The 144,179-nt window shown below is 39.5% G+C and overlaps 2 protein-coding genes across 7 annotated transcripts; one reads left to right on the top strand and one right to left on the bottom strand.

Annotated features, from left to right (window-relative positions):
* Positions 1-50,336: 50,336 nt before the first annotated feature.
* On the bottom strand, positions 50,337-99,559 carry TRMT44 (tRNA methyltransferase 44 homolog). 3 transcript variants are annotated; one of them, XR_010606109.1, is made up of 12 exons: positions 99,094-99,559; positions 94,567-94,684; positions 93,480-93,699; positions 92,074-92,142; positions 89,186-89,293; positions 88,014-88,085; positions 85,293-85,399; positions 84,512-84,695; positions 83,482-83,860; positions 81,758-81,874; positions 58,900-59,130; positions 56,991-57,075 (listed from the first exon to the last, which is right to left on the bottom strand). XR_010606109.1 is itself a non-coding variant. In XM_065633612.1 (11 exons), exons 1-11 carry the CDS (start codon positions 99,533-99,535, stop codon positions 51,013-51,015), a joined length of 1,857 nt encoding a protein of 618 aa, XP_065489684.1. In that variant the 5' UTR covers positions 99,536-99,559; the 3' UTR covers positions 50,337-51,012. The 3 variants fall into 3 exon arrangements, 2 of the variants coding, with proteins under 2 accessions (XP_065489684.1, XP_065489683.1); XM_065633612.1 differs by lacking the exons at positions 56,991-57,075; positions 58,900-59,130 and adding an exon at positions 50,337-51,053; XM_065633611.1 differs by lacking the exons at positions 56,991-57,075; positions 58,900-59,130 and adding an exon at positions 77,040-79,310.
* A 4-nt stretch (positions 99,560-99,563) lies between these two features.
* On the top strand, positions 99,564-135,437 carry ACOX3 (acyl-CoA oxidase 3, pristanoyl). Of its 4 annotated transcripts, none has more exons than XM_065633606.1 (18): positions 99,564-99,621; positions 102,918-103,096; positions 104,221-104,454; positions 105,482-105,553; positions 106,755-106,844; positions 108,566-108,709; positions 109,557-109,645; positions 118,948-119,044; positions 119,479-119,661; positions 121,357-121,479; positions 123,045-123,165; positions 123,658-123,777; positions 124,462-124,575; positions 126,301-126,416; positions 128,956-129,130; positions 129,636-129,703; positions 130,383-130,469; positions 133,979-135,437. In XM_065633606.1, exons 2-18 carry the CDS (start codon positions 102,929-102,931, stop codon positions 134,096-134,098), a joined length of 2,121 nt encoding a protein of 706 aa, XP_065489678.1. In that variant the 5' UTR covers positions 99,564-99,621; positions 102,918-102,928; the 3' UTR covers positions 134,099-135,437. The 4 variants fall into 4 exon arrangements, with proteins under 4 accessions (XP_065489678.1, XP_065489682.1, XP_065489681.1 ...); XM_065633609.1 differs by lacking the exon at positions 99,564-99,621 and adding an exon at positions 99,670-99,743; XM_065633608.1 differs by lacking the exon at positions 99,564-99,621 and adding an exon at positions 99,897-99,960.
* The last annotated feature ends 8,742 nt before the right edge of the window (positions 135,438-144,179 follow it).

Below are 144,179 nucleotides of genomic sequence, written 5' to 3'. Positions count from 1 at the left end.
TTCAGAGAGCCTAAACAAGCTTATTTCAAAGGGAATGGATGGTAGTAATTTGTTCTCCCACAATCTTCAGACATACAAAACTACCACAGAGTTCAAAACAAAGCCTTAACACCCAGACAAGTCAGCCTCATGGATTGGCAGTTAAAGATGACTAAATAAATGGCCTGTAATTCAGAAGCCAGGTTTTCAGAAGCTGCTGAGTGCTTTTTGAAGTGTTAAGTACATCTGCTTCTTAAAACTAGTTATTACTGTGAACTGTCATCATTAACCAAGGAAACTCAGACTCACATCTGACCCAAGTGTTGCAGCCCTGTGCACTTAATGAGGCAGCAAGTCCTGTTCTTGATTAAAATGCAGAAGAGAGGCAGGTTACCCCGCTGTCTCCACGTTCTCGTTGATTGCAGAAGATGCTGCTGAGTGCACAGCACTTTTATGAAGTCAGGACATTTATTTTTGGTTCATAAATATTAATTCAAGGCATCCAACCTCAAACATTTGAAAGTCTTGGCTCTTTTTATTATTATTCATTGCACAATGATATTTTAATTGGAAACAGATAATTACCAGAATATTAATTCTGTTCTACTGTCTTGGAATCAGTATGAGTTTATCTGTACACGAAGAAGCACAGCAAATGTTTAACTGCATCTTAAGGCTAGCAAATGTCTCACTATATTGTATGTAAACATTACACTAAATACACATTTTACATCTAGATGTCTACTGTATTGTATAGAGATGTTTCCTAAGGGCTAGGGCTGTAAGAGTAACCGAATTTTTCCCAGCCGCAGCCTTGTATAAAATTAGAGTAAGGTAGAAACTCTAATTAGTTTCAAATGAGAATGAAAAGTCTTTCAGGCCTGACAAGAGCATTTTGCAGAAACCTGATGAAATCTGAAGGTGACTAGTAATATTCTAACAACACACTGTTTCAGTGGGATCACTTGATTTTTGAAGGATCAAATTATCCCTGTAAGAAAGACCAGTTTTGACAGAACCAAAGCAGAAAAATCATCAGAAAGTGGAGTAGCTTCTAGCAGGGACTCCCTGCTGAACCATTCTTCCAAGACCTGCAGTGTTGGAGGGATTAGCAATACCTGGAGTGTTTCTCAGGATAGACAAATGTTTGCCAAAGCAATGGGTCTTAGCTGTCCTGCAACACTGATTCAAAACATTTCATTAGCATTGCTTCAGGATTTGTTTCTGGTGGAAGGAAAAAAGATTTTTTTTAATTATTTTGGGGTTTTTTTGCTGAACATGGTTACCTTTCTGAATCTTCCTTTACCTTAAAACTTTCAGAATTTTTTTCACCCTGCTTTTATTTTAAATGTGTATGATTTGTAACATATAAGCAGATACAGTAACAGCTTCAAGAAGAGGGATGAGTTATTCCCCCCAGTGCTGAACTTTTTATCCTCCAATAAATGTCTTTTTCCTTTTGAAAGTGAGTATAAAACACCTCAATATCCAGTGGGCCAAGGAGAACAGCAGCATTCTCCTGACACTCTCCAGCAAGTTCCTGGTGTTTCTCTACCGAATAGTGGATTATCCATCAAAAAGGAGCAGCCTCTGGAGAGAAAAATCAGGAGAAAGATGCTGAACTCCCCTGTCCCAGATGATTAAGATGGTCTCATGAGTGACAGAGGAAAAATCACTCCAAATCTTTGCAGCAAGACTAATGAAGACTGATTTCTTGCAGCTACAGTACAATTCCCCAGCTCCGCACCCATCCCTTCCTCCTCCCCTGCAGTAACCTCAGCTCCCCTCTGCGTCCTCAGCTGACTCTGCAGGGAGGGAGAAGGCAGATGCTGCTGGAGCCAGAGGTGTTCTGCTCGGCCAGCTAGCTGCTGCTGGAATTGGTGGTGAGCCTGAAGCCAACAGCCTCAGGGCTGCATGGGGAGGGGTTATCAAACAGATCTGGAAGCCATAAATCTTTGACATTTCCCCCCACCTTTCTATCTTATTTGATCAGAACTAAACAATGAGTAAGGAGTATTATTGCAGAAGGAGAGAAAGACATTCTGGGACAGCACGTGGGTAACTTTACTTTCCTTACAAAAGTGAACAGGAGAAGGAAGCAACACTTTACACACAACCTTAACAAAAAACCAGTCTTTTGGAAGCTAGAAGAACCACAATGTCTGTACAGGATTTCTGAGCAAAAGTTCAGGCATCAATCTGTTAGCACTGCTGCTCTGTTCCTCGACCTTATTATCCTCCTGCAGTAGTCATTTCTAGCAAAGGGCTTATGGGTTTCAGTGCTGCTGACTTCTGCACAAGCTATACTTGAAACATTGGACTCTTGCTTAGATTTGAAAAACATATGTTTCAGCATATCGTTCACATATGGCAAAGAGGAATCAAAAATCTATGCAGGCAGTGAATTAATCACATCCTGAAATATTTCTTCAGAAGAGACAGCCACTGCTTTCATAACAAGTCAGACTCAATGTAAGTAAAGACGTGGACAAAATGTATCTCCAGCTTCACTTCTAATTCCAAGTTCTCTGTTTTTACAATACAAAAGTAAAAAAACCCAACCAAGCCTGGAAGCAGACCTGTGCCACAACTTTACCCATGGAAACAAAAAGCAGTTGGCTGCATTCAAAAGTTCTTTCACAGCTGACATATGGACTATAACTTTTAAAGTCAAATAGAGATGATAAAAAGTATATTTTGGGCAAAGCGTTAAGACTTCAGTTTTAGTAGGGAAGGTATAAAATGTCTATGTTCCAGAGAAGTGCCCTGACAAAGTGCAATTTAGGGCATCTAGTTTTCTCCCACTTTTGATGTCCCTGTGAGAGGGGCTTTGAGAAGTGCCAGGACCCCAGTTTGTACCAAAATGCAGGGTGCGGTTCATAGTACCAGGAGGGGATCCTGCAGGGAAGCAGGCGGGGATAAGGCCAACAGCACCCAGCAGCCAGGGACAGAACCAGGCTGGTAAAACCCTGCCTGGGTTTCAAGGCTTTCCAGGCACTCCTCATCACCCCTACTGAGTTATCCAACAGTCCTCCCAGTCACAGTTATATATATCCATACGTTTATCAGCACCATATTATAATGAATGGGCTTTAAAGCAACTTCATGCCACCTGGATAACAAGTCACACATTTCCAGCTATAGAGTTTAACTGTCACTAATAGGTCTCATACTTAGTCCTGAAAGTTCCTGAGCTAGTAAATACTTATTTGGCCAACTGCTCATCAGTCACAGATCCACTAGCCCAACTGTAAGACAGGCTCACTGGACTAAACTACATGTTAATGTAGAAATGGTCCAGGAGCTTTGGAGTCAGCCCTGGTAGTCACCCTGAAAAAAGAGATTTCGAATCCTACCCCAAGTAGAAGTGAGGTGCAACAAGGTGGCGAGGAACAGAGCTGCTCTTATGGGCATTAAGGAAACATAGAAACAGATATGAAATATCTTACAGGTTGAGTTTTAAGATTAAAAAAAAAACACCTACCCAAATAAATTAGGGAGATTTACTTATTTCTATTTTGTGGCTCATAACCTAGTCTCAAGACTTAAAATTGAATCTTAATTTATAGAAGTAGACTGGAAACAGAGATTCAAAAGAAAGTGTATTGAAGTCCTGACAAATTCTCAGTAGCTTAACAGTTTGGAAAGCTTGCTTTGCTTCTGCGGTAGGAGTTCTTTATCTTTTGTCTAGACTAGTTAATAAGATTCCTTTAAAATACCTAAAACTAATTTTTAAATTAATGAGAGCATGTAACTTCATGAAGCATTATAAATTCATTAAAGTATTGAATACAACTTCTCCACAGATTACCAAGCTATTAATATTCCCATTTGTGAATATTATTAAAAAATGTATACAAAAATCTCATTTTCTATTTGGTTTTAGAAGAACAGATTTAAACTTTCCAATCAAATAATCCTCATGTGAATTCTTCTGAGGAAAAAGAGAAGAGTCTCATAATACCTATTTTCAGATGGGGGGGCAGGGGGGGAAGGAAGCTATTTTATATGCAAATATAACTGATTTTATTTAATTGCTCCCGAGGGAAACAGAAGATTTGTATGCAAACCTCTTGACAACTGGTAGCGACTCCTAATTTTTCTCTCAAGATATTAGTTCATAGCTGAACCTTCTTAATGGAAGAGTGCTCAGTCCTGCAGTGCATTGTATTGAACACCTTCATTTTCCACCTGCTCACTTCTCCTTTGTAGAAAGATGTGCTCGACACCTCAGAAGTCCAGCAAAATAGTGGGAAATTTCCCCAAAACAGTACTGTAAGAAGTATTTCTTAGCCTACCATTAGAAAATTCATTTTAAACAAGCATGCAGCAGCTGAAATGATCATGCTAACATAACTATATGAAGCATCCTTCCCAATATTTAAGTTCCATGCTGTTCCCATGGCAAGCGGTAGAAACGCATAACTCACAGGCACAGCCAGGCATTCAGGCAAGACAAATATTTCATCATCAGGCAACTTAAATTCCATCTCTTCCTTTTACCCTGTGGGAAAAATCTACATGGTGTCTTGTGGGGAGGCATTTTAAAAGTAAATTTAAAATTACACTGTCACAAACACAAAAACTGTACCATCTATTTGCAAAGAGTCTGGTCTCAAGCTAGCACGCAGCTGGGGTTTAGGTTGCATCACAAAGACCTTTTTCTGTGCTCTCGCATTCTGTCAAACATCTCTGTGAAACTTCCTCAGAGCAACACATTCTTGTCTTTGCTTAGTTAGTTTATCCACTTGACAATTTATATACAAATCCACATCTCTAATTTAGCTATTCAATTTATGTAGTCTAAACACTTTACTAACCCCTCAAAAAGGCAGATTTACACTCTTACATAAACCTTATACCATGAGTTTAGAAAAGGGAAACATCTAAGTAGTCTAGCATGGTCAAAGCCAGGGACACCCACTCAGCATTTTGACCCATTTGCCACAGAACTTTGCCGTTGCTTGCTGTGTCACATGCCGTCATGTCAGCAGATGTGTAGAGACAGCATATGTTTTCTTGTTTTGTTTTCCTTTTACTCCTGAATTTGCACTATGGCTTCTAGATCTCAGCATAGAGAATTTAAGGAGCGCGTTGTGCTCACCAGTCCTGTGGCTTTAATGACCTGTTCCTCTCCAGGTGCAAATTATGCTCTTCTGAATAGATGATTTCATTTGCATTCAACTGCTCAGATGCCCACCCCAGGCACATCCAGGCTCTCTCCTGTTCCCACACACCCTTCAACCGTGACTGGCACTATGTCGTCTTGCAAGGCAATGGGTTCAAGTGTGACTCATAGCCTAATGGAGTAATTCTAGCTTCATGAAAACCCTGATGAGCATTTGGGAGTGTAGTGAATTTAACACTAGAGAAACCAAAGTACCGCTCCAGCTGACAAGTCCATCCCTTCAACTGCTGACAGTCATGTATGCAAACATGTACTTTTTGATGTCTTTTGGACTGAACTAAGACTAGTACATGTATCAGGGTGCACAAAATGTTTTTCTATACTGAGTTACCTTGAGCTGCATTTTCCTGTAAGGAGGGAGGGTTGAAGAAAAAGAAGTAGCATACTTCTGCATGAGAAGGTGTTCTTGAGCCTTGTCTAGCAAGACTGTTTGAGCTGGAAAAGCGTTCAGCAGAGACACAGCAGAGCTCCTCAGCTCTGCCAGCATCCCTTTCTCTGCTACATGGGGATGTGCAGGCAGCTCCAGCACTGACAACAGACACATGACTTAAAACTAAAGCAGTTTGTTCCAAAACACTGTTTGAACTTAGTCATAGGAATCTTAGAATTTGTTTCCCCAGATGACTTAGGACATTCATTCCATGATTGCACTTTTTCTATTCTGAAATAAAGCATTTTTGTAAACTGTTTAGATGAACACAGCCTGTATTTTTTGTTAAGAGCTAAAGCTACACTGTTGAAAAGCTGCATCTGCTGCAGATGCCGTGCATTCAATATTTAGCTCCAAGGAGAGCTGGAACATTAGCTGCACCAATGGTCAAATATAGGAATCATGTTGTATTATTTATTGTTCAAACTGACATAAAAATATGATTCAAAATTTTGCAGCCATTACAAAGTCTGCTACATCAGATCCCACAGCAATTATCTCAAGTTCCTTCTTTATTACTTGAAGAGCATCACACTGCTGTTATGAGCCGAAGCCAAAAAACATATAGTACTCTATACAGCATTCTATGGATTAAAGCCTTTGTCAACAAAGCCTATTATCATAGTATTAAGTGTGTTGCTGAATAAGAGATGGAAGTTGCTATTCAGCTGGAAGTGGGAAAAACAAAACATCTGTGTGTCTCAGGTTTTATCACTGATTTCAGGAGTGATTTTTGCAGTTTGTCAGATTTCCCATCTATATGCAGAGAGTTTGGAAACTGGCTGAAGCCCTTAGATAAATTTTAATGTTGCCAGGAATGTGAATGAGCATGGAAGAAGTACTGACGTAATGAAGTGGTGGAAATTATGTCAGTTTTCAGCAAAACTGATTAAGGAACAAAGGCATAGCAATTAAGTAGTTAAAATTGAAAGAAATATTTTAATCCTGCAGCTAAGAAAAAGCCTATGTGTAACATCAGCCTTCTGCTTGAAGCCTCTTTGACTTTCTTCTAAAATAGTAGCTGTCAGGACATCATCACTTGCAGAAGATACTCGCTAATCAGACAGTAATTATAACCCACTCACATTCTAGAGCTGTCCAGTTTAATGTGGCAGGTTACATTTAATTTTAATTCCTATATGTTACCAAGCTCACAACAAGAAGTTCCTCACTTTTTTTTTTTTGTATTTTTAGTTTTCCACAGTGATGAGAGTGTTTTGCCTCAGCCTAGTTAAAAACAATACTATATGACCCAACTGCTGAACCAAGGCAGAAAAATCTTGAAGCTAACAAATCAACATGATCTGAAAACTGACAATCATACAAACCATCTCACATAGTTTTGTAGCAATTATAGGACTACATTATCACTAGGGCTAAATATGAATTGCTCGTAAAGTGCTTTAGAAGTCAATAAGACATTTGTCAACTCAATAGATACAGGTTTTTCTAACTGTTTTTTCAGAAGTATATTATAGTAAAACACTGCAAGTCTTGCAACTAAGCCTAAGCAATTTGATATTACTAGTTCAATATCAAGTAAGTCCCTGTTAGTCTGGGCCCACTACATTTAAAAAGGTATTTCGTTCTAGCCATACCAAAGTAATCATGGGATTTAATGTGTATTGCACTATAAGCAATTAAAATATAACTTGATATGTTACTTATATGTGGATTTAGTTTTCAGCAATTACAAGTTCATTTCTGCTACTTTCCTGTACCCCATTGACTGTACTCACTCAGGTATTTGACATCCACACAGTTTCTGGGTCACCACTGCTGAGATGGGAGTGCAACCAGCAGGGTTTTTGCCCAGAGTATTAGAGTCTCCATAGGATATTCAGAAGCAGCAGGAGATGAGCCTACAACATATGTCTGAGGGACATCCAGGAGATAGCTCCAGAACGCAGAACTAGAGACAAGCATGCCTACAACATAACTCAGGTCATGGCCATGTCTGAGCTTAAATGAGGTTCCAGGGCCCATGAGGAGCGGTCCCAGGTGAGACTGTTGAGGATCATTACAGCCCATTCGTGCTCTCGGGGCACTAGCAATGATAAAGCAAAGGATGAGGAGGCAGATTGGCTGTAGAGCTCAAGCGTTTCAGGAGAATTTGATGAGGCTGGATGGTAAACCTAGGATGAAAGGTAAGTCATACTATGTGGAGACCTTAAATGAGAGCATAGGACTGGAATCCAGATAGTGAAGATGTCAAAATCTGTGAAAGAAAGAGAAGATATTACATTGTAAACCAAAAGAGGAGTTTAAAATAAAGTAAACCACAGTACAGTCCAAAAGCTAATGGATTTTGATATGCAAAGTCTCTCCGAGGCAGGCAGTAGGACTAATGGTACAATGCAGAGGTAAAGCTGATATGCTCAGTAGAAGCTCAGACAGGACTAAGTCTGGGCAGTGAAATCATGTTTTCCCCCCAAGTCTGCAGGTTTCTTATCTTTTGTTATATTGTTTGGAGTCTAGTAGAGTGTTGTATTCTCTCTCTAGATATGGTCCCCAGATAAACCACCAAGTCACCTCTCTCAGGTGACAGAGACCAAAGTAATAATTACGTAAACTGCAGTTTTTGATGACTGAGGTGAAGGTCAACATCACTTCATATTTCTAATTTTTCATAGTTTTTTTTTTTAATTTTGTTTTAGAACAAACAACGCCATCTATCAAAATAGAACAATGCAAAGTATTTGATGCTTATGAAATCCCAAAACTTAATTTGCTGTGCCACTTATTCTGCTTATCTTCATCCCATGAGTTCATGCTTTAGGATACATGGACGATTAACATGATGACACAAAACATCTTTTTATCCACATCATGCTCCACAGATGGGCTTTTTCTGCTGACCCCTCTGTATTCCTCTCCTCATTTATTAGAAGACAGAAGGTGTATGGTGAAAAACAGAAGAAGAAAGTTATTATTTTGACCAAAATACTACTAGGAGAAAGCCAGGAAAGTAAATTTGTCCATTACAGTAGTTTTCATATATATATGCCTTTACATTTTGTGCCTAAGCTCACCCTCTGTAAAATGGGAAACAAGGGATAATGTTATTACAGGAGATGTACAAGTAAATAACAGTTTCCCAAACTGCTTCTTTTACTTACCAATGCTGATTAAGTCATTAATGAGGAAAAAATTAAGCTTACTGCCTGAGCACTACTGATGATCTGCCCAGATTCAAGTAGGAAAGCGAGGGAAAAGCATCTTTCTGTATTGTATGTGGCTAAAGAAAATAAAAGAAAGCCTATTCACCAAGACCCAAATCAAGATTGCACAGTCAATTTTGTTCTCAGCATTTTCTACTATGGAGTGTTTAACTCTGCTATCTGCATAATGTTCCTTTGACCATTTTTTTGAGTGTATGATGTACCTAAAGTTAATGTGCTCTTCTAGGTACTTACAGCAGGATTAATGTAACTCCAACTGAGACTGCTGAGCCCTTCCAATATGCTTATTAAAGTTAACGAGATGACTTATTTGAATAAAAGTTTTATGAAGGGGCTGCTATTTAGATCTTACGTTATTATAGTTATCCTCTTCAAAATACTTCTAGAAACATATCTAACTGTGGAACATTTTTAGAGCATCTTGCTGCTTTTAAGATCATTAAGAATTTTTTGAAATTTGTAAATGGAGTTTGAATTCAACAAACCTGTTCATTTTAAAAGGTCCAGTAGGAAATACAGATTTACAGGACTGAGAGCTAAATTTTACTTTTTGCCTTGGAAAGCCTTCCTATTGACTTCTGATGAGTCTGAGTACTCTCTCAAATTAATATACACTTCTTATGTAGGCTTCATTAATCTTCGTAGAATATGTCATCCATCAATACTAAAAGTACCTTAATAAGGACAGAGGGCAGACACTGAGAGGGGTTGTGTCTCATCAGTTGCTGTGCAGCAGGTCAACATCAATAAATGATTATGGCATGGAACAGACCATTTGTATAGTGAGGCTGTTCCTAAACCCATCAATTTAGGGGCTAAGAATGAAATCCAATTTTTATATTACTTATTCTTATCTCTGCTTGGTTTAACTTTACCTTCTTCCCTCCATCTATTTTCCCCTTCTCTCCTCAGCAGTTATAATTTCTGGCTGGAAATTCCTATCTGCAGGTGATTCAGCTTTTGTTATTCCCCTCTTTCTTTCCTCCCTTTTCCCTTTCCTTCACAATACATTTCAGCTTTCCTTTTAAATATCTTTCAGCTTTCATCTTTTTTTTCTCTTTCCCACTTCCTTTCCAGCTTCCTCCCCTCCCATAGGCATTTTCCCCTTCTCTAACTCAATTTCTGCTAAAATACCCACTTTACTCTTATTCATACGGATGATTTAATTATAGTTTTAAACCCACCTCATTTATTTATAATTTCTGACCTAGTTTTTAGGTTGTGGTAAATCACAAAAATATTTTGATCATATTGGAATTCTTTAGGTTTTCACTTTTGCTGGATCTGTCCAGATCTGTCCAGAAAATATGAACTAAATTTTAGTACAAATTTAACATGCTTTGGCCAATGTTGCTCTGGGCTGAACATCTGCAGAAGGAAAAAGATTTCTCTTTGCATGGTGAATAACTGTGCAGATGAAATTGTCCCAGCTCTGGTTATCTTGAAACGGCAATGTAACTTGATAAACCTTTCATCAAAAACAGTTTGCCTGAAGAAAGAGTTGTTGGGGATCCACAAAGCCTCAGAAGGGGAGGGAAAAGTGACGGTGTTACAGACATCCCTGTACACCTGCATGTTAATTCAATAGTCTTAATTAAGAGCAGCTTCTTTATTCCTGAGAGCTGTCATCAGAAGGGAAAGGAAAAGAAGCCCCATGGGGGTATTTCTGCTTTTTCTTCTTAGCAATTGCCCTGAAACTTTCATAAGGACAAAATTTGGCTTCCTGAAACCAAATGATAAAAGTACCTACCCAGTTACTGAACGTGGCAGGGAAAGAGTGTGATTACTGCCTTGCTGGATTGAAAATACTAGAGATAACAAAAAAGGAGGGGGGGGCGGGGAAGGAAAGGAAGGCTTCTAAGGACAGGGTGCTGTTAATCATTCCCTTTTTTATTATTTTTTATATGGATGCTGTCTTCCTGCTATCCAAATGTGGAAGGTAAGGCCTGGCTCTCCTACCAAACCAGCAACCAAGTCATCCAATAAATACCACATTTGAAAACCAACCAGTTTCCACTGTGTTTATTTCACTTTATTTCTGGCACAAATAATTGTTTGGCTGGTTTTGAGTTCACAGGGTGCACAGATATATATCTACAGTATATCTATACCTGAAAAATTTATTCCAAACAGCTTCAGCTCTCATCAGCTACAGCAGCAAACTATAGTACTACTGTGTGTGCATGTGTCTGGGAGGAAAGGTGTCATTGTGGTGGTGGTTTTGAGAAGATGTCAGATGTATTCTTCAACTTAGACGATACAAAAATCTTCCACAGAGATATACCATTACTATAATGAAAATGGTACATTTCCATTTTCAGTTTATGTTACCAAAGTTCAACTCTACAGATTCTGTTTGATGAGATTCATTTTAAATAAACCTTTTTGTACATCCCATTTCTACGTAAAGTTAATTTTACTGAGCTAGGTGACAACTCATCTTTCTACACCTACTGTTGCAACAGACAGATGACAGGATCTCTCCAGAGCAGCTCGTGTCCTCCCTTATGCTGTAGCTGTTGTAGCCACTTTAATCCGAGTGGGCAGCAAGTGTTCAGGGCCTTCTGGGGCTGTTTCTATCACAAAATGACACTGATTACACATGGCTCATATCTTTGATGTAATTTTATTTGTTTACGCAGGCAGAAACACAGGATTTCTTGTGATCCTTCTGAGGGCAAGGAGATGCAAGAAGGAAGCAGGGGAGAAGGAGAGGAGGGAAAGCTTGTTTATCTTGCCTTGGGCAAGCTTCATCAGTGAGATAGCAACCTACGGCCACTCAACACCTGCTCCAACACTGTCCCCCAAAAAGTAGTCTGAACTTCTGACAGTAGCAAATGGCCAAACTGAACGTTGCTCTATATAAACTAATTCTTGTGCCCCTTTAGCTTTTTTTAAATAACCTACCATGCATCATCATTTCATATGTGTGATGAAATGTAACCAGTTAAGTTTGACCAGATAGATGTCGCTCTTTTGATGAAGAAATAATTAAAATCTGGCAATTTGTGGGAGTCTAGGCTAGAACAAGCTCTCACATGGAACCTTAGTGCAAGGCACAAAGTTGAAAAAAATTTTCTCCGCACTTGTAAAAAAAGTGGAGAAAAAAGTCCTTGAAAAGTTTATGTAATCGTTTAAGTTGCTACTTCATGGATCTTGAATATAAGGCACTTAAAACTTGGTGAAAACAAGGAGTGTTTTTGTCTTTCAGCCAGTACTCTAGTGCTGATATGTAAAATGCTTCCAACATACCCAAGTTCTCCATTCAGCTGTCTTTTTAGGAAATATTTTTGAATAAATGTTGATGTTACATGCCTACCATTTTCAGGCTCAACTACAGAGAGATCATACACTTGTTTCCTTATTTTCCCTCCAAAGAGTTCTGCAATGTTTCATAACTCCAGATGACCAATTTTAGAGAAGATGTAGTTTGCCAAGAGGAGTATGTGTTGGTCACCTCTGTTCTTAGAGGAGGCGGCAGACTTCCTACATGCAGCTAGCAAAAATTAAGTCTGACAGGATGTTTTGGGCTATGTGGGATAATCTGTCACCTCCTCAGGTTCTTGTAAATTGGTGTAGGTAAAGATGAGGGTAAAATTTTCAAATGTCTGAAGTAGTCACTGACTTTCTACCTTCTCAAAAGTGGCTGAGTAGAGGCTTAAGCTGTTGAGTCCTGTAATTGCCTTTGAAATGTTTTTGTAGTCTATCTTCCCTGAACGTATGGAGGGCTCTGTGTTTACCAAAAGTAAAAACGTGCCTAACTTTGGCCACAGAGCATTGCTGAAATATTGACTATGAGGAGTAAGATTTGGAAGTGGCTTGCTGAACCAAGTAAATGCTGTGATCTTCATAATATAAGTGATTATGTTTGAAACCAAGCATGGAGGGAAAATAGTCTTGTTTCAGGAAAGAAACAGCAAACACCTGAATTATATTTCCTTCTTCCAGAATGGGAACCAGAAAGAGGAATTTTCTCAAGCAGTTCCATCAGAGCAGATTGAGCTTTTGTTTTAAATGTTCTTGCCTGCGCTGCAAACCAAACCTCCTACCTCTTGCCCTTATTTAATATGGTCACCGTCAAAGATTAGAAAGTGAACTATTCAGTTAACTTCTTGCCCACCTTTTGTGATACAAGGCTGTCCCCTCTTCATACTGCAGTTAAGCTGCACTGGTTTCTAGGAGGTAGTTGCATCCGTATTAGGCATTTTGCTTTGGTGCAATGGCTGTGTTTCAGGCTTTCCCCAAACACTGTGGAAACACACCATCTGGTCCCAGGAAAGGTCTTGTCTGTGTGAAATTTTGAAAAAAAGATGACTTGATTTCTGGAAAGGAAAAAAAAATATTACATTGAGTAATCTGGGAGATATCTTTCTAACTGGGCTTGCTTGAATGACAGTTTCCTGCTGTGGTTATTTGCATACATTTGCTAAGCAGAGTACAGCTATTTTCCTTGCTTTGGTTTTGTCTTATAAAACTCCGAAGTATAGAACTGTCACTTGTGCTTGCCAGGAATGAAATGTTGGTGTGATGTAATTTAACTATAGGCAAGGTGGCTTAATTAATGCTTATGGTTTATCTTTAATAGGCAGGTTTACGATAAGCATTTTTGTTTTGTAATAACTTTCAATTTTTCTTTTACACCTTTGCTTTTCCACTGTAGCCGTAATTGCTTGCGTGCTCTTTATCTGTCATACGACCAGACAGCTCCACAGAGGGATGGGGAAGGCTCTGTTCAAAAAGAAGTCAATGTATTTGGGGCAGGACTCAGCAAATTAACAGGGAGCCCATTTATCTACGGCTGATTTATGCCAACAAGGAGATCCTCATACAGTGAGAAGCAGCACTGTGCTGAACTCAACAGAGTTACCTTGTTTGGTAGGGGCTGAAAATCTGGTCCCAAGTGTGTATGATTCCCTCTTTGTGCTGATGCAGTTATCACCACCATGCCTGGGTGTGGAGGGGAGGTTTTGCCTCCCTCTCCTCCTCTCCTCCTCTCCTCCTCTCCTCCTCTCCTCCTCTCCTCCTCTCCTCCTCTCCTCCTCTCCTCCTCTCCTCCTCTCCTCCTCTCCTCCTCTCCTCCTCTCCTCCTCTCCTCCTCTCCTCCTCTCCTCCTCCTCAGCCCAGCAACCCTACAACACACTGTTTACCTCCTTGCTTCTGTAGGTTATCCATGCTGATGCGACAAGCTGAATTTGTGGCTGGGTGTTGCTACCTGTGTGAGCTTTGCTGCCACGGGCTTGACGGCAGCAAAAGCAAAGCAGCGCTGGTGTTGCTGCTGTCTTGCTGCCTGCACCAGGACCTCAGGACTCACCCGCTTTGTCCAGCTCAGCCCACGCTGTCATCTCAGGTAATGCTGGTACCTTGGCTAGGAGCACCTCCAAGCCAGGGAAGGAATTACTTTGAGCTGTGTTTCCCTGCCAGCAGTGGCTTATTATACTATATTGATCTGGCTTGCTTCTTATGTAGAGCAACAGGAAAAACCCATACCCGCGCTGCTGCTCCTGCTTAGTTTATAATTTTAAAATACATGGTCCATTTGACCAGCACTCCTTCTGCATTTGTAGGTTAGACACAGCTCCCTCTGAGTCAGCTTTACTTCTTCAGCTGTAAATGTAGGTCAGCTGGCTGCTGTGCAGTATTTTCCTTATCCTTTAAAGCACAGGTCCTCACACGCAACTTTACAGTACATTGTATTTGCCCTTCTTTTCAAAAAGCTCATTTTACTAGCTGTTTGTGACTTTAGCAGTCCTACCAGCATGGCAGTAAAAAATTTTGCAGTCTGAGTATTGCACACTCATAAAGAGAGTGTTTTCTATTGTTTCAATTGAGGGTTTTCCTGCCAGTTTTCTGGAAGGGAGTCACTGATCTCAGCCCTGCCAAAGAAGATAACTATTATAGAGTGTGATGATTGATGTCCATAAATCAAAGCGAGTCCTTAAGCTTTTCTGCTGTGCTCAGTCAGTTGCTTCTAATGCTAAACCTAAGATTTGTTCATTCCTGCATTCTCAAGAGCCGATCAGAGGATTGAGGTCTACATGTGAATAGGATTCTCACAAGGACCCAGCTGGGTTCAGTTATGCTGCTGAAGGACCTGCAGTTTCCTTTATCATATACATTTGCTACATTGCTCAAATGAGGCATAAACTGGTTTACATACACATGCCTGCAGACTTCATCTTAGATATGATGCCTAATATGCAGTTAATTTTTTTCACCCCAATTCATGAGAAACTGAGGCTTATAGAATCGTGATGTAAAAGGAAAAGTCTCAAAAGATTTTCTAAAGAAGACAGCACAAACCAGCCAATGGGTTCACAAATCAGAAAATTTATTTTAAGGTAAGTTTTACACAGAGAAGTTGAGTGGTGTGGAGCTCCCTTTGTACATGACTGCAGTGACCCTCTGGCTGTCTGTAGGATCATGATGGGTACAGAGAGGATGGGTGCTGTAGAGCTTTCTTTTGCCAAGGCTGTGGGTGTTTCTGTAGTCCTTAGGCAAATGTAGATACAGAAAGTGGTGAGATTCTAAAGCTTAGTGGCAGATTAGGGAGGGAACAGGACCACACCAGGAGCTCAGTCAAGGGCTGAGGCTGAAATAAACAGGAGAAACCACAAAGGCAGCACCTAACCCTGCATAGCCATGGGCAGCCCCTGCCTCCCCGCTTCCCTCAGCCTCACCCCAAGGCTGTCCATCCCTCACCTCCCTGACAGCCAGCAGACACTCATCCTGGGCCACTTCACCAACCCCACTGTGGCCTGGGCCACCACCAGTGCTCTGCCCACTGTGACATGGTCAATACATGGCCAGGGTTGTTGCCAGGATCTTACATGTCACCCAGCCCTTGGGCACCCAGGGAAAAAGGATGTGGACCTCCCTTGCTCCAGGGTTCTCCAGGGACATGTCCAATGCCAAACCCTTCATCCACAAGTGGATGACAGAGCTGAGGATGTGCCAGCATGAGCTGCAAGACTCGTGTCTGTCTTTCCCTGAAAAGAATAGAAGATTTTGTGAGAGACTGTCCTGTGATACAAACTGCATTTGGACACTAGAATGAAATATGTCAATTAGCTTCCATCTACTTGCCTCATTGCAGCTATTCCATCCCCTAAGCGCCAGAGGCAACAGGTACAAACAGAGGTTCCCTCTGAACATCAGGAAACACTTTTTTACTGTCAGAGTGACCTAGGACTGTCACAGGCTGCCCAGAGAGGTTGTGGAGTTTCCATCCTTGGAGATACTCAGAAGCCATCTGAACAGAGTCCTGGGCAACCAGCTCTAGGTGGTCCTGCCCGAGCAGGGAGGTTGGACGAGATGACCGCCAGAGGTCCCTTTCAACCTCAAGCACTTCGTGGTTCTCAGATGGCTGATGTACAAACAGCACTTCTAAAACCAGGCAGACATTTAAGCAGAGTGCCTAAGAAAATTGCAACATACAAATGATTTTTTCAAGTGACTTAGTAACTAGTCTTCACAGCACAACTTGTGGTCAGGAATAAGTTTTATGTTTGTCATTGAAATTACCCAAACTGTTCTCTTGAGATTTTTGTCTGTTACTGGAATGAAAATGTGCACAAGATTTCAGCACAGGAAACCACAAAATATTTCACAGATGGGGTACATCTTGAATTCAAAGAGAAACAGTGTTGGGTTTGATCTCTGGCCACTGAAAGTATGCACATGTTAACACCAGTCATCAAGGTTTGAGGCTAAATTCTGCTAAGAAAAAGAATGTCAGCAACAGAAGTCAATTAGCAACTAACTCATATATAAAATGACTGTTTGTCTTTAAGGATCAAAAAGAATATGGATGACAAAAATGCTTAGAACGTATACATTTATGAGAGAAGCAAATATGGAGATATGGAAAAGATCACAAATAATAAACCATATTCATAGCCAAGGCCACACTTTCTCCCATTGGAACTGAAAAGAAACAGACTCTAGAGATAAGGAATTGCCAGAACTGGCTACTGCAAAAAATCATTCTCTGAAAAACTTCAGTCAGGATGTAGAAAAATGAAAACCAGTAGAGTAGCTGGGGTACTGGTCTGATCCAGCATGTTAGTATTTACTCATCATAAGAAAAACATTATACCTTTTTTTAATGACTATTTCTTTTGCTCTGCTTTCTCCCTATAGACTTTAATCCATTAGGAACTATTTGAACTGCAGAAGGCAGCAGCATGATGCCTTATACTGAGTGAGATCTTTGTGAAATCCACAGTTTATCTAGAAGCTGGAGAATATCTTTTACAAAGAGACAGTTAAGTTATAGGGAGAGAAATCTTTAGGTGAGTTTCTTCGAAGCTTAACTGCTCTCCTGATTAAAAATGCATACATTATTTCTAGTCTGAAAGTATTCAGCTTCAGCTAGATCTGGCTGTCAGATACTGTTATACCTTTTCTTCTAAAATAGAAAGCCTTATTGTATCAGAAGTCTTTTTCTCTCTCTGGATCATTCTAGGCTGTGATCATATTAACCTTCCCTTTGCTAAACTGTTGCCTGAGCTCTTGTAGCCTCTCACTGCAAGGCAGGTGAGACTCACTTCTCAAACACCAGTACAGAGCTACCCTGAAATACTCATAAACAGTTTTACAAATGGCAAAGTATTTATAAAGAGTGTTTGAGACTTTTTTTTCCTATCAGAGGTTTTATTTTCCTCTTGCCACTATCCACACATCCAATTCCTGTATCTTGGTTGCCCAGGCAACCTCTGCTGGCTGAGCCCTGGGTGCAGCGCTGGGTTTTCAGTTCTCTACCACAGAAGGAGGCTGATATGAAAGATGGAGGAACAACTAATGAGCTTAAGCAGGTTAGGAAAGCCCAATTAGGTGACTGATGGCAGTAATGGGAGTTTTATTTAAAGGTTAACAGTGCTAATAAATGCATTTATTCGGATAATTTTAAAAAAATCCTATGACTTGCAGGAAATAGTAAGGGAAGATTTTACATCACTGCATTTCTAATATCAGCTGAAGTGCAATAGCTAAAAGTAATACAAAGACATGAGTGACATTTGCTAAGCATGTTACTTAAACTGAAACTGATACAGCTTGTGCTTCTTTATGTATTCATGCCCTTGCATTTGGAAAGTACAAGCTGAAATTACCACCCAGGCAAAATAAGAGCATTTAGGATGTTCTGAAAGTGCACTATATTGAGGCTTGACTTTTAAATGAAAAATCATTAACCATCTTTACCAAAACCTCTTCAGGCAAATAATAGAAATTCATTTGCTATACAGAACATGTTTTTCATTAATGATCAGTAGCTGTGTTGCTCTACAGCTACAGACACATTTGCTTGCTCTTCAAAAGGTCAGAACTGGGAACTCACTCCAATGGAAGGAAAGTTTTGACGTTTCAAATGTCCTAAAAGGATGTTCTAAACTTTCTTCTAATGAGGATTTTTGTGTTTCTTAAGCAGTCAGCTTCCCTTTGGTCCAATAAAGAATTGAATTACATGCAAACAGCTCATTTCCAAGTAGTTAAAGTTGACCCTAGATCCAAACAGGGATTTAGTCAGCGTTAACCAACACATCACTGTCCTGAGGATGGTGGCAATCCCTGTGAGCTTCTAGGTGTTGCAGGCTCTTGGTATGTAGGTTCAGTGTAGTGTTTGAATTATAAGTTTCAAAAACTTCTAAACTGTTGAAAACTTTTGACATTTTGCACCTCCAACCAGTTGACGTGGGCGTGGTACTTCAAAGATCTCTTGGCTTATTGATAGTCTTCATCTGCTAGGACATGGCAACCCAGAAAAAAAAAAAGTCAAAAGTAGGTAAAATAATTTAAAAATCATTAAAATACAATAGAAAACAATCACATTCTTTAAAGAAAGCTATGCTAAATGTCATTTATATCATGTGAAGAAATACGATCATCACTCAAAGTAGAGAAAAAGGGAATCTGCACATGGGACCTTACTACCACTTGAATCAACACATTCCTCCTACGAAATAGTTCAGTTTTCTCAATAGAAAATAATCAAAGCTACTTCGTTGTCTTGAAGGAGCTCACAGACCCAGGAGGTTTTGAGGGATAAAGCATTAGGAAGCTTACAGCTAAGGTTCAGGAAATCAAGAGTCTTCAGACAGCTGGGCTTTTATTTAGAGCCGAATCTCTAAAATGTCTAACCACCAAAACGATGCTCTGCAATTATTCCTTGTTTTATGGAAATGTTGCTGTACTGTTACAGCTACCACTGGCAAACCACACAATGGTAAGGATTTCTGATATAATGAATGACACAGGCTATACTTGGAGTTATAAGAAGGAATTATCAGAGGAATTGTTCAAGAGGAAAGGAAGGAAATGGAGAGTGACACAGGGCAAATGAAGAATGTAGAAGCTGTTAAAACAAACCACGGAAGATAGTTATAGACATTATTGCAGCATTGTCAGCCTTAAGGGTATGTGAACTGGGAAAGATCAAGGTCAAAAATAGTCTCCCTCCTTACACAAATAATGAGTAGGTGCTGGGGGGGCAATAACGACAAAGAAGCAGTGGGAACAAAAATGCAGCAAAAGAGAGTTTTCAATGAATACTCTTATTTTGGCCATCCCAGGCTTAAAGCACGGCTTCAGGCTTTCTTCAAAGAGAGGAAGGGGAAGGTGCTGTTGTGCCCAATGCTGATTTAGGGACCACTCCTGGGAGAACCCACCCCACTTTCAGATCCCCCAGGTGCTCTCCCAGTTGTCCTCCCCAGCCTCAGCACACCTCCTAGCATGACTTCATCTCCAAATGACAGACCTGAGGGTCACTGAAGGCTCTCAATGACTAACCTCTTCCTGTAAAGGCTATTCAGGCTTCTGCTGCAGTTGCTGAAAAGCCTGAGCTCGGACTGAAAGTCTCTGAATTGCTCCCACTGTACTGAGAGTTGTTCGCTCCTCCCAGGACCACAGAGACACTTTCTGTCCAAAGGTATCAAGCCCTGGCTCTGTCCCTACATGTCTACCCTGTTGCGGTGCACCCTGCACTCACAGTGATGCATCTGATCCAGGCTATCTCCCCTGTTTCCACTGCATTTTTATTTGCTACCACATCCAATAGAAATATGGTGGTGCATCCTTTGCGAACCTTTTCCCAGAGACAATTCTCTCATGGGAAGGCTGTTTAGGGGAACAAGGAGGACTTCTTCAAGATTCGTCTTTCACTGCTAGTTTCTTTGAGTTAAAATTTCTTTGTGATAAAACTGTTTTTATTGGAGTTCTCAAAAGAATAGTTTCCTACTATCCTGACTTCCATGAGCAAATAAATGACTGAGCTTCAGGAAGTTTCAATTAAAACTAATTAATATTTTTTTAAAGGCTAAAATTAAATTAGAAATGCTCATTAAGAAGTGACTTGTGAAGTTAAACTATTACATGGATCCCTGTTCTGCTCAAACATGATGAACAAAATAAAAGTTAACTGAATTGTTTACACCTTCTTACTCGAACTGCTTAGATTAATAAATACCTTTAGAAAAGACAGGAGTTAAAATGAAGTTAGTGAATGAATTAATTTTAAAAAAAGAGCAAACATTTTTCATAGTTTTCATCAATAAACTTTCAGTTCCAAATTTGGAGGCTGCAGGGAGGAAACGTGGGGGTTTTTTTTCCACTCTTTGGTTTCTCTGTCAGCTATCTTCATTGTAGTAGGGAAATTGAAAAGGTCAATTAGAGAAGGAACAGGCTAAAAAATGTAAAATGAAACCTGGACACTTAAATCTTCAGTAATTTGGTTTTAATTCTACTTTTCAGTGAAAATTCATTTTAAGCTGAAAGAGCTGCACAAATTTCTAAAGCATATTAAAAGTTTCTAATAAGATTTTAATCCATTCAGTTTCCTCTGATTAGCAAGTGTTAACAGCATGGTTTAGATTTTATATTTACTTAATCCTTAATTGCTAATTGTTGCTTTCTAAATTTTCAACACTTATTAGCTGATGACAGTTTTCTAAGACTTCAGAATGTTGATTACTTTACTGACTGATTGGTTGATTGAAAGTGGACTCTACAATATTTCCTTTAAATTTCGTTTAATTAGACTTTGAAATTACTCAGACCATAAGCAAAGCATGCTTTTCACAAAACCTGTGCTTTATTCAAGTGGTTTCCAGACTTTGCTGATCTGCAGTTCCCCTAAACTTTCCAGTATAGATTAAAAGGGTCCCTCTGTGTTTGATTTATTTGTTAGTTAGCATTTTCCAACAACTTTTGAACATTTTTTTCTTTCAATGAAAATACTCATTTCAGAATTTGAGGAGGCACAGAAGACTTTTTAAGTTTTCTATAAGAATGAGCATTTTTTCAAAAAATATTTTAGGCATATTTTCCAACTTACATAAATTCTGAAGAACGCTATATGGTACATTGTCTAACGTGCTACTTTTAGAAGAAAAATAATCAATACCATTCAGCCCGGTGTTTAGAGATATGACTGTTGTTTCTCTGTTAACTTGGACTAGTGTGCAAACAGGTTACTAGAAAGTCTGGGCTAAAGAGAATTGGTTATGTGAAAAGAGACCTACAGAAATGGGTTTATTCAGTCTCAAAACAAAAAAGGTGAAAATAGGATGTGATCATTCTCAAAAATATGGGAGTAGAAGGTCTTTTTCTATTAAAGGATAATGCTGGCAGAGGAATAAACAGATAAATAGATACTATAAGTAGATTTGAATGCACTTAGGCTGGAAATAAGATGAAATTTCCTAAGTTCTAGAACATGGAGAGTCTGGTCTGATCAATGCAAAAGGAACAAGATCCAAACTAAATTTAGGACAGAAGAGGTGGAGAATAATCTCCAATATGTCAGGAAGCTGCATTCATTGCACGATATACACACAAATGCTTAAAAGGGATTGTATGGTATGACTGTAGGAATGGAGTTGATGATACAATTGCCTTTTGCTGGTTCCGTTGCAATTTCAGTCCAAAAAATACTCAACTTCAGAAGTACCTTAATCCATGTAGCTTACTTAGGGTCTGCCTGTAAGAATTATTCACACCCAGAAGAACTGTTTCTTTTAAAAATTGTGAGAATCCATAATGCCTTCCTCATTGTAAGCAAATATTTCTCCTGTTACCCCCTAGTTGTTGAACTTCATTTTTGGTAGTTATGGAAGTGCACTCTGCAAAGCAACTCATCTCTGGGTTTCCAATGTAGGTCCTCGTTTCTGCTCCCAAGCTTTGTCTAGTAAGAAAAGTAAAAGCTCCCCCAGCTTCCTAAGCATCTGGAGGTCCAGCAAGAGAAGTCCCTCTGCTGCTACAGGGTAGTGCACATCTAGAGATCCCTGAGGAACAGCAACTCATTCATTCAATGTATGTTGTGTGCCCAGAAAGAAAAATTTGTGCAAAGGTAGTCAGAAACATGAGCCTTAAACCTCTGGAATTGCTCAGATAGGAGGGGAGAGAACTAGTGTGGTGGACAAGGTACTGGAATAAAAAGGGCAATACAAACAAGATTTCTATTTATGTTTCTGGTTTGGAGCTGCTTGAAAGTTTTTGAGGGGTTTTAAAATACTAGAAGCAGCTGCAGTTTGTGGGCAGAGTAGGGGTGGTGGGGTCAGGCTTTAAGACAGAGTTATCCCATGGCTATCAGGAGCACATGGTAATTATTTATGTACATGCCAGTCTAGAAAGAGTGTCATTTTCTGATGAAAAAAACGCAATGAACATATTCTTATCAAACAGCTCCAGTAATAACCTTTCCTCGCCAGCATTGTGCTAATGATTTTAATTTTTTTTCTTTCATGAATTTTTATATGACTTCAGTGGTTTGTCCTGTGGTTTGAAAAGGAAAATTGACAGCTATACAATTATAAACTGAGGAAAGCGGCCCTGAATTTCTACCTTACAAGAGAAAAAGGATATCTAGAAACACATCAAGACATGTTCCTGTGGGGATGTTATTTAAAGACCCAATTTTTTTATCCTCTCATCTCGAGACAGAACATCTCCGACACAGAGTTAAAACATACTAGATACTTCCATGATAACTCTTGATCAAGATTAACAAAAATAGTGAAGTACTGCGTTAATCTAGATTCCTTTCTCTCCTCTTCATAATAATATATTTTGCCTTTTATTTTCATAAAATATTCTTTTCCCTTCCGGCAGACAAAACAGTAACAAATTCCCCAGACAAAGTGTGTAGGTGTGTTGCCAAGGACAACAGTTTCAGACATAAATTACTTTTGAACCACGAACACTTTTATTGCTCTTTATTGAAGGCCATCTGTATGTTGTTATGTTAATTTGAGGCTTTCAACTAACCCTTCTGAATGTAGCAATTTGATGTGTTAGCAAACATCCATATTAGAGCCATTTTTCATGAGGAGGGGACATTAAGTTACAGACTGCAATCAGGTATACCCTAGTGCAAGTTAAGGTTTAAAACAAATTTTACAAAGTAGAGGGAAACGTCCTTGAAAGAATAACTCCTGAAATGCAACTAAAAGGGAATTAAAGTAACCCAAACAAAAATTCACAACTAATGATTTCACCTTATCGATTCAGTGTATACAAGAGAAATAAAGCACAGTGTATTACCCAAGATCACCTGCTTTCCAAATTAGAATTTCATAGCAGTTGCTCCATCCTTCATCACTATCAGTTTGAGCCTTGTTTTTCCTGCTGAGGCTGATGGACCTTTAATGAACTTCATATTTGCTGAAATGTGGACTAATATTTTACCAAAATAATTTGCCCAACACTATGAAAATTTCAGTCAATCAGAAAGAAAAGCCAGAAACTTCTTTTTGCTTTTGTATCAGCTTCACACCTTGACAATGACTGGGGGTGAAAATGAGTCACATTCTCATGGCAAGGTCATAATTGATGGTTTTATGAAGTTGCACTGACTTACGCCAAAGACCTGCCTGTTGCTCTTTTTGTTTTCACTCTGTCTGTCTGGATCCAATTATAAACTTTCAGGTACATAAACCACTTGGCTTTTGCTCCCTGTATGTTGTCAAAGACACTGTTGATGCTGAATCAATTATCAACATTATAATATTAGTGGATTAGTTGCAGAATGCCACAGAGTTTTGAACACTATCTTCTTAAGGAGGTCATTAAATATTTTCAGTCCATAAGGACCTTCTAAGTTGCTATATTTTTGAGGAAAAAAAAGGCTAAATAGCAACCCTATACATCCAGAAATATTGAATATCCATAGAAGAATAGCCACCCAAAAGAAAACCCTAAAAGATACTAGTAGAGAGAGGAGTTGGCAAAGAGCACAATTTTTGCATCTGACATGAAGTTTTATGTTTTCTAAGAAATCCATGTAATTGATCTGGAGCTTGAATGTCCCTGTTCTCTCAAACACCTGTGAAAATTCAAACCAGAGCTGCAAGTTGGTCTGTCATCAAGAGATAATCCATACCAATGGGCAAGTGCAGTACTCACTTGCTGTCTCGATCAGAGCACCAGCCTGGATATATACATGGAAGTAAGTGAGAATTATGACCAAAAGTAGCCCAGAGAAGCAGACTCTCTCTGAAGGTGACCCTACCTATTTTTTTCCTGTGTTTTCCATAACCCTGGGAAGCTATAGGGCTGGTCTTCAGGTATCTCCCTTTGAGGTGAGACTTTAGCAGAAGCTCTGCCAAAGCGCATCACTGGATTTCTGATGTGGCACTCAGAGAAAGATTGTTCTCGACAAAGATTTCATTCAAAGATTTCTTATTTCATTGTTGTCAAAATTGAGCAATGGAGCCAGGTAAAATACATCCTAAAAATATTTAAAATATTTCTAGAACAACCATGGCATCTTTCAGAGCAGTATATGACAAAACAAAGACTCCTTGCTCACCTTGAAGGATTTTTCCAGACCAGAGACTGGAGAATATACATATATGTCCCTGCTGATCTCTCTGCTTCCTGCAGGATTTGGACCTTGAGCCCTTAGAGCTCATATAGCCCAAGATAGTTATGGGCAGTGCTCGGAAAGCCCTATGCTTTCCATCACTTGTCGTGAAGTTACCTGTTACCATAGGGCCAAGTGTTCTGCAATGTGAGGTACTGACACTCCCAAAGACGAAGAGAACTAAGGCTCTGGTGGATTAAGTGTCCAGCCAGACACAAAGTCTCCTTTAACAAGAATTTCAACCCATCCATCTCAAGATCTCATTTAGGGCTCTAGTTACTGGCTTCTGTACTGGTTCCTCTGTCTCTTCACTGTCCAAGAGCAAAATTCAGGGAATCACAATGCTCAACTACCTGTTCCCCACCCTCCCATTAGGATAAAGAGTACAACAGGTAATAAAAGTTAATAAAAGATAAGCCAAAGAAAAAAACCTCATAATTAATAGATAAGGGAAAATGACTGCAACAGAAAGGATGAAAAATAAGGAAAGGAGAAAATCACAACATAACACGAAGATTTTTACTATCAGCAATTAGAAAAGGTGATGGACAATAAGTTCCCAGCAGTGTGTGTGCATCCAAGTGTCTGTCAAAGTCAGTTTATGTGTGAAAAGGTGACTGAGAACATAAGGGAGAGGAAATACAGTGACCAAAAGGGTTAGAAAGATTATACACATGCATTGATGTACAGTTGAAAATTGCAGAACATACCTCTATTGGATGACATGATTAGTGGGGAAAGATTGTAGAAAGATCATTTGGAAGGTGCTCAGAAGGAATAAAAAACATGGCAAAAGATATGTAAAGTTACCTTTTGTTTTTGGAATATCTTGTATAAACTGTTAGATGAAATACAATTACAGGAAAAGAGCCTTGTGTGACTTTCCCTGTGAGTATTGTCTGGACAGATTATACCTTTCATATACACATAGAGAAATCCTCCATTTCAAATTGTTTTTCAAATGAGCTGTTTGAAAAGGAATTTCAATATATTAAGAAAGAAAAATGTCAGAATTTACCTTGGCAGAGTTGAGATTTGTGGGATTTCTCTAATTCATACAGTTGAAAAGGATCACCAGCTGAACCATCCTTACTCCATTTGATAACGCAGACACCTCCCTAAACAAACGACTCTGCAAATTTAGCTGGGTAGACTTACACTATTTAAATGAAGGAGCTGAGTTGATGATACAACAGAAGAAACCTAGAGACAATTTTTTAGAAAAAAATAATGGAGACGTGGGGATTAGTCGGTCTGTCAGTCTCCCAAAAGAATATTCAGTAAAAATGAGACTACATAGTACAATAAATGTTATTAAAATGGAAGAGAGCATTTCTTCATTGGCAAGGGGTACAACAGAGAACCAATCTCTTTTCCAGCTCTGATGCTGTAGTTCTTACACTTCATTTGCCAGTTTTCTTCATCAAACCAATCATATTTGACAGGTAACACATCTTGCATGTCCACACCATTTGTACTAGAATCATGGGGTTTTTGGTTTTTTAATCTGTGAAACCTATATTATTTTCCATCTTTCCGAGTCTTGTACCTCTGTAGTGCTCAGCACAGTAAAATTTAAGCCCTCCTAGATTGAATTAGATCTATATCACATGAGCTTTTTAATATTTCCAAGTAAAAAAAAAAAATCCACTGTGATATTTACATAAATATCTGATTCCCTTTGTCGGCCATCCCCAGTTTTTAAGAAAAATGAGAAGCTTAGGAATAATTGATTTTTTTTTTTGATCACTGACTGACCAAAAAAAAAGCTAAAATAAAAAGAATCTTTTTTTCAGCAAAACAGCTATAAATTTTTTGCCAGTCAACTAAAACATGTAATGGAGACTAAAACAAATTGTTTTCATCTCATTTACTTGGGGTTTACTGTTCTTTTAATTTACTGTAGGGAAATGTAAAAAACAAATGCAATTTGGAAATGTATGGACTTATTCACAGCATTCAGTTTAATTTTTTCCTGCAACCTACCTCTGCCTAGTCAAAGCAATGTCAGTTTTAAATGAACCCATTTTCCTCTTTTATGATTCCACTTTTACAACACAATGCAAATAACCCAAATTTCCCCCCAGGAAAGTAAGTAACCCACAGACTCCCACATAAGAATTTCCCAGTTTGTCATCCTGGCCCAATGTCAGACTTCACCCCATGAGTCTGAAGTTCTTCAGAAATTCAATTGTTTGGCAGTTGCCTGAATAAAGACAGTGAAAAAGTCAGGACTTCAGAAACAGACCCAATGACAATGGGTACAAAATTCCCCTCTTGAGCCCTCTGCCAGGAGAGTTTGTGATTGATATTCCCTGGAGCTAGTATTTAGCATTTTGGGGACTTTTCACTACAGCTGAATCTAAACCTTTTACATGGCACAGACTTTGTACATCTAAAAGGAAGGTTAGCAGCTGGCTCTCAGTTTGGCCTCTTCAGGAACCTGCTTGGTCGCTAGAGGGAAGATGGCTCCAGGAGATTTGGGTTGTGCTGCTATTCAAAGGGACCTCAGTGGGCTGGAGAAATGAGCCAACGGGAATGTTGTGAAATTTAATAAAGAGAAGTGTAAAATCTTCTACCTGGGGACAAATAACTCCATGTACCAGTATGGGCTGGAGGCTATCCATCTGGAAAGCAGCTCTGCAGAAAAAGACCTGAGGAGGGGCTGGTGGGCACCAAGTTGACCATGAGCCAGCAATGCATCCTCAACCTTCCAAACTCAGCCATTCTGTAATTTTGTTGTTCTTGACATGTTTCCATGTCCTCATGAAACATTTTATGCCACATTTTCCTCAGTCTTAGTGAAAATTTATCAAGTGCCACTCTTGTCAGCTGGGTGAGGCAGGAACAGCCTAGCCATCAGATGGGACTTTCACCCACTTCCACTCTGTTTTTAACTGGGCTGGCCTCATGCAAATCTGTGATGTTTCCATACAGGTTACTCTGTAATGCAGATCCTAAACACCATAAGCATATAAATCAGGACATTTGTAAGTACAATAAGCCTGGCAGAGAATTATAATGCTGTGGACTGATCAAAAGATGTCTTTCATTGTGCAGCTGAGAATACTGCAATTCAAGAGAAATTAAAGTCTTCAAAGTTGTGGCTGTGCAGCTTAACAGATGGGCTTCTTCAAAGATTCATTATTAGTCTAACAGAAGCTATAAATACCAGAGTGTGAATTGAACAACGAAAACACACACCTGCCAGTTTGAATCCATCAGATATATGATCAGCTCTCTGTAGCAAAGGCAATGGAAAAAACCTTCCCTGCTGGCTAAAGAAAGCAATATTAAGCACCTTGTCTTTGTAGGTGAGACACAACCGTTGTTTTCACAATATAAATGATTAGAGCAAATGGAATGTAATTCAATTTCATGACATTTTTAGAAAAAACATCAATGCAAACACATTTTTATACAGAATCTTTAAGACCTGGGATTACACTACAGGAGAAATTTTCAGACCCTTTTGAGTATTGCTCTTCATCCTTCCTTCCCCACACAACTCATGTCTCTGCTTCTGGTGCTCAGGTTAGTTTTAGGCTGAGACCCACTAGACAACAGCTGATTGTTTTAGGATTAAAAATGCAAAGCAGCAAAGGGAAACATACAGAGAGAGCATGTAACAGTTTGGCATCCCTATATATACCAAGGGCAGCCAGATGCCAGCTGAAAGGAAACCTGAACACCATAGGCTTCTTCAAAGTCAACTCCTACATTGGGCTCAGAAAAGCCCATGCTGACAGCCATGCTGCTGTGGTTGCACAGCTGTCAATACCCTCACCACCTAAATTAGCACTAGCTGCAGCATTTGCATGTGTTGACATCTCAGCATCCGTTGTGGTAGCAATATAACCCCATAGAATGGGAAAACGTCTACTAAGAGGACAAAGAGTAAAAGCAGCGGAACAGCCATGTCGAATATTTATACTGGACCTTCCTGTGCATGGGTGTGGAGGCTTTTGACAAAGTACAGGCTTAATGTTAATGGATGGGACTGTAATTTCTACCAGACCAGGCTGCTCCCAAAGCAAGGGATGGCCCATCTGCATAATAGAAGTGAATTGCCCTCTTATGTTTTGGAGGTCTTATACGGATTGTCACACTGAAGATTGTTATACACTTAATTACTATGGTAATGGAAATATGATTGATAAAAATAATATTTATTAATATGGGTAAAATTGCACTAAAATACTGTCAGGCCTCACCGAGCTGTAGATATCGAAAATTCAGAGCTTTATGTTTGATTTTTTAGTTGGCCGAGAAACAGTTGTCACTAAACTATGAGGTGTGAGACTCCAGCCATGGTAGGGGTTCTGTGACTTTGCCGTACTGTTTCTGGCACGACTGTGTTCATGTTCATGTACGGTACATCAGGTTATGCTGCTGCATGGGCTTTTGCATGAATCCTGGACGAAAGCAGAGGCTGCCATTTGACAGGGAAGAAAAGGATGGTAAATTATTGAGCGAGAGAGATTTCCAGCAAGACACATTTCATTGTGTTAGTCTGGACTGATTGTAACTATGGGTCACAAGTGCAGGGAGGTCGTTTGGTGCCTGAGGGATCACGTTGGGCCAGATGCACTTCCCCAACATGTGAGAAAAAGGAGAGAAGAGGAAAAAAAAAAGTGTGCTGGTTTATGCATAGCCAGGTACATTTCACACATATTCTCACTTATCTGATTTCTACCACCTGGGGCATAGAGCTGTGGTGCCTGACGCTATGCTGGATCTCCCATCCCACTCCCCATCCCCATGATGCACTTTCTCTGGCCAACACTGTCATTCTGCTCCTTTACATGGAGGAGGTTTCCAATAAATAAACATTAGTCGGACATTTTTACCTGGGGCTTTCATTAATTTTTGTTTGGAATAGGTTTGTCACACTTCCCTGTGCTCATACAGGGATTCCTTATTAAGGTTATCACAAGTGTGGGGGACAAAAAAAGGAAAGGAAGCCTTGTGCAAACAGTGTAGGTGGAGAGAGCAATTGAAATCATCTGTTTGAACTCAGAGTTGCTCATTCCCTTTGGATGAGAAGAAAACAACAGTCACATGAAGAAAAAGCCCAGAAATTCCTGAAGAAAGCTGTATGTGAATATCCTCCACAGTTTCCTACAGCAGGGGTTGTATTTGGAAGGTGAGTACACAGTGTTTTCAGTGAAGAGGAAAGGCAACATGACACATCAATAAATTAGCAGCCTGCCAAAGTTAAAAATTGCTTTTATAGAAAAAACTTTATTCATTTGCTTCATGTAAAGATAGACCTATGAACCTGAAGAGCTCTATTCTTCTATCTAAACTGTTTGAGTTCTGGCAAGTTAAAAGCCATCACAGTGACCCATTTCAAGCAGTGTTATTCTAGCAGTTCAGTATTTTAAGATATATTCTTCATATTTTCTTCGGCTATTGGGTTTTCCACACAGTATATATAGTTTCCAGCAAACAATGTAGACATATTTCTAAGATGAGCTGAAATAAATGCTTCTTTCTTCCTGTTGTCTCTTGGATATTTAATTTAATAAAGCAGTTGTGATTTTTTAAGGTACTTCATGTATTCTGACAATAGCATTCTCAGAATAAGAAGGGGGAAAAAATGGCTTTCTTCAGGAAGATGTGTGTATCAGTAGGGTTCCCTGTTAATTTTTGTTGAGAAGTGGAGACTGAAGGTTTGCTGACAAGAAAAAGAGCCATCAGTGGCTCTTGGAAATGTGAAAGTACTTCCCAAGCCTAACCAGTAATCTCTGGAGGTCACACTCCGTCAGTAATACTTGTTTGAATCCAGAGCATGCAGTTTGCTGAACAGGGGAGAGGGGTCACTTTAATTCCAGTATCCCTGGAGAACCTACAAAATCTCGTCTAAAGTTCATCATTCCTCAGGCTGCATATGCTCCACGATATTCAACAATTGTATATCCTATAAATCAGTAAGTCTTGATATGATTTGAAAAGACCTGGTTGGATTTTGTAAGAGAGATGGCTGTGTTTTTCTGGCTCTCATCCCTGTTTCCAAATGGTAACACGCATTTAAAGACATTGCATACATTTCCACCCAAAACATAAACAAATAAACAAAACCTGTGCTAAAAATGTTCCAACATTTATAAAGTCAAGCACCAGAAGTTAAGAAATCTGAGAATGCAGGGCCACTGTGCAGCCAGTTCATAGAATATCCATAAATTAGGAAACCGAAATGAGAGTTTTAAACGCCTTTCGACACTCCTGTCTGAATGTCTTGTGCATGACTGGTTAAATTTATATGCAGGCTTCAAAAGGACCTACAATACCTCTGATCTCTCTCCCTAATGGACATATTTTTTTGCCGAGCCAACCCTAGCTTTTTCACAGCAACAGCACAACAGCAGCTCTCAGTCAACCTCAGCCAAAAATATATCTGTGTTGTCTTCTTGTTTCCAGTGGATGATTACTGCACAAGTCTCATTGCCAGCCCCTGACATTGCATCCTCCATGAAGGAGCGCAAGCTCCTGCCCACCTCTCCAGCCTGACAAGCCACCCCATCCTTTGGTGGATACCCGAGTCCACCTCTGTCCACCTCGTTTTGCCCATAGTTTTGCTTCAGCTGCACAAAGCCAGCCCAGGTTGGCTCTAAGCATGAGCTGCTCAAGGGACTTCTTTCTCACTAAGCTGGTACCATCTAGTTCCATCTCTCCCTGGGGCAATTCCTTGCCAATCTCATATCACTGACATATTAAAGACTTATCCCTATTCTCTCACAGCCATACACAGAGCAGTCTAAGGGCAGGTCTGGACAGATTGAGTATGTATATTTGTAGAACCAGTTTCTTTCATAATACCTCACTTTTGGAAATTTGGGCTAATCTGCAGCAAACACATACACAAACTTTTGCTCCTTGGAATTCTTGGACAGAAATACCCTCCCATGTTATACGGTTTAGCTTTTGTTTATGATGCTGAACACAAATTTCCATAATAGCATTGATATATCACTGTCTATAAGTCATTACCATGACTGAGTTATTTATGTCCCCAAATATTTACGTATTCCATTTCAACCAGGAACTATTTATCAAACAAAGGCAATCACTGTGAAACAAAGTCAGTCTTTTGCTTGTGAAGAATGATCCAAATATAAGCACTCTCTTCCTTCTGACTACACATTAATCTTCTATGAAATAAAAAGTCTGTCCCTTTTTCCAAGCCAAGAGCAGCAAAATGATTTCAGACTGCATTTTTTTTTAAGTACTCCATAGAAAATTGTTCTTTTGAGAAATCCTGATTAACATATTTAGTGCTGTATGCATATTTCATAGCATGATAGATCAGTATTAATTGTATATTACAGCAGCATGAGAAATATAGTATCAAAATGGCAGTAGTCATTTGCTTGATAAAAAACCTTGCCTTCAAAAATCATTCTATTTCATTGCCCAAGTTTTGGTTTTTTAGAGTTTTTTGGGTTTTTTTGTTTGCTCGGGTTTCTGGCGTTTTTTTTGTTTTTTAACAAAGGGATGAAAAGTTCATTAAGAGCTTTGCAAAGGACCTGAGAATAAGACTGAATTCACAGGTGTGGGCCTAGCTTTAGTTCTGGCTGAATACAGTCAGTAGTCATCCTGCAGATCTTAAGCCCAACTGGACCCTCCAGGCTGATTTTGCTACTAGTTTCAATATGGATCGCTTGGACCATCACATCCAGGCTTTCTATTACTTGACCTGTTGTATACAAATCTCCTCTCTGCAGAAAGACTCACAGAAAACAGAGAACTCTTGAGTCCATCCCTCTGTGCTAAGGCGAGATCACCCATACCAAAATCACTGTCCCCAGGCTTTTATCTAGCCAGTTCTTAAAAATCTCAGTAATAGAAGTCCCATCAACTATAACACACTTAACAGCAGTGTTAAACTTTGCATTTATAGTAGGTACTGTAGTCATGTTGATTGAAGCTAAGCATTTAATATTTTAAAAGTAAGTTAAAACTAAAATGGGGCACATTATTTTAGACTTATTTCAAAAAGCAGTCTTGGCATATGAATGTTATATCTTTCTGGCAACTAAGTTTGATTCTCCAGCTACCTCTGTGTGCATCAGGCCCTGCCCCTAAAACTAACATGTATCCCTTCAAGAAAAGAATACAAGGTATCTGTCTCTCTAGTAAAACCCACAATAACTGAGAATATTAAACATGCAAACAGTCCTGCACTTCACAGTTCAATCTCTGAGTTGTTTTTTATCCACATAAAATACTCTTTTACTGGTTTGCGTATAAGTGACATATACATTTATGGATTTTATTGTCATCATCTGTTTACTGGCAACTAGGAAACATAAAAGAGCTAAATTCAAAGAATAAATTATTTGATGTCAACAGTCCACCAAGCACTCATTTTCTATTAAAACTAGAATACCATTGGTTAGCTTCAAAGGAATTCTTTTTGTCTATTTTTTTTTTCATTTGAATGGATGGAATTTCTAGAATAAGCCTAAGGGGAAAAAAAAAGGCCATAAAAATAATGATTCCACAGTGTTTTAGGTGAAGCAATATGTGTCAGCCTAAAAGTAGCCATGGCTAGGGATGCTCCTTTGCCAGGTCCTGCCGTGGGCCAGCCACTCCATCTGGCAGCAAACTCCTCTCTTCAGACCCCTGTTAAATTGCACAACAGCACCAGCCAGGCACAGGTTCTCCCATCCTAACATTTTGTGCAACAGAAAATTGAAAACAAGGTGGCCTTTGCTGTCAACAACTGACATCAGTCACTGAGGAGCTTCAGAAGTACAAAGCAGCAGATAAAACAAAACCAAGAAGTCAAAGGGCTTTGAAATCCTGGGAGCTGCGGCTGCTGCCTCATAAGCACAAGCTGATGGGTGTTTGTGGTGGGGAGTCACAGGCTACGAGACGGAGCTGGAAGAAATGCTGCCTCTAATAACACACGAGCATCAGTGTATCATTAGAGGTAGTGTTTCTTCCAGCTCTGTATAAGCCTGTCATGTTCTACAGACACAAGTCCTAAGAAACAGATTGTACTTCCACTACTCTGAGAAGATAGTACAACGAGTTGGGATGTTTGTCCAAGATGCCCTTAGAAAGGTGAGCAGCAGATGAGGTATGGGACAGGACTCGACAAGAAATAAGAGCTTTTCCTACGTCCAGCAGCAACGCCGATGTCTCTACCAGATTCAGAAAGCCACATCACCACCAAGGCATCTTAGGGCTCAGCTACTTAAGCTGAGCTGTGCTAGTTAGTTTTTAAGACACAGCCACATACTCATAGCCAGGTAAGCTTTTAATTAGAATCCAAATCTATTAATGGATCATTTAATTGCTCTTCATCTCCTGCAGTGCACAGGCAGCTGAGATAATCTAAACCATTTCAGGGCTATTTTAGCTGGGCTGTCTTTGCATAGAAGTAGGCGAAAAAATATGTGACCTGCCCACGTGGCTCAGCCTTGAGATAGTTACCTCCAGAAACTAGCAGCTGAGGACAGTTTTCCTTAAACGGTTCATACTAGTTCTGTAAGAGAACCCCTCTCTCCACTCTGAATCAGCAGATGGATTGGGAGCATTTGAAAATTTGGATTATGTGCATGCTGCTTGTTAACTGTTTTTTTCTAAATTTGGCTGGGAAAGGAAGATTTGAGAAGCTTCTCAGGCAAGACTGGGACAAGAAATCTGGAGCCATGCCATGCAATACAGACACGTGTTATGCTATCCTGATTACCAACACACCAAATCAAAAGGTCTTGCTCAGACTCCTTGGCTCTGAGTGGTTAATTAACAGTTACTGCTAATGAACAGCTGAATTTTATAGTATATAGTTTTATAGTATATGCAAATCCCATTTCTCTTTTAGCAAGGTTTGCTTAAGGCAGCGATTCCTACTTCGTTCTAAATCTACTTTTCAGGAACTGAAAAAACCCTACATTCTTTCTCAAGCTCACAAAGTAAATTTGTTTGTTCTGCTAAAACAGCAAAAGATGAAGTAGGCTTATCTGTAAACAATTTATTTTTCTTTTATCAGTTCTGCATTTTTTCACAGCTTGTTTGTCACAATATCAGAAAGGCACCACTAAGAAAAAGAAAAAAGAAGCCTGCCACACATATTGGACTGCTGAGATAACACTGCAGAATTGGGTTCAGGGAAAAAAAAAAAAAAAGGCAAGATAATGTATCAGAAGTTCAGCTTGCTGGGGGTGCAGCTGGCATTATTTTGTGGTTCTAAAATACCTTACACTTTAGATAATTGTCACGGAGGCACCCCAAAAGTCTGGTTTAGGCAGACAATAAGTTCCAAAACAGACTTTATTCTAGCCGGAAGAGTGTAGCAAATAAACTGACTAGAAACAGGGTTTATACAATTATTTAACATTCCGGCAACATAAGATATAGGTTTGGATATCAGTTGAGGAGATTATTGGGGTATGACAACATAAGAATAATGAGGATCCACAACATGTACATATTTACTCACAAGAAACAAAACTAGAGGCCTCTCGCTGCAGGGTACCCAGAAGAAATAATTGCTTGCCTGTATCAGGTGAGGGCTCACTTAAGGATATATCCAGCAGAGAAAACCACTCACCACAGTGAGGTTCTCTCAATCCCGGGAAGTCTCCTTAGACAGTGTTTTAGTCTAACCGGAGGGCTCCAGTTCACAGACCCGCTGCTCCGAGAAAACCACTCCAAGGGGGTCTTCAGCAGGGACCCCATTTAAATAGCCTGGTCAGATCAGGCTGTGGCCATTACAACACGGTCCAGAAGCTTCTCAGCTTCTCTGGGCGCCTCTTTTATTAAGGACCCTGTCAATTGACTGAGGGTCCCAACCCTCCTGCCCCCCGAGCTGGTGGGAGGTGAAGTCACCCTGCCCCCAGTGGGGAGGACGTGACTGTCAGCACCGCCCTCCGTGTGTATGTGGGGACGGGCACAGTGGGGCACAAAAGGTGCTAAAGAGCCATCAGCTGCGCCATTGTAGGCTCCGGATCTCAGGGGGATGTACAACTGCCACAATACTCTATAATTAAAAGACAGTTACCAAAGCCAACCAGAGTGTAATATTGGATAAAAAGAGCACGGTAGCAGTGCATCCCAGGAACTGCCAATATGGACTCTCTGATTGTCTCTTGCCCCTTAATTCATCAACTATTAAAAACCAAACTGTCAGTATAGTTCTCCAAACTATGCATGAGTATATATGCGTAAATGAAATGCTTTTAACAATCTGTCAGAAATCTCAGAGCAGAAACACTAATTTGGCCCTGGCTCAGCTCTTTTTTTGACACATTCAGTGCTCTCCACACGAGCCAGTGGCCCCGCGCTGCGGCTGCCCGGGATGCTCAGCACCGGGCAGGCGGTGCCTGGGATGGCAGAAGTAGGACAGGTATGTCCTAAATGCAATTAATTACCCTGACTGGTAAAGCTAACACGTGCTGTTTGCAGTGCCAGACAGAGCTGATTTTCCTGACTTCTTATATACCCATCAAATGTGCCCTTCATCAAGATTTGAAAAATATGGTTTCCTTAATTTCATTATACTGGCAGTCATAGCCCATTGACTCTGTTGTACAGATGAGACTACACTATAGCAAAGGTTGTTCGAGAAACAGAGAAATTTTTCTGGTGTGGTTAATTAGAAGTGGTAAATTACACATGACTGAAATTATGACTCTACTAATATTTAATGGAAAAGCATTTAAATGTGTTTTTTGAATTTTCAATAAAAACTGTCAAAGTTGTTCAAGAGTACCATGAAATATTTTACAAATATTAATTACATAACATCTTCCTTTTAGTGCTATTTTTGCCTTGTGGCTTTTCCAGATAACAGCAAGAATGTTTTCAACCAAAAGAGGAAATCAAAATGCTTTTTTTTTTTGCCTTCTCACCTGTCACTGCATGTTGAGGTAACATATATCACCTCTTGTTGGGATAGTTTTCTCTAAAAATGAGGAAAAAATTATTACTTAAAATATTGACCTAGAAGTATTAATTCACAGAAGTTCATGTTGACACTTTAATGCAGTTGCGATGAAAGGAGAAATAAAAATTCACCTCTTCAAGGCTAATAATAACTGGAAGCAGTTACCTCAGTTTACACATTTATGGAATTAATTTTCTTATATAAAATGTAAAAATAATTTTAAAGCAATAAATTAAAAAGTGGAATATGTTTAAACTATATTATATAGTTACATTATAAATAGATATAATACTATGTCACATAGTATATTTATGTTATAAAATGCTTAGGTACTGAGGCTTAAAAACCTGAAAACTGAAGCAAGTATGTTTCTATCCTTATAAGTTCATGCTAAATTTAGGTTTCAGCATGGTTCAGTAGGTTCAAAAGCAATAAACCAGCCCTAGAAAAAACAGAAGACTGTCTTAAAAAGAAGATAAGAGACTATATGAACACGTCTTGCTATTCAGATTGCTTTTTGACTTAAATTTTAATGATGCATATTGCTCTCAGTCCACCTGACTGGATCACAAGAGATTGCACTTTAGCCCTTGGTGTGCTATGGCCTCTTAAGGATGAAGGAGCGAAACAACCATCAACAGAGAAAAAAGACATCCTGCTCCAGAAGCGTCCAGCGCTGGTGGCTGACAAGCAGCATTGAGCAAGGCAGGAGCATCCCTGAGCTAAACAAAGAGAAGAGAGAAAACAGGATTCTGGCTGAAAGCCTGCCCAGTGCTTTTTTCCAGATGCTGAACAAAAAGAGATAATTTTTCCAACCATTCCCAGAGACATACTGGTACAAAAATATTTGTCCTATTAAATTCACACTGATTTTCCAATTTTGCTATGCTGAAATTTGAGCATTTGCTACCAAATCTGTGGGTTTCTCTCCCTCCCTTATTCCCAGCTTCTAACCTATGATTTTTTTCTTTGAGCTGAAGGGTCTGTTTACACCCTGCCCTGGCTGGAGCTCAGCTGGGTGAAAAGGTTACGTTCCCCGGTTCAGCGGTATCTTCTCACCACCACCTCCCTGGGAAAAACTGGCACCCTTTCAAATCACCTGCCGTAAACTGCTCAGCTGACTGCTTCCTAACCTGATTCAGTCAAACCCCATCAGATTCAGGTAGAACATCTTAATATTTGCTCAGGAAAAGCACCCACTCTGAGCTGATCCAGGCCAAGGAGTTGTCAATCCCAGCCCCTTTTACCACTCTCACTCTGCCTTCCTACCAGAGATCAGCATCTCCTCAGATCTGCCACTTTAACTGCTGCTGCTTTTGTTTTGTGGGTTTTGTTGGTTGGTTGGTTTGTTGGTTTTTGGTTGGTTGGTTGGTTTTGAATACCAGTCATTTCAGAGTTTTGGGTATAGAGTACAGCTAAAAAAAGAAACCATCCCAAAACAGAAGTAATGAGAGAAGGATGACTTCTGGCCAAGCGTTGGAACAAACATCCTCATAGGAGACAGTGGGTAGAAGCTGGAGCCACCTCACCCAGACCTGCCACTGCTTCAGCAGGGTTGTGGTACATCTTCTAATCCAGATTGCTCTGAGGGACCCTTGCTGTGGGGCAGTGTCAGGGCAACAGGCTTTCCAATATCCTGAATTCCCCAAATACAGCTCCCTCAAGAAGAAATTTGAAAGGTTTTATAGTTGCCTCCACAGAAGCAACATTACCCTTCTCTTGCATTCACCCAACACAATTGTAACTGGATTTTAATGATCACAGAACACAGCTTTCAGAGCAAGCACCTGCTTTTAAGATGAATTTCCCTAGGCATATTTTTAACAGAACAGTCACCTTCATTCTTAAATTATTTAAGGGTTCTTGGATGAACCTGTCAATATGACATTTTTCTGGGAAAAAGAAAGAGAAAAACGTAAGAGCTAATAATACTGACTGTCAGAGCTAATGTAGCCCTGTTGCCCAGTAAATACGCTATTGCCATTGCTAGTAACAGGCTTATCAGGCATTGCCTGAGCTTGGCTTGGCCTGCTTGTAGCTTTGTTTTAATTTGTTTAGCTCTAACAGCGTTTTTTTCTAATGACCAGGTGACTAATTCCTAACTTCTTTGAATAATCTCCTTGTATATTCATTGAGTATAACCATAATTTTTATACAATTAGGAATAATAAGTAGCTATCTAGTGTAGAGTGAAATATTCATGACCCCACCGGCATGATGTTGTGTAGAGGAATGTGGCACGATGTGATGGGAGTGGGAGCCAGGCTGGGGGGCAGAGCAGTACAGGCAGGAGATGATAACAGAGCGGGCACAGGCTGGCACTGGAAATTGCAGACCATGAGCTGCCCATGGTGGTCTGTTAAAGACAGGAAGGATTTGGAACCGTGCAAAACGGGCTTCAACTATAGCAAAGTGAACAAATGGCAAGTATCCAACAGGGATATTCACATGCAACATGAAATTGCAGCCAGTAAAGACAGGAAACGGGGTTAAGCATAATAGAAGGTGTATAAAGACTTTCATAGAATTATAGAATCACAGAATAGGAGGTTGGAATGGACCACAATGATTTCTTCCAACCTTTCTTGGCAAAAGCATGGTCTAGACAAGACGACCTAGCATGCTGTCCAGCTGCATCTTAAAATTGTCCTTTTTTTTTTTTTTAGTGGACACTTTTAGGACATTCATCAGATGTTTTTAAAGTTAGTCTCGTGTGGGCTCTGGAGTGAGGCAGAAAAAATCTGCAACATCATGTTCATGCTGGCAAAGTAGAGGAAGAAGTCCCCGCCACCAGTGTCACACTGTCCCCAGAAAGGACCTGGGACATGATAACTCAGAACAGCATGACCATCTTCTTGGGCTGAAGCCATCAACCTTGGATGCAGAGGGAGCAGAGGGATGAGCAAAACATCAGAGAAGGGGTAGACGATAGGAAATCTGAGTGTAACACTTTCATCGGTATTATTAATTAGACGTTTTCTGTAATCAGAGAATAGTTGGGGTTGGAAGGGGCCTTTAAAGGTCATCTAGTCCAACCCCTCTGCAACAAGCAGGGACATCTTCAACTAGATCAGGTTGCTCAAAGCCCTGTCCAGCCTCATTTGACCTATAGCAATTAGATCTGAGCTAGCAATTACTCTTTGCTTAGACTGTTCGGATTTAAAGTACACTAATAGTAAATTCTTTCCATATAAGTTTTTTTCTCTTCATCCTGAAAAGGGATTTTAAGTCTAACACTGAAGATGAGGTGGCTATTTACAAGATAGCCAGGTCAGAACTGTAGCAGCTATTTCTGTCTATAAGGTAACTAGAACATTGAGGCGGTAAAGAAGGAAAGGACTACAGTTATTATGCAGTCCCAGAGAAAGGGGATGTGCAGAAAGGAATTAATTCTCTCCCTGGAGTTCAAGGACAAAATAAGACATCCCTAAATCTTTAGAAGAAGTGAAAGCTACTTAAGAAGAGTTATGACTTTGTACTTTTCCCTGGTTTTGTGCTCCCTGTCAACAGTTATATTTCATTTAGTGAGATGTATTTTTTTAATTTGTGTTTTGTGTGTTTGCAGACTGATCTGATATTGCATCCCCATAAAAAAACCCAACACCACCAAAGGCAGTGTCCAAGAACTGTCCTCCCACTACCACCCAACAAATCCTGTTCAATCTTGGTTACTTCTTCGTATCTTACAGATACATTTTTAGCACCTCCACTTCTGACAGTAACTCCTCAAAATTGTCAGGCTAGGCTGTACTTATTTAGCTGCTTGTCCCAAAAAAGAGGAATCAGACTTAAACCTTTATTCTAGGTTTCCTTCCAACTTGAAAAAAATACCAAAGGGGTATGCTTTTCTAATTAAGGCATGAATTTTAACAGTGTCATTCTCTGTGCTACACTGTAAAATATCTACAAAAAATAGCAAACGCTTAGCTGTGTGATCCCTGTTCTATGCTTGACAGCCAAATGGGAATTGCTCTCATACTTGCCATTCCATTCCTGAGCTAGTTGTTATTGCTAACTTTTGTAGTGCTTTTTTCTTCTGCTGAAACCGTGATATGGCAGAGCAAAAAACAAGCAAGGCTGCCAGCACTGAGCAAGCAGAACACATTATTGAAAAAAAAATCCTGAAAATTATAGTCAAAACAAGAAATATTTCCCAAGTTCGAGCCACACTGAATAAATAGATGGAGGTGTTTCACTAGAGGGTCTGATTCTCTGAACAGTTAATCCAGGGACAACCCCTAGTGCAGACATCATGGCATCATCTACACGATGTAGAAGCAGGATTGCAGTCAGATTCGCAAGCTGTCACAAGCACACAAACCTCAGCCTGCTCTCAATTCCTAAAATATGTCTTGATGTACCGTGTCAGTTTCCAGCTAGCTTAAAACTCCATCCTACTCCATCCTTAACTGCAGTGTTAAATGTTTACCGACAAACTAACTCACCCACTCTCCCACATATCCTTCCCAGATGTATTAAGGCCCCAACTCAACTCCATTAAGTTTTCCAGACTTTGACTATTTCTTTTCAATTTCTTTGTTATACCTCAGGCAACAATGGTTTTATTCTCACCTAACTATTATTTCAGACAGAAACTAAAATGGAAAAACTTCCCACATCAAAATCTGTCCCTGGAAGATCAGTCCTTACAACCACTGACCCACCCACTGAGAGCTACCAGGAACCATCTGCACACCCAGCAAACCTCCCAGCTCTCTCCAGTATTCATGTTTCCATTCAACTTAAAGAGCACATGATGAAAACTATGTAAGACACTTAGGGAAGGGAAACAAGAGACTATGTATGTTTAGAAAGTCATCAGGTTTCATTGTTAAAAATTATTGAGAAAGCTAAAAGAGTGGAAGAGCTATGCAGGGTTTTTCTTGCTTCTCAGCAGAGACACTTGTTGGCTGGAGTAGTACAGTGACAGTAATGAGGTACAGAATCACTATGAGCTCTGGGGAAAAAAGAAATCACTTGCAGTGTGGACAGACATAATTTGTGCAAGACGAATGGCTGAAGATAAACTTACATGTGTGGAAGCTGAAAGTGAGCAAAACAGCTGGTGTGTAGACCTAACAATTACTGTTTACGTTGTGGGAGAGTCAACAAGCATCTTCTTTTAGTGCTGTTCCAAGGTGCCTCCTGGCCGGAGAGCAGCACCACCCACTGTGAAAGCAGGAGGCTACAGAGCAACCAGGTTCAGGCTTACGAGGGCAATGTGGCTACATGGGACTGCTCCTCAGACTGTCCCCAGACTCGGGTCAGTCCTAAAGCAGCCATCTCGGTACAGTAGAGATGGTATGAAACATCCTTTTGACTTTTTAAATTTATCCAAACGAGAGGGACCACACTACGTCTATGCATATTAAGAAACTGCAAACATATATAAAACAGAGCCTGCAGAAACTACAATCACATAATGTAAAAGAACATCGCTAGGGAGTCCAAAACCAAAGTGACTCATGGAAATTTAAAAAGACTGCAGAGACTGGTTCTTACGTGATTTATTAATACTTTGTACAGAACAGAGTAAAAATACAGGGTAAATTAGAGATGGCCATCAAGGGCTCCAGTAAAGGTGTAGCAGCTCAGAGCATGGTTTCTTTTGTTTAATTAGGTCACTTGAAATAGTTCTCATGAATGAGTTGTGATATTTTTTCTTCGGAGCTAATGAATGCATTAGGAGCTAATAATTTGGGCAGAACTCTGTAGTTTTGCTAAAGATATTATCTGAGGTCTGAAGATATGTGAGCTTGGAAGAGGTAGGCAGGATTCTGAGAGGCCATGTGGGTAGGTATCATCAAGAAGTCCTTTCAATGTTGGGTTTCTAGAAGCTGTAGCTGTCTGAAATTAAAGCAATTAGGGCTGCAAAAATACTGTTCCTTTTTACATGGCTATTATTTTGTATCATCTATCCAACAGCACCTGTGTTGTTCCTTAGTGTGCTAAAAAGACCTTCTTTGATCTACCAGAAAATTGAACTCAAGCTGTTTAAAGTATATGGTTTCTTTGCCTTCATTTAAAAAATAGAGAAATCAAATTTTCTACAGAAAGTGGAAAATTTTAGCAAAAGAAAATTGTTTTACTTGATAAAAACAAACAAACAAATTACAATGAACTTTACATGTGGCTCTGTTATTAAGATGGATCAGCCTTGAGTCTCACTGTCACATCAGAATCTGCACTTGCATTTAGAGATCCCACAAATACAGCCTTTCTTAGCGACTGTTTGGTTTTGATTCCAGGCAGTGCAAGACATCTCAGTGATTTCCTTCCCCTGAATCATCAAAGACCACCTCAGAAACACTAAAAAGAACAGCTAGAATACTGCTACAAGAGCTGAAAGTGTAATAAATCACACAGCTAAGCCAAGGGAAAAACTTTTGCCTCCTCTTGCAAGAAGTGACAAACAAGAAAAAACAACACTCAGAAAAGTAGGCTTTGTCCATCCCAGCTTTGGCACTGGTCTCTCTGCTGCTGAAAATATGCATCTCTGGTACATAAAGAGGGAATTTTTAAGCTTGTAAAGCAAATTGGTTGTGCAGTCCTCACTACTGTTGTAAAAAAAAAAAAATCCTGAGAAACATAACAGCTAAATCTTAAAAAAGCAGAAGAAAATGTCCCCTTTGTTGTAGTAAAATGTCAGCCTAATGTGCGACTGAAAAGACTAATGATGCTTATTGCCAAGCCACAATAACGACTGAAATTGTGTTTTGTAGCTAGCGTCTCTACGGACATTTACTTTAGTTTTCTAATAAATGAAAAATTAGTGGAAAGGCTATAGTCCTCCAATGTTAAACAAAATATTTTATTGGTACATCTAACACATTAAGGTTCTGTTTTATGTAAATAAATGTATCAAAATTTGGCTGTTGCCAATAGCAGCAACAACATATGAAGGGAAAGCTCATACTCCCTGTCACTTTACCAAGTCACTTTGCTGCTGCACTGGAATTACCTCTAATTAACACAGGTGTGACTGAGAAGAAAATTAGGCCTCATCTCTATCATGGATCTAAACATATTGCTGGTGCTTAACATATAAGTGTAGTTAAGAGAAATTAATTTTCTGCCTTTATAAAAGCGCTACTACTGAAAACATCTTTCCAAATGTCAGGCTCCCTGATGAAGTAAACACAGTGTGAATCATAAGCTTCTTTAAATGCAAAGCCATTATACTGAAAAAAATGGAAATTACTTTTAATTTTCTCTTTAATGATAGTGAAGAAAGCATATCTATAATATGACCAAGTCTGACACCTGAGGCAGAAGCACAGATGCAGTTTCTTATTGTCTGTAAATCATCGCCCATCCAGTATTTCTTATTCTAGTACCTTCCCTTATTTTTTTCGCTCAGAATTCAATAAATCATATCATGAGATTTAATCATAGCCTTCCGTATGAGTTATGAAACAATCATTGTCTGCTACATTATTTCTCCTTGATAACTTTGTTGCATAGTGAAACTCCATACAATGTCCTTTGCTTCAAATAGCTAATTCTTTATTAACAGAGAAACAACAGCAGCAGCCCATAATAATCCTTTTCATTATGCTCCAACACCCCACAAAGTCCTTGGTCTTTCTTGCATTGCGAGACTGAAATACACAAGACAGAGACCTCTCATGAGACTGACAAGAAAAGAAGAAAGGAGGGGGAGACAGAAAAGGAAACATTTATTACTGGAGATTAAACCTGAAATTTAGTATCATGAACATTTATTCTCTTCCTGTGACGGATTCTTAGAGCTGATCCAAAGGACAGTGGCCTCTGTATCTGAACAGGAAAACCAGATTACCCCTGTGCTGCTTGTTCGCCTTAATCATCTTCCAGGATGCAGTGAACTCTCAGAGCTTGCTCCTGTCTCTGGCTGGAGTCTCACCGCCCCCAAAAAAGCCTGGGCTCCTCAAAATGACGTAAGTGAAATGAAGACGTTTGAGTCCAACCAGGCTATAAGCAGGTCTGCTGAGGAGAATAAAGCAGAGGGGAAGTCAGTGCTAGAGATCACTGGGCCATTGCATGTGCAGCACCAGGGATGAGCAGGGGAAGGACCTGAGCAGATGCAAAACTCTGGACTTACTTTTTGCATGGGATGCCTACGTATATACACTAACTGGCAAGGACAAGGCATTATTCAGTGAATCTGGCAGAAGTGTTACTAAAGAAAGAAAGATAAGAACAGACTGATAAATCTTATACACACTCTCCTAAAATTCATCCCAACTGTTAAGCCATTTACAAATTTGCTGATGTTCTATCTGTTTCTCCAACTTTGTTTCTGGAGAGTGTTTTGCCTCAGCGGGGTTTGTTCAGGTTCCTCTTGTTCCTTTAACTGCTTGGTTTCTGCTGGGTTATTCTACTCGTATCATTGCTGTTGCCATTTTTTTCTCTGTCAGCTTCCCAATATTCTGTGTATTTTTGACCATTTGCCAGTGGATAACTATATTGCAAGTCAGGTGCTTTATAACATAAATATCTTCAGAAAAATACTTGCGTTAGTTTCCCCAGATATACCTGGGAAGTTCAAACTATACGCAATCCTTCTGTTCTAGAGTAAAAGAAGGGAAGCTTGAAACATCAAAAGACTATTTAAGGAAACACAAAAATTAGCTGGTTCATGGAAAAAGTCTTCAGTTACAGATGGACAGGATAACTGGATGGATTATCTTCCTTCTCCATTGCATCTCTCAAACGAAGCATGAAATCTACTTTTTGGCCTTAATTTCCCTCCACCACCATCATCTTCAAATGATTTTCTGTCACTGGAACTCCATTACATTTAGCTAACGTAGCACTGATCTATCCTGCATGGAAGAGGAGGAACCATGGAAGGGATCAAATGGTCTCTAGTTTTAGCAGAAGACATTACCGTTGATCTCACTTTGAGGTGACATCACAAGCCAGCTGCAGTTACCCTTTGCATGCCATCATGGAGTTAAAATACTTTGATGTTTGGCAATAAAAGACATGACCTACATAGATGCCCTTTCAAAAATCTGTTTACTAAAGAGGCTTGAAAGGTTTTTCTGCGTCAACTGAAAAACCTTGAAAGAATCAGATGCCTCCTCATTTCACAGCTACCATGAGATGTGGGGAATCAAATAAAAAGTGACCATGACATACAGCAGCATAAGCTCCAGCACTAAAACAAGGACTTGGACTTGCAGAGTGCTTAGATTTCAAAATATAATTTTTGTAAGTTTTGCTAAAGAAATGCATATTTGAAAACTGAATTTTCATGGCTACACCACCCTTACATCAAATTTGCTAAAGCTGCATTTTATCTGTATATACTTTAATTTTGGAAGCGGGGTTTCTGCTATGCTAAAAAAGGAGCTGGTAGTTTAAGTGTTGTCAGTAGAGCTGGGTGCCAGCTCCCCTGCTCTGTTTTGGGATTGCTTCTCTCCAAATTCATCTCCCAAGCAATCTCAGGCTCCCGCAGTGACAGCACAGGCTGAAGTCTGAAAACAGAAATTCAAGGAGAGCTGTTTTCTTGGAACAGCCTGTCCCTTTCAACTAGCATTTGATTGACAGTTACTTGTTAGGGGAAATAACCAACACAAGGTATCTGAAATAACACTTTCCTACGAAGAAAACAAACAAGTTCACAGACAATGAGAGTGATGAGACTGAAAGCTCATCTATTTGGGAACAGTAAAGAAAGTCAGTTTAAATTAGCAAGTGCTATCAGCACACAGGTGAGGTAGAAGCAGGGAGAGGCTGTGGATTTAGAGCTTAACTTGAACAACTTTGCAGCTGTGTTCATGCACCCTCCTGCCACCCAGAAAATGGAAGATAATTTACCCCTCTGACTCAGTGTTTAATTCTTAGGGTGTGCACACAGGCAGTTACCTCTGGTTAGTCCTGCTTTGCAAATTCAGTCTCATTCACTGAGCAGTAATTAGTGCATCTGTCCATATGCTGGATGCTGCGTGCATCTGCGGCAGGAAAGCCATGACGCATTGAACTCCTGGGGCAGAAACTCTGTATTCTAATTGGGATTAAAACGTTCTTTCACTTTAGCATAATTGACATTCATGGTAAGCTGACCCAAGGCCACTTTAATTCCAAATTTAAGTGTTCTTAGAAGGACTAAATGCTTTTTAACAAAATCAGTATTAAGTGCCAGTTGAGGGTGGGAGTCTGCAGCAGACAACCCCTTGGAAATCAGGCATTCAGAAGTCATCACATGCAAGTATTCAGAAGAACAAGCAATTTGCGTGTGGTAACTTAGCTTCCTCATGTTATCTGCTGAATTATGGTGTTCTGTTAAAACATTTCACCTTGTTTGACAGTTAACAAACTTACATAAGAACTAGATTGGTGAGACACCCTCATACTGACTTCTGCTTAGGTATTTAATTAATTGTAATCTAGCTATGAAGCTCTGGACTTTGAGATAAATAAAGGTTAAAGAAAGAAAAGTAAATATCAAATTAAAATTAAATGCAAGAAAGGTTATTTTTATTCATTGTGGTATTTTCCCAGGTTAAGCTTTTATGAATTTTGTAAATAGCATCATCTGTTAACTACTTAAGCCAGACAATAACCTCTACGAAATATCCCAATTTTACCAGAAAAGCTATGAAGAATGAAGCAATACCAAAATGAAATGAGATTGTCTCCCACATTTGGGTAAAAGCATCCCTCCCTTATTTGCACGCAGCCAGAGAAATGGACTTAGGTGTGGGTCTCCAGTGCAGCTGGCAGTTTTGGAAGCACGTAGGTACTCTATAAGCAATAGTATAAATGAAAACACTTTCTCTGGTGGCTTCTCAAACCATATAAATACTACTGCAGAGTCCACTCTCCAGAAAGACAGACTCAGTTCTTCAATGCAAGGACGTCTGGAAAACCATCTGCTCAGCACAGACTTGTGCTATGTATATCAGACGCTGAGATGCAGAAGCCTTTATGAAATCACAATTTCCTCACAGGGTGACTTGTTAAGCCTGTGCCAGGGCACGCCTTGGTGAAGCCACCAGCTGCTCCTCAGAAGATTGCTATGGCACGGTACATAAGGTACCCATAGTAAGCAATTCAGTGCGTTATGACTTTACTACCACTTCCTGGGGATTTTCTAACAAAATAGTTTTGGCTTGGAACAAGACTGCTTGTCAAAAGCCAAGCTACCTACTGAAACATAAACACCAATTAAAACAAGAACGGCATTACTAAGAGACCATCCTTTTGCTCTGGCATGGCTCATGAACACTCCTGTGACACAACCACCCATCTCAGATCTGAACAGACAAACTTTTTCCTGATCTTCTGAGGTTCTGCCTTGATTCACAGCACGGTCCTCACACATAGGTGGTAGAAACGAGTTTTCTCCTAGCTTCAGCATTGCCGGATGGAGGTTCCTGCCCCAGTGTGCTCGGCTGCCCTGCCGCTCAAGGAACCTGCCTGCTCCCCTCTGCCAGCTGAGCCAGCTGTGTGACCTGGCCACTCAAAACTCACTGCTGTTCAAACAATGTTCTTCTTTCTCATTAACATTAAAAAGGCAGCAACTGCATAAATACCTTGTGCAAGAAACCTCAGGGTCCAGCAGCATGCAGCTGAAGGTTATTGGCAACAACCAAGACCTCCAACCCAGCCTGATGCTGAGCTGCCACCTCCTGTGTTCAAGGATGCAACTCCAGCCACCCAGCTGCTCTGCATGAGCTGCTTCCCAAGCTTCCTTACAGGAACTGTTTTACCTTATAGGCAGTCAGCCAATCCTTGGTCCCCCTCCTCCATTCCAATTGAAAGTTTTTTTCTATATGACAATATACTTTTCCTGGCTAAAGTAATATTTAGTTATATAATATTAAGTGAAGCAGCTCAAAAAGCAGAAACAAAGGGCCAGCAAACCTAGAATTCAGTAGATTATTCTAATAATTTCATGTTTTTCTAGGCCTTGGAAAATGATTTTTTATCCTTCTCAAGTTAAAACATGGTCTGCAGCCTAAGTAAATTACCTTGAGTTTCTGTAACACAAGCAGGTACTAATTATATAGGCAAACACACCATTTTATGGTTACCATCCATTAATCCACTTGGTTGCTCCATCGCTATTCCTCCTTGATGCTCACCTCCCCTTTTCCTTCCCCGACGTCGTATTCAACAGAGCTGATCTATAAAAGCCTTTCAGTTCTTATCTGCAGCAGACAAAATCCTTTAAAAAGCTAATCTCAGGTTTTGTTTCATTTGACACTAACACATTAAGCCTCCGAGAACTCTCTGTATTGTGCTGTCAGCTTACATTTCTCAGTGCTACAGGACTGAAAAGATGAAAATTAAATGGCAAGCCAGGGCTCCTTCCATCAGCACCGGTAGTAACTATGGTTCAATCTCACCTCTTTACTGCATTATTGAAGGCAGTTGAACAGGTTTTCTTCATATATGTGGAAAACTTCCATTTTCTCTGGAGCTGTAATACATCCCTGCTCTGGGGTCCTGTCAGCACTGTGTGTAATTTGCAGGAACTCCTCAGGCTCTTCAATTCAGGCTACAGCTACCAGTTCACATCAATACCAGCCGCATCCTTCCCATGCTGCAGGAAACAGCAATGGGAAGCCGTGCCGGGCAGCAGTGCTGTTCGCTGCCAGCAGACAAGGCAGCTAGGCATATTTGCTTTTGTCACTCACGACAACAGCCTGCAGCAGATAAAAGATTGTATTTTCCATTGTTTTTCTTCTGTTCAGCCTGCTTTAACAGCATGGACACGGTGTTCCCGGCTTCTGTCTGTGTACAGTGCTCCCTCCTAGGTGAGGCAGTAGGTGGTTCATGCTGCCTAAGTACCTTTTTGCCCCAATGGTTCATGGCCCGACATCACAGCCCAGTGAAACAGAGCAAATACATGCCAAGCCTTCTGCTGCGGAAGAAAGAATTTTACAGCAACTTTATCCTTGTATAAACTGACTGTAAAAGGTGCAGAGGAAAATACATTCAAACTCTTTGTGTTTCATGTGGTTTTCTTGCCAGGGTGGGTAGAAGGGAAGAGGGGACTACTCTTTTAATGTCAACATCCATACTGTTTTCTCTGTGCCTTGGCAAAATCCTGAGAGGGACAGGGGCTGCCTGCTCTGTACGACTTGCCCGCTCACAAACCTCACTCCACCTGCAGCAGAGGGGCCCTGCTGCCGAACTGCAATAGCTGTCTGAACAGCTTTCCTTCTGGTGCTGCAGATAATGGGCTTCTGTTAATAACTTGATTTTGTTCCTAGACAGCTATTCTAGTCTAACACTGGTCAATCTTCAGTCTGCTTAAAAAGACATCTGACCAGGCAACACAGCAAATACTTTGGCCTCCGTTTAGCACAAATAAAGAGCTGAGATCAGGTTCATTTCATCCATTTTGTTTGGCTGCTCAAAATTTCCCCTTGAAAAGCTGCTTATAGAAACCTGGACCAGTATGCAAAAATATTCAAAAGCAGAGAAGACAGACAAATGTATTTAAATGGAGCACATTTGTTTAATGCATATCTCTGTATACATAACATGCATGCATCTGTATACATAATGAATACAGCAAATATATTTAAATGGCATAGATGTTCCTACAATCAGAATATAAATCAAGAATTTTTATGATGGATTGTCCTGTGATTGCTTGAAAGTCAGCCAGGTAGCTACAGGGAAGTTAAGAATACTCATTTACAATGCATTTCTAAGTAAACTACCTATACCTATGTATATATATATATACACACACACATATATATATAAAAAATGCCAAGAAAAGTATGTACTAGACACAGTCTGTGTAACTAACCTTTTTTCTGATTTTAACAGGAAAAAAATATAACACACAGATACTCAGTAAATGCATAAAGCCTGTGTTATATTCCTTTGAGACCTTTCTTTGTAGGATTTTCAGGCTTACAAACACTGATTTCTTGATCGGTGTTTATAATAACCAGGGAAAAAAACTTTCTGCAAATATTTACACAAGTGAACAGAAAAAATGAAGCAGTTCTCGCAAACTTTGTGGTTTCTTAATGTATCATGTGTTCCTTTAAGGAAAACGGACATTCAAAAAGCCATGCTACAGTGCTGCTACAGTGAAAAATACCGATATTTCCTGAAAACAGATCCCAGTATTATCTCCCAATCCAGAATGAATTCTAGTCTAGTCACAGATGACATTACTAGGTAACTGACTTTAACTTGCAAAAACTAGCAATTCTTTTTTCTCCAATGTCTCATGATTCAATGCTTACTCTGTATAGGAATAAATGATGCACCAGTGGGTTTGAAACTGTACTTTAATGAAAACAGTGTCTGGATTCTAAAGCTGCTGTAACTTTTATAGCACCAACACCAAGAAACAAAACAGCGCTATGACTAATTTATTTTCTTAGACTCAGTCTTTTTTGTTTACACAGCTTAACCTGAATAGATGCACTCTGGATATTAGTGAGCTGTAGAGGCCACCCTACGGCAAGGCTTTGCAAGCATTTTCTTCACATTAGAACTTCACTCGCTTTTGTCCTAAGTGATTTTTAGCTTCCTTTTCTGTTCCTGAAGAGCACCTACAGGGAAGAAATATATATTAGTTTTTTCTCCAAAGAAGCTATAGAGACAGGGGCTGGTATCCCCTGTGATGTGGTCAGCTACACCTGAGCCAGGCACTGCACACTTTGAGTTAATGGAAATAAACAAGCACTTCTGGCATTCATCCCCTTTCATCCCATAGCAGACAGCTAAACGAGATTGCAGAAAGCCCACTTTAAAGTGTTTACTGCTCCCCATTCATTCCAAAAGGAATTTAGGGGAGCTAGCTCGTATGTTAATCCTTATAAACAACAATTAAGCACGGTGAATCTCTAGCACCGCCGTCCAGCTTAACGAACCTGGTTACCTCTTTTCATTAGGTTCTTGTGAAGCAATAGAAGATTACTCTTTGCAACATACTCTAAGCTGCTTTTCAGTATCTGGGTAGTGAGTAAGAAGGGGAAGGAGCCAGCACCATCTGGGCAGCCAGCTCGCCTCCGAGCTCCACCACCAGCTCCACAGGACGCGCCTTGAGAGCCACTGTTACACAACACGGCATTGACAATATTTTCATTGCACCAGTGTCTGGGGATGAATCCAGCAGAAAAGATGAACAAAAGGCCTTTTATAAGCACACAGACGAGGGCTACTCTGGCAGACCTCGTGCAAACAGTTTGGGTTAGCATGGGAGGGAGAGGAAAGAGGCAAAGCAACCTGGAAAGCCACTAATATCCAACAGCGAACAGACCTAAGGTTAGCCTTGGCTCACACTTGACCAACAAATTATTTGCATAAAGGCATGTTTACTTCTAGCATACATTCAGCCATTAAAATCTCTTGATGTTGTGATAAATATTTGTCTCTGGTACATCCAGATCTCAAGCTGCACAGAAGCCATTTATTGGTGTTCTTTAATGCTCCTTAATAAACACCACGTGTTTAATAGTGCAAGCAATTTCAAATATTATGACTATCTGTGACATTTTCAAAGTGCTCCCCTGCTAGGAAAGTCTGCCTGGAAGTAATTAGAGAGCAGTCACCAGGTCCCATCCAGTCAAGCCAGCGCGAGTCCAGGAGAAGGGGAATCAACTTGAACCTTTGTATTAGGTTTGTAACAATATTTGGAAAGAAGGTTTGTCCTGACATGAACTTCCTTCAAAACACAGAGCTCCTGATCCCACGTAAATTGGCTTTCACATTTAAGCAAATTCAATTTTCAGAAGAGTTTATATGCAACTTGAATTGACAGATCATAATATTTTTCTCTCCATACATCCTTATTCAGGCTCGCCAAAAAATTATTTTATGTGGCTGTGGAGCTGTATTTAACTTCACTGAAGTGCATCAGGCAAAGAACTGGGATAGAAAGAGCACCTTCCCTCATTTTAGATATATAGTTTCAGCTTGGACTGCAGGACTGCAGTTTTGTCTACGAGGATAGAGATTTATGTGGCTGCATGTACCTGAGCATGTTCACTTCGTAGACTCTGAGGTAGATGACAGGTTTCAGTCAATAGGCACAAGTTGTACCGTAGAGTTTAAGACTCCAAATGCCATACCACAGATAATTTTATTTTTTGTGGCCTCAGAATCACCACATTACACAACCTGCAACACAAATTCCCTCTCGAGTTTCCTTTCCCTCACACCTCAGCACTTAGGATACATGGATGCTCTGCACCTGGATAATGCGGTCCCGGAAGAATCACTGTCATAGTCTCACCATCCCATCACTACGGCAGGCAGGAGTACATATTGTGATAATGCTTCATGCATCTGTCTGTTATGGGTGATATTCAAATTCAACCTGATATGGGATGTGATTCAGTGAACAGTGAACTTCTTCCCGGCAGAAGGAAGCAGGAACACTGAAGCCAAAGCCCTTCCCATCACTTCACCTGAATACCTAATGAGGAAGGTGGCAGGTGCTGAGATAGTGAAGAAAGAAAATATAGTACCTTTCCTTGAAGGAAGAGAAATGGAAATGGAGAATGTGATATTTTTCCTTTAAATCCACATAAAGGAGTCTGTAATCTCCACAGGCTCCATATCCACTGTAGTTAGTGGACAAATTTGCTAACTGTTAGAAATGGCTTTGGGACAGATGAGGATGTGTGCAAGCTGCAAGATAGATCAGGGAAATACCTGCCTTGTTTATTGCTCTCCTTCCCCAAGCATCCTTTAGGACCACAGCCTGAGCTAGGCAGTTCTTTAGTCTGATACTCAGTTCGTCCTTCTTAAATTCTGATCAGGAGTTCTACTAATTAACACTGTTATGGTCTCACACTTACATCTTGGAAAGACACACTTAGATCTTAGAAATGGTCAATGAGCAAAGCTGAGTATTTTTTCCCAAGTGAATCCCATCCTCACTGCAGCTATGAGTGAGATGTTTAAAATATTTACATGTTTAGAGACTAAACTTTATGGTCCAGTTTTCCAGGTATAGGCCCATTTAAGTCACATTTTAATTAAAGAGAGGTGCTTGAATACACTGGTAAAAATAATTACTGTTCCTTCTTTATTCCACTGAAGCAGACAGATTTCCTGTGGGCTCAAAACCTAGGCCCATGAATCTTTTATAGCTGAACAGAAGAATCCACAACAGACAGAGGTCATGCTGACTGCAGCCCTGAGAACACCACTATTTCTTATTGATTTCTTTTGTCCTCTAAAAAAAAAAAAAAAAAAGTCCCAGTCTACTCGCCAAATGTTTGATCTGGCCGGAATAACACTACAGTAGTTGAATAAATGACCCATAAATTTTTAGTAATATACAGTTGGTTTATGTTTAAAAGCCCTCATATAAAATTTCATTACCCCATAATTTTTCTGCAGTATGTTGGTTAATGTAAGGAGAGCTCTAGCCAAGTAAAATACAGTTATGCAGTTTTTATTATTCCTCTTCAAATAACCAGGCACAACTTTCAGCCCTGATGTAAGAGGCCGTATCTTAATCACAGTCATTAGGGTCTGTCTTTAGCTCTTGATGTTGAAAGCTAGAAAGACAAAACCTGTTAGATGAAAGAGAATGTCAGTGTTTGATGTATAACCCTCCTTCTCACTCCCATTCCTTGACCGTAAAATTTATATCCATGGAAAATCAGAACATTTTTCTAGCACTATTATCAAGCTTTTATTCTCCAAGCTTTCACCTAAGAAATTATGAGGTTAATTTATATTTACTCTAAATCAATATGTTAATTACTCTACAGTCTTTATGTGTCTAACAGAATTAATGACAGAAAAAGAAAATACATCTCTCAACGTCTTTATTTTCTGTATGCTAAACAACTGCAAAAGTTGTTTAAATGAAATCAGAGACAGAAGACAGAATCTTCTTACGATTGTTGGTTAATGTGCAGAGGGCCTGAAGTGAAGTCAGAAAATCTATTCCATGTTTATTTATATATAATAACATACATATATATTTCTCTGGATAAGAATTCAGACAAACATGCTCAATGACCCAGCAAAATAAACTCCAAATCACAATTTATCAGTATCAACAAGGATGTGGCTTCAGTAATGGTTCTATTTCTCACATCCATTTCTGTTGAAGAAGAGACAAACATTCACATTGACAAGCAGTTACACAATCACCTAACTGTAAGCTATCAAAGTCACTTCTTTTAGCAAGGTAGTTCAGCAGAAGGAGGAGCATAAATTGGCTTTATTATTGATTTGCTACGTATCACAAATGACCATAAACATACACAGGATCAGTCATAGTGCCTCAGCTGCAGATACAACTAAGTAGGCTCACTGTTCTGTTTCTGAGTACATGAACACATCTGACTGTTCTCTTATTCTCTCACCTTCTCTGGCTCAGTGGATAATTGTTTAACAACAAAGAAGAATAGCTCCAAAACATGACCTTCAGACAAAGAACTCTTCATCTCCTTCCTCCAAAGTGGAAGCAGATGTGCGTTCAAATCTTACTTCCAAATCAGTCAGTCCAGGAAGAAGCTGGACCCCATGTTTACTATACTTCTGGGAAGTTCTCCAAGTGGAGGGTTAATAACTATTTTAAGAGACCTTTCCTTTTCTCCTTATGGAAGGAAAACCAAGACTTAATCAGAAGAATTTGAGCAGGACTTTGGCCAAGCTAAAATGTGAATTAATCTATTGGTTTCTGTCCAGACATCTTAAATGCTTTTAAACAGCGCTCCATCTGGTCTAAGTTAATTCAGCTGGTTGTGAGGCTGCACCTATACAATAATAAAAGAATTTAAAGACAGACCAAGGTTGTCATGATTGCCCATATTGCAAAATTGTTGGCTTCTCTAGAACAGCTTTGTCTTATGCTAACTACTAATCTCCCAGACAATGTCCAGGTTGGGAAATAGATGAGGCCACTCTGAGAAGGGGAAAAAGCCAGACACAAATAGTGCCATGTCATTTGCCACCAATACCACAACCCACGCCTTGGTACACTTATTTACTAGAAAAGGCATAGCCAGCCTGTCTTCTCTTGAGTATTTTACACTGTGCCAGACACTATTTACTAGACAACGGGAGATCTAGAAGTTCAGTCCGCAAAGGATAAATATCTGTCTTTACTTTCTCTGCATCTTCATTCTATGTACACTGGGATAAACTTTAATTCTTGTTCCCTTTATTCATATAAATAAACAGACCATACACTGTGATGCATACCCATCATCTGGCAATGGCCCAGTGATGCCTAAAAACAGGTGAAAAATTCATCTCAGGAATCTGGGAATACATCCATTATCTTGAAGCCTTGCAAAGACAAGAGATGTGAACTACATTTACCATTTGCCCCAGATGCAAGGAAAGATCCTTGATGAGCGACCACGTGCAAGAACAAAGTGGTCAAATAACATGATACTTTTATGTTGGCCTTCTGAGGGACTGCACATAAAAGTATGTTTGATAGATCAAACAAGCATTATTGATCACGGCGGAAAAAGAAACAAGCCCTTTACATCCAGGTAACAACGGTGTAACCTTGGCTTATAAAAAAGAATATTCACATATGGGGAAAACGGATTCACTGGGAATGTGCCAACAAGATTAAATTAAAGCAGCAAAAGAGTAAGAAGCTTTCAACAAATCACAAAGTGAGAAAAGGCAGCACCTTCTCATCTTGAGGTTGCCATATGGGGAAAATTTTTATCCTGTTCCTTTGCCTTTCTTTAAAGCAACAAAAGATTTTGAAACACTGACTGAAAAAGCAAACAGACAATAATCACCCTCCTTGCAAAATGCAAGCAGTGCCTGCAGAAGCATTGCCCAGGACTCTCCCCGCTGAGGGACAAGCTGCTGGGAAACGGAGATAAACTATGGGGCAGCTCCGGGCTTTTTCTAGGGTAGTACAATTTCTGTTCCTGAGTAGTGCCTGAGAGCACAAAATGGCCCTTGTTTCACAAGTTGTTCTGCGTATCACTAGAAGGCATTCCTTCTGATAGTTTAGTCCTAAACCACAGCTGAAGTTTAGCTCAATGCCCTTGTTCCTCTCTAAGCAAACGCTGCAGGGAAAGAGCAGAGAGCAAGGGAGGGCATTGCATGTCTATAGTCTAGTGCTATAGTAGATCCTGTCCTTCTGCAGTGACAAAATCATCCCAGAAAGAAGGTGAAAGTGGGAATGAAAATTAATCAGCAGTGAGGTACCTTTGTGCCTCTGTGTGTTAAACACTCTTCTGTGAGCCTTCTTACAAGTAGGTCTAAAATAGAGCAAATCAAATTTAGTTTTTGTGGGGGAAAAAAGAACAGCAGATGACTTCCTTTCTAATTCCTCAGAGGTAAAACACATAGAAAAGTAACTGTGCATTTTTAATACAAAGTGGGAAAACACCAAGAAGACAGACTGAAAGAATATCTGTAGAAAGATAGCTCAGTCATTCCACTCCCAGAATAAAGCAGATTTCGGTTCAAGTTTCTGTTCCAAACTGGTCACACCAGGTCAGGTCACACATGTACCTAAAAAGTGCTCTAGCCAGAAAGCTGGTGCCTCTTCCTTGGATAAATGCCTTTGCCTGCTAACTATGCAGCTGAAATCTTGGCTTGAAGTCTGTGGCAGTCCTTTTACTGAAACTGAAAAATGAACATGATATAGTGTTAATAGACATATATAAACCACTATTACATTAGGCTTATGAATAGGAGGTTTTGGATGTTTAACAACTTCGAAAAATGTACCTTTTATTTAGGTGTTAAGTAGCACAAAATCTTCTTAGTATAATTATTTTTAATCCCTTCTGCTAATCCCTGATTTTTTCCCTTTAATTATGGCAAAATGCTCTTCCTATTTTTGGTATTGTGATGTCTAGAACTGAAAACAGAATTCTTTGGGTCCCAAAAAGTCAGAGAAAAAGGAGGCGTATCTTCTAAATCCAAGATTAAATATCCTCATGTCTTACTACTAGAGACAAGTAAAAAGATCTTCCTATAATTCACTGTCCATTCCATTTTTTTTTTTTTTTAGAAAGCCTGAACATATTTATGGTTAAAATTCATATCAGGACTAAAGTAACACAACTTCTTTTCCTGATATGCTGGAGAGGACCTTTATGTGTTTCAGTCTGGAGGAGCTACATGGCTTCGTGATCAATGGGGCAGAGTCTGGTTGGAGGCCTGTATCTAGTGGAGTGCCTCAAGGGTCAGTTCTGGGACCAATACTGTTCAATATATTCATCAATGACTTGGATGAGGGAATTGAGTGCACTGTCAGCAAGTTTGCTGATGACACCAAGCTGGGAGGAGTGGCTGACACGCCAGAGGGCTGTGCTGCCATCCAGCGAGATCTGGACAGGCTGGAGAGTTGCGCGGGGAAAAATTTAATGAAATATAACAAGGGAAAATGTAGAGTCTTGCATCTGGGCAGGAACAACCCCAGGTTCCAGTACAGGTTGGGGAATGACCTATTAGAGAGCAGTGTAGGGGAAAGGGACCTGGGGGTCCTGGTGGACAGCAGGGTGACCATGAGCCAGCACTGTGCCCTTGTGGCCAAGAAGGCCAATGGCATCCTGGGGTGTATTAGAAGGGGGGTGGTTAGTAGGTCGAGAGAGGTTCTCCTTCCCCTCTACTCTGCCCTGGTGAGACCTCATCTGGAATATTGTGTCCAGTTCTGGGCCCCTCAGTTCCAGAAGGACAGGGAACTGCTGGAGAGAGTCCAGTGCAGGGCCACAAAGATGATGAAGGGAGTGGAGCATCTCCCTTATGAGGAAAGGCTGAGGGAGCTGGGTCTCTTTAGCTTGGAGAAGAGAAGACTGAGGGGTGACCTCATCAATGTTTATAAACATATAAAGGGTGGGTGTCACGAGGCTGGAGCCAGGCTCTTCTCGGTGACAACCAACAGTAAGACAAGGGGTAATGGGTTCAAGCTGGAACACAAGAGGTTCCACTTAAATTTGAGAAGAAACTTCTTCTCAGTGAGGGTGACAGACACTGGAACAGGCTGCCCAGGGAGGTTGTGGAGTCTCCTTCTCTGGAGACATTCAAAACCCCCCTGGACGCCTTCCTGTGCAACCTCACCTAGGTGTTCCTGCTCTGGCAGGGGGATTGAACTGGATGATCTTTCGAGGTCCCTTCCAATCCCTAACATTCTGTGATTCTGTGATTCTGTGATTCATTTGATGAATGCCTCTTAGAACAGTTTGTCTGATTTAAGCCACAAAATTGTTTCTCTGGAGAATGCTCTGCTCTCTGAAGAACACATCTACATGGGTGCCAGCTTCTCAGCTATAAAATCTATAAAGTAATGCCATGGTGTTATAACACAATGTATTATGAGGATAGGTTCTCTACTGTTTCGGAATTGCATGAGTACTTATATGAAAATCATTACAGAAATCTTATCACTCAATAACTAAACTTGTTACTCTGCCATTCAGTTTCGAGTCTAAAATTTCTCCTTACCACTGAATTTTGCATTGTTTGGACTATTGAGTTTTCCTCTTCCATTTGACCACGTGGAATCAAGTCTTGGCTATCTTCTGCAGGTATTCTGAATTGCTCTCATTTTCCTGTTAGATTTGTTTATCCATCTCTTTCAAAACACTTTCAAATTTCATTTTATCCACAAATGTAATAAATGTTGCAGATTTCCTTTTTATTTGTAAGAAAAATGCAGAATAGAAGTACATGTCTCTGAAAAGGAGCACATAAAATAATACGTTTCAGTGAAAAAAAAAAGAATCTATTTTTAATATATCACTGACCATAATTATTTGTGGTACTGCACAGGAATACTGGCTGTACATAACTTGGTGATAGGAACACCACAGTTGGGTAGATTACACAGGCCCATTTCTTACCTGGCAAGATCTGATTCAGTGGGTTTAAGCCAAGGATAAATCTAATCTAGCACATCTTCCCTGATATCCATTGAAATTCTGGGGTCATAAATAAACCATCCGTTGAAACGATTTCACAACATAATAATATCCAGAGCTTCTAAGGAGTAATACATTAAATTTATCAGCACATATGTTCAAAGAATTTAAGGCCAGAAAGTTCGTAAATATTGAAAGTACATTTACTTAGAGAGTCCAATTTCTTTTATTGTAGATGGGTCTTCCTTCAAAGCGTATGATTCTCAGACGCCAAACTAATTGGTGCAAATTGTATTTATTTTGAAGAGGACTTCGAAAGGCCTCTGTCTTGTGTCAAAACTAAGAGCACAAACCAAAACAAGTTTCAAATATCTGTATGAAACTTTACAAATGACCCCAAAATATTATTTTAGATTGCTGATTCTTTAAGTGTAGAGAAGGCAGAGTTACTGAATGCCTTCTTTGTCTCTGTCTACTCTGCTGGAGGCTGTCCTGAGGAGCCCCGTACCCCTGAGGCCCCAGAGGAAGGCAGGGCAATGGAGGAGTTTGCATTAGTTGATGAGGATTGGGTTAGGGAGCAATTAAGCAATCTGGACATCCATAAATCCATGGGTCCAGATGGGATGCACCCGCGGGTGCTGAGGGAGCTGGCTGAAGTCATTGCTGGGCCACTCTCCATCATCTTTGCCAAGTCGTGGAAAATGGGAGAGGTGCCTGAGGACTGGAGGAAAGCAAATGTCACTCCGGTCTTCAAAAAGGGCAAGAAGGAGGACCCGGGTAACTATAGACCGGTCAGCCTCACTTCCATCCCTGGCAAGGTGATGGAACAACTTATCCTTGGTGCCATCTTAAGGCATGTCAAGGATAAGAGGGTCATTAGGGGCAGTCAACATGGCTTCACCAAGGGGAAGTCGTGCTTAACCAACCTCATAGCCTTTTATGAGGACATAACCAGGTGGAGAGATGATGGCAAAGCAGTGGATGTGGTCTTTCTTGATTTTAGCAAAGCATTTGACACAGTCTCCCACAGCATCCTTGCAGCTAAACTGAGGAACTGTGGTCTGGATGATCGGGTAGTGAGGTGGACTGTGAAGTGGCTGAAGGAAAGAAGCCAGAGAGTTGTGGTCAATGGTGCAGAGTCTGGTTGGAGGCCTGTATCTAGTGGAGTGCCTCAAAGGTCGGTACTGGGGCCAGTACTATTCAATATATTCATCAACGACTTGGATGAGGGAATAGAGTGCACTGTCAGCAAGTTTGCTGATGACACCAAACTGGGAGGAGTGGCTGACACACCAGAAGGCCGTGCTGCCATCCAGCAAGACCAGGACAGGCTAGAGAGTTGGGCGGGCAAAAATTTAATGAAATATAACAAGGGCAAGTGTAGAGTCTTGCATCTGGGCAGGAACAACCCCAGGTACCAGTATAAGTTGGAGAACGACCTGTTAGAGAGCAGTGTAGGGGAAAGGGACCTGGGGGTCCTGGTGGACAGCAGGGTGACCATGAGCCAGCACTGTGCCCTTGTGGCCAAGAAGGCCAATGGCATCCTGGGGTGTATTAGAAGGGGGGTGGTTAGTAGGTCGAGAGAGGTTCTCCTTCCCCTCTACTCTGCCCTGGTGAGACCTCATCTGGAATATTGTGTCCAGTTCTGGGCCCCTCAGTTCAAGAAGGGTAGGGAACTGCTGGAGAGAGTCCAGCGCAGGCCAACAAAGATGATGAAGGGAGTGGAGCATCTCCCATGTGAGGAAAGGCTGAGGGAGCTGGGTCTCTTTAGCTTGGAGAAGAGGAGACTGAGGGGCGACCTCATTAATGTTTATAAATATATAAAGGGTGAGTGTCACGAAGATGGAGCCAGGCTCTTCTTGGTGACAACCAATGATAGGACAAGGGGCAATAGGTACAAACTGGAACACAGGAGGTTCCATTTAAATATGAGAAGAAACTTCTTCACACTGAGGGTGACAGACACTGGAACAGGCTGCCCAGGGAGGTTGTGGAGTCTCCTTCTCTGGAGACATCCAAAACCCACCTGGACGCCTTCCTGTGTAACCTCACCTAGGTGTTCCTGCTCTGGCGGGGGGATTGGACTAGATGATCTTTCGAGGTCCCTTCCAATCCCTGCCATTCTGCGGTTCTGTGATTCATAATGCAAGTTGAACACATAAAGAAACAAAATCAATTTTGTCTCAAATTTTGTCTCAAAGTAAATAAGAGATAAAGATTATTTTACTTCTTTTTCCACAGGACTATCCTATTTGCAGAAGTATATTTGCACAGTGCTGATTTGTTTTCTCCTGTTGTCAAATGGGTAAATGTAATATAGTAAATGGGCTCATTTTGCAATGAAACAGTCCAAAAATGTAAACTAGAACCTGTTCACAAAGCTGTACTGATCTTCATGGATCGTGGGTGTATGTGACCTTTCTAGATATTTGTGACATCCTGTCATCTCCCTCTACACAATTAGCACTGAAGCACTTCTAGATACAGTACCATGTGATGGCAATTAAATAAGATCAAAGATTCAAAAAGTAATAGTGCATATGGATACCACCACAGCCCTTACAACATATTCAGCGCTATCTAATAAGCTGTGTAGAGAAAATAGAGCAAGATTCTGGGAAAAAAAATAGTTTGTTCTGACTCTGAAACTGCTGCTCAAGTCCTCTGCTTGATGCCCTTTCTTTTTGTAAGTACCAGATTATCAATGCTTCAGGTTAAAAAAAAAAAAGTTACTTTAAGTTATTTTCACAGCTGTTTCAATTATGATCAAACAGCACAGAAGTGAGTTTAATTGCCTTAATGCTTCAAGTTTTAGAAGATTAGCTCTAGAAGCATCTAAGTGCACAGGCTTCCCTGCTTTCTGCCTGCTCCCTGGGAAGAGGGAGCTATCTGCCAGCCCAGCCCAGCAAGAAATTAAGGTACCCCCTACTGTCACAACAGTTCTGAAAAGTGCTTCCTTGCCACGCTGCTCCAGAAAGGGAGTAAGCAGGTGCACATATAACCTTCAATTAAGTGTATTATAGAGCACCACATGTGTGCACCTTAGGGATGATGTTCAGCAATCAGAGAACATAATTCCTTAGCTCAGACTGGACTACCTACAGACTTAAAGGGGCAAGGCTGCCCAAGAACTGGGTTTACTCAGTTACCTTTGGATTTTTTTCTTCTTTCCACATTGGCCAGAACATTGAGAATCTATGCATTTCCTCTGACTCATCACTTGAAACCTCTTTTGAGACATTTGGAATATTTCATATAGAATATTATCATAAAGATGCCCTGGTGAAATGTATCATTTTTTGAAAAAAAAAAAAAAGAAAGTAAAATAAAGGAGCTGATTTCAGAAGTCAAGTAAATGAAGCAGGATATTTTGATAAATTATGAAAAGGTATGTGTATTTCTCAAGCTGGAAAAGGGGTTTTTTGAGGAATTTCCCGAAGTTTTAATGAACTGGCACTTTACAATGAGAGAATAAGTTCTGGTAGTTGGATCTTATCCTACATTTCACTCCACAAGCAAACAATTTAGGTAAATCCTCTGATACTTGTGCTCTTTTTAAAAACTTTGTGTTGCCAAAACTTCTATCACTTCTAAAACAAAAGCTACATTAATTCCTAAATTGGGCACTGATGGAAAAATCTCTTTATGTAAAGTATAATTGATAGCACAGTGTGGTGAGGGTCTCCATTTCATTTCGATTATGTGCCCCCAACTTCACGTTGTTTCTAAATGAAATGGCAATTCTTCAGAGAAGTGTCATAACTTAATTGTCACTTTCCTCCTGAACTGTGATAAATATAGAGTAATGTAATTAATGCAGCAGCAAGAAAAGTGCTGCTTCTCCAGAAGAAGAATTCATAAGTTTCCTCACGTTGTCCTAGCAACCTTGCAGAGTTGACATAGATTCTTCTCTTTGAAGTAGGAGTAGGTACATGTCAGTTCTGAAACACTGGTGTTACCTGTCATCAAATTACCTTGAGCACTGAATAGAATAGTGTTTTTGCGACATGACTTAAAAAAAACCAGTCCTGAACACTAGAATTGCTAAAACAGATAATCAAGTGGATGAACTTAGTCCCACTTCAAAGTTCATTGAAGTAAATAGAAACAGGCTTGTCCACTTCAATTAATTTTAGCTAAAAGAACAGACTTTAAAGGTATCTAGACAGTCGAGTACCTTCATAAGCTCCTCAATTTACAAGAGAATTAAGTATCAATGTGCTTCAAAAACTTTCGTCCTGCATTACTAATGAGAAAACAAACATCGTAATTATTGCTGTACAGAAATATTTCTGCTGGTTCCTGGAGATCATATAGCAACACAAAATATAAAGTAAAACATACAGCAGTATTGCACTGCACTGACTTTCACCATTCCTTCTTCTCTGCTGTGGATTCTTAGGGTTGGGCTGCTGTGGGTCATTTGTCTTGAACACTATTTCTTGATGCCAGCATGACGTGTCTGTATCCTGGCATTCAAAGTACACAGCCCCCCACCATCAGAGCTTTCTTCTTGTTCTGTGGACACAGGTGACCTGCTTGTGGTTGGTTCTCTTCCTGCTGTGAAGCCTCCATCAAGAGTTTTAGCCAGCCTGATTTTGTGTTAAAATAAAATGAATCCTGGAGTTTTATAGTCTATAGTTTCATTTTTCCTTCCCAGATCTGCAAGAGCTCCCTGCTCATCTTGCCAACACACGCTTCTGCCATGCTGTTCCTTTGCCTTTTCCAGTGTTTTGTTTATTTTAAGGATTTCCCTTTGGCATTCTTTTTCCCTTGATAAAGCACTGAATCTCTCGGCTTAGACAATTCCTCCTCCACCTGTGTGACAGCTGCAGCTCGAATCCGGCCGTCTCTAGGGGCTGCCCATTTCTCCTCAGTTCCAAGCGTTCTCTCACCCACCTCTGACAATGCCTCATAGGGGCTCAGATTTGAATTTCTCCCTGCTGCCTCTTTGCTTCTTAGTCATAAGCTGTTGATTTTCACTGCCCCTTTCTGGTTAAAGTAAATTCGGTTTTATTTTCTGTCAATACAAAGACTGAGGTTGCTGCTCTTACCAGATGCTAAATCTATTCTCAAATCAAGGACACATGCTCTGAATTTGAATTACACACAGGTTGATTTGACTTCAAAGGGGCATGAAAATACGGACCAAAATAATAATTGTATCATTCTCCTGCTCCATGTGTTGTCATCTTGCTTTTACCACTGATTTGCTGTAAACTATATTTAATGTTCTTTAGTTACACAAAACATAGGATTTAATTTGGTTAAGCTGGTATTAAGCAACACATTACCTACTAACTAAAAGTACTTTGGTTCATTTTTTTTTCCTTCCACTAAAAAGACTATTAAAATAAAAAGGGTCTCATATGACAAAAATAATTTCTCCAGATTAGCCTTTTTCACTGATAAAATATTTTGATGACATGTTCAAAACTTTTCATACATTTCAATGACATGCTACAGATACCTGAGGAAATATCTGCTTCTGCTGTATATTTTTAACAAATTCAGGAGACTGCTAATCGTTGAACATACCTTCAAGAAAGGCAAGTAGGACAGTCAGCGTAACTACAAGCCAATTAATCTAACATGGGCAAATTCTCAATTAAATCCTGTAACAGTTTATTAATTAAAAAAATAAGTGCTGGAGTATAATTACAGCCAGTGATGATAATCTTACAGAAAGCAGATCTAATTGACTAAATCTTATTTAATTATCTGATAAGCTCACAACTTTATTTTTAAAAGGTAACTGTGAGAATATATATAGACTTTTATAAGGCATTTGACTTATTCATAAGCATATGATAATCTGATCTAAAAATTAACAATATACATTATTAATAAAGCACACATTAAGTGAATTACAAAATGGCCCACGGATCTCTAGAAATAGTCACAAAAGGGAAAACACCGTGGAACCCAAGTAATATTAATATGACTCCTCAAGGTTGGCACTGGACTTTGGAATGTATAACATTTTCAAAAATGATTTTGAAATAAGGTTAATGCAATCTTAAAATAATTACAGATGACAAAAACAGGTGTAATGATAAAGAGCAAAGATGAAACTGTTACATAGAATGATCTGAAGTAATTAAGCATATGTAACAATTAAGCCCACAAAATACTTTAATAACATCACATTCACATGATACATCTAGAAAAAAAAGTGCAAATTGTATATATGGAATGGAGAGTGTATTGGCAAAGCAGTGACTTAATCTAGAGTTAAAATGGACAAACAAATGATAAACAGAATTACTTTACCACTAGTCTCTGAGTGCTACGAAGGCACAAGAAGGGCAAGTATGGTCCTTCAGTATATCAGCCTAGGAAAAGTAAGATTTTACTTCAGTGTGTTTGTTGATAGCACGGAAACAAAAAAGCTGCTTCCAGTTCTGGTGTCCACGTTTGGAAAATCATGGCACAACAACAAAGAGACACAAACACAAAAGAATTAAAAGCTTATATTGCATACCTGCTCAAGAAGAGGCCTATGAGGATGCTGAGTCAGAGCAGGATTTGTAATCAAGCAGAGGCAAACCAAGAAGCAGTAACAGACAGGTCAAGTCGAACAAATTCAAATTGGAAACAAGACTTAGTTTCAACTGCAGGAGTGATTAAGCACCGAGACCTTCAAATCAAGACAGAGCGCATCTTTGGAAGAAAGTCACAGGCCTTTTACAGCCCTTAGTTCTATCAATCTATTATAGCTTAATGAAGAAACAATCAAATACGGAACCAGCTTGAAGCTCACTGCCATCCGAAGGCTTTTACTAACCGAGCTAAGGACCACAAAAAAAGAAAAACTGTGACATTTATGAAATTTTTAAACCTTTAATGTAACACTTGAAATTCAAACAGAAGACTCACTTTCTTCGGCTCAGCCCATTCTTTTCTTCAGTTTGGGGCATTTATTTGCAAAGATTGTCAAGCAAAGATGACAGTCAGATCACAGCATAAAGGATACGCAGCCTCTACTCTGTGTACACCAGAAATACACATATTAGGCCAGATTCTCTATTAACATAAATCATTGTAGGCACATTGTTTTGGCTCAGTCTCACAGGAAAAGATGCAATTCCTAAAATCAGGGTTTTGTCAGACATGATTTTCACACAGCCTAGAAGAAGCATTAACATATTCCTCAAACAGCTGCAAGATGCTGCAAAAAGATTTTGTGATGCTGTTCAAGTGGCTTGGAAAAGGATTTCCAGGGAAGTAAGCGTGAAAGAAGCTAAAAAAATGTTTTAGGATCTATTAGTTCAACTAAATAATTCAACTCAGTTAACCGCTTCTTGCTTCCATAAAGCCCAGATCACATCAGAAACTCCCCACATCTGACGTTTAACGTGCATGCTCAAAACTGCAGGAGTAAAATCTCTTATCAGCATCCTGGTTTGGGCTACTCAGTTATTATAGTAATCTCTTAATTCTAGGGAAGACCACCATGAGGGGCCAGTAAGGGTGAAAATCCAGTCTCTCCCTTCAAAAGATAACATTTCCTACACCTACCCAATGTCAGGAGAAATCAACCAAAGCTCACGTATCTTTTCACTAGAATATAGCTCTAACAGCATTAGACCATTAGAAATGAGTCACCGACAAATCCAAAGAGCAATATGTAGGCTTGGGGGAAGAAAAGAACCGTGAAAAATTAATCGTGGTATTAAATCAGCTCAGTTGAGCATCCACGCAAGCAGACTAGTGCAAACCCTTGCTGAGAAAGCCATGCATTCAGGACGCAGGGTGGAGGTCCCCAGTCTTGCTTCCCTGACTGTCATGAGTTTCGACAAATGACAGACAGCAGCCTCAGAGTCACTGCGCCAGCACCCTCAGGTGAATCCCAACCACCCCCATCACCCCAGATTTTAAGAAAACCAGCCCTTCTGAGTAGTCTCGAAGCCGGGGGTGTCAAACTAATTTTCAGGAGTAGTTATATTTATACAGTCCTAAAATTACATTTGGCCCTTTGAAGGCAACCACGAGGCTGATGTGGCCCCTGGTGAAAATTAGCCTGACACCCCTGCAAGCTGTTGCTCTCCCCTGTTGGTTGCCATCTCCTTCCCAAACTGCAGCAGCACATGCAGAAGTCAGGGAGCGAGCTTGCCTCTGAACAGTGAGGAAAATGACTTTGAGAATTTCAGCTTTCTCCCCACTGTCTACCACTACGCTCTCATTCACCAACAGGCACATTTTTTCCTAAACTTCCTTAGGTAACTAGCACGTTTTTGGAACCCATTCTTATAATCTTTAATGTTTCCTGCTAGTTTTAGCTGAAGCTACACTTTTGCATTCCTAATTTTGTCCCTAAGTACCCAAGCAATGCTTTTACGTTTTTCCTTTGTTGCTTTTCTTTATTGCTGTCCACTTCTTCCTACATCAACCCTTGGAGAAACCTTTCTTCATCCCAATGATCCAGCCTCCCCTAACGTCAGGGTAAAAATTACTTAAACAAATACATACGTAAGGGATGTGGAAACAATGTGGTGGTAAGCATGAATACGATATGAATATGCAGACAGACATTAATACACAGACAAAAAAAGAAGCTTGCCTTTGCTGTTTTTTTAAATAGCCCTTTCAAGTCACTTTTACCCATCACTAAGAGGTTAGCTGCAGGAGCACAGAACTTCACACAGAATTCAAGTGAGGACAAAATATGATTGCCAGATTCATTGAGACCTGTGCCCATCTGCTTCAGCATCCTCCATCTGACAAGGGTGACAGGAGACGTTTCAAAGTAAGACAAGCCCATTAAGGGCAACTACAGGACAACATGCTCTTTGAGAAGCCATTTTCCCCCATTCAGATATATCAAGAATGTCTTATGTCCTGAATCATGCAGCTTTATGTCCTTTTTTTTCCCCTGAAGTCTTTTTTGTTTTAATCTCCTCTAAAATGTCAGGAGATTTTTCTCATTATCTATTACCCTTTTTTGATCCTATTAAGCTTCTGGCTGCAATGATATCAAGAGACAGTAGGCAGGGTTCAGAGGTTAATTATGCCTTGTATTTAAAAAGTACTTCCTTTTTCCCTTTTTCACTGTGTTCATTTTTAAATAATGCTAAAATAGAAACCGAAAAAAAAAATCTATAACTCAGTTTAAAATAAAAATGAAAAAAAAAAAAAGTGAGAGAGAGTTAAATTATGACACTCAAATAATTCTTTCCTGTAAGCCTTGGGGAAAACTTGATGGCACTGAGAAGTTAATGTAAATTGCAACTGTTAAGGTTAGATTAGAAAGAAAATTTAAAAAATAACTCCTTTAATCAGCTCCTCAGCTGATGTGAATCGGCTTAGTTCTTTGGAAGCTACTGAGACTGAAGTGATTTATATCACCTGAAGATCATGCCCTTTGATCTTTAAATATCTAATAATTTTTACGGATCTCCTGCGGTCTTCTTTTAATGTATGTACATCTTTCTTAAGTCACGGTGTTCAGAACCGGACCTTCTACTTCACCTGTGGTCTCACCTCCTGCTTCCTATGCACCATCTTCCTCTTCATAAATCCCAGAATTAGATTTATCCCCCTTTTGCAGCAAACATCACTTATCCCTATTCAGTTTGTAATCCATTAGAATATCAGCACCCAGTCAGTAACTCCCCATGTTGTATTAACAATGCTCCCTCCCTGACTATGAACACACATCCCTTCCTATGTATTTAGAACTTGAACTTACTGGATTTCATCTCACTGATTTCAAATCACTTATGCAATTAATCAAGATAATTTTGAATTATAATTGTGTCTCTCCCTTTCATTCTTCCTCCAGGAACTGTCTCCTTCTCGCCAAGGACTGTCCTTTCCAGTTACAAACTCGGTTCTGCATCAGAATAATGTCATTCAGGAAATGTAACAACTAGCACAACACTGGCATACTATACAGCCACCCTGGGATTTGCTGTACCAAAACTCAAAATCAAATATTTTAAGATTTAGTTTCCTCTTTCATGATATATATATATCACTGCATTGTGCATTTAAAACCTACCTATATAATATGTTTTAGTACTGGACATGTACTAATCCTGCTTCTGAACCAAAGCATTCACACACACAGTGATTCTAATTATCTCATGAAAAACTGCACATTTAGCTGAAGCCATTCACCCATTTTTATCACCCCTACCTTTAATTATTCATTCATGTTCTTAATACAGTTGTCAAAATTAATATTAAAACCCCTTACCTTCTCCATTTTAACCACCCATTTACCAATAACCACTCCAAAATTCTCACAGTACCTTCCATGTGGCATAGTCTGAAAATGTAATAAGCATAACCTTTATTCCGTCATCCACGTTTTATAACAAAATACAGATTAGGATTCTAAAACAAGCACCTTGTGCATAAGGACTCTTAACACATCCTGCAGGCTTAATCTGTCTCTTGAGTTGTATTTCAACCAGCTAGGAACAAACTTCATACTATTCTCATCTACATAGTCTTTGTTCATTAACCTAAGCATAAGTATCTTGTGTCATTTGAGATACACTAGGACAGGTGACACATTCACACAAGATAGGACAAAGGACCTAATGGATGCCCTGTATTCCCCTGGGCCAGCAGCTGGAGACCTGGTGAGATATCAGGAGATGAGAAGGGACAATGGAATCTCAAACAGCACTTCACGTTTAGGCAGCTGAATTGCTCTTTACATATTTCCCTGTCTTATTATAAATACGTCATGCAATGTCATGTAACGTGTCAGTGCTTGCTTATATATAAGCCTGGATGCATGTGAAGGATGCTTCCATATGGAAGAAGACTATACTGCAGCTATACTTGTCTTTTCTGAAAGAAACAGTTTTGTGCCTCCCATCTACATTTGCTTTTGACAGTTAATGAGTCAAAGGAGAATTGTTCAAGGCTGCTTGACTTATGCTAAAAAAAGTCTTGAAAAAGAACTGAGCACACACAGATCCCATCTTTGCCTGCACATCTTCCACTTGCTGGGGGAAAAGAATGAAATGGTTGACATATTCAGCAACAAAAAGTGCAACCTATTTTCAGCGTAAGCCAGCCAGCAACCAGAACTAATCCTGAGGACATACACTGTGCAATGCAGGCAGTAATTATTTCTTTCAGAAAGATCCAAGGACTACAAGTGCAATCCTGCTTTTCATCCTCTTTCAAAAGCTTTGGTGGTGCTCTCCTAGTGGGATCTGTCTTATCTCCCTTTCTCTTCAACAGCCACTTGGAGGAGGAAACTCAGCCTATAGGTTTCTCTGCCGAGAATATACAGCTGATTCCCTGTTTCGGTCTCTACAGATGTAGACATTGCGATCAAATGTCATAACGCCTGGCAGAAATTAACTCCTGTGCAAAGAGCAGCAAACTTATCTGGAGCCTACAGAAGGTCTAACAATGATCCACAGAGGAAAGTACTTCAAAGAACTAGCTGGGGCATAACCTGTTTCTTCTATCAGAAACATCAGTCCCCTATTCATCAAAATGGTGTGAAGCTGCCAGATTCTTTTCCATCACTGACTAAACACTGACAATCATCATTTGTAAGGAAACACACATAAAAAGCCATTTCCCATTAAGTGCATGGATTTAAGAATAGTCTTTCCAGCCAAAGCTGATTGCCTGTTGACAAAATTACAAAATACATCTGGGTTTTACAAAATTAAGCCCATAATCTACTGAAGTGCAGAGGTGGAGTGCTGTGATAGATGAGTAATGGCAGCAAAGGTGTTCAAAGGAACCTGAACCCGCATCAAAGCTTGATCCTGTATCTCAAAGAAATTAAAAGGAAACAGCTCATTGCCTTTGCGGGGCCTTAATAAAGGGTCCTCTTCTGGACCCAGAGGAGAAAAGAGGCAATTTGCCCTTTTTCCATAATACCAGAAACTGGTTGTAAGTAAGTGAGGCACAGGAGTGGTGGGGCTTCCTGTCCAGCTGTGGAGATACCTCTACCCTGTGGTCAAAGCGATGACCAAGGAACAGATTCCAACCATGATGCACTGAAGTATGGCTCCAGGGACCTGTCTCCAGGTTGGCAGTGATGTGACAGATCAGCACTGGAACTTTCTTTAATGACCATCAAGTGTCATTTATACTGGCTCAAATCATTTTTTATTACTATTAAAGTAATAAAAAGCTATTGCTTGGTTGATTGTTCTTATGGTAGCCAACACCAGAGTCACTCATTTTCTTTCACTCTTGTCATCACATTACTGCTTCCAAATCTCTTGATGACCCTTTCCAAGGCCTCAGCAGCAATACAGCATGGCACAGTATCATCAAAGAAACAAACCATGGTAGTACAAACTGAAGGAACTCCAAATAAATCCAAAGAATAAATATTTTCTGAGGAAAGCATCAATGTTTAAATGGAGGGAGTGTTTGAATGACTGAGACACCACGCAAATCATCTTTGCAAGCTCTGTGTCAGATGGAAATCAATGTTAAATATCTGGTGGCAAAAAGCAAGAAAGATGATAAGCTTTCTTATGCAGTAAGTTGAGCTACTAGTAATTACATGCCTGAGACACATTTTATTAATAAGGTAACTTTGTCTGTGCTCAGCCAGCCCCTTGCTGATCATCCTTGCTTCCTGAACATCTGTAAGCAAACCAACTCATCTATTATTTTTTCTGAGACACTTGGAATTTAGTAGTTAGCTACTCGTTTAGTTTTACACTAGTCTTTTGAGGGCGCGAAGTTCATAAATATCTTCAAACACCTTTTCCTATTGCAGTGGTTATTTTACCCTCAGAAGTTAACTGAGCGATTTCTGGAAAAAAAAAAAAAAAGAGTTCAAAAGGCACTTAACTGTACCATAAAGACACTTCTTCACATAAGGACTCCTAGGAGAACACTAATATGTACCACTGTACAGCATTTTTCTGGTTTGTTGTTTTGGCCACTACCAGTAAGAGATTCCAAGAAGTCTTTGAAAAGGAGAAACACCTCTATTTATCAGGAGGTAACAGGACAATTCAGGACCTTCTAACCTACCAGAAGAGAAGAGATGGCAAAAACTGCCCTCTTTTCCTGTCCACTGCAAGACCTATAACACCACAGGCATTTTTAGAATAGAAAGCAACATTTCAAAAGAAAAAAAAAAACACCACACACACAAACCAAACAAAAATAAACAAAACAAAAAATACAACAACCAAAAAAAAAAAAAAAGACAAAAAACTTCCAGTGCAATATTACTTAAATACCCAGCTTCTTAATAATAATTTGCATTTCAGATTACAAAGAAATGACTTGAAATAATCTAATCTCTTTCATGTAGTCAGGGCAATTATCAATATAACACCACTTACTTGTAATATACTTCAGTGACTTTACTTAGGCAATTATATTTATACAGAAGGAAGATCCTGGAGAGAAGTAAAAGCAGGTTACCTTTTCAAGGGAAAGATACAGGGATACCCTAGAAGAATGAGGCAAGAACCAATTGCCTACAAAGTCTAACAAGATGCAATGCAGCCACCAGCCCACCTTCCCCAGCACTGGAGAAGCAGCCCCAGGACTTGCGGAACCCCAGGACATGCAGCTGTTGCTGGAGTTCTCTCTCTGCAGCTTTTCCACTTTCCCCACCTGCTGGCCACGCTGGAAAGCAGCACAGCGCCCATATATTTTGTAATATGAAAATCACAGACCTGAGTGATTCTGCCCTCACACCAAGGTACTTCTGCAGGCCATTAATGAAGTTTTTTCTGCATTTTTTTACTGTTAGCCTCTATGATGAGGCATCTCAACAAAGCCATGAAAGGACAAAAATACCTGATCATTAAAGCTTTTCAAGAAACAGAAGACTTCTCTCACTCGAAAGCATTCCCTATCTGCTTAGATTCCAAATACAAGAAAGAATTTGACTGCTAGGCTAAACTCAATGCAAAGGTTCAATATTTATGTTCATAGCATTATCAGATCACTACTAACAGGTGATGTGTTCAGTATGGGATTTAAAGTCCCTAAAACAATCTGACAAAACAAACATTAAATAAAATAGAAGATTAAAAAAAAGACCAAAATTAGTATGTCTATATTATTCCATAGTATAACAGAAATAAGGATAGCAATGCCTGTACTAGATGGATTTCTTCATGATGCACCAAAGGCCAGTGAAGACACCATGGTGCTGCAAAGTAAAAGCATTGCCCCTGGGAAGGCTACGCATTCAAAGAAAACAAAAAAAAAGCGTGATGCACTGGCAGAATACAGGCAATTTGAAAACTCTCTGCTCTCTCAATATTTTGTACATGAGAAAAGGGCAAACAATTTTCCCCTTCATCTCTCGGTTCCATGTTCATTCACTACATTAAAACCTACTAACACGAAGCCTACGATCCACAGCAAAGACTCTAATTTCACAGCTGTTGTATCTCTGTGTACACCACACTCATAATACCAATGAGCAGCAAGGACAGTTTCCTTATTGCTACTATAGTGAAGCAATCACCAAAGTACTCAAAATTCAGGGCAGGCTGTCCAGGAGAAGACCGTTTTGGTTTTGTAGACAGTGTCTGGGTAGCTGTCAGACAAGAAGACTGACTGGCAGCTTGAACGAGGGTGTTTTCAGAGTGTGGCAGCAGCCACCACCTGCCCCTAGAACGTGCAGAGCACCACGTACCTGGGAAGGGCAGGACACACGGCTTTGGGCGAAGCTTGAGATGTCTCACCGAGAAGCTACTGCAGATGGATCCACTGATCTCTGAACAAAAATTTGCCCTAATGCTCCTGCCACAAAGGAATCTGAAGCTACACTCACCCATTTAGAGCCATTGAAACCTGTAATAATAAAATTGTAGAGGGAAGAGAGGTGCTGGGGTGCAATTGCTCAGCTGATTTCAGCTGGCAGTATTGTAGAAGCACCCCACTAGAAGTAGCTTAAAGCAGCACTTACAAGAAGGGAAATGAGCACTAAATTAGTTACGTATTTCTACCTGATAAATATGAACATTAAGTTATAATACAAATGAACTGCATAAACACAGCGGGTCCAAATAACAGTGTTCACTAAAAAATACTCACAACATGCAAAGCCCAGACATGAAACCGTTAAAATGCTGCAGCAACCGGTTTCTGCAAGAGGAATTGTGCAAACAGCCCAGAGCAAAATCTCAAGATGCTACGCACAGGTCCAGCATGATATAACAGCAGAAAAAGGTGGCTGTGAAAGGGATTCCTCACGGTAACATGACAGCACCACACTCTGAGTGAACTCCCAAGTAATCGCAATTTTTGTATGAAAACACTCTTTCAATTACATAAACAGAAGTTACCAGCAATAACAAAACACAATGTCTGACTTTCATGGATGCAAAATGTTTAGACACTTTAGTGGACACCTGTCTCAATATTTGTTGTAGCTGTCACTTGGTAGGACTATTACAGATTTTATTTCTCATCTCTGCTGATTCTGAAATATTTGCGATTATGATGCCCTAAGCAAAGCTACTGATTGCTCACTCTTGTCTACTTTATATAGCTACAGCCAGATTCCAGCTCACAAAACTATGCCAAGATCACCACAGATTAAGAGTTAATTATCATTTAAAACTTTTAATCTGGACAAACGAGCCTCAAAACCCCAAAGAAGCAGCCTAATTTTATTATAAGCATACCTGTAGGCCTGTATCTGCTGTCAGACAAGCTGGAAGGCTTCCTCTAGGAATTGCTCTAAATCTGGTTAATAATTTATAACATATTAATGGCAGTATTATAAACAGACAATTCAAATGATACATACATAGAAAATGTTCCTGGATTGAAATGTACCAGAAAATAGACTGTTCTGAAGCTATATATAGATATTCCATAAGTGAAAATACTGTCTTGTGATTTTTTGAGTTTTAAGGCTCTGGTGAAAAATTAAAATTTAGTCTTTTACTGAAGTTTAAGGGAGAAAGTTAACACAGATTTTTCTGTTCTTATTTAATTTAGAATATTTCTATAGAACTAATGAAACTGTAGCTCATCTACAGATGGAAATACAAAATCTCTAGATCTCAGCATTTCTGATCACAATCTGACATCTAACTTCTCTTTATATTCTCTCTCTTGTAAGGTATCCACGCCAACAAGTGTTTTCCTTCTATAAAATTGGCTTCAAATAAAGCCAAATTAACTAATGGGTAGTGATGCTAATAAACTAAGGAGTAAAATGACAGCGTCACCTGGACGATTGAGACTTTATGCTGGAATCCCCTGTGGAGCAAGAGCTTTTCTATTAAGAGCAAAACTGATTCTTACTCTGTATAGTATTTCATCCATTGCCAAAGTTGAATATTGTATTAATGCCATTTTAAGACTGTGTATCACAGAGAAATCAATGACATACAGAATTTGGATAATGTAGAGCTATTTAGATAGGGCCCAGGGCTCAGTATTGAGGCCAGTTCTGTTTAATATCTTTATCCCCAATCTGGACAAGGGGACAGAGTGCACTCTCAGTAAGTTTGCAGATGACACCAAATTGGGTGGGAGTGTCGATCTGCTGGAGGGTAGGAAGGCCATACAGAGGGATCTGGACCAGCTGGATCGTTGGGCTGAGGCCAATGGTATGAGGTTCAACAAGGCCAAGTGCTGGGTCCTGCACTTGGGTCACAACAAGCCCAGGCAGCGCTACGGGCTCGGGGGAAAGTGGCTGGAAAGCTGCCTGGTGGAAAAGGACCTGGGGGTGTTGATTGACAGCTGGCTGAACATGAGCCAGCAGTGTGCCCAGGTGGCCAAAAAGGCCAACAGCATCCTGGCTTGTATCAGGAATAGTGTGGCCAGCAAGACTAGAGAAGTGATTGTGCCACTGTGCTTGATGCTGGTGAGGCTGCACCCTGAATCCTGTGTTCAGTTTTGGGCCCCTCACAACAAGAAAGATTGAGGTGCTGGAGAGAGTTCAGAGAAGGGCAATGAAGCTGGTGAGGGGTGTGGAGCACAAGTGTGATGAGGAGCAGCTGAGGGAGCTGGGGCTGTTCAGCCTGGAGAAAAGGAGGCTGAGGGGACACCTTATCACTGTCTACAACTACCTGAAAGGAGGTTGTAGCATAGAGGGTGTCTGGTCTCTTCTCCCAAGTAGCAAGTGATAGGATGAGAGGAAATTGCCCCAAGTTGCACCGGGGGAGATTTAGATTGGACATTAGGAAAAAATTCTTCACTTAAAGGGTTGTCAGGCATTGGAACAGGCTGCCCAGGGAAGTGGTGGAGTCACTATCCCTGGAGGTCTTTAACAGACACGTAGATGTGGTGCTTAGGGACATCGTTTTCTGGTCAACTTGGCAGCATGGGGTTAACGGTTGGACTCTATGACCTTGAAGATCTTTTCCAAGCGAAACGATGCAATGATTCTATTTTACGCCTTCAGCAGTTGCCAGCCTTCTATAATTCTGCATTTAAATGGGAAGGTATTTGGATGCAAAAATGTTCCCTTACCACTTCGCCAAACAACAGGGAAGTTTCTGTAATTACAGGAGATTGCTGGCTGGCTTGCCACCTGCAGTGGTGCCAAAGAGGAAGGGGAAGAGCCATCATTCATCTGTGACAGATCTGCACGCTGGTGAGTTCAGAAATGAAGTCTATGCAAAGGAGGCAGTGTACCACAGTATTACAGTATGTTATGCTAGTTACCATAACATTGCACAAATAATAAAAAAGGTAGTTTTAAAGCTAATTCACTGGTGTTATCACATATATTTGTGACTTCAATGAGTCAAGCAGGTATTTCATTCCCCGTTTACTGGAAATAAGAAAAAAAAAAACAACACAACAAAAAAAAGCAAACCTAAAATACATGCAACCTTCTTCCAGCTTCTTAACCCTGACTGCCTACAAGTCCATCTGAGGGGCTCCAAAGGTGGACTCTAACTCAGGAAATAATCTGTTTCAAGCCAAACACACATCCTACCCCAAGGTGAATCATCAAGAGAAATACCAATGACTGGAAAAGAATGGAAAGTCTGGTTTTGCTCTTTGCACCACCTGGAAACAGTTTCCATCTGGAGATAGCATGAAATTAATTTTACAGGGGGCTCCTCCTCCCCCAATATATCAGTATATTTACCACAGTTACTGAACATCTTGGGGAACTCTTCTTACCCTGCTCGTAGCCAAACAAAAGCTAACTGAAGCAATGTCATCACTGGATTACATTCCATGGCTTTTCTCAACTCTTCTCCCCTCAATAAGCTAAATATATTTCTGAGATTCTTACAACAGAAAGTACACTATCAACTGCATTCCCTTACTGTGCTGCCCTACTCCATAGGAGCTCCAGTTTACCTGACTTACATAAAAAAAAAAAAATCTGTGCTCCCACCCTATCAGATTTAGATCCTTCTTCTGCACACCATGGACTGCAACCTGTTGGCTTAAAGTCAGGGTGTGAGAAAAGCAGCTTTGGAACTGTTTTGAGAAGTGTTTCCACTGCCATTTTTCCTCTGCTTTGTCTTAAACTATTTCCTTCCTTTGTTCTTCTGATGCCCTGAGCTCTTAGGGAGTTCTCACATGGCTTATTCACTGTTACCCCTAGACCTCTTTGTCCTGCAATCAGTTTCTATCTCATTGCTCTCACCTCCACGTTGCTTCTTTACTAACCACTTTTTTTTTTTTCTTTTTTTAATCTTGCCCTTTCTTCAGTAGGATTTGGAATCAAAGTCTTGTCCTAGCAGATCAGAGCAGGGTTTCCACTCTATCAGTACACAAACTAGGCCAGAGCCAACATGATTCCTTGTCTCAGAGCTCGTACAGCAGATATTGAACTTTACAAGTACTTTAGAGCTCACAGATATGAATTATGACACTAGTTCAATGACTGTCACTGAGTAATAATTAGCATTTCTGCTAAGTTAAACCTTTTAAAGAAAATAATAGTCTACCAAAGAAAATCATAACCTGTTCAAGGTGCCAAGACATTCCTTTGTTAGCTGATAAACAGAAACCGTACCATTCCTATATTATTAAATACATTTTCTACTGCTACTCCTTACTTTAAAAAAGAGGGAAAGGACAGTATGGCCTACAGAGCCCTAAAAACTTACACCTACGTGTGAAGACTTCCACAATAATTTCCCAGAAAGTTATTCTTCAAACCAATACTCATTTTGAATCAGTACAAAAAAGGAAGGAAAGGAGGAATAGGTCTGACCAAGAAAGCAAGGGTTATATGTAGTATTACTCCATAACAACATGAAGAGGAAGCTGTTAGGTCAGGAAAGGGACCTCTGGAGATCGTCCAGTCCGACCCACCTGCTAAAGCAGGTTCACCAGAGCAGATCACGCAGGAATGTGTCCAGGTGGGTTTGAATGTCTCCAGAGAAGGAGACTCCACAGCCTCTCTGGGCAGCCTGTTCCAGTGCTCTGAAGTCTCTCCAACTTCTGACTCCCAAGAGCCAGTGCGAGTTATAAGAAATCATATATCCTCCTGGAAAATTAGGAACAAAACAGCTAATTTTCAGGGTTTGAAAATGCTGCATTATGTACATTAGATTTGATCAATGATCATTAAGAGTGTCCGAGGAAATTAAGTTTTTAAATTTTTCTACTTATACAAACGCATGTTAGACGAGCCATAACAAAATCCAAATGTATATACATACTTTACTATACCTTTTTCCATGTTAATAAAAAAAAATCAAAGAATTACAGGAGAACTTGTAAACCAACTGGAAAATAAGATGCATAGGAATGAGGAAAAACCCTTCATATTGTACAGATCTTCATGCACCAGGCAGTCCCAAAGTCAATCACAGATCCAGTTATGTTTATCAGCTTAAACTTAAGTGGCAGCATTTTATTACTGTAAATTTTTTTTCTTTTTAATAATCTGAGACTGTCTTAGCTCCTCAGTCCCATGAGCATATGGGCAAGATTGAGAAGGCAAAGAACAACCATCAGGATGATGAATGAAAAACCAACAGAGACGTGTTTTAAATGCTTCAGCTGAAAGGCATCGTTTCACTTCAGGCTTAGTTTTCCTTGATGGTTTCTCTTTTCTCCAGTCACGAATATGAACTCTCCCATTTAGAACTAAGATTTAAAGACAAAAAAAAAGGCAGCTGTTAATAGACAGCCATGGGAATTGTACTGGAAAAAATGCATGGTGACATTCTGTGAATAAAATATGTATTCTACAAATGGATCACTCAGGCAAAACCAATTGTGCCACTTGTACAGAAATAGAAAGAAGCGCACAACAGAGCAAGGTAATATAGACACAGTCTAAAGATGAATTGATTGATCTCTCTGTGAGATGTTTTACTGTGATGTTGAATAGCTTGAGGCACCTTTGTATTACCTTTGTAGAGGTTTGTTTGTTTTAAATATAATAGTTACGATCATTTCAACTAAAATCCTCTGAAATTAGATTGCAAGTCCTGACACAGAAGTTCCAACTTAAAGCACTGTAATCCTTCCCATGTTCAAAACTTTATTACTCCACATTTAACACGTGGTTATCAGCAAAAAAATCTAGTAAGAGTCTTCTATTACTTTCGATATACAGAAGTGTTCTTGCAAAGACAATAGTTCACTGACCTAATAATATACTGCACCAGAGAGGCAACAAGTCTAATCCTTCATATGAATCAACAGTGACCTACCATTGGTTAATAAAGATTCGGCATTTTTAATTCATTTGCTATGTTAGGACCATAAACTGCACACACACATTTGTGAACCTCTGTCAGCTCTTTAAATGTGTAAACAAAACGAAGAAAGAGAGAAAGAAAAAATGTAGATTAAAAACAACAGTGAAAATGAGAAGGGAGGAATCTGCCACTTCTAAGTTGCCATGCTCTATGTTCATATTCTGCTTCAATCATTCCTTCTGTATCACACACTTGTAGCTTGGCATAGTTAACTGATACTATTCTGCATTGTCATAATCACTATTCAAAAGGTAACAAGTCCAGTGAAAGCTTAATATCACACATTCAAGCCTGGATGAATTTATCCCTCCAGGTTTCTTTGTGATAGACAGATAGATCTGAACTCATTCAAAGCCAGTCCAGAAGTAGGTTCAGCAGAGCTTTAAAATCTTTCTCAATCTTTTCCTAGAAAATCAGTCATGTATTGGACAAGGTTCTTGATCAAAAGAAACTGCCACAGATCAGTTACTCCAAGCCCCTTCCTGTGTGTGTGTGTGCGCATCCATCCATTTTTCATGTCTTTAAAAGAAAAACACTTGAGAAAAAGAGCTGTAGCCATGTTCTTCTCTGTCCTCTTTGGTGTAAGCAATGTCCTTGCAGACCACCTGCTGGTGCAAGTCCTGTGTTAAGGTGACATGCTACTGAAGGAAAGAAGCAAGTGGGCTCGACTGTAGCCCCAGGAACTTTCCATTGAATGTAAATTACTGAGACAGAGTTGGCCTTAATCCTAATCTTTCTGCACAGGTAATATGCAGACAGCATCCACGCCAAATTAAAATGCACGCTCCATGTAACAGGTTGTAAATCCATCCCACCTACCCCTAACAACAGGGAATCAAACTCAGACACATACTGAATACAGTGTGACCAGCCCTCTTCAATGGATGGCAATTCAAAAGGATTTCAGTATAGCTTCACATTTTATAATTGCCAAGCGTACAGAAATCCTCAGTGGGTGCTAAACTTGTCTAAGTTAACCTCTAGCAGCAACAAGGTCGCATAGTCAGGATGATTTGCCATGGATCAGTTGATCAGTATTTTACAGCTAATGTAAATTGTTGGGTCACAAGAAGTTATCACTTCCAAATTTGAGGCAGCCTTAAATACTGATAAAACCTGGAAGATCTTGTGTTACTGCAAAGCTAGACCTTACTTTTGCAGAACTCCACACTGTCCAAAAGAAAAAAAACCCCACACAACCAAAACGCAACAAAACAAAACACACCACCAACTACACTACAACAGGAAAAAAAAAAAAAAAGGCAAAACAAACCAAAACAAAAAACAGCTATCAACAAACTCAGCCAGCCACTTGCTACAGAGTTCTTTCTGCCATACTACCACAGGTTATATGAACACAACGAGCCTCACCGTTACTGGATCTTATGGAGACTAGTTTCATGTTGGCATTTACACTGTGGGGCTTGGTAAAGCCAGACTGTCTCAGTTAAATGCTTTAGTGAGTTTTCTCTGCATTCGACAACCTCAAATTCATCAATGCTTTATAGTAAAAATAAAAATTCTGTAACTCAAACAATAGCGTTAATTTAGCCACTTTATCTAAAGGGCTGTCTTCTCAGATACAGTCGATCTAGAACAACACTTAGATGACAGATACCTTACCAATCTCATTCAAAAGAGTTATACTAATAGTATCTTGGAGCAATGGGCACATAAAGAATATCCAGCTTTCCACAAAGGTATAGAAAGCAATTAAAAAAACCACCGTCATAGTATTTTTTTCAGTTGAGTTTAACTGCATGGAGAGGGGATAAAATAGGTCATTAAAGAAAAAGAAAACAAAAAAAACCAAACCCCCTTCTTTACCTTCAAATACTTGGTGACTGTTCTTAAGTAGTGTCTGCAGGCCTCCGTATTCACTCTTCAGCCTTTTTAAAGTCTCTTTATTTAAGTGTTCTGCTACTTCTTTCAAGGAAAGGCTTTCTGCAATAAATAATGGCGTAGCTATTAAAAATGTATATATAAAATCCTAAGAAAACTTAGCTTCTCTATAAATGAATGATCATGAGCAGAATCTATGAATTACCTACCAGTACCGCAGCAACTTTGTACTCCCAATGTCATGCATGATATATATTTTATATCTATATTATCCGTAAAATAGCAGCTTCATTCTACAGGACTCAAGTCAGAATTTCCACACTAAGACACATTTTCTGTTTTCTCTGCTTTTTTTACAGTGGCATATAGTAGCATCTGGGCAGGAACAACCCCAGGTTCCAGTATAGGTTGGGGAATGACCTATTAGAGAGCAGTGTAGGGGAAAGGGACCTGGGGGTCCTGGTGGACAGCAGGATGACCATGAGCCAGCACTGTGCCCTTGTGGCCAGGAAGGCCAATGGCATCCTGGGGTGGATTAGAAGGGGTGTAGTCAGTAGGTCGAGAGAGGTTCTCCTTCCCCTCTACTCTGCCCTGGTGAGACCTCATCTGGAATATTGTGTCCAGTTCTGGGCCCCTCAGTTCAAGGACAGGGAACTGCTGGAGAGAGTCCAGCGCAGGCCAACAAAGATGATGGAGTGGAGCATCTCCCTTATGAGGAAAAGCTGAGGGAGCTGGGTCTCTTTAGCTTGGAGGAGACTGAGGGGTGACCTCATTAATGTTTATAAATATATAAAGGGTGAGTGTCATGAGGATGGAGCCAGGCTCTTCTCGGTGACAACTAATGATAGGACAAGGGGTAATGGGTTCAAGCTGGAACACAAGAGGTTCCACTTAAATATGAGAAGAAACTTCTTCTCAGTGAGGGTGACAGACAGGCTGCCCAGGGGGGTTGTGGAGTCTCCTTCTCTGGAGACATTCAAAACCCACCTGGACGCCTTCCTGTGTAACCTCATCTGGATGTTCCTGCTCCGGCAGGGGGATTGTACTAGATGATCTTTTGAGGTCCCTTCCAACCTCTGACATTCTGTGATAACCCTCACTGCAATTAGCACTGTTTACACGATGTAGTTAGAGAGAAGAGGGAATGGCTCAAAGGATCTCCAGTAATGTATGACAAACTATAGTGAGTAAATAACAAAAATGGACAGAGGAATATTGCAAGATGGTAGTAGGGAGAACTGAATTAACAGCAACTTCTATTCTTTCCCTTCCCAAAGCTAAACAAAAAACTTCCTAATCATGTCATAAACAAATGGCACTTCAAATCAATTCTTAAAGAATTCTTACATAATTATAACTAATTATTATGTGACCATTGAAGAAGAAACTTAATATTCTCCCCAAACAGATGCAGTGTTCTGTTCTGGGTTTGTTTTGGTTTTTTTTTTTTAATAAAAATTGATTCCGTCCTAGTATTGAAGTGTAGAGGGAAAAAACCCCACACCAATTTCAAAATATTCTTATATGCCTTACTTGCATCCCAGAGTGCAAGAAAACAACAGCAAAAGAAATCCTCTGATTGCTACTGCACTTGTTTTGGTATTTCCTAAGATCTATTTCACTTACTAAATTTACAAACAAGTAAATTCATTGGAAAAGATATCCTCTACCAGCAAAAGCAAAATAATATAAAGGAAAGACAATTTCACCTCCTTGATTCCAGGTATTCGTATTTTCACCATGCATAATAGAACATGATTTTTGAGGGGCTGCATTTAACAGCAAGTTTGCCACATTGAGAACCACGTCATCTACAAAATCCCGAGGGAGAGAAGCACAATTTCTGATTTGTTCTACTTTTTCTCTGGGTTGAAATCCAGGAATCCAGGTTGTACCAGCAGTCTCAGTCACGTTTTCAGGCAGTTCTTTGCAGACGCCATCCGTGCAATCCTTACGATTAAATCCAACTCTTCTGTCACACGTGACCACAGCACAGGTCTGACGATTATCTATAAACTGTGTTATCTGCTTGTCAATCAGGGCACATTCTGTAGGTGAATAGGTCCTATTTTTTCCAATAAGGCAAACCTGTTTTAGTAGAAACAGGTAAATCACCATTTATACAGAGTCCCATACTTACACACATCCCCCGCACCTGCATGCAGACTTCTAAATCTACCTACAGGAGATATCCAGACAAATTCAATGCTTGTTAACATCTGAGGGTTTTTTAATTTTAGTTTTCAAATATTGGCACCACAGAAGAAATCTAGTAACCAAACCATAATCCATCATGCCATATAAGCAGAGAAAAAAAAAAGAGTATTCCTGATCCTCAGATTATTTATGAAATTAAAGCTGGACACCTCTTCCTACTCTGAGAACATTTCATTTTGATTTTTATGGGACACGAAACCCAGCAAAATTAGGTACAAATAAGCAACACAGGCAGCTGGAAAAATTAAGGCAAAAAATGAGTTTCGTAAGTTTTCCATCCTATAGGATGGCATAAGAAATAACCATAAAATCTTCTTTCTTTAGGATCGTACCTATGACATTAAGAGCAGATTATCCAAGAAAATAATGAGTATTTTTATTCTCTCTACAGAGCATATTGTCTCAAGTAATGCAACACACTATAGTTTGATCTTAGAAGAACAATAATGAACAAACATTATATGCTTCAGCCAGCAACAACAACAACAACAAAGATAAAAGCCCTACACAGTCCAAAATTACCCTTTTTGTTGATGGAATTCTAAGGCAATCTTCTTCCACATGAAAGCCGCACACAAATCCCACTTGGGCAACAAAATCGAGATATTCTCTGTACTGAGTTTTCTTGCTTTGTCTTCGGCTGTATTTTCCATGGAAATCAAAGAAGCAGCATGGCAGCACAAAGTAGCAACATGAATAGGAAGACCTACAAAAAGGATAACAAATTGCTGAATGGAAAGTTATTTCAGAGAACACACAAATCTAACAAATATCCCATCAGATACAAGCAACAATGGAAATTTTTGTTAAGTGACACAGCTTCATGAAATAATATTTATTAGCATAATCAAATATACTGTTTCACAAAATACTTGCTGTAGCAAATTATTGTGCCAACTGGGTTTGCAGGACTAAATCTCTAGATATTAAACTATTGTCGGTGGTTGTGAAGACCACAACGGTTCAACAAAAGGCAGAACCAACAGAAATTTTATTTAAAAAAAAAAAAACTACAACCAAACAACAGATTAACATCTAAAGAATAAAAATCAGTTCTGTTTTTTTAACTTCAAAAGCAAAATGCTGTACTGAATTCTACAAGAAAGTAAATATTCCATTTGTGCTTCTCCGCAGGAAGAGAAACATTTTGTAAAAATAATCATTTGGCATCAAAAGCAGCAAGTCCTGCAAGGACAGCAGGTGTGGCTGCAAAAGTGATAGTTTTCACCAACCACGCATAGGTAATTACGCTTTGTTTTGTTTTCTAATTCCTTCCCTCCTGTTGCCCTCCCTGCACAAATACCTAGCTGCAATTACAGGTATCCATGGTGTTAATTCATCTGAATGGTTTCCTATGAGCCAGTCAGTATCTGGAAAGAGATGACTGTCACTTGGTATGATTGTAGATTCCTAAAAAAAATAAATAATATATCAAGTGAATTTTATTACAGGTTTTTTTATTAACAAATAAAATGCATTTAAAGTACTAAGTGACAATATAAAATCATACAAGCTGACAAATACAAGGTGAATGAGAACCACAGACACCAATGTTTTCCTCGATCTGCACTTTCGCCAGGTAGTAATTTTTTATAGCTAAAAAAAGTAATTTTCCAACAGCTACCCACAAAGTATTCATCAGACAAAGAGTGGAATAACAATTCTGATTAAGATACCTGGCACCCTAAACATTTGTAAACAAATGCCATGCACTGGATTATGTTTCTTGCCATTCTCATTCTGTCACATGTATGTCTAGATTCAATTTTTCAGAAAGTTACTTAGTTTGCTATGTTTTATAGTCCTAGGACTCACACAGCAATTAATCAGAACACAGCTTCACTACCATCTTCTCTTCTTTCACAGACTCTTCCCAAATAAAATCCTAGTACATAGAACACCACTCTTCACATCCTATCATTCATGTATAATAAACCTAATCCAAATAACACTTTCCCTCTTGTCTACGCTGCCATTCCATCCCCTTCCAAGTTGTGCCAAGAATACTTCATGATATGTGCAAAATCAGAAGCAAAAATAGGAAACTAATGGTTACAAAACCAAGGCTTCTTTGTTGGCCTTTAGAATAGCAATTTCCTCATGGAAATTCAATAGATATGGACCCAGGAGACTTTAGCACAGAAGTCTTCCTACCACAATACTGACTCACAGAATAGTTATTACTCTCAAGAATGACCTATTCTGATAGTCTTAAAAAAAAAAAAAATCAAAACAAAAAAAAACAACCAACAAATTGGATTAATTCTTCACACAGGTTAAATTTTAAAAGTTCTAGAGTGTCTTTCATGTTTGTCTTTCTCATATACACATTTTCCTACCTAGAACTAAGTTCAGCAAAGAAGGTACTTGAAGATGTTGACAATACATAAAGTACATAAACATACTCTTCTCTAAAAATGTGTATGAACCTCAAAATAATTATTAAATAATTATTGGGCAGATTTGAAAAAAAGTTTTAAATTTCAACCTCCACAGACCTTTAGGAAAAGCCTTGAAGATTACGTCCATACTCTATATACAAAATGCATGTTTTAGGAAGTCAAAAGTCACATGTATGTGCATCATAGTACCTCTACAGAGGAATTAAAGAAACAACACTTAATAGGGAATTTCAGCAATCTTAGACTACCTCTATTACATCCCAGTTCCCCTCTCCTGAGAGCACTCTTTAAGTACGACCATCCAGCTAATTCCTTATCCACCAAGCAGTCCATCCATCAAATCCATGCCTCTTCAATTTAGAGACAAGGATATTGTGTGGGACAGAGTAAAGAAATCTGAGAAACTGTGAACGGCCAGACATTAGTATGAAATCAATGTACGAAATTCAAAGATTTCCACAATACTGAAACAGGGGCAGGAAAAGGAATAAATAACATGAAGGAAAAGAGAAGGTGCTATTTGGTATGATCAGAAGTGACTCAATATATAGGAATATATAACAGGAATGATGGAGAACCACAGCTTGATGTTTTGGATTGTTTCTTGAAACCTTTCAGTACGATGTGGTTGCAGACTGCAGCAAAGCAATCCGGCAGTTTTGGCAATCTGCACCCAAAATGGCAGAGTGGCAAAGAGAAGGCTGCACAAGACTGTGAAAGCTCAGTCTCCCATCTGTGAAAACTGCTGCTCTTTTGTTGATTTAATGCTAAGTTGTTAGCACTCAAAGATATGTCAAATTAACATTTAAACAAAACTACTACAGAATAATTGTAGACAGAAAATTATTTTAATATATTGGAAGCTGACAACTTTTGAGAGAACAGTGAGAAACTTTAGGAGTCTAGAGAACAAGAGACCGGGAACACCTCACCTCCAAAGGGCAACTGTTCATCAGTTCCACACTTTAATGAGTATCAGACCAAGAACAGCGGGAGTTAAAGTGAATGTTCCTGTGCTCAAATTGTTCCTGTTCTCATAAAAATACTAATGTGGAACTTGAAATATAATCCCTCTTTCAGGCTCATTTTCCTGTTAGTTTTTTTAAAGGCTATTATTGCAGTTACTTACCACAAGGTCAGTACAGCTGAGGATTGGCTACTTCAAAGTTCAACAATTTTGTCCCCATAAGAGCATATAGCACTAGAAGGTCAGAATCACTTTCAAGAATAAACTACTCTGAATCTGGATACTAATAACACCTTTTCCAAGGTACAGTGGTACAAACAATGCTACTTAATATTGATGTTCCGGTAAAATCAAAGATTGTTTTCTAGTGTGCATGTCTGTACATGCAGTAGGAAATCACGCTAGTCTTCTCAGCTAAAAAGTAAGCTACTTTCAAATATTCAAATACAGCATTTTGCTCTAATGATCCACTTCACGACTTACTTTATGGTCTCACAGGATATATGGGTGGCATCACAGTAAACCCACACATAACTTCAGACAACTGTCTACAAACCCACGTGTTTGATTACACTTGCATCGCGACACAACCAGAATCAATGAACAAATGAATAAAGTTACAAATCTATAAGATTGACATACATTTGCATAATACCTCTAAATGAGTTTCTGGTCCATACATGTCCCATATTTTTCTTCTCCTCACATCAATTCCTCTACCTGGATGCTGAAATATTTGAACAACAAAAAGTATCATTTTGAAGTATTACTTTTAGTAGAAGTTGTCAAACAGGCTCAATAAACATACATACTAACACTGATTATTTCATTCATACTAAAATTTAGACACAGAATGAAACACAGCTTCATCATTTCAGGTAGAAGCTGAGTATTTCTAATCCCTCCTTTCTCTTGTAAATAAGAAAGGACTGGGAAACATTAGAATATAACTGGTTTGAAACTTTACCTGGGCACACCTATTGAGACTGCTCTTGAAAATCTGGATCTCTACAGAAGTAAAAGCAGAGTACTGGGTTTTGTCTGTTTGTTTTTAAAATATCAAAACCTTTTGTAAGGTATTACTGTAGCACCCACATGGCTCAGAGAAGAGTGCTACTCTAAGCAGCCCTTGCTGGGAAAACCACCTTTCAACAACTGAAGTCAGTTAGGCTGCTGAAGTCCAAACACGCTCTTCCCTGTGTGAACCCAACTTCACTGCTGTTTTAGTTTTGGGGGTTTGTTTGTTTGTTTTGTTGTGGTTGGTTTGTTTTTTCCTCTCTCACTGACCTTTTTTGTTGTTGTTTCAGAAACTACACCTCAAAAAAAAAAAAAATTTTGCTGTTGCCACATTTTCACACCCAAAAGCACAGTACGTTGTTAGCCATTTCACAGTTAACAGATCCCAAGATCATTTTTAAATATATAGAAAAACAGGACAGGACAAGTAGAATTCAACTTTGATAAAATTAACTTCATTAAAAATACCTGGTGAGAGAGAATCTCTATGTTAAGATTCTCCATTCCTTTTTGCTTTGTCTATAGCATAACTGAATTACACCATTACTTTTTCTTTTCTCTCTCAGTTTTTTATCTCAGAAAAATAGCCTCGAATGGAAGAGAATTGCACTACTAAAAACAGATAGATAAGTGAAGGGTTTCTAAAGCTCTGCTAGGATTTTTTTTTCCTGGAACTAGAGTGACAAAATTGTATTTTAGCAACATGAATTAAGTGAATTTTGGCTATTTGTGTGCCAGATAAAAGGAAAGCATAACAAGAATATTGACTATCTCTATTTAAGTTGTTATTTAAAAAAGCATCCTACTTACCCCCTCATTGTTTAGAATATGAACCAGTAAACCATTTCCACATCCAAGATCTACAAATGACTGTTTCTTGGTCAACCCTTTTTCGTTTCTCTCTTCTTCCCAAAGAATCTAAGACAAGAAAATAAAACATTTTAGACTTCTCTCTCGAGTTTCCCTTTAAGAAAGCGGCAAAGTTTATTGGAAATGAAAGGAGAAAGCTGGGATAATGCAGATGTGACAAAAGACATTCACTGTACTCACAGAGAAAATAACTTAAGAAAAAAAAAACTTGAAACGCTAAACCTGGCAGTTATGTTGCAAAATATCAATCATTTTCTAAGTGCTAAACACATGCTACACTCCCTTCTGAGTCACTGGAAGTTGAAATTAGCCAAGGCTATACAACCCTGGGCCAGAGTCAGCAAAAATGTAAAATAAGCTGCCAAAACAAATGGTGCAAAAGATGAAGAGAAGGGAAGTAGCAAGCAAACTTCAACAGTGTCCCTGCAAGTAACACCACAGAAGCATTTATATCTACTGTATTAAAGAAAGAATTGGGAGCAGAGCTGAAAAAAGAAACAAACATGCACCAAAACGTTCTTTGTAATGAGTTTGCTATGTATTGGTACATTTAACATCACTTTCTACCAAACAAAGCGTAACTTACCTAGCAAGTCAGCTGCCCCAAATTCTACATCGGCTAAAGAGACCCCAAAGCTTTTAATCTAATTCTAGTCCCTGCACTGTACATAATTACTTTTAGATAGTTACATAATTCATAATTAGTTAATAATTGGAAGTTTGTCTGCAGAGCATGGATTAGTCTCTTTCTACTATTGTCAAACACTTTTTTTTTCCTTCAATGAGAAGCTACAGAGCACGCATTCATCAATTCTGCACACGGATTTTCACTATGACTAACCAAAATCATCAAGAGTACTTAATCACAAAAATTACTATTTGTAACATTGCTGCTTGTTAATTTGCCAGTTTTTCCAGAGAGAAAGAAGCTGCAGGTAATCCATGAGATTATCTGCCTGCATTTACATTTTTAAATGTACAGATCATTGCAATTTTGCACTCCAGGCTGTACCCCAGAAATCCCTAACCACCTCCTACACAGATCACACCCATCCTCCATCCCCTGCCAAGTTTCTCATGATGCAAACTGAATACCTGCTCCTTTGGGCATGTGCCTGGACTGTACGTGACCTTAATATGCCCGCAGAGTAAAATGAGGTCAGATGTAGATGCCATAAATCCATAAAAATTTAACACTGGACTTACCTTTTCTTAACCACCCATTTAACATGCTTCTAAATAATGAGTTATTATTTACCATCATACAGACACCTGATTTTTTTTGCAAGAACACTAGGGTATTAATACCATACTTTAAACTTTCATTTATAGAAGCCAATTATTAGATGACTTTAACAACTTTTTGAAAATTACTGCTATGTCTGCTAAAACACATTATCACTGTAAACTAACACTAATGAAAATGCTTTTCAAATTTTTATGCACAAGAGCATCATTACAGAATTTTCCTAACATACAGGAATTATCATGGTGGTAAAAATGGTAATTCAATTACATAGCTCTTTGCACAAGACAGTATTATAGAATAGTTCGGTTGGAAGAGACGTACAATGATGCAACTATCTGACCACTTCATCTTGACCATTTCTCTGGTGCATAAAGTTCTGTCACACCAATGATACAATCAAGATTTTGAGAGAGGTCTAGGTCAGTCAGGCTTCCTCAGACAGTTTTAAAAATTGTCATAGGAAAGTAAACTGAGGTTCTAAGTTTAAACAGTCAATTATCAAAATAAATTAGTCCTCAACAAGTTCTATAAATGAGCTAACTTATCTACAAATACTGATTTAGAGAAGACATAAGAGGTATCTACATTATACTTCGAGGTAGCAATGCTCCTTCCACACTCTGGATAGCAGTCAAAAAATATTTATGTGCCTACATAGTGACAAATTTTGGTACTGTTTAAAAACTTGAAGTTTCTAGTGACTACAGGTGGCAGAATTTTCATAGATTCTTAAATAGGTAGGTGCCTTAGAAAACCATACCATGCATTTTAACTGCATTCCTAGCTTCTAAAATCGGCCTTATTGCATTCGAAGATGGGATTTGAGCTGAACTTTTATCAGAGAAAGGCAAAGCAGTGAAAAGCCTTTAGCATAAAATTAACAAGTGGTAGAAATATGTATAAAACAATCACTTCTGATCTCCAAATTGTTCCGTCTAACCACCATTTTTCTGCTAAATCAGTGCTTTTAGCTTTATCACTTAAAAAAAGGAATACATCCTGTCTGTGTTTTTCATGAACTTCCTGTGACAGAGGGCTGCAAATCTGTATCATATCTTCACAAAGAAGTTTTAGTATTTCTCCAAACTTAATTTTCATTGTTATTGTGCTGATTTTTGTGGTACAGGGCAGTATTAAAAAAAAAAAAGCAAAACAGCTTATTTCCCTTTACTTAGTCACACTATTTTTTTTCCAATTCTGTTACAAAATTCCTACCTTCTGCTATAGCTTATTACTTGTAAATCCCTGAAATGCTGTTGAGAGTAACAACAGTGAAGATCAGAATACAACACAACTTTAATACAGAGATGAATTCCACTTTCAGTTTAAGTTATGCTTGAAAATATTGCAATAAGAACTTTGTCTCTCTGCTTAAATGAGAACAAAAAAAAAAATAACCACCCAACCCCCCTAAAACCTACACCCTTTCTTCTACTTCCTTTCTTTTTGCCTTGCATGCCTGTAATAACTTCAGGTCATTCTATTTTAAAGAATGCAACAACTATGAAATGAAAATACTGATTCCTATTATTAGTAAATAGAACCTTATAGAATATTACTAGGCAAAGCAGTTCCTTACCAGCAAGTAAGTGGCAATGGCAACATCTTCATAAACAAATTTCTCAGGATCTGTCACTTCAGGCCATACCTTCAGGAAAAAACATATAATTACCATATGCACCATCTGAAATCACTTCAAGAAGTGTCAGTGTGATCTGGATACTCATTGACTTCAATAGGTTTCTGCACTTCATTAATGTGCATTTTAACCTCATTAAAGATATACACAAAGAATGTAAATAAAGACTGTTTGACTTTGTGAGTCACACAGAAGAATGATGGTATGAAGAATGTTTGCTGTCATCCAGTCAATGAAGTTTTCAAGGACATTATGGCTCCATACGTGCAGCTCACAACAAGTAAACTGCTGCATCTGTTCTGGAATAGAGCATACATACTTCTGCGTAACTCCTTCAGAGAAAAATACTTATATTATTCCTGTTATGTGCAACATTGATAATATGAGCATTTGTAAATCTGTTTTCACAACCTAACAGGCATAGAATTATCCTCGCACAAGAGAACACAAAGGATCAAAATCTGAAGTAGGAAAACAGAAAGTAGAAGTATCATCCCTATTTTGTAAATGAGGAATTGAAACAAAGATTAAAATGCTCCACACTATACTAAGTCTACAGCAGAGCTAAAGACTAAACCGTTACCTCACTCACAAGTCCAATTTTCCTCTCACATGTATCTTTCTATTAGTACAGAAATATCAACAGTAAAACCTTTCACCATTTTCACAATATGTTTTACAGAAGCATTTACCAATAGTTTTGCTTGAAGACACAGTCGGGTGTATAAGGATATAGGTATTACTTTCATACAGCACTCAAAGATGATCACTGTCATTTTTCAGGATCATCAGGACAAAAAAATATTACAGCATTGCTCCTCTAACTCAAACACATTTGCATCGAAATTTAAGAAGAGTAATAGGAAATTCAACCTACTTGCAAACTGGTGCTATTTCCAGACTCAGATTTTGGAGAACAAGGTGCTTTATTTATGCCTTCTAGTGTGAATGACTGACCTACTGCTTACTTCTTATCTGATGAGAAACATTCTGGAAAATACCTAACTCCTCCAGATATTTAGTGTGAATTTGACTCCAAATCCGTCTTTTCCAGTCCAGTTCTTACAACTATTAATTGGTTCCCCTCCTCCGCCAAAAAAAAACCACCGAAAAAACAAAACCAAAACAAAATACAAAATGAAAACCAAAAAAAACCCCCCACACACACAAAAAAACCCAAACGAGTAAACAAAAAAAACCAAATGCCACCAAAAACCCATACATTTAAATTAAATTGTTTCTTTTAATAGAAAAATAATTTAGTGGAAGAAGTTTCACTAAACAAACAACAACAAAAATATAGGAAAGCATACTACTATGGCATTTGCATTTATTGCCAAACTTACCTTTACCATCTCTTTGTATTTTTCTTTAAGGTTTTGATAAACTTTGCTGTATTTTGCTATTGAAATGAGCGAGAGTGTACTTTTAAACTCACTGGGCTTTTGCTCCACAGACCATTTTGCCAGTTTGGACAAAAGTTCATTTCCAAGCCATGCTAGTTTGGGGTATGCAATTCCATCTGAAAACCAGTCTTCTGGAAATGCAGCTACAATAGACACAGACCTTTAAAAATAAAATAAAAACTTATTACGAATACAGTGTATTTCATTATCTCAGCTACCTCAGAAAAAGAGTGAAGAATGATTAAGTGGAAAAAAAAACCAAAGAAGCAGAGGTGTAAAAGTAGACTGGGGAATAAGGAAATAAATAATACACAAAATCAAAAGGAAAATAAAACTGTGAAGTTACTGAATAATTGAATAGTCTCCTCTGAATTTTGTTAGACAGCTCATTATCTGCCAATTCAAACATGGAACATGAGAGTCCCTGCTACATTTAGCACAATGACTGAGGACTCACATGTGACAAACAACGTGATTTAGCAATATACCCAAAGACTAACTAGTAAAAGTGAATTCATGAAGTTCATGAAAACAAGAGGAAAGTTTAGGAGAAAAACACATCAGTTGGCACATTTCATTATTCCATCATCTCTGCCTTTATTTAGATTTCATTACAGCTATGCCCTCGGATGCTCAGGACCAAGCTGCAATGGTCTACAGTTCAATGACTGAAGCCCAGCGGTTCCAAACAGCAATTCCAGTTTGATCCTCAACCTTACTAACTCCCGCAGAACCCCTCTCACAGGCACAGATCATTCCTCCTGATCAGAATATACATATTCTTCTAGACCACACACATGTGCAGTCAATGTATACATTAAAAGTTGAAACAGATTTGTTTCGTGCTTATTTGGGTACTGTAGATGTTTCATTTTTAACTGAATACTGTGCACCAAGATCACACCTCTACTGCCATTTACCAATCAAGCACCAAATTATGCAAACCAAATCACATAGATGCCAACACTAAAACACAGTGCGATGCCTGCAATAATTCAGGGTTTGCTTCCTCTCTCCCAGCACTTACCATTCTTCATCTTTTATGTGTGTAAGTTGAATTTGATAAATATTGCACTTTTTAATCTGGTATTTTCCTTCACTGTTTTCCTCCAAAGGCAAAAAGGTCACAGTTCCATTGTAAACATCTGAAAGATACGTAAATAGAGATATATTAGTCCATGGTGCTAACCATCCTGGTTAGCACTACAATAAACTTTTGGTTCCTTACCACTTTTAAGCACAAACTAGTGAGGCAAGATCTAGGACAATGCAGGAAGAACCGCGATGCTAAGAAAAGATCGATTTCTCAATGTGCCTGACATCTGAAACTACTGAATTGTTTGAATTCTCAAAATTTCACATTCTCTTGCACGATGTTAAACAAAAGTTACAAATAAAAAGGAGACTCCAGCAAAATATGAATGGCATGATACAACCTAGTACTTGCATGCCACTGTTTTTTTTGATCTTAATATCTCGATTTAGTCCCCATATCCTTTCGAAGAAGTGACTCTAAAAGCATTTACTATACTCCATATGGTATCACAGAATAACAGAATGTCAGAGTTCAGAAGGGACCTCGAAAGATCATCTAGTCCAATGTCCCTGCCAGAGCAGGAACACCTACATGAGGTTACACAGGGATGTGTCCAGGCGGGTTTTGAATGTTTCCAGAGAAGGAGACTCCACAACCTCCCTGGGCAGCCTGTTCCAGTGTCTGTCACCCTCAGTGTGAAGAAGTTTCTTCTCATATTTAAGTGGAACCTCCTGTGTTCCAGTTTGCACCCATTGCCCCTTGTCCTATCATTGGTTGTCACCAAGAAGAGCCTGGCTACATCCTCGTGACACTCACTCTTTACATGTTTATAAACATTAATGAGGTGTCCCCTCAGTCTCCTCTTCTCCAAGCTAAAGAGACCCAGCTCCCTCAGCCTTTCCTCATAAGGGAGATGCTCCACTCCCTTCATCACCTTCGTTGCCCTGCGCTGGACTCTCTCCAGCAGTTCCCTGTCCTTCTTGAACTGAGGGGCCCAGAACTGGACACAATATTCCAGATGAGGTCTCACCAGGGCAGAGTAGAGGGGAAGGAGAACCTCTCTCAACCTACTAACTACACCCCTTCTAATACACCCCAGGATGCCATTGGCCTTCTTGGCCACAAGGGCCCAGTGCTGGCTCATGGTCATCCTGCTGTCCACCAGGACCCCCAGGTCCCTTTCCCCTACACTGCTCTCTAATAGGTCATTCCCCAACCTATACTGGAACCTGGGGTTGTTGTTGGCCAGATGTAAGACTCTACACTTGCCCTTCTTATATTTCATTAAATTTTTCCCTGCCCAGTTCTCCAGGCTGTCCAGGTCTCGCTTCTGCCGTGTCAGCCACTTCTCCCAGTTTTGTGTCGTCAGCGCACTTGCTGACAGTGCACTCTATTCCCTCATCCAAGTCGTTGACGAATATATCGATAGCATTGGTCCCAGTACCGACCCTTGAGGGAATCCACTAGATACAGGCCTCCAACCAGACTCTGCACCATTGACCACAACTCTCTGGCTTCTTTCCTTCAGCCACTTCACAGTCCACCTCACTACCCGATCATCCAGACCACAGTTCCTCAGTTTAGCTGCAAGGATGCTGTGGGAGACTGTGTCAAATGCTTTGCTAAAATCAAGAAAGACCACATCCACTGCTTTGCCATCATCTCTCCACCTGGTTATGTCCTCATAAAAGGCTATGAGGTTGGTTAAGCACGACTTCCCCTTGGTGAAGCCATGTTGACTGCCCCTGATGACCTTGAAATGCCTTAAGATGGCACCAAGGATAAGTCGTTCCATCAGCTTGCCAGGGATGGAGGTGAGGTTGACCGGTCTATAGTTACCCGGGTCCTCCTTCTTGTCCTTTGTGAAGATCGGAGTGACATTTGCTTTCCTCCAGCCCTCAGGCACCTCTCCCATTTTCCACGACTTAGCAAAGATGATGGAGAGTGGCCCAGCAATGACTTCAGCCAGCTCCCTCAGCACCCACAGGTGCATCCCATCTGGACCCATGGATTTATGGATGTCCAGATTGCTTAATTGCTCCCTAACCCAATCCTCATCAACTAATGCAAATTCCTCCATTGTCCTGACTTCTTCTGGGGCCTCAGGACAACCTCCAGCAGAGACAAGGAAGGCATTCAGTAATTCTGCCTTCTCTGTATCTTCTGTCACCAGGGCACCAACCCCATTCATCAGTGGGCCTACATTGCCTCCAGTGTTAGTTTTATCTGCCATGTATCTGAAGAAGCTCTTTCTGTTGCCCTTGACCCCTCTTGCCAGGTTTAACTCTAAGGAGGCCTTAGCTTTCCTAGTAGCCTTTCTACACCCTCTGACAACAGCCTTATATTCTTCCCAAGTGGCCAGCCCCTCCTTCCATGATCTGTAAACTCTGCTCTTCCACTTGAGTTGCCCAGCAGTTCCCTGTTTAACCACGCAGGTCTCCTGGCTCCCCTCCTTGACTTCCTACATGTCGGGATGCACTGATCTTGAGCTTGGAAGAAGCAGTCTCTGAATGCTAACCAACTATCTTGGGCCCCTTTACCTTCAAGTACTCTTGCCCACAGGATTTCCCCTAGCAATTACTTGAAAAGGCCAAAGTTCCCCCTGCTGAAGTCCAGGGTTGCGATTCTGCTTGGTATGCTGTTCCTGTCACATGAGGTCCTGAACTTCACCATCTCATGGTCACTGCAGCCAAGACATATGATATGTATGCATCATTACTTTATAAACCAGCTGCAAAAATCTTTTTAGTTACTGGTTACCCAGAGCAATTTTTTTTCTGAATAACTTAAGTTCTCATTTTTCAAGATGTTTTTTCCATTACCATCAAAACAAACATTCTGACAGCCACAAATCTTCAAACTGAGAATGCTGTATTGGCTAAGTAATCAAATTCCAATTTGACTCCAAAATTTTCTGAGTGAGACAGGAAAAAACAATTAGCAATTGAGTAAACATCAAGTCTTGCAATCTCAGCCCATCCTTAGTCAATTCTCTCTCTAATATTCTGATTTGTTTTGAACATATTAATTAGAAAAAAAAAATCTCCTAGGGTTTTTCTTACTGTCCTGGTTTATTGCCACCTTGCCTTAAACCTTGACACTTATAGATAGGCTCTCTAGGTGTAGCTTAAGAACATCCCCTCTTAACATCAAAAGAAAACACAAATCACAAAACTGTGACGTATACCTTTTCTTCTGAAGTCATTAGAGTATCACAGAATGGTTAGGGTTGGAAGGGACCTCTGCAGATCACCTAGTCCAACCCGCCTGCTAACGCAGGTTCAGCTAGAGTGGATTGCACAGGAATGTGTCCAGGCAGGTTTTGAATGTCTCCAGAGAAGGAGACTCCACAACCTCTCTGGGCAGCCTGTTCCAGGGCTCTGGCATCCCCAAAGTAGTTTCTCCTCATATTCAGATGGAACCTCCTACACTTCCGTCTGTGCCCGTTGCCACTCATCCTGTAACTGGGCACCACTGAAATGAGTCTGATCCCATCCTCTTGACACCCACTCTTGAGATATTTATAAGCATAAATAAGATTTCCTCTCAGCCTTCCTTTCTACAGGCTGAACAGACCCAGCTCTCTCAGTCCCTCCTCCTAAGAACCATTGGTTACAAGAGTACCCTAAGTCAGCTGTCCCTGTAAAGTACTACAGGTCTTTTTGAATTGTAAATTTAATTGGGTCTGGAATTGTGATTCTTGTCAAAAATTATCCAAAATTTGTCTTAAAAATGTGTCGTCAAACCTATATAAGTTTCCTTGCATTAATAGGATTTACTGCAGCATATTACCATCATATAATGTAAGCACCTACAAAACATAAAAATTAGGTTTGGTGTTTTTTGGTTTTAAAGCAATACTGAACAATATGAAAACTAATGCAAACAGTTCAACTTGGCCAGGCAGGTGCCACAGCTGCCTACTGTTTCCACGATCTCTGCACTTTCAAATCCTACCGCCACTTCTCCCCTCATTAGGTTTGCACTACGGCAGCACTTTTGTGTGGGCAGCTTAGTCAGGACAGGAACCTGCACGATGACAGTGCTTCTTGCTTTTACTTCTTAAGGAAAACAAAAAGACAAGGCATTTTCTACACCTCTTCCACAGCAGCAGGGTGCTCGGCTTCCCCAAGTGTTTTTGCTATCCTGGCACTACCTTATAAGTAACATTTAGCTTTTCCCCTACTATGCCTTCCTAAGGTTGAAGTAGGGGTTGTTTAAGCCAGAGTCCTACATGCATTTGACCTCTGTATTTTCAACTGCTGACACTTCACAGCACAACAAAAAAAAAAGGTAAAAACAAAAGATAATAAAGTCTAAGCACACGGTAGAGAAAAAATATCCATCTGCACTCCAAGACGGGAAAAAAGTGGCATTTATCTCGCTTGCGGGACAACCCCGGATGGCACAGATCCGCAACAGACCCGCAGGCTGCGCTCCGGCTCCGGCACCGGCCCCAGGAGCGGGCCCGGGGCCCGGCACGCCGCCCCCTCTCCCCGCCCCGGGGCTCCCGCTCACCTTGCACCGCCAGCTCCTTGGTCGGCGGGGCGGGCGGGCCGAGCGGCCGCCCCCGGGGCAGCAGCGTCCTCAGCGCAGCGCGGAGCTCGCAGCGCCGGCCCGGCCCGCCCCACGGCGTGAGCGGCGGCGGCAGCTGCCCGTGCCCCGCCGAGAGCTGCCCGCGCACCTCCCTCCAGAGCCGGCCCAGCTCCGCAGGCCCGCCAGGCGCCGCCCGCCCCTGCTGCCCCGCGCCGCTCCCGCCTCCCCACCCGGCGACGAGAGGGGGAAACGCTTCTCCGCCCTCCCCGAGCGGCACCGTCCCCTCCGCCTCGATGGCGGCGCCGCACAGCCGCCTGTTGGCCACCTGCGGCTTCTCCAGCCAGACGCGCACGGCCCCCCAGAAGCCGTGGGGCAGCGCGGCGGCGCCGCCGTCCCGCACGGTCGCCGTCCCCACCAGCCCCATCGCCGCCTCTCCCACCGCCGGAGGAGGCGGGGCGCGTCGCAGGCTGCTCTCGTCAGTTCCTGAGGCGGGCACGCCGGCGGCCGCAGGTACGTACCGCGGCCCTTCGCCCCGGGGCGGAGGTTTGAAGCCGCAAGGGACGCGGCCGCGGGCGGGAAGCGCCGCCGGTCAGGGCTGCGCGGGAGCCGGAGCTGCCGCCGTGCGGGGCGCGGTGAGACGCTGCTGCGGTGCCGTGCTGCAGCTCTAGAGCCCCGGGAACCGTCTGCTCGCAGGGGCAGGTGGAGGCTGGAGGATTTTTAACGTGCGGATTCTCGGTATCGTCGCGGCAGCGGCTACGGTGCCTCAGCGTAGAGACGCCTTTCTGAAAGCGGGCTCAAAACTGGAGCGCTGACTGGCAACCCGCCAGGCTGCCCGATTCTTAAATCAGGGTACATTTTTGTAGTAAAAAACAGTATATTACGTAGTTGTTTTGGTTTTGTTTTTCCTCCTCCCATAACGAGGCCTCTCCCATAATGGATGCAGTTCAAAAAGCGGTTGTGCAATGAAACCGCAAAGGACTTTTAAAGAAGTTTCCTTCCCTGCCGGTAGCCTCTCCGGTGCCCCTCTCTGGGCAACTCTCGTCGCAAGCTTTTTATTTCATTTTTCTAGTTGCTCCGCGTTTGCGAGTAATGGTGTTTCTGACAGAACAAGGGTGCAATATCGTTATTCTTGACAGCTACCATGTGCCTGAGCTGTATCATCATTGTGCAAGATAATTCACGATAATACACTGCAAACAAATACGCCTTTGTGCTCTGGGTGCTGTAGTTTTCCAGTCGTGCATTCGAGTTACTAGCAGGAGCGTCTTCCACATAAATAGGTTTTCAACTCAGCATTTCTCAGTGAAACTGCAGCGGTTCTCAGCAAGTTGAAAAATAATGTGTTATTTTTTACTGCCACATCCACACGCAAATTTCAAAGTGTCAGCGCCAGCCTGAAATTGACACTGAAATTAACACTGCAGTTATTCTTCAGGCCCACCCTTTGTTACTTTCCTTCTGTAATTGGCTGGTTTGGTTTCCTAATTAGTTTTTAAAGTGTTTGCTTGGAACGAAATTATATTAAAACATTGTATGAAGGCAGAGAGAGGAACTGTTTTGGTTTTTTTTTTTTTTTAAAGTACAGGATGCTTTTTTATGAACACTTAGGTTTTCCCATTTGAACAATTTCAATGATTGGCAATGTAAATAGATGCAATAACTGCAGTATTTTGATGCAAATTTTTCTCTGTTCTGAGACAGAAGCCTTGAACTTCTGCCTGATTTACCTGTTACCCAGTTAGAAGAGTGATGTTTGTTTATTTGGCTGCAGATTGAAATGGTCCTTCCCAATCCCCCCTTTTTTTGCCCTCTCTACAGTTGCTCAGTACTGGGACTGAGCTAGAAAATGACCTCCATAAGAGGATTAGGTTGAAAGAAACATAGCAAGGAGATATGTCAAGATCATGAAGGGGAAAAAAAAAAAAAAAGGTGACAGCAAAAGCAGAGTGCCAAACCGGTAGTTTCGGTGCTTTATGATGTTCATAGTCCATCCTGAGCCATTGGCCAGCCCTGGGCCTGGATGTCCTCCCAGTACCTCTGAGAATTGTGTCTACCAGCCAGTCTCCTCGTTATACTGTGGCCAACTTCTATTCCCGTGCCCCATCATTTTTGCATCTTACAAGTATAACACAGATCTCTGCCACCTGCAAGAAGTGGCAGGAATTCCTGGGTGTGATACGAGGCAGTGGCGGCAGAGGGCACCCCGACATCTAAACCTTTACCCTTTGGGCCAGGCTATAACACAAAGCAAGATTCCCCATCTCTCCAAAACCAGTGCGGTTGTACCTACTGGTAATGAAATCCTGCTGGTTCTGTGATGTTTTGCAATGCACTCGCATCAATCACCTGTATATACAAACAACAAAATGCTGGCAGATGTGGGGCCTCACTGCTTTTGGTCGCAAGAGTCTGAGACCAACTCAGCACAGAAAAAAATAAGTGTATTAGCAAAAAAATATTTAGCGAGAAGACAGAGTAAAAATGTCATAAGCCACCAAATAACAGAAATTAAAATGTAAACTTAGGGAGGAAAGAGGGAAAAATGAAGTGTGGTTGCAAAGTTCATGCTTTGCATACTTTGTTTATTCTCGGGTATGGCAATATGACACTTAAAAGAAGTGCATACCTATGCCCTTACAATTTTCTAAAACTGTATCTTCCATGTAGAAGAAATGTCCTATAGTTTTTATGTGTTTTGTAGAAGTCACTACTATGATAGTTTTGTTTCACTTCATTTATGCAGGTTTAATCTTTACCTTTTGCAGGCCCATTGCAGACAGGGCCCCCTGCTTGTCCCATTCACCTGTTCTATTCAAATCAATGAAGTTAGTGATGGACAGCATGTTGATAATTGTTCTAGTTTCACAATTCTGAATGTTCACCATGTCAAAGCAATGGAATAGTATGCAGGGCTGCAGGCATTTATGTTTCCCCGCTGTAAAGCCACCTGTTTATTTCTGCACCATATTCCTTATGGCCTGGGCAGATATACCCAGGTAGCGCAGAGCTCTCATAGCCAAGGGGATCCGTGGGAGCTAGCCCAGTTCTGGACAAGATTAAATCAGGCAAAGGACATGCAAATATGCAGAATTTTACAGAAATTTGTTTCTTGCAATTGGGGTACGTGCAACAAAGGTTTTATTACCCACTCATACGTTCAACAAGTGGAAGATAAGGGCAGAGCTCCTACCACTTCCCTGATGTCTTCTGTCTCAGGTTTATGCACAAGCAACAGCGCATCAGTTATATAATAACAAACCTTAACATATAACCAACATACCATTTAGTTAAAAGTTGTTTAAATGTTAACTAGTAATGTGGAAATAATCCAGGTGTCTCCTGCATTTGAACAGGGCTTTGTATGCATGTTTGGGTTCTTTTGTATTTTATTCTTTTGCATTTAAGTTAGAAGTGAGGTTACAATTATTCACATTATGTTATTTAACATGTTATTTTTTTGCCTGGATCTTTTATCTCGTCCCCCCTTCCTTATTATGCAATATTAACCAATGGTGTCCCTGATGCATATTTTGCTTATTTTAAGAGGTTTAGCTCATATTTTGATAACAAAGACCATGCGATTCGTTTTCATTTTATCAAAGGCATTTTTTTGGTCTTAGCTTGTACCAAGCCAATTGAATTAGAAAATTGGAAGGGCAAGCTTTAGTTGGCTCTGCAGTGCTCTACTTGTACGTTTGAACAAGGCTATGGATGTAATTAACGACCCTTGTGATTTCTTTTTATTGTTAAAAATTAGACATCTGTGGTGCTTCAGTTTGTGATGTATCTTTTCTTGTTTGGTGCAGTTCAGCTAACAATGTCATCCACACTGAAGCTGAAAGAAGTCACTGGCAACCGAAAGTCATGGGATACTTTGCTGCCAGATTTCCCTAGAGGACCGCTTTGCAAATATCGTAAGAAAGCTTCCTTTAACTGGAAAGAGATGGCAGTGTTCCTAGATGGCGAAGATATCATGGAGCTTAAGGTAAACTTTGCAAGAATTGTAAGCATGTTTTAATTTTGGAGATATCAGTAGAAGCAAGTATGCGATTTTCAAAGGGAGAGTATTTAATTTAATAATACTCTGTAGATATGGAGCATGGAAAAATGCTTTTGCACGTCCAATTTTCAGAACAGAACTGAACTTTTAAGCGACCTAGTTTTCCATGACATGAGGCTCATTTCATTACTGAACATCAGTACAGGGAAGACCAGCAGGTGCTACATTACAGAACTTCAGTGTTTGCTTCAGACTGAGAAAGAACTATATTTTACTATATTTTTTACTCTACTGTTTGCATTAAATCATGTATCCGATGGTTTTACAATGCACTTAAGCTGACCTAAGTTCATGCCACTGCCAAACATAGTATTTCTCTCTTCCTTTGACTGACATAATTTCCTACAATCTTCTGTGCTTGCATTGATGCTTATGTGGCACTGCAGTTGGACACATTAGCATGCCTATGTCACTGAAAGCTAACCCTACCAGAAAAAAGAGATTAATTGCGGCACAAGAGATGGTGTGGGAATGCATGACTTGGAGGTATAGGAGGAGACAGAACTGACTTTTCCGAAGGTGGTATAGATTTGCATGGGTTTAAGCTAATCTTGAACATTCACCATAATTATTAAAATCTTAGAAGATGGATCAAAGAAATAAAAAATGCCTCATTCTGGATCTGACTGGCTTTAGCATTATTGGATATTTCTAACTGAATGTAACCCCTGGAGTTCTACCTTTATTCTCAGATTGAGGGATGTTGCCCTTCAGATCCTGCCAGCAGCTTCATATAGTGAAATAATAAACCTGCTTTAAAAAGCAAGTAAGTTTTACTGTACTGTTCTCTTAACATTGAGAATGAATCAGTCCCACTTGTATTACTTTATGACAAAGGAGCTTTCATAAAATTCAGCTGCGTGAACTGTATATATAATGACAGACCGTTTAATTATATTTTTTAATTCACTGGAGTTTTGGCTTTATAAATTCACATCTTCCTATCAAACAAATGTAGTTTGAAGCCTAATATTATCCTAGAAGAACATTAACTGGTTTTGTTAATGCTTTTAGATTAACATTCTCATGTCAGCTTTTCCCCCCTGAAGAACAGAATCTTCTCTGCTCTGGAAAGTGATCCTGTCTTTGCACATCATCCTGGAGAAGATTTGTGCCGTGAGAAATATCAGGAGCTGACATTTCTGCGCTGTAAAAGGCTCTTTGAGTATGATTTTCTTACTCAGCAAGAGATCATCGAGAACCCATTAAAAATATTTCATATGATCATCTGTATAGGAATGTACGATTGGTCTCCATGTCTCCAGTATTTCTTACATTGTGGTGTAAGTACAGTTCAAAAGGTATAGTGGTGTATATTTGAATTTAAGTCTCTTGTAATACTGTATTTGTCTTTCTGCCTATTGTATTAAAGCTTTCCACAGTCCTTTGTTTTCAAAAATGAAGTTAATTTTAACTGCTTAGAAGAATCAGAGAGCTGTGGGATGAAGTTAGTAGATCTTTGTGCTTAAGCCCTGTCTCCACTGGAATCTCACCTGGAAAGTAAAAGTGGAGCAGTACAGACAGAGCTACAGAAAGTTATTTTGATGCCTACAGCTCCACCTTTTGTCCACTCCTCTGCCTCCTCTCTATGGCATTAGCAGCCAAAGAACTTGGTTGTTGGGCCCCGTTTGGTGGCTGTGTCTTTGTTACAGATAACAGGTATCAGAAACTTCCTTGCCTCACCCTCAGTGTGTTGATTCAGGGCAGAATCCAGAAGGAACAGAAACCAGTGTAGGTTTCTCACTGACATCAGTGGCCAGGATTCTGTTCATAAGTTGCTCCCTAGATGAGTCTCTCAGAAAGAATACTTGACATAGCTGGTCAAATAATATTAGTAGAATTAATTAATTATTACTATTCACATGGCTGGAGAGAGTCTGGAAATTGTAGTTTTGTTATGTGAATATCCATCTGGAAAAACTGAAGGTAGCTTCAAAAAGTGTTCTTGTCTGATCTTGAATTCAGTTCTCAATCCCTTTGAAATAAAACAAACTAGAACAAGTTTAAAGTTTTACTTTGCTCAAGGGGACATCAGCAAGAACAAGTAGAAACTGAGCTCGTTAAGGGTTTTTAAAAGTCTGCAATAAAGGCTTTAACAGGTTAGAGCTGTGAAAATTTCAGTCCTCTGTAAAGAGGCCTTGATGAGATAAAATCCTGATTTACCTCCTCCAGCTATAGACTAAGCAGTAGTTTAGTGTGCAGCCTACTTTCCCTGGCCTTTTTAACGGACATCACTATTACAAACTACGTGCAATTTGTGCTTTCCATCATGGGGTCACTGATTTCATTCATCATTCTCTGTTTTTACAGGTATTTGCAGGTGCAATTTTGAGTGCTTCTGAGAGATTTGCAGACTTTGTGAAACAGGTTTATAGCATGGAGGTAACTTTTTTTTGATAACTTATGAGAATTTGTCACTGTCAGAGCATGGCACTACCTGCACCCTTGTGTTATTTCTGTTCTCTTTGCATACCCGGGTATTTCTAAATAGCAAAAGACCAAGGAGCAGGTTGAAGCACTGAGCCCTGACAATCCTCGCTGCTAGCCACTGTGCTGCTTCCTGGCTTTCTTTTAGACTGCTCTGCAGAATAAGCACAGCCTCTTCGATATAGAAAAAGCCAATCGTAAACAGTTCCTCCTGCCAGTGCCATTTAGCCACGTGGGCAGCATTCACTGTCTGGCCTGACCCTCTTCAATTTTGTGAGACATATATGCTGAGTGCACTCAGACTGAGCTTCATGCTACTTTTGTTGTTCTTTACCACTTCTTATCTGTTTTATTTGTTTGCTTGTTTTCCTAACGATTCACCTTCCTTGCTTATTTAGTTTTCTGAAGTTGTGTGTTTATCTGTCTGCTCATAAACAGCAATATACTGCTACACAGTTCTGATTGGATACCCCATGTTGAAGATCAGGATCAATTCTTTAAATGACTCTCAGTCCAAGCAAAAACCTGATGATAAGTATTTGTCAGAATAATTTTGCCTGAGGGTTCAGGTTTTTTTATTTGTTTTGGTTTTTTATTCTCACTTGCTTTTCAAAGGTTTGTTACTAAAGAATATGTACTACAGGCCAAACCAGTCTAGAGGAGGAGGTTGCAGTATGCACATTTTAGCGTGGATTCAAGCAAATGGTGTTCCCAGATGCTGCGGAGAACCGAGTGTATCCATATATTGATCTGATATAAATGTATCCCCTTCAGTAATGTAGGCTATTTGCAATTATAAAAATAAACAGCCTCATTCTGGTTTTCCCCTGATTCTGGCAGTTCCCAGAACTGCTTGTAACACAAGCAGACTTGCCAATTTTCACCACGCAACAGTTCTTTCAACCCAGCCAGCTGAATACTCGTCAGTGGATATAATAATCCATACCTGCCTGAATGAGTTGGCCATCAGCAAAGGAAAAAAATATCAGTTACCCTGCAGCAGGCATGATGTCCTAGCCTTAGGGTTACATCTGATTGGTTTCTTGCAATTGTGAGTTATTTTCCAACAGCTGAACTTGCAATCATTTGAAAATCTTGCAGTTTTAATTGCTGTTACAAAGTAGTCTTGAACTGTGCCTTATGTCTCTTTATTTAGATTTTTGGATGTTTTGCTCTGACTGAACTCAGCCATGGAACTAATACCAAAGGCATACGGACTACTGCCACGTTTGATCGAAGCACACAGGTTAGTCCTTTATGCACAGGAATAATGTTTGACATTGTTGAGCTCTGTTATTTACTAACAGAACAGAATGATTCATGGATTTCTTTGATTAGCAAGGATCAAGTTCAACCCCAAATGTAAAAAAACAAATCAAATATTTGCATTATTGTAAATATTTACAATAAACCCAGCAATTTCTCTTGTCTTGTACAAGTAGGTATTTTTAGCTTCTGGTTGTGGTATAAAATAAGGATAACATCCTTCTCCTTTGTTGTGTCTCTTAAGGAATAGCTGGATGTGCAGATTAAATTGTCTTTTGTCTTTAAAATGAAGGCTCTATATACAAAGATTAGGATTATTTTCTAAGGATGAGAAAAAGAAGTACAAAAAGCGAGATACCAAGACTATCAGAGACATCCAAAGAAGAAAACAGTGAACTGCTTTTTCCATTAGGATAGTGCTTACTATTCATAATTTGTTTTCTGAAATCAACACTACTGCAGAAGTAAATTCAAAGTCCTAAAAAATTTTCAGTAAATGAATAGGACTCATCATAGTTTTACATTAAGGGAAAAGAAATTAGAAGTTTAGAGAGGAGGCTGATATAACTTTCTTTCATTCTTTGTTATCTACATGCATGGTTTATGCCAAGTTGAGTTTAAAATATGTTATTTAATGTCCCAAGAAGGTAGGCTCATCATGTCCCCCAAAGACTGTGGCAATAAAATGCACTGTAATATACAGAACTGTGTTCTATTACTGTCAACAAACAATGTCACATCACCAAGTGGCTTCAAAAGAATGAGAAATGAGAATCATAGATTCGAAACATAAGATTTTATATTCTTCAGCAGGACAACATTCCAGTCTGCTTTTTTCTTCATATAAAAGCAATTCAGAGATCATATATGCAACATTGGGTGTTCATAACGCTGTCCAGAAAGAGAAAACAAACAAACAAACAAACAAAACCCCAAAAACCCAAAAACAAACGCAAAATCCCAAACTTGTGAGATTGGCATCATGAAAAGTTCCATTTAAATAAATTGAGTTTTAGGTTGATGATGAGTGCTCTGCAGTAGAAGTGACGGAAATTAATAAATCTTTGTTAAGATTGTGATGGTCTGAGTTCAGATTTCTTTTACATCCAGAAAGCACACTATTCGGAATGTAAAAATCTAAATGCTGAATCTATGTCTAAATTTCAAGATACATGTTTTCCTCAGAATTCCCACTACTCGTGATCCCCCAGTTCTCCAGACTGGGAAGCGTGCCGCCTTTCACCCTGCCAGCCAGGCTGCCTTCCCATCCAAAACTGAGGAGGAAGGAGGTGATCCCTGCGCAGGTTTCAGTCCTCGCAGCTGAAATTGCCCTCACAGTCCCTCGCGTGGACTCACAGCTCAGTTTAACCTAAGGTCTAGGAAGTGCTTTTGAGTCCATCACTTAGCTTTACCTTTTTTTTTTTTTTTTTTTTTTTTAAATGCTTGAATAAGCAATAAAAAGGCTGAATTTCAGGCTTTACAATGAACTAATGAACGTTCTCAGCTCTAATTTTTTCCTAGCTGCATGTATTCTCTCCAAACTTGAACACAGAAAGAGCAACCTCCGCCGTTGGAGTACAGAATGAAACCCTGGCAGTTAGTGAATGTTTTCAAAACATTACCATGGTCATGAAAAAAAAAAATAGCCATATTTTGATTTTTATGACTTATATAGTTTGCTCCTTTCTTTGCTGGCTACAGGAATTTGTCATCAATACTCCTGACTTTGAAGCTGCGAAGTTCTGGGTTGGTAATATGGGGAAACACGCCACCCATGCAGTTGTGTATGCGCAGCTCTATACTCCCGATGGACAGTGCCAAGGATTACATAGTTTTATTGTACAGGTAGGGTAGAAATATTGCTAGTGTTTTGGGTTTTTTTCTTTTTGGAGGGAGTGGATTCAAATTAAAGACTTTCTGTTATACTGTTATTTATATCTCACCAGTACATTCTTTAATTAATACCTTCAACATTTATTGCAATTGTAGCAAGAGTACCATTTTCAAATGTTCACTGATTTTGTGATGGTCGTACAGCCATTTTATACTGTCAGGTTTCTGCAGAAAATTCTGAAAAATACAAAAGAGCTGAAAAGCCTCCAGGTTGTCGTGCTAACTATATAGTTAGAACTAACCTATGCTGTATGAAATCCTGAAAGTCTTGGATGAGGCTTAAGATGATTTATGTCTGCCAATGCTGCAGGCTGATCTGCTTGAAAACTGCAAGTTTCTACCACAGAGATTAGTTTAAAAGATTAAAGGCATCAGAAAATATGGCAGTAGAGAAGGTGTACATAGTACTATGAACTAGTTGCAGACTGAATAGAATTTATTATAAAATCAGGGAATATCTCAAAGCTGATTGCCACATGAAAGACCTATTGATTCTTACTATGCATGTGTGCACCTGAAGAAGGTTTCAGTGCTAGTCTGCTGAGAGCAGTCATCAGTGTTAAGGCATATTTAATACAGTGATGTAATTAGTGTTGTATTGCCAAAGCATCTGTGTCCTGAATGAGAGGATATGTAAGTACCAGTTACATCCAGGATTGTGTGCTTTAAAAAAACAGAGACCTTTCTTTAGTGTTAATAACAGAATAGAAGTTGGGCATATTTTCACTGTTTGAAAAGTTCAACTGATAACTTTCATTGTTCCACAACTGAAATAATGTTTCATTCCACTTCTATGCAGATTCGAGATACAAAAACTCTCCTACCAATGCCGGGTGTGATGGTAGGTGACATAGGGAAGAAACTTGGGCAGAATGGGTTGGATAATGGGTAAGTCAATCCATTTGAAGGAGGAAATGTTCTAGGTTATATCAGAGCGTAGTGGTGCAGATATCCTCCTGTGTCAGTTCTGTCTTTAGTTCTGAGGTATTCGCGAGTGGTTTTAAATTGTTGGTATTTCTAAAAATAACCCAGATTGAAAAATATTGAATTTCAGTATTTTCTATCTGAATAACCATAGTCTTTCTGCTTCTCTCACTTTTTAGAATATGAAGTGTCACTGGTACTCTCTGAATATCCCCAAGCATTCTTGCAGTCATAGACTCTGCAATAATAATAATGAAAAAAAACCCTAAATCCATTAAGTGCTGAGTAAAGAACTTAATCAGCCTCTCTACCCATCTGGGTGTAAGCCCTTAATTATTTTGTGTGTCTGTTTCCAGCCCACAGGAAGGCTATTGAATGTCCACAAGTAAGGTTTATTGTTAGTAAAGATGTAAGATTAATGTGACCCAGTAGAGAAACTGAGTATCTGGTTTAAACCATGGGATTTCTGGACTAATCCTGTTCACTGCAGAAGAGAAGGAGAAACTTAGCTATTTTTGTCCTGTATTCTCTGTGTACCGTTGAAATAAAAAAAGTACCTGGACTCAGTTTCTGAGTCACGGACTTCAATGGCCTTACTTCCAACATGGTATTCTGTGATTATACGAAACTGTGTCTCTACTTTACTAACCAAAGGCATCTGATGAGGAGGAGAGACAGTGAGAAAATTGAGCTAGATTTCTGCATCAAAACAGCCATTATGTAAAAATTAATATTTAAACCCATGTATTAGTTACATACAGTAAGTGGGGCTGAGTGTCTCTCTGCCTCAAATTTACCTCTTTCTGTTGATTGACGTCATTATAGATATATTCATTGTCCTTCATAACATGCCATTCTGGTAAACAAAGTATAGACATCCTAATGTATCCTGTTTTCAAATGTAAAAGCCTTGGCTGGCTTTCCTGAAGGTCATAGGTCTTCTGCAGTTTGTTTTTACCACCCTCCTTCTGATGCCCCAATTAGCCTGTAGTGACAAAAATAGCACTGACTTTTGTGTTTATGTGGCTCATTCTCATTTACGCTCTGTTACATGAAGACACAGACAAAACAAAACAAAATAGAAGATTAAATTTTATAGAGGATAAAATGTGATAAAAGGCCTGGAAAAGAAGAGGGTTTGGGTTTTGGTGGGAATTTTTGCCTGCAACTGCATTACAAACTAGAAGCCACCAGATGGCACAGCAACATGGGTCTCCATAATGTAAATGTAATTCAGCTGCATATTTCTGTAGAAATGTTCAAATTCTGTTGTTGTTCTTAATTTGCAGTATAGTTTTATGCGCAACGGGAGGAAGGAAAAGAGTGTGCTTGATGTAACATCGAAATTCACATAATTTATCCTTTGATCTACTGGGAAAAAAATAGAACATTTCTTAAAATATTGGTAAAACTGAATAATCTGAAATGATAATCCATCTAATTCACTGTAAATAAGAGATGCCAGTGACTTCCTATCTTAATGTCAGATGGAGTCCCTTATCTCAGTTATGACGTCACATGTCATTTAAAGCATTTAAAGGGCATTCTGATCTTTCTATTTATTTTGCATACGCTGCTTTAAAAAAATCGTATATTTTCTGCTAACAGCAGTGCCTGAAGAGCCCCAGTCATGGATCTATATCTCTTAAGTATGGATTAAGACAGTGTCTGGACTAGAAAGCTTTAGTTTAAATCAGCACCTGCAGATTAAGGTAGGGGGATGAGGGAGCCCAAGGTTACCAATACTCTTCATTCAGCTGAAAACTCTAGGAGCCTGTGATCCTGATCTGCCTTGGCTGTGTTCTTTGGAGAGGTCTGAGGTTAGATGCCAACATTGTTCACAAGAACTGGAGAGCGAGTTTTGGCTTTGCAACCTTCCTGATCTCGCTGAGCTGACAAAAATGTCAGGACTTGTACATGTTAGTTCTCAAAGGTACACGAAGCCCTGGATGGGGACTGGGGAGGTGGTGGTTCCATAGCTCTGCAATTCTTTGCAGAGACAGCAAGCTGTGCCACTCTTGAAAATGGACTGTTGGTTGCATGATCTACAAAATGCTGAGATTCACAGGGAGACATTTCACCAGATACTGCCTTGTCAAGATGTTCTTCTAAGCAGTTTACTAATCGTATTTCCTAGTTTATCCCAGAGAAACCACAGCCTGCAGTATAGAAGCCTGTTGTATATGGCAGTAAGAAAACATTCCATTATGCTGTGACTACAAGTGTTAGTGTCTACTGCATGCTTTGCCAGTTTTTTGAATGTATGTGTGAAGCCTGGTTCAACTACCATAAACACTTAGTAAATGAGATATATTTCCATTTAGTTATACTCAGGATAAACGGTCAGAGTGCAGATCAGAGTCTGACATCTTTGGCAGAGATGTCAGATTTTGTTCCTGCCCTTCAGGAAGTTTATGCTACTGATTTTCAATACGGGTACAGAGAGCTAAGCATTTATGCAGGACATGGGGAAGAAATTCCAGAGCTTCCTTGGAAAATGCCATTGATTTATCCTATGTAAGAGAAGAGAGTAGGTGATTGTAGTTGTCCCTTCTGGCTTTGGAAAACAATTGGTTTCTTGGGTCATTTGGCTGAAGTCTGGTTTCCCGCTAATGCAGTGTGTAATGTTTTTAGAAAGAGAAAGAATTTCAGAAGTAATGTGGGAATTATTGCAATGTAAATCCAATTGACTAATCTGTTCCTTTTAAGTTTGTCTTTCCAAATAATTCTCATAGCTTCATAATTGGAATGTCAAAAAATCACATGGATTTTGCAAGTCTCTGTAACTTCAGCTACCCCAACAAAAAAAAAAGACAAAATCACTTCAAAATATTTTAAAATCTTTTTCTTTCTCTCTATCATTTAAAACAATTTGTGTGACCAATGCCTAAATTATTAAAAATAGAATTCCAGTTTTCCCCGTGGAGAGTTTAGACTGGCTTTGTGTTCTGTTACGAAAAAATAAATAGGACTGCCACCAGGGGATGCAAGTGCTTCAGTCTATATTTTTATAATATAAAAATGTCCACTTGTTGCCAGTGCTCTGGCAGTATTTGAAATGTGCTGTTCGCTGAGGTCTCAAAATGCAAGTAGCAGAAGAATAAAACAACTACTGAAAAAACTCTGGATATTTGCGATCCAGGGGCTTTTCAATAAAATGTGTGGCAGGCATAAGAGGAGGGCCCTAAAGCAAGAGCTTGGGTAAGTGCTGATGTGCATTTCTGTTTCTTCTCTTTAGTGTTTTGTTTGGGTTTTTTTTGTCTGCCCTGGCTGATGTAACATTACCAAATTACCCATTACTTCAGAACACATCAGTAAATTATTGCCACTGAATAGGTGGTGAACCAATGTCATGTCCAGTTTTAACTGGCAGCGAATTGCTGCGTTCCCCACTCCAGAAATAGAAATGATGCCTAATGGAATCCGCATGGGGAAGAGTTTGAAAATCAGCCATAATTGTGTTTCTGAAGTGGTGCTTAACACGCATTGTCTTTGTAAAACATGCTCTGAGCTCATTCAGCTGCATCCGCTGACAATACAGTGTGTTGAGCAGACAAAACCTACGATAAACCTGTGATATGAAGCTATCAAAGATACAGCAAACCGCTGCCAGACAGAAAGCTGTTTATTTTAACTGAGTTGTGTGTAGGGGAGAAAAGGATCTTCCTGGGGGAAGAAGAATTGTTAGCTGTAACTAATTATAATGGTGGACTTTGGAGAACTGAAGTTTTTTATTAGCTGTTTAACAACATTTCATACACAATTAAAATGTGGTCAGTCTCTCCACAAATACAGTACGCTAAGACGTTCAGCATGTTCTCTACCAATCACTGAGGCCAGATTCAGCTTTCTGGATCCCAAAACCAAAATTAAGGAACCAAGACAAAATGGGTAAAGGGGATTTATTGGGCAGAGAATCGATAAATGGTGTAAAAGAATCCCTTCTGGAAAGAGATTGAAGGCTCTGAAAGCCCCCTCTGCAATTCCTTGTATATTGGTGAAGATGTCATACATCACACAAACTCCAGGCGTTTACAGATGACTTTTTCTTTGTTACTATTTCAGTACCAGTGCCAATAATACATTAAGATTCTGCTACTGCTGGTTTAAAGGTAGAACAAATGAAAGTCCAGTCCTTCAAAGGCTTTTTGTCTCCTAGTAGTTATCCTCTTAACTCTCATTTAGATTTTGCAATGGTTGTAGTTATTTTTACTGGGAAGACAGGAGCTGTAATACTTGGTTTTAATACATGGTTGAAGCCTAAATAGTGTCTTGGACCTTCATCTTACAGTCTGGAGCAGTATTTTGGTGAAGATAATTTCCATACTCAGCTTCTTTCATTGTTTGCTTCTACTCCCACGCTGCCTTTTTCTTTGTGCTGGGACAAACATTTGTGTAGCTGTGTAGAGGACTCAGCTGGGGAACTGGAACTGCCTGAAAACTAATCTGACAGAAGAAAAGCCCAACATTTGGCTGTCTTCAACCAGATCATTTATCAGGTCTGGTTCACTGCAAGGCCACAGAACAGGCTGGTGCAGTGCAGGGAAAGGGACAGTACAAGGATGTGAATAAGAAAGCAAGTGTAGAAATCAGTCCTGCTTCTCAAGTAAACAAGCTGATGCTTGTTTAATATTTTCATTGTCTTGCAGCTTATTACCAGAGTCACAAACAATTGCAGTACTAATGAAGCAGCTATAAAATAAAACTAAATCTTAAAAATGCCTGTACTTCTACTTACATTATCTGAATACAGCAGTGTAGATCCTTCCGTCCTTCTGAACAGTGCAACTTTCACAGTCAATCCGAATATTTTTGCAAGACACATCTTGCATGTTTACATTTAAAGTCAAAACAGTGATTTTTACAGAGGAATCGTTGATATTTCCCTGTTTTGCCCTCTCTGCGTAGTTTCCACAATCAAAGTTAGACGCTATATGGGTAAGACGCTATATGTGTCTGCACATCCAGAACTCCTTGCAAGAATGGCACTCGGACTATAAGAACTTCAGAGTGAGTGGGTCTTTGTGTGTCACGAAGTCAATTAAGAGAAGATTAGGAGGCCTATAAAATGCTATGTTGTTTTATCATCGCTATTGAGCATTACTGTTACAGAGCTTTATTCTTATATTAGAGCCTTGACTGTAGAAAGAGAGCTAAAATATTGCCTCGCAGTTTTCCCCAGCTTCTCTGTAGCTCTCCTCAACTCTAACCTTTTTGTGAGTTTCAGTCTGGAATATGTGGCTGTTTTCTTTCCTTCTGCAAGTTTTTTTGCCAAACCTTTGAAGTGTTATTCTTCCCAAGGTTCGCTGTATCCCATAAACAGCCGTGAGATCACTTGCCTCACAGCCCTCCCATACCATTCGCTTGCTTTCTGTTTCTGGCTGGAAGGATTGAAGGAGCTGTCACTGCACCGTCTCTAAGGTAGTCAATAACAAAAGCTGGCAGGAAAGGCATTTTAGTGAGTCTGGAATTCACCAAAGCATATTTGAGCTATTTGCATGATAGGTAACAGCTTATTAATTTAGTAAAGGGACCTCATAGCTTTTCCAGCTGCTCCTTTCTTATCAGCATTACTGCACACCAGATGAATTACTATTGCATGATTTAAAGTCAGTAAGATTAACTTTGCTTGAAGTGTTCCCTAAACTACTGGCCAAATAACACAAAAAGAATGCTACTGTTGGTGTAGTGCTTCACTCTGCTCAGATAATCTAGGTAGAAATCTATGTGATACAGTTTTTTTAACGTTAGGCTACATGACGCAAATTTGCACATTGCTATAGAGACCTATGATATGTATTTAAAGTGACAGCTATCTGTCTTTCTTGCTGAGAAGTCTCAGTCTCAGTCATGCTATTTGCTATGCAGAAGAGGCCCTAAGTAGGGTAGCTTTCAAACCCATGGACTTGTCGTCACCATGTGAAATTTAGCCATTTTCCAGACTTTCTGGTACATGATATCCCCATGACTGTGTATACAGTTCCATTATTGTAAGATATTTCTTCAGTTCTTTAAGGAGATTTTTCCCCTAAGTGCGTTGACAGATGTGGTCCATGTCTATTCACTATGCTTTCTAGGCTAATAACCATTAGAAATGTGATCACTGACTTCATTAAATCTTACTATTTATTTTTAATATGTTCCAATATCAAGTTCAAATTGGCCAGTATGTCTAACAATTTCAAATAGCGAAGTTCTTGGAGAAGGAGCATAAGAGCAGTTGGCAATGATCTTACAAGGTCACCTATCTCCCAGGTCCTGTAAGGTTCTGCTTTTATTTTCAACACTGGTGCTCGTAGGCAAAATATGTTATTTCTTTATGCATGGGAATTTTCTGTGTGATTTTTAATTGCTAGTTCTGTCTCTCCCTTTTGCTTCTTAAAGTTTTTTCAATCTTACATGCACTTACTTTAATAGCAACTTACAGAAAAAGAAGGAAATACTATATCTGTAACAGAAATTATAAAGGAAAAAAAATCTAAAATTCCAAAAATTGTTATTTGGGATAATTTTGATGTTAAGAAAATAGATTGTTAAATAGTGATTTGAAATTTAGTATTCTGGTTCACTAGCTGTGAAAAAAGTTGTTATTAAAAAGGGTGTACATGTGATTTTTAATCAAAATAATTTTATGTAATCTTTTATGTGATACAGAATTAGCTACATTATATTTATGTCGGACAGATTATAATAAAACTTTTTACAAGATTTTTCACCCTTTCCAACAAAAGACTTGTCTAGATTTACTATTTGGGATTGTATCACAACAGGTGAAAGCGGGTAAAACTATTTAGGCCATTTTGGGAGCTGTTTTGTTTGGCACACATCTGCCATGTGTTCAGCATTAGTAGGCTTGAATTTCTCAGAAGTAGATTATCAGTATATAGATTTATGTATTAGTAGATTTGAATTTGCTTTTTAAGAATTCTAGAGTTTCAAGCACTATCAATATAAATAATTATCTGCAACTGCATAGCTTTGCTGAATGAATTGTACTAATGACTACAGTGTAAAACACAAAAGGGCAATCTTGTTCATTGCTGTCACTACCATGAATCTTATCGTTCATCACACACAGGACTACACATGCTCCAAATATATATTTGTGAAGAGAAGGCCCAAGAGCTGGAGCCTGTTGAAATTTCTTCCTAATCTGTGCCCCAAAGATTGTATCATCTCTCAGTTAGGTCAACTCTTCCTTTAGTCTGATGCCAGTTTCTATCACCCATTCAATTGCTTTTAAAAATAATATTTCATTGCTTTCTTCCATTCATCTTTTCTTACTTGTGAGGGGTACTTGATAAGCACCCATGAGGCTCCCTCACTTTCATCACGTGGATTCCTCCTTAAAATTCTCCCTTGCTTTAATGGGTTATAAAAAAATGCTAAGGTTTAGCTGCCAGCATGCTGTGACTGGCAGGTGTCGTATCAAGAAAGCATTCTTCGATAGTTAGTGTCTGCCTCACCGTTTGTTTGAACACATTTGTAGCTTCTTGCCTTATGCTTGGATTTCAGGCTTCGAGAAGGAAGCACCTTCTTGTAGTTCTATGGGCGTACAGTAACAAGGAAAAGAGAGTGCTAAACTAGGGACCTAAACCTCGCCACACACACGCTCCTGTAATTAAAGGAGGGAGTAATAATAATTAAAAACTCAATTTCTGTCTAAAATGCATGCTATTGCTTAAAAATATTGGAGTTGCTATACAGTTTTAGTTGTGATAGATTTTATTTGGGATATAGGGAGCAGAGAACGTGGATTTAACCAAAAGATATTTTTTGAATTAGATTTTTTTTTTTTTTTTTTTTTTTACTTTCAGTGATATGAAGAATATCAACAAAAACGGAAATCGGATTTTTGGAAATTCTGAATTTGCTTCTGTTACAGAGTAGTGTTATCTCACTGAAACTGGCACTTAATAAACCACTTTTTAGCATGGTTAAGGCCAGTAAGCAGCTGGTTCTTGGTTAGGATAGCATGCTTTTCTCTGTGGCTAAGTCCGAAAATATTGTGTATCTCTAAGGCTGAATAAATTCAGTATGCAGATATGTTTCCTTGGGAACAACTTGTAATTTTAAAGCACATGCAGCAATGCAGCCCTTATGTAATTTATTAATGTGAAAGACCTGGCTCTCGTGAGCCTTATTAAATAGATCAGCCTGTATTGGCAGGAAAAAGGAATTTGCTTTGATTACAAATACAGCTTTTCAAGTGCTATTAGATACTGAGTGATTCATGAGTGGATCTGATGCTGCTGCTGTGGTGCCAAGTTGTATTGCCTATTTGGGTGACGCAGTTCATACTCTTTCTTCCTGAAGAATATGAATACTCAGGACATTCTGCCTATTCTGACAACTTCCTTCTTTATTTTTGCCAGGGTACACAACTGAGAAAAGGTTATATTGCTCTTCCTTTTTAAAATGCCACATTCCAGGGGACAGAAATCCTAGTTTGAGTTTAAACAAAGGAAAATTCTCCATTCAGTTCCTTCACAGGGCACTATTTCAGTGATGTCCTCATTTGTGTTTCAATAACGTGAATGATCCTCACAGATCTATATTTTAGACTCAAAAAAATACATCGTGTCTCTGTTCCAAAGCAATCTCCGGACTGGACTGAACAACACTTCGGTAAAGCACATGATTCAGCAGAATTGTCTGTGGCAGGGAATTACTAGTAGTCAGAATGGCCCAGTCAGGTTCTGAGCAGGAGAAGGAAGTTGTTCATCTCCCCAAGATTTTTGATAGCTGAGATGTCAAGCTCGGTAACTTACCTAAACTCATGCAGACTGAGAATTCAGTTCAGGTTTCGGGGCTGTCAGTGAAAGTGTCTGTCAAACTGCCTCTGTGTAAGGTCTTTAATAAGTAACTTTACCTGTCACTCCCCATCAAACAGAATATGTTGTTCATCCTTCCATTAGTAGTTTACTTCTTTACTTATGAAGCTGCTGAAATGGTCTGCTAGAGCCAATGAAGTGCTTGTTTTGATTCTTTTAAGCATCATCTTTAATTTTTAGAAACAAACTGAAGAGTAAGAACAAATATCCCATCTTGAATTTTCTCTGCTGTCCTGACTCTGAAAGCCTCTGTTCTTCCAGGCGTACTCTCCTAAAATTACCTACCTGGCTTGATGGCTACTGTTTTTAGTTCACTGACATGCCTGAGGTCATTGTACAATCGTGTCTTCGTTGTCACCTTTTCACTGTAATGTAGACTCCTCAGACTATGTTAAAGTAGATTTTACGTTGCTTGTGTATTTGTTTAAACAGATTTGCCATGTTCCACAATGTCAGAATACCTAAAGAAAACATACTGAATATAGCTGGAGATGTCACAGCTGATGGGAAGTACTCAAGTTCGGTCAAGGTAAGAATCAAGGTTTTGTTTCATTAATACAGTTCACTAAATATGCAAAGGTAAAAGTAGGTTAAAAGAAAGAGCATGGGCCTCTCATATTGGGAAGCACTAGATGTTATAATAATAATACCTTGACTTAAATAAGGCTGTTGACCATTTCATGTGAGATAGTCAGAATGCTGGCTTTTTAATTGCCTTTTGGAGATGCCTCAGCTCACCTTGCTGATCTTACTGACTTCTTGCTTTTTGTGCTACACCACTGATTGTAAAGCAATTTAGAGAAACTGCTCCGAGTCTTTCCAGAATGCCTTATCCGAATGTGTCAAGAAACAAATCTGGCCAGTCCTCTGGGCTTCTGATCACGCTACCAGAGTTGTTCCTTTATGGAGGAGGTAAATGAAATGTTAGCCTCACCATTCCATCTGTGCCTTTTATTCATTCAGGATGTTAAAGAGCGTTTTAGTGCATCTCTGGGATCCTTGTCAACTGGCAGAGTTGTGATCACAGCAGTTTCCACGACGAATTTAAAGCTTGCCATATCAATAGCCATTCGCTTCTCAGCAGCTCGCCGTCAGTTTGGACCAACTGATGAAGAAGAAATACCTGTTCTTGAATACCAAACACAGGTAAATACTTTGGAATTCACATGTACAGACTTTTATATAATCAAACTCATATTCAGAGCTACTGCAGATCAAAATAGTGACACTGAAGTTAGTGACACTAAAGTTGTCCATGTCATCTGAAGTGTCATTCTAGTGCAGCTGTGAGGGTTCATTCCAACTTAGGACCTCCTTAGACTTCTCCTGGCACGACCAGGCTTTTGACATAAGTTCTTGGAATAGCGAAACCCCAAATATTCATGTTTCTTTGAAGTACGTAGAAACGTTTGTCTTCTAAAATGTAACCTTTTCAAAGAAAGACTGTCTTCTATGCACATGTGAAAGTACTGCAGATGTAGAAGCTAGTATTTACTTAAAAATGCCAGCACCTCTTGCTGCTGTGCTAATTTTCTCTTTTTAGCCTTTAAATGTATAGAAGTCAGTGACATTCATTGTGGTGAGGTCTCAAGCTAGCTCTAATTCTGAGTGGAGTATAACCATTGTTTTTCTGCAGAAACACCTTTTGCTTTGAAAAAAACAGAGCAAGAGTATGTAGGGTAACTCAGAAATACAGAAAATTCAGATCTGCTGAATGAGAAAGATTAATATATTAGGGCCACAAAGATGATGATGGGAGTGGAGCATCTCCCTTATGAGGAAAGGCTGAGGGAGCTGGGTCTCTTGAGCTTGGAGAAGAGGAGACTGAGGGGTGACCTCATCAGTGTTTATAAATATGTAAAGGGTGGGTGTCACGAGGATGGAGCCAGGCTCTTCTCGGTGACAACCAACAGTAAGACAAGGGGTAATGGGTTCAAGCTGGAACACAAGAGGTTCCACTTAAATGTGAGAAGAAACTTCTTCTCAGTGAGGGTGACAGACACTGGAACAGGCTGCCCAGGGGGGTTGTGGATTCTCCTTCTCTGGAGACATCCAAAACCCGCCTGGACACCTTCCTGTGTAACCTCATGTAGGTGTTCCTGCTCTGGCAGGGGGATTGGACTAGATGATCTTTCGAGGTCCCTTCCAATCCCTAACATTCTGTGATTCTGTGATATAAGAAGTCCTAAAAACAAACCTGCCCAGTTTGGCCTTTCAAAGTGGGGTTTTTTTTCCAGGTTTGCACTTAGTCTTGCAATTTTGAAAGATTTCATGGGTTTCTACAAACCAGCAAAAGCTGCCTTCTTTCCACTTGCTCTAAATAAGCCAGGGTCTGCTTCCCTTCATTCGTCAAGTCTCCCAATTTTGCTCAGTTCCCTTCTCATTCCATTCTTGCTCTACCACAAAATCTTCCTCAAGCGGTTTCTCGTTTCCTTCATGGGCTCCAAGTTGCATGGAGCAGCAAAGATGCTTCTTTTGCTGCTTCCCAGTGCATTGTGGTTTGGGTTTTTCAAGTTGTTCTGGTTGGTTGATTGGTTGGGGTTTTTGGTTGGTTGGTTGGTTTGGTTTTTTTGGTTTTGTTTGCTGGGTTTGTTTAGCAGAATGTTTGTCACAAATTCATAAAATGCATGAAACAGAATAACTGTAGCTCATATATAGAGTAGTTGCACTTAATTATGTTTATAGATGGTTATTGTTAAATTCTCATCTCCATAAAACAGTTTTCCAATTTGAACAAAGTAAAAACTAATCAATCAGTTCAATATTATAGGACAGTTACATGCACATAACTATAAAAAATACATATTGATTGCGATCAAATCTATTTAATTTTTATTCTAGCAATGGCGTCTTCTTCCTTATCTGGCTGCTGCATATGCTTTAGATTATTTCTCCAAATCCCTGTTTGAGAACTTCGTAGAATTTTACGCAGGCTTATTAACAAAGCAAAGGAGTCGGAGACAGGTGAGATATTAACACATTTCTTCTTATCTGAGTTCTTACTGTAATAAAATGGAAATTGTTAAATGAAAGACTAACTTAGAAGTCTTAGGCCATGTTACAATCAAGAATGCCAGATTAATGTCTCAGAAATATGGGAGATACAAAGTAATGATTGAAGTTGCATTCAGAAAATTAGTTTTGATGGAGTGGATAAAGTTTGTGGGATTTAAGGTCATGTTCCCTTGCTGAATTGTTTGTCATAAATATATGATGATAATGCAAATTCAGCTTATAATGTTGTAAATGATAGTGCAGGGTGCATATATCAAAGACTTTCTGAAATGTTACTATTCTTAATTCCTGCACAGACTTTGTGAGTCTGACTTGAGTTTGCAATTAATATTCATGCATTAGGATAAACATTTTTGGAGAGAAAAGCTAAGATTTTTGAGTTTTAATGCTGGATTTCTCATCCACAGTCAGGCCATTGGAAGTTACCTCTTTATAAGGGTTTGCTTCTCAACCGGAATACCTGCAGTATGTTTTTATAGCATATACTTTTTTTTTTTTAAGTTTTGACAATATTAATTACTAGAGGCCTACATACTGGCTATGTATTGTTCAGATCTCACTTAAACACTCCAGCTTTTTTCAGCTAAAATAAAGCTTATGAAAGATCTGTGTATTAATGGCTGGGTATTCTAATTTCTCGTCTTTGCACAAACCACAGAAGAATCTGTTTGGTTTTTTTAATCTGATATTTTATCTTTGGGTATTTCCAGTGTAGTCACTAATCTTAGGCAAAACAGTGGCTATCAGAAAAAAAATATCATGATAGATAAAAATCTGCTTGCCAACAATGTTAAGAATGTAATCCTTATGATGATGATTTCCTTCTCTTTGCAAAGTTGATGCTTGGAAGATCTCATAGAATCATAGAATGTCCTGAGTTGGAAGGGACCCACAAGGATCATCGAGTCCATCTCCTGTCCCTGCACAGGAAAACCCCAAATTTCACACCATGTGTCTGAGGATGTTGTCCAATCGCTTCTTGAACACTGTCAGGCTTGGGGCTGTGACACCTCCCTGGGGAGCCTGTTCCAGTGCTCCAGCACCCTCTGGGTGAAGAACCTTTTCCTAATGTCCAACTTAAACTTCCCCTGGCACATCTCCCTGCCATTCCCTCAGGTTCTGTCATTGGTTGCCAAACCATGTGAAAAACATACGGGGCATGGTTTAAATATTAAAAATACCCCCTTGGTGACTGAGGAGAGAGGGATGGCTTATGTCCCAGAAGGTTTCTCTGGACATGCCACCTTCAAACAACTGCTTCTCCATCTCTGGGAGGAAGAGACTGGCAAGCAGTGAGCTGTGCAATGCAACGCCACGTCAGCTGGCATATCTGACCTAAAATGTGCCCACGTGTCCATGCTCTGCATTTACACAGTTCTCAGAAAACGTTATGTATGTATTGCAAGTTACTCTCTTGTTCATTATAAAGCACTACACAAAGCTATGGCTTTAACCGGTCATAAACTTGCTCTGTGTGAAAGTCGTTACTCACTTGTAACTTGTTTTGCACAAAGGCTGATTTGGGACGTGAGATTCATGCTTTGTCTGCTGCCAGCAAACCACTGTCTTCTTGGACGGCCCAGCAGGCAGCCCAGGAGTGCCGAGAAGCTTGTGGAGGACACGGTTACCTTGCCAGTAAGTTACGAACTGTGGCACACGCTGATCAGAAAGACAATGGTTATGTTGATGTGTTCTTTGACTGTTGTCGCATCATGATGTCTGAATTTTAGCAAGGTGTTTGGAAAGGGTTTTTTCCTCATATCCGTGTTTTTAAAGTTGATTTTATACCTGATACCACAAAAATATCTAAACCTGTGCAGTGTCTTCACCAGCATTTGAACAGAATAAGACTGTACATGTGATTCAGTCTCAGTTCCAAAAATAAAGGTACAGACTTTATAGATGAAAATTCCCCTTGTAAGATGAATGCCACACTTTTCTAAGGTCTTTCCAGTATATTCATTTTCACAAGCTAATGAGTGAACTTTCAAGCTCTATTGGTAACAATGGCTATACATGCAGGAACAGACATCTCTCTTGCATTTTATCACAGAATAATTATTTAATCTCTCTTAGCATCCATTAATACATTGCAGTATATTAAATTGTGCACTTGTTCTTATTAAGTTAATCGCCTGGGTGAAATCCGAAATGACAATGATCCAAACTGCACATATGAGGGAGATAACAATGTCCTGCTTCAGCAAACCAGTAACTACTTAATGAGCTGGATGAATTGCATAAGAGGTATGTTTTTATTGTGGAATCCTATGCTGGACCCAACAGTGTGTAGCTAATGGAATTAGGAGGTAATTTCATACTGAATGCACTTGACAGTCATTTAATCATTTTGTAGAGCATAAATAATGTGCTACAGACTCCATCATATGATACTTTAACAATACACAAATATTTGCTGTGACAAATATTCTTTCTCCTAAGCCTTGCAGAAGCTAGCTAGATGTTTTGCCATCCCTAAACAGGTTAAGTAGTATCTTACTCTCTGAGAATGCAATTTTGTTCAGTGGAACTACTCCTAAAGTCACTGTAAGTCTGGGTACCCTCTGCTCATTGTACTTAAAAGAGTTCATATTGCCTAACTTGGTAAAATATCCATCAGCACATTTTGTATTTCTCTAGATAAATGATTTTGTTTCCATTTTCTGGCAGTGAGTTTCATCAGCATCTTACAGAACTGGAAAACTCTGCAACAGGAGTTTAATCCTATGTGGCATACAGGCAACGATGTCAGGTTTTTCAGCACTTGTCCACCAGTCCTCATTTGGCTGGACTAGGCCCTAATAAAATAAACGTTATGGCCTAATTGCATCTGGCCTGTCAAGTGTATGCATGGCTTTGTAATAGCCTTTTAGTTCCAAAGAGTCTGATTTCTTTTCTCATAAATCATTTTTATTTTCTTTGGTATTTCAGATAAAGCTCCTTTTAAATCCCCTTTCAGAACCATAAACTTTTTGCGAGACTACGATCATATCCTTGGCTGGAAGTTCACAGCCATTAGAGTTGAAGATTGCATGGACTCCTCAGGTAGTATTCTGCTGCTGTTAAACTGGTTCTAGAATCTTAAATTCCTTTCCAGAGGAAAGAATCCAGAGGTTTGATAGTGAACCTCTGCTACTTATTAGATATTTGTCATATTACTATTTGCTGACTTTCTTTGTATTATATACATTTCAATTTACTGAGAACATAGTTTACATTTCAAAATATGTCCTTTTGTCCCCAGCCTCAATTCTAGAATGGAGGATAGCATCAGATATTTTTGTTCTTCTAAAATAGCATTTGTCATCTAGGGCTTTTTTGCCACTTAATTGTTGTTTTCAAGTGACACTGTTGTGAGGGGCATTGATTGCCATGACCTTATATTGCTAAACTATTTTACTGTAGAAAACCATACAAGTAATTTAGGAATATGTTGAAAAGGTTTTAAGTGTCTCCACATTTGACAGTTGCTTTTGGTTACAAGGAGAAAAATGAGTAATGGTGAAAGAAAATTCCCTGCAGTTTTCCTGGCTTACTCTGCTATAATCAAGTATGACATTAGTTGCCGTTCCCCTTTTTGTATCACTGAGAGCCCAGATTGGCCCTTGGAGGCAAAAATTAACAAAGAAATGAGCAGATAATGAGATAGTAACAGGGCATTGAGCAAAAGTAAATCTGTGAAACCAAGAACACACTGAGGGAAGAAACTCCGGTCTTAATATATAAGGAGCAGTTGAGTTGATTCCTAGAATTCAGTAACCACTTCAGTGCTCAGATAATTGAAAAAAGCTGAACTTCAGATAGTGACGCACAGAACCAAGTGACATAGTATCGTAATAACTATGGGGTAAAATCTGAATAACTTCAAAATACAAAGGCTTATAAGAAAAAGACTAGTTCAAAACAAGTACCTGCTTTCTTCTTTGTTATATGTCTCCAACTTGTGAAATCCAGCAGAGCACAAACTGATGCCTAAGCACGTGCTCTCTCCTCTCTTGTAATACCTACTGAACCAGACTATAGTTTTTAAAATACCTGAATCTGTTTATTGATGCATTCTGTTAGAAACTGGACTGTTAATTTAGGTGCCTAATTTTAGCCAACATGTGAAAACTCAGAATTGCCTAAACAATATCCTATATTAAATCTTAAGCTAAGACACAAGCAAGCAGGATTCATACAAGGACTTGATGCTGAAGTACTGTTTTTCCTTAATAATTCCAGGCTGCTCTAAAATTATAACACACTTATGTACAAAGCAGTTAATTAAAATATTATTGCATTCAGTCACCTTTGCAATGTTAGAAGTCCTGTGCTTGACAGTATGTAGCATCATTTCACAATTGCAAAGGGGTGGGTCCACGAAATGCAGACTGTCTTCTCTTCTTTTATTCCCAGAAGAGACTGAGTACCTGGTAGACCTAAGTCGTAATATAGGAAGAAAACAACAAGCTAAAAAAATGTGGTTGAGTCAGAAAATATTTGCGGCTAAATTGATCTGTGGATGTACCTTGTCTTTTAGCTTGGGGTCAGTTTGAACTAGTGTGTGGTCAGACATGGCATGTCTTCACTGTACAGTTAAAATCTGACTATCTTACCCAACTTGTATTTTCTGTATCTACAGTAATGGGTAAAGTGTCATGTTAATGGATTGATTAATTAACACTTTTCATCTTGGGTAACAAAACCTGAGACTGCAGTAGAATCTGCATGTGTCTTCTTGCATTATAAATGTGAATGTTAAGAATTTGGTTTTTCTCTGTCTCACAGTTCCTTTAGCAGCATACAAATGGCTGGTTTGCTACCTGCTCCGAGAAAGTGACCTAAAGCTGAGCAAGGAGAAGCAGTCTGGGCAAAGTGATTTTGAGGCAAAAAACAACTGTCAGGTAACACTTACTCAGCTTTCTTATTTTATTTACTAATTTTCATTGAAGCTTGTCAGATCCTATTAGTTTTATCTTCTTGTGTCATGATGTACAATTTCCTCAGGCATAAAGCAGCAAGTCATACAACTAATACAATGTAATACCTGTCCGTGTGCATTATATCAAACATGATAGCAGGAGGACAGTTATCATCAGCAGAAGTCTTCCAGGATATATTTCCCTTGAGAAACGTTGCAGGCATGTGCTAGGTGATATCTGTAATTTTGATATCCCAGCTTACGAAGACTGAATCTACTACCGTTAAACCTACTGCAGCATCTGATTATTACATCTCCATCTGCTCTTGTGGCCAAATACATACGGTAGGAAAGAATCTTGCTCTGGCCAGTAGGTAGACTAAATGACCTAATAGGTCTTTTCCATCTCTAATTTCTGTAGCGTAAAGTAGTCATGAAAGATACCAGACTGACAGCATTGGAACCTGAAAAGGAAACACTGACAATCTACATACAGCAGATCCACTCTCACACCAGTGAGTTTTAACAGCTAGGAATGGCTTAACTCCAAATTTCAGTCTATATTCCCAAGCTCCCTAAATTCTTCTGTTACCTCCATGAGAAAAACTGGCTTGCATCCAAGAAAAGAACGCTTGTCATTTGTCACTGAGGCAAGAGATCAGTTTCCTGAGGGTGGCCACTGTCACTTTATCTGCAAAGCTCATTAACAAACAGCAGGAAGGAATATTCAACTCTGCACCTAGAAAAAGCCAGCCTACCTTCAACAGAGGATTATCTGTGTGAAACCACTGGTAAAGTGTAGGAAACCTTTCCTGCTTTTATCCTAGACACAGCTTATTAGAGAAACCTTTCAGGGTCAAATTCAGGATGGGAACTGCCAGAAATTCAAGTCTGATTGCCTGTCAGTTGTCCAGCTCTTGAGAGGCTGGTGCCAGGGCCAGTACGTTGGAGATGATGGTTTGCTCAGCAGTGTGAAGGTTACTCACCTTGCTTCTCTTTTATGTTCAAATGTGCTAAAATTTAAAGATACTTAGGCACACAACTACTTTTGAGATAGGCATCGATATACTTTAGATCATTAGGTTTTCTCTCTACCATTCATCATCAGGACAGTGGGATTTTTTATTTTAAGTGGCATGCCTCAAAAACATCTGAAAATAATTTACAAGCTTTCTTTAAAGACATGTACATATGTGATGTAAAACGTTCTGGGCATGAAGAATCACTTTTCTGTCAGCCCAGTGCCTGACTAATATATAATATTTGTTCTTGCTATGGGAGATCTGGAAGAGATTCGTAGTCTATCTGTAGGTTATTGTGTTTTGGAAATAGCATGATAGAAACAATACAGAAGTGCAAGCAAAGGTAAAGAGGGAAATAGAATTATAGGGGAAAAGAATAGGGAATTAGTTCTCCGTGGTTACTTTGCAGTGGTAAGACTTATTTGATTCTGACTAGGGAACTGACATTCATATATAAAATAATCCATCTAGTAGGGAGGGAAGTCCTCCCTAAATCTGCAGAGAATACGTGTGTATTTTGCAGTTCATACTTGTGTCTGAGCTTGCACGTAAGTATGCCACTGAACAGCTGTCAAGAGAGAGACAGTAATCCTTGGAAAATTCCTGAACAAATGGGCTAAAAACAAACACCAGTTTACAGCATTGCAACAAATCAACCACAACAGTGATGGTTTTATTTTCCCTTTCTGTTCACCAACTGGAATGTTTTCAGTCAACAGTCTCTTTCGTGATAGGACGTATGCCATGATACAGCAAAGATGAAGTGTATAAAAGTAGGCAAGTGTTCCTGTGTGAGTACAATCACTTAAGGTTTTATACTCCATATTAGCGGTAACTGGTGACTTGCCTTTCTGATTAGATAGTTGGCAAGGATTAATTGCATAGTTATTTCAAAACATATTGCAATCTACTGCAATCCATAAAGAGAATCCACTCCTGCTAACATGATCAGATTTTTTATTTATTATTTGAATGGAACTTATTAAAGTTTTCACTAGGTTACTGAACCACTTTGAAGATTTTATCCTCTTTTATAAAATTCTGCATAATGTTAAATACATGTAAACCTAACTTTATCTTCGTAAAGTTACATGAGTTGATGAATGGTCCTAAACTCAGCAAATCTGATTTGGTGTGGTCTTTTCTCTGATGTAGCTACTTGATCTCATAAAGTCTGGGTGCCAGTTCCAAATTACACTGGTAAGAGGCACACAATCTGCCCTCCCTTTGGAATGGTATAGGAGACTACCCAAACTGGAACACAGTGGGAAATTAGGATCTTACTTCTGAGAGGCATTTCATGACTAACCTTTGCAAAGACATTGTAGAAAGAGTTTTCTCTCACGGTTTCTTCTTAGACTTTCTTCAATCTCAGCCTAGATCAGCAGATCTAGATCAACGAATCTCCATTGACTTCACCAAAGCAATGCACTTCTGCACCAGCTGAGGATTGGTTCCTTGTGTTTTCTTACTCAGTGTCCTTCTTTTCTGTTTCCTAAGGTGTACTACTGTCGATCGTTAGCCATTGCTTTTATTGAACAAACAGTCTTACAAAGATATCACGACTACACTCATGATCCCAACATACCATCTACTCTGCAGCCAGTGCTTAAGAACCTCAGTGCTCTGTATGGACTCTGGTCTTTAAGTAAACATCTGGCTGTGCTCTACCAAGGTGAGATCAACTCCCTGAATATACTGTGCATGTCACTTTATAATTATAAAGTCCTAACTTAAACATTAGGATTTTTTTTTCCCATGTTGCATCTTGGCAGGGGAAGAGAATCCTGATTAGGATTTAGATCAGAGCATTTTCTCACTGCCTGTGTAATGTAAAACAACCACTCTGGACAAAATTTTCAGGATCAGGAATCTGGAGCTACAAATGAATCCATCTCAGACATGGTGGAGGGCTCACAAGTTTCGATGTGGTCCGGGTGTTTGGAGGAGAGGATGGAGGACAGGCAGGCAGATGCCGTAGTGTAGCTTGTTAATGCAAAAGGATCCAAATGTCTTAGATTGACAGTTTTGCAGTCAGCTCATTAACAAAAGACAGTCAATGCGATCACACAGGAGCCTCTGTTTAATCTGTTGAATACTGAACTGATAAACTCCTTTGTAAAAGGATTGTATCAGTGTAATCTTAACTGGTATAAGCTTATTTGTGAATGTATTTGCAGGTGGCTATGCTTCAGGTGAACAAGCTGGTAGATTTATTCAGAATGCTATTCTGGAGCTTTGCTACAGGGTAAGCCTTCAATATTGTTTGTCGTCATTAAATAATAACATAGTATACAAAGACTAAAAAAGAGATGTATCGTTTATTCTATACTTCAAGGGGTAAATTTAGCAGGATTTTATATTAATAGTTTCTGAAAAATTTTCTGTAAAGCTTAGTAACTCGTTGACTCTGGATCTAGACCTAGTTTATTTGCCAAGAAATGAAAAGCAATGTATCTTACAAAAGAGCACTACATCATTTGTGGCCTTGCAATCTTCATTGGAAAGCCAGTGAAATGCTGCAATCGAGTTCTATTTATTTCATTACTCTCTGTTAGCTCATGGATTTTTTTTTCTCAACACAAAAGATTTTCAAACTGGTAAGTACAATTTCAAAGAAGAATCTGAAAGTCATGTTTTTAAAGTTCTAAAATACATGTTTATGTGTGTGTAAACAGTACCACCTTGTTTAAAATATGTTTAAAAGCCCCTAGCCAATGGAGGAAAACATTTAAAATACAATCTTTTTTGGCAATTACCCTGGGAGGAAAAGAAGCAAAATGAGTCTGGACTCGTCGTCGTGGATTTCTCTTAAGCTACCAATAGCTAGTACTTTATGAAAATAATCTTTATGCTGCTCTTTAGTTCACAGGTAGCCATAGACAACTACAGAAGTTGCCAAATGTATGTCTTTTGTTTCTAAACAGCTGAAAGATGATGCAGTTGCACTGGTTGATGTCTTTGCTCCTCCTGACTTCATTCTCAACTCTCCCATTGGTAAAGCTAGTGGAGAGGTAAGAAAACCCATTCTTAAATTTGCAGGTGTAATCGTTAATAAGATGTTGCCTGTAAATAGGCATAACGTGTAGGAGACACTTCACAGCTACAAAAGAAAGCGAAGACTCTCTTTCAGTGGAAAGTACCAGAGGTAGATTGATGTCAGCAGAAAATGGCATTTTGTGTTTGCTTAAGACAGGCTTCAAAGGGAAAGTCATACAGCATTGCTCTAGATTGGTCTTGTGGGCACCTGTGCTGCTGAACTAAAAAAAATAATAAAAATTATATCTCCTAAGATTTCATAGGGACAAATACATCTTGGAGAGGTACTAAGGTGTGTTTCTTCTCTGCCTGTCTTGTACTAACCCATGCAAGGTACAGCATTACCCAGGGGATCTCAGTAATCTTAATACAGACTTGAAGGATGCTGTTTTGTTAGCACCTCTCCTTGCTTTAATTAATATATAATCCATCCTTGTTAGGACTGAGGGATAATTTTTTGTACAGTGTAAATTACACAAAGCAAGAGTTGAATCAAGAGCATAAGAATGGCTGGAATACTGGATCCAGTTCAGAGAATACTCTGTCACTCACAGTGACCAAGGAGAACACTGAAATATGAAATGAAATATGAATATGAAATATGAAACAGGTGAAATATTGAGGTGTTCTTTCCCTGGTGTCTTAACTATTGGCAGTTGTATTTAGAATCATAGAATAGTTTGGGTTGGAAGGCACCTTCAAAGGTCATCTAGTCGAACCCTCTGCCATGAGCAGGGACATCTTTAACCAGATCAGGTTGCTCAGAGCCGTATACAGCCTGGCCTTGTATTACTCTGTTTAATAGCCACAGATTTATCTATCTTTCATTCATTTTTCCCATGCATTTTAAAATTGAGTTGTCTTTTGGCTTCTCTGACACCTCGCAGCAACCTGTTCCATAATTTAATTATGATTATTGCAAAAAAATACTTCCTAATCCCAGGCTGTGTACATTTACTGTCTGAGGGAGCCATTCATCTGACAGTCCTTAATTTCCTTCTGTGCATCTTTCCTAGTTCTGCCATATCCTTTCTGAGGTGTCATAACCAGACCTACAAGGAGGATTCAGGATGTGGTTGCACAATGGATTTGGCTATACTAGATCATGGTCCCTCTCTTATTTTTTTTTTCCTTGACACATTCAAAGAGCTATATTTCATTCTAAAGTCTCAGCAAACCAAAATACCTGCTCACTGGCCAGCCCTGCTCAGCAGAGCCCAGCTGTAGGATAACTGTTAGTAGAGACTGGTGTCACAGTATGAGAGTTTGGTGTAGTGTGGATGGACCCTGTACAGAATCACTTGAGCCTGGGGAGGCTGCCAGGAAGTTTGACAGGTTTGCTGAGTCAAGTGTACTCAGTGCTTTTCAATATTCTCTGTCGGTGTCTTCATGTCTAAAGTTTTCCATCGTTCCCATGGTGATCAAGCAATACAGAAGGCAGCCCAGATGTTTCTAACGAGACACTGGCCTAACAGAATGATTACTTTGGTAACACGGTTTCTGCAAATAAAAGAGGAAAGGCTGACTCTGCATATCCAACCATCTCAACAAGAGGACTATGATCCCGGAAACTTTGTTTCCCTTTCTGTAGATTTTTGAGGATTAAATTAATGAAAGAGGTCATGGGAGGGAAGCTTCAAAGGTAACTCTAAGAGAAGTAACATCATCTGTAACAATGTTAAGAACATCTCTATTGTCCAAAACTGCATTTTCCCATTATTCTATCTCTAACAGAAGCTGTGAGCAGATGCTACAGCCAGGAATGTAAAATACGGTGCAAGTACACAGTCATCTGTTCCTAGGGTACTACCCCCTTTCTAGCAGTCAGATAGAGATTTCTTATCAGGAGCTAATAAATCTGTCATCTAATGGATTTGGACAGCTCTTCTTTGGCTAGCTCTTAGCTCATGCAAATACAGAACCCACAAAGGCTTATAAATATTAGGAACTAATATTGGAAATTAATATTAGGAATATAATGTATGACACATGCAGGTATGACTCTAAACACTACTGACTTCCTCGGGTACTTAATATTTGGTAAGGTTTTTGTAAATTCATATTGAGAAAATAATTTCAAGCAGTAATATCCAGCCCACGTTCTGCAGAATTCAGGAAGATTTTCTGAATTCCCTCTAAGTCTGTGGTTTTCAACTTGTGTAAATATTTTCAACTGAAATTTAAAAAAGGCTGCCAATCCTTCACTCAAAGAAAATACTTAATAAAGGTCCTTGTCTCCGGGCTGTCTGTATATTTAATTCTCTATTCATTGCTATCTTCACAACTTCTGAAAACCAATGCAAACGTTTTAGTAAGAATTACAGTATGGTAAAGAATAGATTATCCAAGCATAACAGGAAAATTAATTTCATTCAGAATAATCTATGTTGTACTGCAGCAGAATGCCTTGCACCAAAAGCGACAGTTGATAATCGGAGCAGAAGAAAAGTTTCCAAATGTTTATGGGCAGCTTTAAGCACTAAATAAGAATTCAGATTCTATTTAAAAGAAACTTTGATGGTCTGGACATAATTTCCCCATAGAAACTTTGACAATCTCAGCTTAAATATATGAAGTTATTGCCACATTCATTTCAAGATTAATTAAAAAGTTTTAGACAATATTAAATAAAACTTGGAATAGAACAAATAGTTAACACTAGCCCACATAACCAAGGTAAAATATATTTAAGATATTTAAATCATCACAAATATATAGGGGTAAGCTATCTTTTGATGTAGAAGAAAGGTTTTTCATTTTACATCACTGACTGCTTTTATACTATGTTAACATTGTATTGTACTGTACTCCAACTTACTGCTGAAAATATGGCCTTCCTTTCCTCATCTTTCTGTAATATTATTTAAAGTTTTAAGCTTCAGTTAATTATGAACTGCCAAATATTGCTAAAATTATACTTTTGCACACTTTGCTTCCCATGTACTTTTTTTTAACCATTCCACATAAAACTGCAAATTGATGAAGATGATGAATTAACAGTCTGCTTACGAGAGAGGAAATTTCTTATGCTCAGATTGAACAGTTCACATCTGGGAGAGAAGTTATGTTACTTTCCAGAAATGTGTTGAAATAAAGGTAAAAACAGACATGCATGAGTGCTTTCAGACACACTCTTCAGGTTTGGACAGAATAAAGATTAGTTTAATAGAACATTATTTCCAAATTCCTACCTTTGATAATACAGCTCAAGTTGAAAACAAGAAATTAGAAACATTACTGGTTTCCTGCTTTTATCCCAAGGATAGTCTAAATTATTTACACAGATATCTGATGTTTACAGTACTTTTAAATTCTGTGATTTATCTTTGTGCTTATTCTTGCGTGTACATAATTATTCACATTTGTTATCTAGAAATTCAATCACAATCTCATTTCAACCAGTAAGTTAGATAATGCATCTTGCAGAAGTTTTATTGGTTTTATTTTCTGTATGAATTAATCCTTTTTTGTTATTATTTTGCAGTTGTATAAAAATATGTGGGCAGAGATCCTTCAAGGCAACAAAGCTCTGAACAGACCTTCATGGTGGGCAGAATTTTGTGTTAATAAACCTGTTATGGGCAGGCTGAGGTCAAGATTGTAAACCAAGCAACTTGCAAGAGGCTGGATGGACCTGAGATGGATACCATATTTCAAACATCAGGAGGAAATGAGACTATATGTCAAACACTGAAAATGAAAGAGACTTTCATAGAGAAGTGCCAAGTTCTAAAATAACTTTGAAATCAAGTCCAGCTTGGTCTCAGGGACTGTTAACATAATAATGACAAGAGCAAGAGCAACACATCTGCAAATTATTCATATTTACTCAATTAAATACAAAAAATGAAGATTTGTTACGATTACTGCTTTGTAAAGTTTCTATTACATAAAAGAATCAGTCTCTTGGCTTTACTGTCATATTACAGAAGTTAAATAATTAAAAAACGTTTTCCACCAGGGATTATGAATAAACTGAACAAAGGCAAAAGAAGAGAATTTGAAGAAAAAAGAATAAATCCATCAAGAACACCAACAGTGATAAACCTGTATTAAAGGATGGGAATAATTTCCGAAAGCCCCTTTGAATCTGTGAAGCTTTTCTGATCTGCTTCATATGCCTCTGTGTTAAACCTCTTGGTTGCTCTTTCAATGCAGGAGAGGATTGGGATTTTAGATAATCTGTCTTCGAATTGTGCATAACTCTGTAGATAAGATTAATTGAAAATAACTAATTTATAAATCTTTAAAAAAAATGTATAGTAATGCAAACTTGTAAATCTTATATATGTTCTTTGATAGTTATAACGTTTCCAGTACTGCAAAAGCAGTAACAAGCCTGGGATATTGAGAGACACATAGAAACTGCGTCTATGTTTTAGGTCAGAATATACTCAAATGAAGTATTATAAATATGGTCTGATAAGACCATGTGACAGTGATAGGCATTATTGAACATACTAGGATATTTCTCTTTCAGTGATATTAACTATCAAATATTTTTGTTCAGAAATGGAAAAGAGACTAATGAGGCTTTGAAAATTCAGAATGTTTTAGATATGCTATCAAAAACAAATCCTTTTTTTCCTTTATTATATCTATGAGCTGTATGTTGAAAACTTAATTCCTGTTGCCATTGCTGTTGTGAGCAATCCTATCAAGCCAAAGAGATTATTTTATAAATTAAAAAGTTGAGTATTATGGTAATCAGGGATTAATTATGGTTTGGGGTATTAAATAAATGCAATTTCAATACTTGAGTGTTGAATTCTACCTGAGCAGACTCCCTTCTTGTCCTTGTGGGGTTTTACAATTTCATCTGTTGTCGCAGTGTCAATATATGAAGTTTCTAAGTCTTTACAGACTGCCACAACATGACCAAGTAGTTCCATAGCAGCTTCTTTGATTCCATCTAAATCTGACGGAGCTCAGGTAACATTTCATGGCTGGAGAATGTATTGAAGGCTAGTGTTAAAAAGATTTCTCAGATTAAAAAGATTTCTATTTACTAAACAGATTTATTTTTTATGTTTATTTGTTGGTTGTATTTTTAAAAGCAGTTTGTCAGAGAATCTGGTGACTCCAAGTGCATAATAACACAAGTACAATTTAGGATAGGTCAGACAGAAGCTTTTTTAACTAGGACCATAGCAAGAGAACATTTGGATAACATCTGCCCCTCTGCTCCCCTGTTCTCAGCCAACTAAATGAAGAGACCCAACGTATATTCTGTTCCAGAAAAAAGAAAGAGGTGAGGAAAAGCAATAATTTCCATGTTAACAAAGCCAGGTATCCACCCCTGGAGACACAGAGTCCTTAGATAGTTTGCTAACTGCCAAACAGTAAATAATATGACTATGTGAAAAGATGGCTCTTGGTGGAGCCTGCAGTAGCGCTACAACCTGGGTTATCTTAGCTCAGAAGTGTGAAGTTAGAAACAACCACAGACTGTTAGCTTTTAGTTGAAAGGAATGTTCTTTTAGTAAAGATAACATGTTAGCCAGACCTCTCAATCTTAAATATTAATAATTTCACCACCACAAGTTCAAGGTCAATTAAAGATGATCACTCTCAACAAACTTCAGGAAAAAAAAAAAAAGGGGAGGGGGGAAACAAACAAAAAACCCAAAATGCCAAAACTGAAGCATCAGGAAAATGGGTAAAAACTATCTTGTTAAACCTTACCTGTATTTTTTTTTCTCAACTTCATTTTCTTTGCCAGAAATAGTCTGTTCCCTATATTTTTCTGCCTCTATTCTTTCTTCTTTTCCAATGAGGTACCATAATTCAGAATGTTCCAATCGAAGCTCTTTGTCTAGCTATAGAACTGTAGGAAACAGTCAAAAGTTTAGCCTTCTTTGCTGAAAAAAAAATCCCAGTAAAAAGTATTTATTTTCTTGGTGCTGTTTTGCCTCTTTCAATAATGTCCAATAGGTGGCATCATCCCATGAAAAAATAAAAATCAATACAGTTAAACACCTGTCATTAGATCTTAGGGGACCATGGAGCCTCATTATTATCTTGATCTATTTTCTGTATCTGGGGAACCCAACCAGTCTGTAGTGCTTGCGCAGACCTGAAGGAAGCAGACAGTGCTGGCCAATATCCAGCGTGAACACCAGGATCTCTGACAGTGAAAGGGGCACGTGGGGAAGAAAGAGAGACACAGCTACATAAAATGCAGAGACCAATAGCACTGATCTGTCACTCCACATCCTGTAGTATTAACTGATCATCAGCTTTATTTCACTATCTTCCACACATGTGATTTCACCATCACCTCTGAGCTCTTCATAAGTGATACATTCTTTTCCTGCCTCTTTCCTCACAGCTGGAAAACACAGCTGTATATATGTTTTGCATCTAGACTACATGTCAATTTATGAAGGCTTTGTAGCCCAGAAAACAAAACAGAACAAAACAAAGGTGTTTGTTGGGCATGTAGCTTAAGCCACCTTCCTCTGAAAAAAGACACAGAAATCAGCTGTGTCACAGTAGAACAGAACTGAAGACCTGGTGACCCTCAAAGATACCCACCAAACACAAGAAAAACAGTCACCTCTGTAGAAATATATGCCTAAGCTGTTCCAGCTGATCTTATTTATTATGACAATTTAGTCAACATCCAAACTCCCTGGTAAAAGCTGAGTCCCTCTGTGCTGATAAGGACTGTACAAATTGGCAGGAAAGTGTGCAGTCTGTTCTGAAAAGCTGCTAACTTTGACTAGAGCAAGCACTGCAGAGAATGCACCATCGGGAACACGATTATGGGCAGGTAAAATGGGATACTCAGTAAAATATCAGGATTATGGACACTAATATGATCCATCACACACCTTGCATGAAGCTTAGAGCTTCATGGAGTCCTTGGTTACTCACACAGTTCATGGCAGGAGTTGGACACCCGAGCACCAAAGCTGAAATAGGTAAAATTACAGCAGAGGTACCGTGAGGCTTTGGAGATTTACTCTTTCTAACACCCCACATCTCTCTGCCCCAGCCATAGGGTGATGGTGGCTGCTCACCAAGACTGTTTGCAGGCTCAGTGCAGATGTTTAACAGCTGTTGGAATTGATATGCTGCTAGCAAAGCCTCTCTCCATTTATTCTCAGTACCAGTACAAAGCCATGGCCCAACAAAGGCAGGCCCATTATGTGGGCCAGAGCCACTCTGCACTCAATAATTATCAAAACCATAATATTTTCTGCGTGAATACCTGGATAACCATTTTTAATGAGTTATCACTGAATTTCTGACCTGTATGTTAAGCCAGACCTGCACAATTAAATGAGCAGAATATTCTTTTCCTCTGAAGTTAACAATAAGCCAAAGGTTCTTGAGGTCTTCTACATCCAGCTTCTCAGAGCAGTAGAAATTCTAAGTGTGAACTTGCAGAGTTGCAGCATGGAGGGAGAAAGATGTCATGAAATTTGGCATCCAATTCTCTACTAAATCATTGGGCAATAATTCAACAACTACCACAAGATGTCATGATTATATGCAGTTTCTTCCTCTTTACAGGACATTAAATAAAAGAGGCCTCTGACAGAACAGAAAAGTCATTTCCCTCCCAGTTCAAACGCCAAATAAAGTTGAATGTGTCATTTTAACTTGGTCGGAGAGCTGGGTCAAAGCCTGTCAAATTGCTTCAGTCCAAAACAATTTGGCAATGGGAATGTGTCCTTTCAAGCTGCCACATAAAGGCAGCTAGATCTGTCACCAGAAAGTTGAATCCAAGTAGGCCTGAAAGAGCCATAGCCCACTGCTTCCCCTGTGGCCATGATGGCTTGTCTCCCAGATAGTGGCATTTTTCTTCTTTGTGACTTTGTCAAACCACCAGCCTACAAGGGTATTTCAAACTGCTTTCCTCTGTGATGTGATATTTCTGCTGATGTGACTCAGATAAAGCAAAAAAGCTCTTTACTATCAGAAAAAAAAACCCCAAAACTAGCAAATTGTTCACGTGAATTAGGACACTCAATGCACACATCTCCCTTGCTGATGTAGCAAGATAAATACATGAATATTTAACATTATCTTTTGTAGGAGCAATGGTTTCATGAAAAAGGCTTAGAAAGTCAGATGGAATACCCTACCGTCTTCACAGCTGAAGTTCTGTGGATACAGGTTTCCCAAAGGGGCATGTTTTCCGTAAAGATAAGTAGACTCATAAACTGCCATTTCTGTCTGAAAGCCTCTTTACCACTGTAATAAATGATTTATCATGCGTTCTGCAGGGTAGCAAGTTTCTCTTCTGTTTGCCTTTATTCACATATTTTCTTTACTGACTCAATGTGTTTTCAAACCTGAGTGGTGATTTAATACAAGCACGTGCTGTCAGCATGACCGGTCTCTCTCTCAGATGCAACCATATGGACATCACAGAGGCCCGTGTGTCCTTTTGTAGCACTGTACCTCCACAGGCCTTAGAAAAGTTGGGTTATTCCCAGTTCTCATTACCCTGAGATCAGAGTAAGGCTCCAGATCATTTTAGCTGGGTTCACTGGCCCAAGGAGCACCATCGGCAAAGAGGAGCTCGCTGCAGGAGACATCCATGTGATAGTATAATCTGAGACAGACAGACCCAGCCACGGGAAGGTCAGCTGTGGTCGCAGCAGGCTGCTCGCAACTCTGCCAGTGGGAACAGAAGCATAAAGCTTCACTCGTCTCCAAGCAAATCAAGTCACAGGTTTATCAAACACAAGCAGAGCATTTCACATCATTTGCTTTCAGAGGCAGAAAGAGACATGAATGCAGGTTTTGCGGAGAGCAACGGTTCTGCTGGCTAGCTGGCCTCTTTTTTTTCTCAAATTTTTATGATCTGGTTACATTTGTTCAGCACTCCCACAGCATAAGTCTCTCGGATGAATGCAGTTTCCTTCAGGATTTTCTTCACTGTATTTGTCAAAGGATAGACCAGCGTGTGGCTAGAACTATTCCCAGTAGACTTCCTGAAGTAAATTTACACATTATTTTACATTTTTGTTTGGGAACTATGATAGTATATATCATCTGCTGAGATTTTCAGAAGACTCCAAAGACTCAGTGTCGGTGGGAAATAGCCCCTGTCCTTCCAGCCTCCTGCAGAGTGCTCTCCCCAGCTCACTTCACCTACTTATCTCTGTACTCATAGCTTTGCTAAAAAATCATTTTTTGCCAAATCATAAAATATCCATTGTTATTCCTCCTTTTATACAAAGAATATTTTAAAATTGTAAGTTCTTTGTTAGAGAAAATACCTCAATCCGTAATGACAATTTTGTTTAGAAGGGCAGATTCTTGCCACAGAGAGATAACCAGGAGGTGGATAATAGCCCGTCGAAGGACCAACATGGAGTTCAAGTTTGGTCAGACCTGTGACTGCGATAGAGACATATCTCATGCTTTCAACTGGTGATCCATGGGCCAGGACACCTTGTAAAGCATCCAGAGAAAAGCAACTCTCCTGCAAATATGCTGCACAGCACATTCTGCACACTATGCCTGTACACTAGGGACAGAAAACCATTGTTTGAGAACAAAACCTCCTTTAACAGTGTAATACATCACTTTTGTAAAATGTAAGAATCAAAGCAGGAATCTATAGACAGACATCATTCCCTGTAGCAAAAATATGAGCTGCGATGATAAAATTGTTTACAATGAGGCAAAAAAAAAGTACTCAACAAGTAGTTCTGCACCATATTTACATGCTTTTATCACTGGGATGTGATGAAATATTTTCCAGTCTCTTAGTAACCCGGGAGAATGTTAAGCAACACGTATTATGGTAAACATTTTAAAACCAGCAAACCCATACAACTGGCAACAAAAGATTGTGAAGGCTTGGCTAGGATGACTTGACTGGCCTACTCATACTCACTTCTGCTACATCTAAGAGTACAAAAGCAATTCCACCAGATTAGAGTTTGCTGAAGATTTCATTTTTGGATGAGTTCCCAGGTATTCTCAGACTCTTTTTTTTAATATATGTGACATGCCATGTACACATACACTTCTAGGACACCATGGTTAGTGTTACATGAGACTATGAATAAAAAATCAGCATTCTATCAGTAAAACATACTTTAATTGGATTAGGAGCTTCCTGACTGACAAGATCTCAGAAAGCCATCAGTGGAGAATTTGTGTGTGCTTTAGGGTTGGTACTGAGGATAATCCTAGACCTGACGCTGCTTATTATTTTCTTGGCGAGCTGGAAGTAATTGTAAAATTTATTTTACTAAAATGTGGAGAATAGGTGGACTGGTAAATAAAGATGAAAACAGACTTGACATACAGAATAGTCTCAAATGCTTAAAAGTTTAAATCAGCCTGGTTTTGCTGACCCAAGTGTGCAACAGCTCCTTCAAAATAATGAGGTTAAAGAGCAATTTTGTCATTCTAGGTCAGACGGAGCTGAGACAAGTTGAATGCTTTCCTCTCCATGCTGGGTGATTGCTTTCATAAACAGCTGACCTGCAGTGATGTATTTGAGAGAGAAGGGTGTGTTTTATAATTTTCTAAAAGTTACAGGAGTGTCACAGGAGGAGTAAGAAAACGTGATCCTTACAACCTTGACATGACCACAGAATTGTTTCTTGTCCAGCCCTAGTTTCAAAAAAGCCACGTCCAAAGTTAGACCCGTAAAAATGCCGGCCTGCCTGGAAAATGGAAACTGTGTTGTGGAAAAAGAAAATTTCTACGAGTAATTCTGTCTCTGCCCGCAGAAACTGGGTGCCAGACTACTGCTTCCTCAGGGGACAAACTAGGAAAGGATGTGAAAAAGAGCAACAGTATTGACTTCAAATCTGGAGAAAAGTGTGGTACAGCAGGAAACCAGAAGAACTGAATGTTTAGCATGTCAAAGACAAGCTTAAAGTATGATACGATTACAGTATTATCAGATTGTCCGAAAGTGGAACAAAATGCTAAATGTCAAAACAAGTCTGATTTGTGTCCAGTCACTAGGGAGACATTTAACTTTGAAGGAAAGTGTGTGCATATACACATATTATTTGGGATGACCAAACAACAGTCTATAGTTTTCTTATATGCTGTACCAAGATCCTTTAAATCTCCTTTCCAGAACAGCTGGTGCCGTTTGAACTCCTCTCCAAAAATGTACTTCTCTGAGTGTCATTAATTAGTGATTTTTTTCAAGCCCACACAGACACTTGGCTTTTTCCATCTGGTTTATCAATGATGGGTGTTTGCAAAGTCCAGAACTGAGCACTGGCTGTATTTCACTAGTGTGATGGAAGGGCCAGGAAAAACGTATCTCCTGGGGAGTATTCCCAGTCGTAAATTTATTTTTAACACATATAAGGTGGAATTGGGTTTCTGTGCTTGTTTTGATCTCTTTACAATTTCTTATTAAAATAATGTCTCCCAGCTTCACAGAAACTGTGTACCCTGTTCCAGTCCAAAGCTGTGAAAAAATCCCACAGCGAGAAGAGTGGGGCAGCGGGAGCACGATTTTCACGAAGTATGTCTGTAGAAAAACCACCTTTCCCACCTGAGGAAGGGTACCACCATCCAATATTTGACAAAATCATAAAAAGGAAGAAACACACAAGTGCCTAAGAAACCGAGCAAGCAGCAGCCCAGTTCTTCCCTCAACACACGAATATTCTTGCAGTTGAGCTACGCGATGCAGCAGATGAAAACCTTGCCTGTTTTTTCAGTTGCACCAAGCGATGTTCATCCAGGGCACAACCCACAGGCGTGGATGCAGTCAGAGCCTCTCTTTGGTCTCACTGGTGGGCTCTGCTCCAGGGTGGCCCCACAACTGTCACCAGATGATATTTTGGAGGTGGTGCAGTGCCATCCTGCTGTACTCTACTTGAGCGAGAGAAGTCCTCTCTTAGACTGCACGGTCCATCGTTTTTACAGTGAAAGTACTTGTTTAGGAAATTTCACTCTATGTTTTTGCCCCACTTTGTGTTTTATGTTTCATTTGTTTTTTTTAAACAGGGAGGGTGAACGTAAGAAAATTTTATCTTTCTATATAACAGGTTGTCTGTTTTGACAAACAAGGAAATAGGCACAGCAATACTCAGCCATATTATGTTTTCTCCTCCTTGGTGTCTGTTTTTCTGGTGTCTCCTTGTTATGCTTCAGCTGTGAGGCCAGTTCCAGAGCAAAAGTTGGAGCATTTGCAGTTTTATTTCTGTTGCCAGGCTTCCTGTTCATTGTGGGAGGATTCCATATGCAACCAGAGGATGATTTTCCTCTGTGTTAAGAAACAGTCCTGGCACTAAACTCTTTGAGTCATCTTTCTGTTTGCTTGACTTCTCCCGTAATAATATTATCCAAATCTTGATTCACCAGTTAATCTCACAAGCCAGGATTTTAGATGTTTAAAGAAAAAAAAATTCTTTTTTTTTTTTCATTTTGACCTAAGAAAGTTCAGAGTTGAAAGAGTCATGCTGTATTTTGCTTCAGTTGAGGTTAGAGAGCAAAAACTTCTACGGCAATGTACATTCCTTAGGTGTTCAATTCGCAGCATGATTGATTGTGTTTTGTTTTATTTGAGAGGAACAGGATTGCATCATCATTAGTAGTGAGGTGTGTCTTACCACTTCTCAGAACTCTCACGTTACCTCTGAATTACCAGAATGATTCTCCCATATGTATTCAGATTCTCATTCAGGGATGCAATAGAAGCTCAAGAGAAACAATTAAAAGGTCCCATACATAGATGTTCCTACATCATAAGAGTTGAGGTTACTCGAGATATCATCTGGTCAAATGCTGTTCTTCAAGACAAGTTTAACTATACCTGTGTTAGTCCTTAAATCTGACATTTTCTTGAATACAGATTCAACGTTAAATTGTAATTAACATACTGGAATAGGCAGGCATGACTGTTATTCTAGAAATATAGTATTTTTTCATCATATGTTTTTGTAGATTCTTGGTGGTGAAAGGAGGAAGGTTTACTGTAAAACATGAGAGATGAAATCACAAATATATCTCCAAGACCTTACAATTTAAATAGCAAACAAAAATAATGCACTATGAACAAATTAATGTCAGTACTGGATAAGTGCTATGTGCAGCAATCTCAATGTTCCAGCTGCCAATTTTAGCCAATTTTTTTATTCATGTGGTATCAAAGGAGATTAAGTGTGAGATGTAAAAGAAGCTAGCGGAAAACTTATCTGGAAATTTTCTGAGAGCTTCCTAATTTCAAAAGGAAGCCTATGAGAAAATAGGTAGCCAACACCTGGCATCAAGGATGGCATCATGGAGGCTGGACTAAACAACCTATCAGTGAAAAAAAGTTTTCAAAATTAGTATTAGGCTATGATGAGTCTTGAGACTAAAGACCAAGGACTTCCACTTAATCTAATATAGAATACAGTGGAGACACATGGAAAGCAAGGGACAGAGCCAAGGACCTGTGCTAAGAGAAAGTGCAAATAATCTCTTGTGTTTGGCATGGAAATGATAAGGACAGAGGTGCATTTGCCAAGGACAGAGAAAAGGAAATAACGGGTACATACTTTTATGAGTAAGTTTTGCTGTATGAGAGAGCAGGAAGTCAACACGTTTTGTAGAAACTCGACAGAGTTTTCGAATCTCAAGATAGCTTGGACAGAAGGACCAGACTGACTGACAGGAAGTTTTCATCCACAGTGGAAGTCTCTCCTTCAACTGCTACTTTAAGTAATTACATCTGTGCTGATTTTTGTTCATTT

Source organism: Caloenas nicobarica, chromosome 4, assembly GCF_036013445.1.
Source record: "Caloenas nicobarica isolate bCalNic1 chromosome 4, bCalNic1.hap1, whole genome shotgun sequence".
Lineage (NCBI taxonomy): Eukaryota > Metazoa > Chordata > Aves > Columbiformes > Columbidae > Caloenas > Caloenas nicobarica.
Note: the sequence above shows the minus strand (reverse complement) of the source record. Positions and strands in the feature narration are given on the sequence as shown.

Bases quoted from the DNA above. Each gene is read 5' to 3' on its own strand.
- TRMT44 (XM_065633611.1), bottom strand. From the start codon at position 99,535: ATGGGGCTGGTGGGGACGGCGACCGTGCGGGACGGCGGCGCCGCCGCG. The intron at 93,700-94,566 runs GTAAGTGCTGGG...TTATTTTTAAAG, and splicing joins CACATAAAAGATGAAGAATG to GTCTGTGTCTATTGTAGCTG. The intron at 85,400-88,013 runs GTATTATGCAAA...TATTTTTTTTAG, and splicing joins GACCAGAAACTCATTTAGAG to GAATCTACAATCATACCAAG.
- ACOX3 (XM_065633606.1), top strand. From the start codon at position 102,929: ATGTCATCCACACTGAAGCTGAAAGAAGTCACTGGCAACCGAAAGTCA. The intron at 119,045-119,478 runs GTAAGAATCAAG...TTATTCATTCAG, and splicing joins AGTACTCAAGTTCGGTCAAG to GATGTTAAAGAGCGTTTTAG. The intron at 119,662-121,356 runs GTAAATACTTTG...TTTTTATTCTAG, and splicing joins TTCTTGAATACCAAACACAG to CAATGGCGTCTTCTTCCTTA.